At 40.8% G+C, this 118,858-nt stretch overlaps 6 protein-coding genes across 7 annotated transcripts; 1 reads left to right on the top strand and 5 right to left on the bottom strand.

Moving 5' to 3' along the window:
- Positions 1-7,773: 7,773 nt before the first annotated feature.
- On the bottom strand, positions 7,774-9,781 carry tmem230b (transmembrane protein 230b). The gene is made up of 3 exons (XM_071534148.1): positions 9,423-9,781; positions 8,494-8,616; positions 7,774-8,358 (listed from the first exon to the last, which is right to left on the bottom strand). The coding sequence occupies exons 1-3, from the start codon at positions 9,516-9,518 to the stop codon at positions 8,218-8,220; spliced, it is 360 nt and encodes a 119-aa protein (XP_071390249.1). The 5' UTR covers positions 9,519-9,781; the 3' UTR covers positions 7,774-8,217.
- An 11,343-nt stretch (positions 9,782-21,124) lies between these two features.
- Positions 21,125-25,433, top strand: adra1aa (adrenoceptor alpha 1Aa). The gene is made up of 2 exons (XM_071534172.1): positions 21,125-22,037; positions 24,883-25,433. The coding sequence occupies exons 1-2, from the start codon at positions 21,140-21,142 to the stop codon at positions 25,431-25,433; spliced, it is 1,449 nt and encodes a 482-aa protein (XP_071390273.1). The 5' UTR covers positions 21,125-21,139.
- Positions 25,434-30,557: 5,124 nt separating this feature from the next.
- Positions 30,558-39,127, bottom strand: dpysl2a (dihydropyrimidinase like 2a). Its single transcript, XM_071533721.1, has 14 exons — positions 39,086-39,127; positions 36,456-36,544; positions 36,053-36,237; positions 35,693-35,857; positions 35,098-35,159; positions 34,871-34,951; positions 34,709-34,777; positions 34,356-34,476; positions 34,094-34,250; positions 33,660-33,801; positions 33,353-33,523; positions 31,220-31,399; positions 30,850-31,039; positions 30,558-30,689 (listed from the first exon to the last, which is right to left on the bottom strand). Exons 1-14 carry the CDS (start codon positions 39,125-39,127, stop codon positions 30,598-30,600), a joined length of 1,746 nt encoding a protein of 581 aa, XP_071389822.1. The 3' UTR covers positions 30,558-30,597.
- A 1,107-nt stretch (positions 39,128-40,234) lies between these two features.
- On the bottom strand, positions 40,235-44,424 carry bnip3la (BCL2 interacting protein 3 like a). The gene is made up of 6 exons (XM_071533800.1): positions 44,347-44,424; positions 42,922-43,195; positions 42,723-42,804; positions 42,525-42,631; positions 42,251-42,400; positions 40,235-42,146 (listed from the first exon to the last, which is right to left on the bottom strand). Exons 1-6 carry the CDS (start codon positions 44,396-44,398, stop codon positions 42,098-42,100), a joined length of 714 nt encoding a protein of 237 aa, XP_071389901.1. The 5' UTR covers positions 44,399-44,424; the 3' UTR covers positions 40,235-42,097.
- A 1,811-nt stretch (positions 44,425-46,235) lies between these two features.
- Positions 46,236-57,773, bottom strand: ppp2r2aa (protein phosphatase 2, regulatory subunit B, alpha a). 2 transcript variants are annotated; one of them, XM_071533759.1, is made up of 10 exons: positions 56,577-56,853; positions 56,096-56,173; positions 53,805-53,902; positions 53,388-53,553; positions 53,066-53,178; positions 51,544-51,721; positions 51,156-51,320; positions 50,769-50,938; positions 50,460-50,551; positions 46,236-50,021 (listed from the first exon to the last, which is right to left on the bottom strand). In XM_071533759.1, exons 1-10 carry the CDS (start codon positions 56,581-56,583, stop codon positions 49,742-49,744), a joined length of 1,347 nt encoding a protein of 448 aa, XP_071389860.1. In that variant the 5' UTR covers positions 56,584-56,853; the 3' UTR covers positions 46,236-49,741. The 2 variants fall into 2 exon arrangements, with proteins under 2 accessions (XP_071389860.1, XP_071389869.1); XM_071533768.1 differs by lacking the exons at positions 56,096-56,173; positions 56,577-56,853 and adding an exon at positions 57,748-57,773 and having other exon boundaries at positions 53,805-53,904.
- A 26,408-nt stretch (positions 57,774-84,181) lies between these two features.
- LOC139656458 (leucine-rich repeat transmembrane neuronal protein 4) lies at positions 84,182-118,185 on the bottom strand. Its single transcript, XM_071534050.1, has 3 exons — positions 118,155-118,185; positions 116,053-117,593; positions 84,182-84,400 (listed from the first exon to the last, which is right to left on the bottom strand). Exons 1-3 carry the CDS (start codon positions 118,183-118,185, stop codon positions 84,182-84,184), a joined length of 1,791 nt encoding a protein of 596 aa, XP_071390151.1.
- Positions 118,186-118,858: the final 673 nt, after the last annotated feature.

Below are 118,858 nucleotides of genomic sequence, written 5' to 3'. Positions count from 1 at the left end.
GATGTTGTCACTCTTGTGTCAAATAGTTAGCAAGAAAGTGTTTCCAGAATGAGAGTCAGAATGGATTGATGGATGGATGAAAGTGTCTTTAGACTGACATTAAATAATTTTTACTGTTTTTATTCATGTGCTACATGCAAGCAGAAGCTGATTCCAAGTCAGCCGCAACAGCTGGTAAGCCTGCGCCCTCTGCATGCATCTCTTCTCTAAATGCAACCTGAGAAACTGCACCACACTAACAGCAAAAGGACTTGCATTGATATAAGCAGGCATAAAGTGAAGACTGCAAGTGGTTTAGATGCACTTTGTAATGGGTTACACTGTAAAAGAGTTGACAGGAGCAGTGAAGTGAGCACACGCCGACACTGAAATAGTCTTATCAATTTCCCTTGTTAAATACACTTAAAAAAAATGAGTTCAGGCTGTCGTGATTTTCTCTTTGGCACTAAAATGCACACTCACATTAAGCTCATGACAACAGTAAACATCTGACTTCACGTCTGTGAGGGCGTCAGAGTCATCCCTCAGTACCTGAGCGGGGCCATCGGTGATGTTGGTGACAAACAGGCCTGATAAGCAGCAGCATTACTTTCTTACTAATCCTGGTTAATCCTGACGAAGGCCGTAGCCTCGGGGCAAACCGGCCTGGCCCAGGAACGCCGAGTGTCACTCACGCAGAGACTAACACAGGGGCAAAGAAGAGTCCCATACAGAGGCAGAACTATCACGCAGCCATAACAAAGACGTCAATTCAGCCAATGTGGACCACAGTCATTAACAGAGGAATGAGGATGTAAGCTACCAGTGCAACCTTGACTGGTTAGACCAGCCTACAAAGCATAGAAATCAATTCATAGATTTTTTTTTTCAAAGAGTTGGCATTCCACCCTGATTTAGCTTCTCTATTGACATTTCATTTAACAATAGGAAATGAGCTGGGCGTACAGTGATAACAGCAGGGGCAGTGATTGAGTCTCGTGAGGGGGGAAGCCTGTATGGATTGACATACTACATCAGTAGTAACCTTACGCATGGCGCTACAGGGTGTAACAATATCGACTTATGTGCAATGAATGTATTTGTTGTTGCTCATTCAGTAGAAACTGGGACAGTGCTTCATTTCATTTTTTAGTCAAAACGTATGTGTACCGCAATGTAATTTCACAGCAATTGAACATTGAATAAACTCCCTATCCACTTTGCACACAAGTGGATTGATTTAATGTGCAATTTTTCTTTCTCCAGCAGATGATTCAGTGTTGCTCTGTCAGGCCTCAGAGGAGTTGAGACTGACATACTACTACTACTGAAAGCAACGCTGTGTATGTCTGATTCCTGACATCCTCCTTTAAATTGCAGAGCCTTCACAGTGGTTTGTCCTTCCCAACCCCCCCGACCTTCTGAGTCAGGTCAGTCCCAGGGGAAATAAAGCTACTTACAAGACATGGCACTGAGGTGAACTGAGGGTCTCCAGGCAAAGGTAGGAAACTCCAGAGATGGAGGCCGGTGCTGAAGCATGACACTGGTCTTATTTAAAACTTGGGGGCAAGCCACTATCCCAGGTCCTTAGCTGATCCAAAGATAAGCTCTATGCTAAAACACACCCAGGGTGATATGGATCTCATGTCTTCCTCACTGGGTCAGCTGTGACTGTTTAGAGTGAGGAGTGGTCAACACTATAGACAGAAGACTTGAACATACAATGGTGCCATTTTTGGTAAGACTTTCTAATGTACCTTCTTTAATCTTATTTAGTCTTTTTTTTTTTTTTATTAAACTTGTATAAAATCCTGGCAAGAAACCAAACCTAAAACCAAAACATAAAGGAAATATATGTGCTTTATAGATATATATATATGTTGTATTGGCCCTAGAGGTTCAAGTGCCATTAACATTATTGATTTACTGGAAGAGTCAATGACAGAACGAGTGTGAGCTAAGGACCTGCAGTATGGATGAAAGGAGCTTCAGGCTACAACTCAACATGTGAGCTAGTACAGCAGGTGACAACAGTCAGATCAGATTCCCAGCATCTAAATCTATACTCTAAACATATCTCTATTTCCTTTATATCTACATTTTAAATCAATATACTTTTTGGTTCATTTCAGCGTCAACGTTTGCGTCTCTGTACACTCACACTAAAGTCCCCCACAGTCTTCCTGGTATCGAGTTGCAGTTCCTTTTGCACAATCCACATCTCAGTTGTCTCAAAGCTTAAAAATCCTTCTCTAACTCATCCACTTGTCTTTATCTACATCTCCTCCTTTGTTATCATTACAGATTTAATAAGGAAAATCAATAAGGGATAATGGCTTTTACCTGGATTCACCTCACCAGCGCAAAACAGTAACTGCCCCAAATATTTTGTACATTCAGTGTAGAGGACTACAAACTATCCTAATCACTACTGACACAACAATACTCACTAACAACTTTCAGCCTGTGACTCATTTGTTTCCCCCAGTAGAAGCAACATCGTCCAACATGACAGTCTAACTATCTACAGGTGATGAGCATTGATCCTGCCAGCAAAAACACACCATACCATTAGAGAGACACTGTCACTGAGGGACGTCTTTAAGCTGGAGTTCCCATTGTTTTCACCATATTATGTAGTAATGTGTCCTGTCCACTGAACACATTTTAATAGTCATAGGATTTGATCAGCCAATCAAAGAGTCAGTTTAGTCAACAAATGGGCAAAACTGCTTCTTGTTCATTACGATCACCCTGTAAATACTATGGTGCAATCACACAAACTGACTTTAGATGTAGTGTTTGTCAAAGAGAACCCATGTGTGAATATTGTTCTAGTGTGCTTATAATTTTAAGGCAATAACTTATGTTTAAACTCTTTAAAATGACTAATTGACTTAAAAAAACACTTAGTTGACTAAAGCCTCTAACAGCCAAATAGTCAATTAAGAATTAAGTAAATAGTGTCACTTCATCACTCTGAGTATAACAACACAAGTATTTTCAGAGGCTTTCCGAATAATTATGGAAAATGAGAATAATTTGTGGATCAGCTTTCATAGATTGTACACTCAATAATATTACGTGTGAATATATCAACAACAGTTTAACCACCTTGGCTTTCTTGAGGTGTGTGTGTGTGTGTGTGTGTGTGTGTGTGGGAGTGTGTGTGTCTCTGTGTAGATGCATTTCTCACTTATCAGTATTCAAAAGCTAAACAAAACAAAGGGGAAACACTAGAGGAGGGCATACAGTGCAAAAGCACATGAGGACTACAATACCTGTATAAACTAAGCAAGACTGGGTTCTGTTCAGTCACACTGGAGTGGAGAAAGAGTAAAATAAACTATCTTGGTCTATAAGAAACAGCAACAATGCCATTATTTCTGAACCCCTACAGTGAACTCTGATGTTTATCCTCCATGTCACCATCCGGACCTGCTGTAAAGCAAAACAGGTGCATCTTTTGTCTGACACGCTCAGTCACACGGACTGAGAGGAGGGATCCATGAATAATAATAATAATAATATAAAAAACACTAATGTGACCATTGTTCTCACTATTTTTAATCCAGGGAATAGAGTTCATTACTGGGTCGTTACAGTGTATTAAGCTCATTGGGGAAAAAAACACACTCACTCAGAGATTACTAGTGGAGCATGTGATAAACAAAAAAAATATATAAACAAAGGCGCGATAAGGAAAAGCACCATACTAAATTTCTAGAAGGATGCTTTAATATCCCAGCAAAACTACACGTCTCTATAGGAATATTATAGTGATACCATAGGAAATAAAATACAATAAATTGCAGTAATGTCACTGTAAACTCACTATTGAGTAACACAGACACACTAGGGATATTACAGGGATATTATAGTAGTAATAGTAGTAATAGTAGTAGTAGTGATTTTGTGTTCATGGTATTAAGTCCAGCCTGGGGTTGTGTGCCTGATCCATCACAGTCTACATGTGAAACACTATCAGCAGCAGATGTTTTGAAGGCCCGTGAGGATGCTTTACAGGCTCTCACTGCACAGACCCTTACCTTGCTTGAGGCACTTATTTCTTTACTTGACGCTTGAAGTACAGTCTTTCAATCCATTGATGGTCCTCTTGTTTTTTACTCGTCCTGCAGATCAAATATTAACGTTCATTGCTTTTCTCTTCTGGGAAAAGTAGAAAAAAAAGCGTGCTTTGAAATAAAAGGGAAAAAAATGAAGGTGTTTCACAAAACGCAGGTGGTCACATTTTTTGTTCAACTCCCAGTCCGTGCATGGATCAAAAACAAGAAATGAAATCCTTAAAATCTACGGTGTCAGACTTCATCAAAAAATACTTTGCAGTTTCAATAAAAATCTGTGAATCCAGACGACCTGAGTCCAAGATCAGCCCATTTAAAGTCCAGTTAAAGTTTACACGCGCAGACTATTATTCCCGCACTCTTCTGTGTCCAAAGTTTCTGAAAGTAGCTCTGATCATAACTAAGCGTTTACAATTAACTTAATAAATACGCAGAAAAAGCGCTCCGTCACGCGTTGTGCCAAATATCCCCAAACAGGCGCACATTTAACGAGAAAGCAGCGTCCAGCACGTTTTGGTGGAGCTGCTGATACTACTACGCTCCTGACCGTCTCTCTCCTCCCATTCCTCCCTCATTCCCTCCTCCTACTGCAGGCGCTGCTTGAACCAGCGTCAAGTCAGCCAGAATAATAAATACACTTCCTGTTAGACCTTTAGAAATAAAAGTCCGTATTGACGAACACGTAACATAAGTAATACACAGTTTTAAATAAAGGGCAAAATAAAGATTTCAAGGTGTAAATAAAAAATAGATTTTTTTTCATAAATATCATGATGTTAATAGGCTTTTGCAAGATGCAACATACAGTGTAGGCATAGAGCTGGCAAAAATACACAGACTCAAAACAACAAAACTTCAATGATCAGCTTTGAAAAGCATCTACTTTCTCGAAAAAGTCAATTGCAACCCATAACAGTGGTATAATTGTTTGTAACGGCTATAGAAAGGGGCATCGAGAAGACAGAGTAGCCTATACCCAGTGTCAAGAGAGCCAGAAGGAAACCGGCACATCTTATGCTTTTGTTTTGAAGGCAACGTTGTAAATTTCCGGTTTTATGCTTCCCATTTCTGGATGGCTTGACGCAGCTGCTGTTTGAGCGCCTCAAACAAAAGCGCCTTTCCGTGGGAAACACATTGGGATCTTAACAAAAGGCAAAACGCTCAGCTATGGACAAATTGTGTTGGTGCCAAATAAGTTGTTAGGTCCAGGATCCAGCCTGGAGCCCGATTCCAAGACTCCAAGACTCAATGAAGAAAAAAAAAAAAAAAAAAAACATCCTGCAATTTTCAAAATGTTAAACTATTATGATACGGCTTGTGTTTTAATTCCCCACCCCCACCTGAAAATGCTGTCTCCCTCTCACCACCTTTCCTAACAAGAAACCGTTATAGCCTGATATTCCTATAGGGAGTTACAGTGTGTCAGCAGTGCTCAATAGTGAGATTATGGTGACTTTATGCCTTATGGTTTGTTTTATATTCTATACTATCACTATCAATATTACTATAATTACTTTTTTTTTTTTTACGTTTTGTTGTGATATTTGTATTCTAAAATGTATCATAGGGTTACTATTGCTATTTTTCAGAAGGCTTCGTCTGGTGCCTAACAACCTCTGGCTAGATTTCCGTCCTCCTCCATACAAATACCAGGCCAACAACATTTCTTGTGGCAGAGTTAACATACCCACATTTCTGCATATCAGCTATAAGCTGTTACAGTAACAGCCTAACCTCAACCACATCATGTCTAGGGACCCACACATCACCACCCTGGAACAAACTGTGACCACTTCCAGGCTCTCATTTGCTGCCGGATACCACTCGCTGAGTATCACATAGTGTACATTGTTTGCCTTTTGGTGGCCTATTGAATCCTGCTCTCATTGAAATAATCCATCCAGTGCAGAAACAGTCTGTATCACCACAAGGTGGCGTTATGGAACAATAGAGACCGATTTGGTTGATGAAAACTACCAAAAAGTAGCTTTCAGTAGGCCTGATGGCACTGGTGACAAGTTGTGACATGACAGCAAGTAACAAGGTGACTAACTATGTGTAGGACATAGGCTACAGACAGAATACAGTGGAAGAGACACCGCTATAACATTCCTACAATATTCCTGTTCCTATACAAAGTGGCCTTATCATGCTTTATGGTATTTTTCATGGTATCTCTCATGGTATCACTACTGTTTTGCTATGATGTTGGTTTAGTATCCCTCTAAAATGTCTTACAGGGTGGTTCTTTCCTTAAGGGAGTGCAAGGCAGACATTTAAACAGCAGTCCTGTGTACCAGTGGCATGGTAGTAATGAATAGGATTAGGGTCAAGGGTGCTTATAAAGCACACACCATTATCAAGGTAGTGAAAAATATTGGATTGCTCAAGTGCAAACAGCTGAGACAATAAAAGTATAGAAGCCGATAGCAATATACAGTCAATCACTGGCTTTTATGGGTGATAGGGTGTGTGAAACTGTGTGTGTGCGTGTGCATGTGCGTGTGTTTCCTGAAGAGGTAGAAAAAAAAAAAGGCTGTTAAGCTGATGGGAGGTGTTTGACCTGTACTGACAAACAGTGGGAAGTTTCTCTCAGGTTGTTGTGTGAGTGGGAATGTTTGGTGGCAATAAAAAGAAACATGGAAAAGTAGAAACTGTCCTCTCCACCAAAAAGGCTATTTTATCAGAAAATATTATATAACCGCCATCTTTACTTGGAACCTTCATTCCCACTGTATTATTCTTTTACATATGGCATTATCTTGCATTATAATGGAGCTATGCAAAGAAAATGGAGGATGATGGATCTGTTCCTGTCCTCATGGGCCTATAACCAGCATACTATCACAGATTAGTGTTGAAAACATGAAGTTGATACGACACGTTAGAGAAGGAAAATGCATTTGGCATGGCTTAACAGAATCCCAGGTCTCGTGTGCTCTTCGCTCTTTGACAGTTTACTCTCTCAGGCCAGGTGCACCATATGGAGATCAAAGGATTGGCATTAATCAGATGAAATCCTCCGAGAGAGAACACCCCTGGAAAGCAAGGGAATTAACTGGAAGATAAGGGAAACTTACTGTACTATATATTGGGTTTAGATTGATATATCGGTTTGCCAATATTGGCCTTGTATTAAATATCAGTTGTCAGCCAATCAGTGTCTTCCACATCCAATATGAAGAAGTTTCCTCCCTGACCACAGCTACATAAAAAGTCTGTAAAAGCTGCAATGAAATTTGATTTTCTTTACACAATGAATTGATTGTTAAATGTTGTTAAATGAGTTTCCCTACCATCTTTCCCTACCAACCTTAAAGAGCTGCTAACCCACCTCACCCCTGTTTCATTTGTATTTGTTTCAGTGGAGAGTTTAAGTGTCACATGATGGTCTAAATGTGGTTTCAGAGGCTTTTCCAAACTGCTAAGAATACAATTCTGGGAGAAACACTGAATCCTTGTATTTGTTTGGCATGAAATCGTTTCAAAACATTTCAAAAATACTGAATATCAGCACTAGCTACTATCTATCATGACTTCAGTCTACAAATATCGGTATTGTGTCCGTCTTCAAAAACCCCTAACATTCGAACCCTACTACATATAAGCTAAGATAGATGTGTCATACTGAACTGTCACACTCAGCCCAAGTCTATCAGTGTAAGTGACAGTGATACAGGAGGTAAGCAGTGACACTGTGTGGTCTCTATTATCATGGCTTTATTTTCTACTCTGTACAGTAGGTGTGCATGTTGGTGAAATTGTGTCAATGTTGCTCTAAGTGTCAGATGGGCCAAACAATACAAATGTACACAAGATTACACAAACAACAGCACCGCAAAGTTAAACGAAGAAAGAATAATCAAATTACATGTTTTATTATTTATTTACCAAGCTAACAAAAAGAATAAATGAACAATTGAATAAAGCAATAGTTAATGCAGATGTGGCTTTATACCAGGAGGTTGGCATTAACTATCTCAGAATAAAGATTTATAAGAATAACATCAAACTCCTTCAGAATTAGATGTAATCCGCACTGAAGCCATATTCACTTCTATTTTCTTCACATCATCACAGCCTTAAAATCAAGCACAAGCAACATATGAGCTCATTTAAGCACAAAAAGAAACTAAAGCTGTGGGGGGTTGTCTCAGTCATCAAAGTCTGGGATATCATCATAGGAGTAGCCCCGGTAGCCCTTTGATGCATAGTACGCGATCCGTAGGTGGTAAAACCCAGGCAGGAAGACAAGGATTCCAATAATAAGGACAGGCACGGTTCGGTCTGAGTGCTGAAAGAGAGGAAACATTTCAATATGTTGAACTGGAGCATGTTGGAAGGTCTTGCTTGTAGAAAGACATGAATTCAATGGAAGTAAATATACGCTCTGTTGGAAATACTGTCTAAAGCACGTGTTCATACTCACTGTGACACCAAAGTATCCAGCCAGGAGAAGGGCGCCAATGATGATCAACAGAGAGCCGATTAAGAAGAGGACAGTGGCGAGTGCTATGGCTTTGTATGGGACTTTGGGTGGACTCCTTTTGAACTGCGGAAGAGGAGAAATCTGTCATTACAACACTTTGGTGACACACTGTGACACAACCTGCTTTAAACTTTAGGGCACTGCCTGTTTTTCACTCATGGCTTATACTGTAGACTAGGTTAAACTGGTTTTGGTCATAATGTACTTGAATAACTAAAATGAAAATGAAAATGAAAGTCTACTTGACATGACACATATTTTCTATGTCATACAGTGTGTGTGTGTGTGTGTGTGTGTGTGTGTGTGTGTGTGTTGATCCACCACATACAGCTAAAATATGGAGCTACAGAAGTGATACCAGGATTTGACTTCATGACTCTGGCAACTGTTGTGTGTTACATGTATTTGAAGATGTGAAAGGGTTGATTAGGAATTACATTCCTCCAAGGAGTCATGACAAATGTATCTGTGTTCATTTATACACATTATGTTTTATTAGTAGTTTCATTGTTTTTGAAGTCCAATCACTCAAAAAAAATCTGGTATTGGGACTGTTGAGTCCAGTTAAGCAGTGGTATATAAGAAGTGGGTGAACTATGACTTTCAGTCTGTAACGACAATAAGGCAAACAATCATTATTACAAACAAAATTCAACTATACTGCCAGAAAAGCATTGATTTCTGACCTTTTCCTCCCAAGTAAAGATCCTATCCTATTATAACACTCATCATTTGGATACTAGTTACTATGATGTGTATTCTGAATTTCCTGTTATGTCCTAGTAACTATTGGTGTCAGCCTGAGCACATGGGCAGTTGGGTGGGTTTACCCTCCACTACAACCTACACAACCTCGGTCTGACTCTTACCTGTAAATCAATGTAGCCGTCATCATCACTGGCTAATCTGGAGTACCTAACCTTGCTGTTAGGAATCCCATTGGACACAATATTACGAGCTGGCATCTTCAGCTGGGCAGGAACAGTCAATGTTTTCAGAGCAGCAGCAGCGACACTGCAGCCATCATCACAATATAACTGCCACGGGTCTTTTACTCACGAGCTCGACAGTATCAGCTCTCATTTACCAGCACGGTTGAAGTAAAATAAGACGCCAATACCTGTACAGCTGAAAGTGATTTCTAAAGCGAGGTTCTGGCCTCAGGTTACAGCCGGGTGTTGTCTGTTCATCGAAGATCTTCCGTGTTATCTGCTCGCCTCTGCGCCACGCTTGCGCACACTCTCGAGTGTGATTATCGGGTATTAGCCTATAGGTTTTTGTTTTGTTTTGTTGTTTTTCCAGTGTCATGTGGACGGGAAATTATTCGTCCTTTTATCTAACCAATAATCACTTCGATTGAAATACATGAGAGCCTTACAATTCTTTGCAGATTTGACTTTTTACTGAATGGTGATTTGCACCGCTTCGTGTCTACCACAAGAGGGCGCTGTCGAGCTTTATAAAACATGAGCAAGTCGCTCCAGAGACAGTCTCTTACTACAGGGATGGGCAACCATGTGCCATGGAGTCTGCAGGTTTTCATTCCAACCAAACACTACAGCCGCTGATTTCACTGTCTCCTCTCTGGTTGAAGGTGCTGAAGAGTGAAATCCGCTGCTGTAGTCTTTGTTTCGAATGAAGACCTGCAGACTCTCGGTCTTCCATGGCACATGGTTGCCCATCCCTGCTCTAGTGTCAAATATAATACGCTTTCTGTGTGTGGAGGGATTAATTTCCTGAGGCGCTCTCCCCAGCCAGGTTTATGATCTCACTGGGTTGACTGATCCCTCACCAGGCCAGAGTTATTGCCTAGGGTCCAAATCTTGATATGGTTTCATGTGACAGAAGCTGGCACATTGACATACGCTGGTAGTCTACCTCTAAAAGGTTGGCCAATATACATGTGAATGTTCCTAAATCCAGTGGTTTGTAATTCGGTTTGGATCAGAACCTAAAGTCTTTATTAGCTATTAACCCAATATATCAATATTGACTTTTCTAAGTGGGTGTGTGCCCCATGGCCCCATCAGCACAGGTCATGACCCACTTCTGAGTCTAGAGCCACTGGCTGAGAAACCCTGTTCTACACAAGTTAAAGCAAAACAAAAAAGCATAGAAAACATTTTATACAGAAAGAAAGTCATCCTTTGCTACTTTGCTACTTTTCCTCCTAGAATCACATATCGACAAGGGCCTATGATTTCTAATATTGATTAAATTTAATTAAAGTCATAATATTAATACATGCAATTGTTTAAATTTTTAAGACTAAAAACACACACTCGGTGAGATTTCATTATTGGGAGGAACAGTCACATCTTCAAAATGTGTGTGTATGTCACGTATGTCATGCGGTGGGTTATTGATTCTCAGCCAGTGGATTGTCATCTCTCTGGTCATGCACAGCAATAACGTGGCCAGGGAAAAGACCGGGAAATAGACGAAACACACACAAAATAACACTCTCTGACATTTCCCCTGAAATGAATAATTAAAGCTGTTGGGGCAGGAATATTGTTGTTTTTCCAAATGTGTTATTCACGTTGGCCTGCTGGTCCGTGGAAAATTGGACTGTCACATAGACAAATATAGAGTCTCCTGTAGGCAGAATTCAGATAACTGCAAGGCCCTTCAGCTGCAGAAAAGTGGATCGGCCTGATGTAAGCATTCTGTCAGAGTCGTACGCTACATTTAAGGAGTAACTGTCCGCAGACTGTGGATAATCTTGAAGTACATTGTGTTGTAGGCAGCAGCAGGAATAAAGTAAATTCACATTTCCATCAGATCTGCTTGCGGCATCAATAATATGCTCTTGTTGCCACTGAATGTCTCAAGGGATCATTAGCACACTCAGTGACCTTGACTGCCGGTCGCACTGCTGTAGTTATAGGCCATATACTGCAGCTCTCCAGATGAACATGAGCCCTGCAATCATTTTATTCCTGTATGCTTCATATTCTTGCTGTGTTCACTTCAGTGTAACACTGTCCTGCATTTGTGCTGTATGTTCCCTGTCTGATTTGCCACCGTGAACGACTCATCGCCAGGCCTCTGAAAGATATAATCTCTGCAAATCTGCCCTGGATCCGACTGGATTTCATCTTTCTTTTAAGGGGATTAAATATATGTTTTGTCTCTTGCTGACAATGTTAACAAATGCATCAGAATGGCAAATTGCTTACAATGCAAAAAAACAGGGAGTGCATTTGGCTCAGCACAGCAACAAGTCCTGCTTTTCCTCTGACAGAAAAAAAGGACTGTGTATAAACCACCTATGCCTCTTCCAGTAATTGATTATGCAGACATTATTTATATGCAAGCTACCCTCTCCACATTACCTGTTACTGACAATAACACAGGTAAACTTTGCCACTGTGTCCTTTGGTTTATTAATGATGCCAATTCTCCTACTCATTACTCACAGTGTGACTGCAAGTTGGCTGTATACTCATTAGCTAAGTCATTAACCAGGCTGCATCATTGCTGCATATTCCTCTATACACCAAATACTTCCCTCTTATCTGTCCGCCTTCCTCGCTTAGAAGTCCAATACCTACGAAACAAGGTCACAGCACAAGCCGCTTACCCCTCCTCAATCTGAATTTAGAAACATGGCATTTGATTTATCTGCCCCATGGCCTCAAAACAATCTGCAACACCAGATAAATCTGCAATATTATTTTATTCACGATTTCAAAAACGAATGAACTCAAAACGGACCTAGTGAGAGAGGAATGTAACTGTAAGTAACCCTGTCTTTGTTTTCTATTGTCCCCTTTCATAAGTTAACCTGTGTGAAGCATGTGAGCAGATCATCTATTGTCTATCTGTATATTACTGCTTTTTGTTTTGATATAGTTTTTGGGTTAAAGCAACATGGGTTTCAATGGGACTGTTCTATAAAGTGACTCAAAAAATCTGCACACCGGATTAAAGCTCTTTTCTAAATTCTTTATTCAACACAGTTCAACTTTATTCAATAAAGTACAACGTTTCAACCCTGAGGTATAAATACACAGAATATGAAGGCCAGTTCTATGTATTTATTGCATAGGCTACTATAGCCTTTGGTCATAATCTATTTTACTGTCTGTAACTTGATTTGTGTATCACTATGGCAATGCGATCACCTGTGACCCTGCTGTCTATATATACACTTTTGTTCCTCATGGTGCCTGACGAAGCCCTTAGGGTCGTAACATGGTACTGTATTGAATAAAGTATTTAGAAAGGAGCTCTAATCCAGTGTGTGGATAATCTCCCTTTTTTTAAAAATCAGTTTTCATGACTATTTATCCAGCACCATGGCCTAAATGGATGTGCATACCTCTACTGCCTTTCTCTTACTGTTCTATAAAGTACCAGCTTGATGCAAATACTCTCTTCAGGTTACACCTGGACCCCTCTTGAACTAACCTATCTTCTTACCCTTCTTAAACTTAAAAAATAAATAAATAAATTTCAACGAATGCCTATTAAAAGTCTTAGCTGACGAAGACTGTGATGCACAGTTGGTTTCACTACTGTTGACAAAATGTACTATTGTAAGTTGTTTTGGACAAAAGCGTCTGCTAAATGACGTAATGTAATTTAATGTAAATACAATCCAAAATGCAAATAACAATGCTGTTCAAGTGAGAACTGGAGATGTTAATTAATTAGAGGATAGACCGCGCTGTCGCTGGTCAGAAGGAGGAGGCAGAGTGTGTTGTCATGTTAGATAATCCCCACCACTAGAGCATAATGCCTCCACAGAAGAGCATCGCAACAACTGAGCACAGCCCCCGGGGTGTGTGTATGTGTGTGTGCGTGTGTGTGTGTGTGCGTAAGTCTGTGTGTTAAGAAGTCAGTGGCAGTCGCCCCCCTATGACCCTTGGGTATGACACTGAACAGTAAGAGAGCAGCAGTCAGGCCATAATTAGAGTCCTGTTCAGAGTGCAGTTCTATCAGCAGAGATAATTAGGTCTGTCTTCATTACAGCAATTCAGATAGCACCATGACTGGAGCCCAACAACAGGCCCGACCATTATACCACTTGAGCATCCCGCAATCTCCCTCTGGCTCAGCTTTCACTTTTTTAAACTCACTGGGCTTCAGAAATGATCAAATGTGGCATGTGAGTGGTGCACAGGTGCTTCCACAGCAACAAGCCTTTCAAAATTTGAAATAATCTGCACAGATAAATATCATGGCTTTGCTATTTTTAGCCTCCTCAAGCAACATGTGGGGGGAAAATGATTGGGTTGATTTATGGTTTTGCTTGTAATATGTGTGTGCTCATGCAGGTGTGACCAGTAGTATTGTACGTATAGGTGAAAGGGGGTATGGGTAAGGTATTGGACAGGGGGTTTTATTGTGTGTTTTAATGTTTGTTTTGCCTCTCTCTGGTGTATCTTTGGACGACAAGAAAGCAAGTCTTAAAAAAGACTATACTGAAGTTGTTTAAAATGGTTACAGCCTAGATAGTTTGTTGGCTCAGTAAAGAGTACATCACAAAAAGGCAATAAAATCGCTCCCTGATTTGGACTTCATTGCTAAAAGCTGCTTGAAACAAAAACAATGACCAGCATTACCCGTTAATGTACTGTATATCCATATCAGTGTCAGAATCAAGGACAACACACATGCAGAGGAATTCGTCATCTTTGACTGAATCACAGCACATTCTGATACATGATACAGGACAACAGGACATACAATAATGACAGAGTGATGTGATAATGAAAGTTTATTGATCCAGGGATTCTAGGGAAATTTGCTGTTAAGACACTAGACTGCACAAACCACTCAGCACACACTGTTCAGCATTATGTATGTCATATGGTTGTAGCAGAGGAGTATTTCTCTTCTTTGCAGTCCTGTCAATTGCCACTGATGAATCAAGCATGTGATTTATCGTTCTTTAACCTGCATTTCTGGGGCGAGCATCAAGTTAGGTGCGCTTGTGTGTGGGTGGAGAGCTGACAGCTGCTGGACACTTTACATGAAGGACTTCATCAAAGTGATGACGAAGTCTATCACTTTTATTTGAGAATGTCAGCTCGTATTTTTCCTTCCTTTTTCTGACAAAAGCCAATCACTGCAAACCACTGTGGCTCAGTGACTGTAATCTCACACAACAGAATCACAGCATGACACACAGAGAAGGTTAGTCCCTCCTTTTATTTGCTTGCAAAAATGTGTAAAAGAGTTTGTACCATTTTCTTACGGTTTTACAGTTACACACGTAATTGTACAGTATAATATCATTTGGCTGCATCATTTGGCTGTTTGATTAGACTGTGCCTGTGCTCATTTTAATGGATTTTGTCAAAACCATAGGAGGGGAAATCTCTTGATATGCAATTAAGGTGAATGCCACTGTAAATGTCAACATTAGTGTGAATGCTTGGCTAAGCTAGTTGCCTGCATGAAGGGAAATGTTTCTTCCAGTCCCGAGGTATTGATTTCTGTATCTTTCAAACTCAGCAGTCCACTGCACTGCATGGCCGACTCAGACAGGTAATTGCTCTTCTCTTTTAAACAGAGAATGTGAAACACAGAGGAAACGTGCATGCATTATTTCTTTGCCTCGTTATTTAGTAATGTTTCAGTTTGGTGAAGCTTAGGGTTGTTTCACTGCCCTGCTTCTAATGCAAACCCAACAACACAGTGGTGCGTAATTGATCTGTTGTGGCAGTGAATACATTTTGGGAAAGAGTTCCATCTGTGTCAATCAATAATATTAGCTCTAGTGTGTATGCATGGCAATCATGAATACGACGTAATCTCCATCAATTTTTATGCTAATCATATTTAAAGTAGCTGTGAATACTGAAAATTGTTCATTTTAATTTAAAAAATGTTCCACCTGTGAAATTTGCTGTCATAAAATAACCAATTTATTGTGAACACAGAATAAAGATGTCATGTATTTATGATACATGGTGCCTTTTGCTTAAGTAATTGTACTTTTTGGCAGTTTGGAGGAGTCATAGTGATTTATGCTTTGACACAATGAAGTGAATTGTCCCCAGGATGTAGCAGCAGTGAGAGAGAGAGAGAGAGAGAGAGAGAGAGAGAGAGAGAGAGAGTATTTAATCTTCAGCCCACACAAGTGAGTAAGAGAGAGAGAGAGAGAGAGAGCACACTGCAAGATGAAAAGAAGCCTCATCATAAGCAGAGGATCCGCACTGTAAATGGTCAAATGTTGATTTCACAGATGGTCTTGTCTCTCAGTGGGAGTCTCCCTATAGGGACAATCAGCAGTCTCAGGTATAAAGCCGTTACATCTGGAGCCGACTGGACGGCAGATAAGATCCCAACTGACTGAACCGAGGATTTACCCACAGTGGGAAGAGAGGAATCAATCAATGTAGTGTGTTTGTTCATGTGTGCTTGTGTGTGTGCGCTTCATCTCTTCCAAATGGCTTGAGTGAAAAAAATACAAGCACAGGCGCTGGATAATTAAGTCCGTAGTGAAATTGGAATGCTATATACATAAATTAAAATTGTCTGTTACCCTGCAGGCCTTAACAAATGCATATTGACTTGCTGCTGCAGTAGATAGAGTCACACCTGAGAACCCTTGGTTTTGATTTCTTATGTATCCTCAGTCTAGGTGTCCTCTCTGTAATAATAATAATAATAATAACAACAGTAATAATAATAATAATAATAATAACAAGAATAATATGACAATCATCATCATCACCATAATCATAATCTTTATTTAAATTGCACTTTTCAAAACAGTTAGAAAGTGCTTCATGAAGGACAAAAAAAACCCCATCTAAAATCAACAGCAAAATCAATAAAACAAGAAATATAGAAACAAGGCAGAGTCATAATAAGGGAGCTCAAAACAAATTAACAGTAATTACATAAGTGGAAGTCTATAAAGATGATGATTTAAAAGATGATCCAGATTTAGCCAGCTTGAGCTCCTCAGCCAGGTCGATCCAAGTCTGGGAATATTAAACAAATTTATTGTCATAATATAGGAGATGAAGACCACAGACGCACTAAAAATCCTATATATAGGAATGCCATGCCATTGCCATAGGAAATAAAAATACTATAAAGTACAATAAGGTCTCAAAGTCACGACTGAGTACAGCCACACTATAAGACTAGTATCGGAATATTGTCGTGATTTTTCTGCTGCAACTGCAAGTTAGCTCTTTCCACTTTTATTCACTTGCCATTTGAAAGTCAGTTAGATGAATGACTCGTTTTTATTGGGACATTTTCTGAATGAATAGTAATTTTGCTATAGGCCTAGACAATGACTAGTTTTGATGACGCACAGGGCGTGATGCTGAAGGGGGATGAGGAGATGCAAGGATGGGGTGGGTTGTGGTGGTGTTGGTGATGGATGGGGGGAGGGGGGGTGGCAGGAGGAAAGTGGGTAGGGGAGAAAGCAGTGACTCATTTGGTACTCATCATCATTTCAAGAGAGTTGGAGCACCTGAAGGTCGGGTATTTATCCTGGGAGATGTGAGGGCTCTCCACGATGAGCGCACTTGGCTTTCTCTGCGCCGTCTCATAGTGAGAGGCGGCAATCATTTAGGCTTCTCCCAATGTGGCTCAGTCAAGCCGGCGGGACCTGGAAATCAACTCAAAGTTAGGTGAGTCCCGGCAATAATGAATTTCTTGCATCTCAGTTTTGATTGGATAATTTCTAATTTTTTTTTATCTTAATTCTAATTGTGTCTTTTAAGTGTTCATTAATTGGTCGCTCCGTCTCCCATCCATGCTGTTGTTCCATGCAGACTTAATGCAGACGGACGCAAAAAAGCACCGACAACCACGTTTCACTTGCTTCTGACTGAGCGCATCTGAGAAAAAAAAGAGGGAAAAAATCGGTCTGAACTTTCACATGTAAATTTGGAATTGTCGGTGCAGAAATTAGCGAAGAATCACGCGCTGCGCATACTGGCAATTTGGAAAGTAGAGTAGCATAGCCTATGATTTATATTGTCAAATATGTCTCTGCACATCTATATCTGTCTCACTAATCTGCATGAGTTGTCTGACTGAAATCATAACACCGGGTCGCGCTGATCTATAAATAGCTGACATATTGTATGAGGAGATATTTCTCTGTCATCTATCAAACTTAAATAGCTCTCTCGATAATTTTAAGAGAATGATGTGGCATCTTATTCTGAATTCTGTACTAAAAAGAACTATAATAATCGTATAATAAAAACATTATAAGGAAACTATAAAAATACCACAGCAAAGCACGATAAGGTCACTATGAACCGACTACTGAGTACTACAAACAGACAATTCTCTGTAGGAATATTATAGGAACATTATACTGATTTTTTAAGCTGCCTAATTTAGTCCTATGCTTGTAGAGTTGGGAATACCGCAGCAGTATGAGGTTGAGAAGGCATCTCAGCCAAAATGGATGTTTACTCTATGGCCAATTAAAATAATTGCACTTATAGAAAAGCTGCACGTCTCAGGCTGTCCTGAACATTACTTCTGAATTCCAGTCCAATCCTCCGTAACAGCTGTTAGTCAAACCACTTGAAAACATTGTTAATTGTGATTCTGCTTGGGGGGAAAAAGCCAACCCCACCTCCATACAGTATGTCTGTTCTGTGGTGGAGAAGTGGACTTGAGACTGGAGGGTCGCTGGTTCGAATCCCAGGAGCTGCTGGGAAAATGTGGTTGAGGAAAACAAGTGAATAATGTAACTGTATGAATGTGAAACAATGGCTTTGCTGGAGAAGAGCGTACATGCCCAGTATGTAGGTTACTCCACCTTTTGCCAGCCACTTCACTGCACCTGCATCCACTTGCATCCCAATCCAAATCCCATATTTCTCACCCCACTGTGACGGTGCGATGAGCTCCTGCGCACGATCATGTAACTCTCACTTAATTACCTTAGAGGGAACCCCCCCATCCCCTCCCCTCCCCTCCTCCTCCACACACACACACACACACACACATACACACACACACACACACACACACACACACACACACACACACACACACACACACACATATACACACACATACAGAGGCAAAAACCCTGCTGTTTCATGAATGCAGGTGGAGCCGCACCATGTCGGCGGCGGACAGGAGCATGCAGGTCTGAGACGGGGAAGTGAGTGGCAGCTGAACGAAGTCCATCAAACACGTTTAACAGCTGTGCAGCCCAGTGCGGAGCAAAGATTTGTGGGGCGCAGAGGAAAAGGTCAGCCAGTGGTTAATAGTGTGACGAAGAGAGATGGAGGATAGGGGGGGGGGGAGAGGGGGGGGGGGGGGTGCTGAGGCTTGAGGGGACTACATAATGTTTTCTGCCCCCACCGTTATCCCTGCGCAGTCTGTGTCAGTATTAAGCATATTTGATACTGTTGTCGTTGTGTAATTGCATAGAGCTGAGAGGCTGCGGAAAAAGAGCAAGAGCAGATAGACAGATAGATAGACAGACAGACAGACAGACAGACAGATTTTTTTTATTCATTAATTACTGTCAAATTTCTACTACTACTGTATCATAAGATCACTGAAGTGGCTCTGGCTTTGAATGACCCCTTTATGATATTATATAGGCTACAGATAGATAGTAGGGATAGAGTCAATGGAAAAGAGGGCAGCTCAAATGAACTTTTAATTTCGCCTCAAATAAAGCAGCTTAACAAAATCCGAAAATCGTCAACATGGCCCCACTACTCTTACTAGTCTCATGTGACCATCTAATCTACGTTTAGTTAAGGAACATCCGCATAACAAATGTCAGTAATCTGCACGGACGAGATTAATTTCACATCTGTCAAACAGTGGGAGTTTGCGTGGGACCAAGATATTGTTTTCAAGTCAAAGGACACGACGTGCAAAGATTGTTTTGAAATCAATGCAATGCATCAAAGTCACAATGAGCGAAGCGGGCTGAAATCAGCCGTGCTGAAGGATCAGTGCACAGTAATGTCACTTATGCCAGCAAACAAATCCAATTGAGCAAGAGAAGACTTCATGTTGCTCATCTTATAAATAGATAGTGACTAAGGAAAGAGCCCGATGATCTGGCTTGACATGAAAATGATTTTATTTGACCTTACATGAGAGTTGCATTCTGGGTATTATATAAAAAATAAAAGAATAAAACCAAGCATGTTCAAATTGTATTGCTTTGCAGTTGCAGGAGGAACACTTTCACAAATGTTCAACTGGTCAGAATATGACCTTTTTTTTTTTTTAAAGCTGTTAGCTGAATACAAAAATGTCAAATTGTAACAGTGTGTGTTTCCTTGACCTCCACTTGTGTAGAGGCCACAGTGTAATTACCATGTATAAAAATACCTACAATGTGGTTTATTGATTTGCTTAGTGGGATGATTAAGAAGGAGGTGGGGCTTAATGTGATCTAGGCCAGCTGAAGATCATTCAGTCTTACTACAAAAAAACATGACAAAACATGATTTTCAACTGTTTTGAAAATCCAAATTTGACCTGACCTGACTGCTGCATGGTTCACTGTTCAGTTATTTTGGTTTGGCTCAATGCCGTCTGGAGTTTTGTGTGGTGTTTCCCCAGCGAATTCAATGACACAGTCCACCGGTCAGTCCTGATATCGGTTTCTTTCTTCCTCAACCTCACATTGTGTTTAGTCGATAAGCGCTAGACGAGGCCATAGTCACATTGATCTGACGGAGATTGTGGCTGAGACGTCGTCTCACGCCCACAGTGGTGATGGATCTGAGCCACAGTGCCGTGGAAATGAAACAAAAAAAAACCCCAGCAAAAATGAAACAATAGACACGATGAAGATGAATGTTCCTGTGTTTGTTTTTCATCCACTGAGCATGACTTCTCTCACAGCAGATTCTGTTGTGTTTCTTTTCAAAGGCGCCGCGTACTGTCGCCGTGCCTGCACCCCGCTTTGTGTGCTCAAGCTGAATCCGTCCCCCGCATTCAACAGGAGGAGCCTGGAGCTTTCCTGCTGCTGCCTCGTACCCGGCAAAAGTGATTTCTCTCTTCTTCTTTTTTTTCGAATGTGAAGGCACTGGATATTACTCCTTGCCACATCCAATATGGATCCACTGCAATTACAGCCTCGATTGAGCAGAAATTCAATATTTTTAAGGATATGGACTGGGATTTCCGGTCCAAACTGCAACTTTGCCTAGAAGGCTTTAGAGGGCACATAAAGATTATATTAGATGCATACAGCTATCTTTTTGTCAGTAGTATAACAATAATATTCCACGTCTAAGAGTGTTTTTTCCCAGCTGCATAATAACTTTCAGTTTTAACATCAGCAACATTTTCAAGATGGATTAACTGATGTTGGCTCACTAGGTTTCATCTGCATGCATTATGTTTCCCTCTCAATGTTTCTGCATGCATCCTGTAGTTTTTTTTTCCTGATGCATTGCCAGCGTAATGGCTCATTTGATAGAGGCGTCATCATTCAAATTATGTTTTGACAGAACAGACTTAATGTGATCATTACTCTAATGGCTTTTATGAGAGTGCTCTGATGTCCTTTTTCTCCTGTAGTGAACTTAAATAGGTGCTGTATTTCAGTCCACCTTTGCTGTACAGGGCAGTGTAGCGCATCAAGACTGTATTGGAACAGATGGTTCCTGTGGTGGACAATATGACCCCGGCGCCCCTGACTCAGAACTGCTCCAACTGCAGCCAGGTTTTAGTCCCAGAGCTCAATGTGGTGAAGGCCGTGCTGCTGGGCTTGGTGCTGGGTATCTTCATCATGTTTGGAGTGGTGGGAAACATCCTGGTAATCCTCTCGGTGGTTTGCCACAGACACCTACGGACGGTCACACACTACTTCATCGTCAACCTGGCAGTGGCGGACCTCCTGCTGAGCTCCACTGTGCTGCCCTTCTCTGCCATTTTTGAGATTCTGGATCGCTGGGTGTTTGGACGGGCCTTTTGCAATGTTTGGGCAGCTGTGGACGTGCTCTGCTGCACGGCCTCCATCATGAGCCTGTGTGTGATCTCTGTGGACCGCTACATCGGAGTGAGTTACCCGCTGCGTTACCCGGCCATAGTGACAGAGCGCCGGGCGCTGCTGGCGGTGGTGGCGTTGTGGGTGCTGTCCGTCACCATATCCATCGGCCCTTTGTTTGGCTGGAAAGAGCCGGCGCCGGAGGACGAGTCCATCTGCAAGATCACAGAGGAGCCGGGCTATGCGATCTTCTCCGCCGTGGGCTCCTTCTACCTCCCTCTGGCCATCATACTGGCCATGTACTGTCGGGTTTACGTGGTGGCTCACAGGGAGAACCAGGGCCTGAGGGAGGGCCAGAAGACGGAGAAGTCGGATTCGGAGTGCGTGACGCTCAGGATACACCGGGGAAACACAGTGGTGTCAGAGGACGAGGCCCTTCGCAGGCGCACGCACTTCGCCCTGCGGCTGCTCAAGTTCTCGCGGGAAAAGAAGGCCGCCAAGACCTTGGGCATCGTGGTCGGCTGCTTTGTGCTGTGCTGGCTGCCATTCTTTCTGGTGCTGCCCATCGGTGAGTACTCTCAGGGCCATCTTCTTGTGTGTGATCCTTATCTTTGTGTGCATTCGTTCTGGGCAAAGCAACAGTTGTGAATTAATTCAGCTCAGTACGGAAGAAGCTGTTGGATGATTTCAATACTTATGATAGTTACAGGGTAAAATACTGGCTAAATGTCTTTCTGTCAAGCCATTAAAACCCCTATGAGCACTGAACAATGTCATTTTCATCAGGTTTTTTATTTGTTTACACGATAAAGGATAAAGATGAAGATAGTTCTGTAAGATTCCCTGCTTTCTATTTTCCTAACTTTTTAATTTAATCAATAAGATTTAATAAATTTGGAACAGGGACACATATTCAAGCACCTGCATGCATACATATGAGGCAGACTATTTTTAGAAAGCTATTTCACATCTGCATTAATTCATTTTACAGACGCTTTCATTGATTCCTGCTACGGCCAGAATTTTAAGTGCTGGTGAATGAAATAGTTTGATGATGTTAATTGAATTGCTCTTCTGGGGGAGCACACAGAAGTTACTGTAATTCAAATGAGCCTTGTGACTTATTGAGCAGCTGTAGTAAATGCTTTGGCTTCATGGACCAGGTAGCTACTTAGTCCAAGGGCTCCCATTAGAGAAACTCTCTATAAATAGGTGGTGTCTCTCAGACAGCCTCTGCTCCAGTGCTCCTCTCTCTGTAAACAAAAGGCTGCAGTAATACTGAGCGCACGCTGCCAGACCACCGACCATACTTCAAACACACACTTGAATTAAGTGTCAAGTCTTTTCTCTGTTCCTTCCTTTCTCCCTGGCATCTATGACTCACTTCATCACAATGCCATCACAGGAATGACAGATAAAGTCATCACATCGATGTCATGGCTTATATGTTGCTGGGCTCCCTCCAAGGACGCCCAGGTTGAAGATGACAAGCTTGAAGAGAAATTACATGGCAAGCCAACCATGTATGTGCTAGTGTCAGTGTAGAGAGGGAATGTGGGAAGGAAATCTAAACTAAGTATTATTGAGATATGGCAAACCCCTCACAAACCCCTCAGGGTTTGTATTTATTGCATACTCTCATGCTCATAAATATAGCTGCTACCATTTAGCTTTTCCTGATTGGGTTCCTGTTCCCTCACCATGGCTGGTCTCCTGAAGAAACTAAGACTTCAAGCACAACATAAGGACAATCATAGGTTTAGCATTAAATCACCCGGCAGTTTCCCAGTTTCCATATATAGTGCCAGAACATTCATCATTGTTTTATTTGGTTTATTAAAGTAAACATTATTTTGGCATCAAAGAAAAACAAATTACACATCGTGGGAATTTAATCAGGTCAAAAGTCTAAGAAAGGCGAGCCCTTGTTTTGGCTCGGTGTTTATTTTGAGAAAGGTTTGTTCTTGTCTGTCCTTGACATTTCAGAAGTCCTTCACAAAGGAAGGAAACACAAAGCAAGCCATTGCTCATTTAAACACCAACAAGGGTACTACTATTGTAGTTCTAGATGCTTTGCTATCACTTGATCAGGAATTATGTACATGTACATTATGTATCTGTGGCATCAGGAGTCAAAATGATATTTCACATTATAGCCCATCATTTATGTTGGCGATTGTTTCCTTGAAACGATGCTTGCATGTGTGAAGTGAGCGTGAAATGTGTTCTTTTTGCCTCTCCCAGCATGCATCATTTTGTCGCTGTTGGGTGAAACCTTGTATCTCCCAAATTTAAACTTTTTTAAGGAACTAAGAAAAACTGCCTTGTTTCCAGATAGACCACCATGCATTTTTGAGTTTATTCAATGTGGTTTTGAAAGGGGTTTTATAAGACAGAGGGACTCTCAACTCTCAACTGATAGAGAGGCATGTAACACTTAAACCGAAGTAAAATCTTGAAAATCACAACAGTTGGAGTTATGAGATTTTCACACACAAGCAGCAATTGACTTTTTTATGGCTTTTTGCACAGTAACACATTTATCTGAACAACTGCAATCAAAGCTTCCCTTTTTCACCCCAAAAATGAATCAATCAAGGGTACAGCCAATAATAGAACTGTTGTTTTTGGCACAGTGGGGGATAAAATAGATGAGTTGTACAGTGAGGCACAAAATCATTAGCTCTCTCCTCTCTTCACCTCTCCTCTCTATCCATCTCTACATCACAATCTCATTTTTCAAAAGCCCATGTTTAACTGTCTCCAGCAACCTGCCCAATAAAGACTTTCACAAGACAGCTCCTTCCTTTCTATCTTTGAAGATAGATGCTCAATTTTGTAGCCTTCCAAGAAGACATCTATTTAATTATTTTAATGTGCGACTGGCAGCCACTGGATATGTGAGTCACCTACATTTACAGTGACAACCAGGCCTGCATGTAATGCGCCTGTTAAGCCGTTTTCTCTGCTTCTTCATTAAGGGCCCCACTCACACTCTCTGCCGCGGATACTTCCTCTAATCAAAAGCAGCACGATTTATGAAGGCAATTTTAATGAAACTATTAACCTTGACGGCAAGTTGGTAGCTATTCTTGAGTGGAAATTGGATAAAACAATTGAAGTGACTCAAGTGGATCTAAATAAGTGTGATGATAGGGTTTTTTCCTCAATGGCTGCTGATCATGTTTGTTTCACATTAACTCGCCATTAACTTTGAGGCAACAGATACTATAGCAAGCATCTGTAGCACCCACAATTCATTCAATATTATATATTTTAAAACTGTGAACTCTCCCTCAACTCAGACTCAGGACTTCAGACAAGGAACCCAGTGCAGAGTTAAGATTTTATTGCTACTTGTGCTGCTTTGGGTCTTAATATCAATCACCTGTCTGTGTCTGATGTCCATACAGGCTCCATGTTCCCCGCATACAGACCTTCAGACACTGTTTTCAAGATCACCTTCTGGCTAGGCTACTTCAACAGCTGCATCAATCCCATCATCTACCCATGCTCCAACCAGGAGTTCAAGAAGGCTTTCCAGAGCTTGCTAGGCGTGCACTGTCTGAGAGTCACTCCCAGACCGCATCACCACCTGAGTCCGGGTCAGAGTCATGTCCAGGGCCACAGCCAGACCCTCAGCCTGGGCCTGGACAGCAGGGGGGGCCCCTCTCGCCTCAGTCCCTCCTCCTCTATGGCCCTGTCCAGGACCCCGTCCTCCAGGGACAGCAGAGAGTGGAGGGTCTTCTCGGGAAGCTCCGGAGTTGGATCCGGACCAGCGGAGACCAGCAGGGCGAAAGTGGCCAAACTCTGCAGCAAGAGCCTCCGCAGGAGCTGCTGCTGCATCCTGGGCGACGGGACCCCCTCCCAGGAATCGAACTGTGTCCAGCCCCCGCCGGCCGGAAACCTTCCCACCATTAAAATTCACCAGCTATCCCTGTGTGAAAAAGGAGAGCCTGTTTAACCGCTGTAATCCTTCATCCCTTTGTCATGATCCTCCCTCAAGGTCCTGCACTATTTATAGGAAACGGAATACATTTCTTGGCTCTGTTAACACTAGAAAGGCCAAGCTGTGGTCAATTGGCAGCTACTTTGAAATTTTGAATTGAAATATCTCTTTAGCTTTGAAAATATTTTTTCCTAGACCCAATTTCTGAACAAACCAGTGTTGTAAGATCTTAAAAATCATGCAAAGAAACAGTAGTTATAATTATATTTACCCCTGGGTGGCATTCAGACACTCAAAATCCATTGGCCTTTCTAGTCTTAAGGAGAAAACACAAATTACCTAACTACGGCTTGTGAGATTGGTCAATATATTACTGAAACATCTTAGAAATCTCTTCTGAATGCGTTTACATTATACAAGTTGTCTGTTTTTATATCATAAAAATGAACCAAATGTGTGTGACATTTTTGGAGGAGTTTCATCATATATAGTGTAATAGATTTGATGGCGGTGAAAGATATTGAGGGTTGTGGAAGCATTCCTTCAGACGGACCAAAGAACTTTTCATAGAAGAAACTGTGAAAGAGCTGTGAAAGCATTCCCTGAAATGGACCAAAATATTGTATCATGTTTACATATTTTATACTATAGAAATATATAAAAAAGAAGTAAATAGGAAATTGTTTTGTATATTGCATGATTTCACCAAATGTTACAAAAATGGTGGTCATTCTCTCGTTGTCTTCACCGTTTGCCTAACACTGTTCGTTCCTGTTGTCAGAATTGTGTTTGTGTACCGCTCTGTACACAGTTAGGAACCCAGGAAGCCTGCAGTCTTCCGTGTCACATTACAATAAAAAAAACGTATGAAATATTCCTGACAAGGGAATCATAAGAACATTTTTGGAACTTGGGTTTTTTTTTTGGGCCGGGGGGGGGGGGTTATTCACTAAATAAATAATCCCTCAAAAAATCCTACTTCAGCCATGAACATTCCCATAATTTCACTTACCTCCTCACAGTGCCAGATGGATGTATTAATATACTTATGTGGAATTGTGACTGACCTTGTGGTTGCCGACCTCAATCCTGACCGGCCCCCAAGCCTCTTAAAAATCTAACAGATTTAGAGATGTCAAGTTCAATCATACACAGTCTCAGACGTTCTTCTCGCAGGCAGCATTCCTTATTTCTGTCATTTTTAGTTGCCATCCACACGCACTCTCACACACACACACACACAGGCGCACAGTATCTTTATCTCGGCCTACACGCTATCCTCTATGTGGGCAGTGTTTACCAGTGCGAAGGTGTACCTAATCCCTGTGCTGTTAACCCTGGGTGGGAGCCTGGTGTGCTTAGTGTGAGTTCAAGGCTGCAAAGTGTGTTCTGTTTATGACGAGACGTTAAAGGACAAGAGGACAACTTCTTGCAGACGGTATTGATTCGATTTTCTTGGGGCTGTTTCTTCTGTAGTACCGCGATGCACTCCACTTTGTCAGTGTGAGAGAGGGAGGAGATGCGGCCGGCGTCGTTGAGCCAATTTCCCCTCACGGCATTAAGTTCAATCTCTAAACAAGACCAAGAAGTGGAGTCGACAGCTTCTCCTGAGGGGAGGGAGCAAGAACGCGGCCGGCAGCCAGAGTGCGTGTCCCCATTGTCATTGACTGGCATGTCTGTGAACCTGTAAATCACACCATCTCTGTGCAGACACCATTAGGAGGGAAGCCACCAGCCACAGCCATCAAACTACAGACGGTACTGATGACTAACTCCCCCTCCTCCCTTTTTACTCCCCTTCTTGGCTATACAGACAGAAAGAGATAGGAATATGAGCAAAACCTCTGCCAAGGAATACCTGCGTGCTATGCTTTTTAAAGATATATCATCTTCAAAATGAGCCAGCTGTAATGAATCCTGTAATCAGATCTGCAGCCCTGCAGGAGTCAGATATAGACTGGAACGGAACAAGAGTGCCCCTCCTGTGTTTCACTGACGCTCTCTGATTTTATCCAGCACAGTCTTGTTTTATGTATTCATGATGAAACATATGAAGAGGTGCTTAAACCAAGCTCCCCCACTATCCATATTATTATTTTTCTGATGCAAAAGCCCACAGTCCTGATATAACCGCTGGATTTTAATGGGAAAAATTGATCCTGAATGAATAGCTTTGATCCAGTATTGAATTAATGTGCACGATAACATCATGGTGATGACAGTCAGATCAATCCTGGGGGGGACTGTGGTCAGAATAATAGTGGTGGCTGTCTTTCAGTGGATTGAATGCATAGCGAGTGCTGATGACTCACACTGTTTGTACTAACAGCTCCCCAGGAGGTTTTAGCTTTGTAAAGACTTCCCAGTGTCTTTTTTTAAGCTCTCATCAGTGGGTGAAGAAGTTGACATAAGGCTTCCCTTCTCCAGTTTAATCAGTGTGCTCATCATGCTAAGTCCTAATTGGACAACTGTCAAACAGCCACGGGGCATCACTCCAACTAATCACAAAACTTTTGTTGATGTGTGCATTCACTGTGACGTAACTTAGTCTAGCTCAGTGGAAGTGTCCCTGTGGGAGAATTGTCTGAGGAGCTTGTACAATAGAGCTGCTAAGCTACACTACTTGCCACGTCTCTGTCTCCACCTAGTGTCAAGGTACCTCTCTGCATCCTCCTTGCATTCACTCCATCCAGATCAGGGAGGGACACAGTGCAAGTCAATTAAATACTTTTTTATTTCAACCCTTATGTATATGATCTAAAACAGTGGTTCTCAACATGGGGTGTGGGACCCCACCAGGGGTCCTTGAGGGTGTTCCAGGGGGTCCACCAGCAAATTGATGAATTGTTAAACTTCACCATTGTTTCACTTACAAGAAGTTAACCCAATTAGAGAATACAGAAGAATGACTATTTTGATCATAGTTTCACTGTTATCTCTCTTCCTACAATACAGACAGTCATGGGACTCTGTACAAAATCATATCCGACAATAAAGATATTCTCAGATTTGGATCCGAGAGACAAAATCAAACGGGGGTCCGTGGCTCCAATGTGTATTAAATTAGGGGTCCTTGATATGAAAAAGATTGAGAATCATTGATCTAAAATCCTTAGTGGTCAAATTATTCATCTATAAAAAAATGACTCAATCAAATGCTTGTTTCATTTTTACTGCTTTAATCCATTGAAGTCAACACAGATAGGGTTGAATGCTGTCAGGACCGATGATTCCCCCAAATCCTGGTAGCCTACAAAACATACATGATCAAGAGTATAACACTAGTTGGGAGAGGGGCAACAACAGTGCTCAACATCGAAACTCAAAAACCATTACCAAGAAACCTCCCCAATTGCATTTCACTTCACATACTAGCTTGGCATACAAAACCTACACTTGACAAGGCAATGAAGAAGAAATAATTAATTGTTTTACAGTATGCAGAATATTGGTCGTACAGAACACTTCTCACAGTGCTGCATATCTAACAACCGGTTGTGGCTTGGTGGACATCGTTACTACCTCGGATGTGTTTGGTGCCGACAGTGTAGGGCAAGTAAAGGGGTAAGAGAAGGAGAATTGGATATCTGAAATTCATTCACAACACTAACAGGACTTAGAGGAGGTGCTAGTCTAAGAACCATATGACCGAGAACAATGGACACATCATCAGCACACTGTAACGGATTTCATATACATACAGAAGCACTTCTCATCAGGTCTCAAAGCTCGTGGTTACAATTCTTCAAAGAACCTTCATAGATGCATGACTCTTACAGTGTGCTATCAATATCTTACAGAATAGGCAGGCAAGTAGTTAAGTTAAACAAATATCCTAAACATATCAATACAGACATATCCAATACAAATAAAAGTTGCAACCTCACATACATATTCACCATTTGGATCGGTACAGGTGCAGAACAAAACCCAATTCTGTCAGAAATGGAGAAATGGAAACCGTGCCCCGGCTGCTTTTATTACAAAGCTTTATAATTGCTGTGTGGAAGTGAAGATACGAGACAGTGTAACACCATCTGCACATATACAGCAATGGTCGTATAGCACCAGGTGCAGAGAGGCTGTCGGCAAACTCCTATCTAGCTCCATACTGTCTGCCAGTATCTTCAACACTAAACACCAGTCTGATTATTGGAAGCTTGTTGCCCTGACAACCCTCTAACAAACTAGAGGAGGAAAAAGGATGAAATGAAGCAAAAAGGTTCATGTTTCCAAGACAAACCCATATGTGCTAATTATGTGTTGTTGTCAATGGTCCCCATACTCAGGGCGGAGTTGAATGAGTGGTTTAATCCTAAAATACCCTTTCAGTTCCTTTCAGTGCAGTTAGTGCATTCCAACACTAATATCGCAGAGCTAACGTTTTACTGTGGCTCAACACATTATTTAAAATGATAAAAACTAATAAAACATCATAAAACATCACAAAGATTAAAAAAAAAAAAAAAGTGAAAGTGCAACTATGAGACAAAAGGAAGACCGAAGTGAATTGTTCAGTTGAATATATAGCTGCAAGACACACATTATACTGTAAGACCAACAAAAGTGTAATACTGCAAACTTTAAGAGCAAATTAACCAAACAACGAAATAACGAATAACCAAAAATGCAGACTACTTTCAGTTGAAGGTGGCAGTGTAACACCACCATCAACACATTCTATCGAGCAATGTCTGGGAAATGAAGGGACAAGAAAGAAATCGTAAACATGTGCTGTTGGTAAAATGCCCGCTCATAATACCTGATCACTTCTTGGACGCAATGTCTGTCAGCTTTCTGACCCAGGAGGCAACTAAATAGCACAAACATGTACAGCAAAAATCATATAAAAATATAAACAAATGTAAACAACTTAATTTCACCAATAGTCAAATTGATAAACCCAGCAAAACAGCCATCTCAATTCACTTGACTCTTCCTTGAAATGGAAATGGAATATGGCAGGAAGGAAGAACAAAACAAAATGGAATAGTGCTTCAATTTTGCATGAGCTGACGTAGCAGTGTGTGCATGAGCATGGATGGAGTGTTTTTTTTTTTTGGGGTGGGGTGCGGGGGGAGTCAGAGGCTGTTGCGGGGGACCAGATGTGATGTGACAGTGGTGAGAATGGCCTCTGGTCCCGTGTCGCCCTGCACCCCGGCTCGGTGGAGAGGGGAGCTTAGCCGAGGCTGGTGATGTTGGCTCTTCCACCGGGGGGAGCCACGATGCGCTGGGTGGTGCGGCGGGGAACATTGTCATCAATTTGGGCACCTAGAAAATTAAGACAGATGATACGTTGCAGGGTTGAAAACTACAGGTCACCTTGACAACAGCCTCATGTTAACCTTTGTACAGTTAAATCTGTACCTGGTAATAGGAAATAATGCGAACAGGAAGACTGAACAGCGATGAAATTTGCGCTTGCCCTTACCAGACAGACTGAAGCCAGACTGGTGAAGATTGCGCACTGGCTGGGGAGCTTGCTGCTGTTGCTGCTGCTGCTGCTGCTTGGCAGGGGATGTCTTCACTGAGGAGACCGTAGACATCACCTTGGGAGTCACAGCCACCTCACACACTGGCCCGTCATACTGGCCCCTGGGGACTCCCCGCAACTCTGTCAGCTGGACATACAGACCGTTTCATCAGTTGTGATATATAACATCTGCTGGGTGGGCCGCTCAGCAGTTAACTACGCCATATCCGAGCAGGCATTTTATTTATCCATACCTGGAAGAGTATCCCTGAGAGATTTATTTGAGTACACATGGTAAAAGACCAGACTACCTGTGATAGAGACTCACCCTGCTGCGAGCCTTTATCCTCTTGTACACATTGTCTGGGAAGGGCTTGCGGGTGATGTAGCGCCCGCAGCCCTCTGTAGTGTGAAGGTTGCCTTCCTCCAACACAATCTTGCCCTGGCTGATCACCACCAGAGGACCTCCACGCACCTCGGTGCCCTCGAAGATGTTATACTCCACAGCCTGGGGGAACAAGAGTTCTGGTGAGAGGAATACTACCTGAGATCAGGAAGCGAGGGGGTTGTCATGCAAGTTATCAGTGCTACATTGTGCTCAATGGCATGGCATCAATCCTAACGTTTGAATGAATGAAAATGATTTGAAAGCACAAGTAGGCAAAAAGTATTCAGTAACCATTCACAATATGTTGAACTGCGACAAATGGCAATAACAGACACTCATTAGGGCTGGGCGATATATCAATATTATATCGATATCGTGATATGAGACTAGATATCGTCTTAGATTTTGGATATCGTAATATCGTGATATGGCATATGTGTTGTCTTTTCCTGGTTTTAAAGGCTGCATTACAGTAAAGTGATGTCATTTTCTGAACTTACCAGACTGTTCTAGCTGTTCTATTATTTGCCTTTACCCACTTAGTCATTATCCACATTACTGATGATTATTTATCAAAAATCTCATTGTGTAAATATTTTGTGAAAGCACCAATAGTCATCCCTACAATATTGTCGCAATATCGATATTGAGGTATTTGGTCAAAAATATTGTGATATTTGATTTTGTCCATATCACCCAGCCCTACTTACAACTGAACATTTAGCCCACTTCGTAGAAAATACCAAGATATATATCGTGTATCGCCATTCAGCCTAAAAATACCGAGATATGATTTTTGGTCCATATCGCCCAGCCCTAACACTCATACAGCCTATCCAAGGGGTAGAGAAGAGTCTAACTGGCAGGAATCTTAATTTTCTCTCATTCTCCTCATTCCACGGCCTAACAGCAGACACTTTAAAAAATACATTTTCTGAGTTGATAGTCTGTCAAGCAAACTTACAAGTGAAAAGTTGTTTCAATTCCAAAACTAAATAAGCTCAAGCAGAAGTGACATTGATCCAGGGGTAACAATGAGCATTTTTTTTCTGCTAGAGCAACTTACAGAAGGGGGACGCACCAGTTCTTGTATCTACTTGACAGCTGGTTCTGCTGTTTGTACTCTGAGTGATTATAATCCGATGAGGAGTTTCAGCAACCTTCATAGATGCAGGGCAGCATCCACTGCAGTGTGTAAAGCCTATACACAGCAACGTTGTTTTTCTACCAGCAACTACGCATATGAGGCTTTCAATTTAATGGACTATCATCACTTTCAAAACTTTTACCATTTACTAACTCATGTGAACTCTGATGTAGATATGCACTGGAAGACAGAACTCCAGTTTATACATTCATCTGTAAGTATCAGCAACATGAGCCATGTACAATGCTAAAACAGGCTGACTCACAGAAACCAGGGCAGGAGACAAACTTGTCACCATTAGTCCATTAGTCACTGACAGTGACTAATGGACTCCAAAATTTGCCAGCAGCTTATTTTTTTGTTTGTTTTAACCAGCCTAACTGATTAAAAACAAAATACAAACAACAAAAATGCTAAACTGGCTCAGCTGACTTCAACCTCAAGAGCCTCTGAGTCCATGAGTAGCAATTAAGGCTATGGTATCACTTGTTTCAATGCAACTTTAATCATCCAATCATTTCAGTCTGCATTAAGTGCCGGGTCTGGATGCACAAAACTCGGATTTGGCTTACACTGCTATTGAATCTTCAAAACCAGATATAGAAGCGGTTAGGCTCACATTGTTATTGGATATCTATGTAGTCATGATGCAGTCCAGCCACAGTGCACAATGGAAAGATATTGAGAAGGGAGTAATGCAGACAGAGCTAAATAAATACAGCCACAGGAGACGCATAACAGCTATTTTCAGGCCGAGTGTGGACAGACAGCAATGCTGTCTCATGAAATCCAATCTGAATCAGAGAATTAGATCTCAAAGATCATGCTGAAATGACGAGTGCAACCATATCCCAGGACACAGATAAATGACTAAAGACATTGTGAGCAAGAGCCAAGACAAGCAGGTAGTTTAATTATTCTCTCACCAGGTTGTGGCTCTTGGCTGAAATGATCTTGGTGACATCTGGGTCCCACAGCACAAGGTCGGCATCAGAGCCCACAGCGATGCGGCCCTTGCGGGGGTAAAGGTTGAAGATCTTGGCTGCGTTCGTGCTGGTCACTGCCACAAACTGGTTCTCATCCATTTTTCCAGTCACCTTGGGGGACAGAGGGCAACAGATTGTATACTGCAGCTACACATGCACAGGTGTACACTGTCATTTGGTACTTGATGATAGGAATCTTGCAGGAATAGGCGTGTGTGAAAAAGTGAGTCTGTCTAATCTCTCTCACCACACATTTGTCCCAGATAAGGGACATCCTCTCCTCGGTGCCGTTGGTGCCCTCTGGGATTAGGGTGAAGTTATCTTTGCCTACTGCACGTTGAGAAGTTTGGAAAGTGCAGTGAGCACTACCAGTCACCTGCAGGTCCCCACTAGAGAGAGAAAACAAGAACACTGAGGACATGCTTGAGACGTGCAAGAACTCTCATCTTGACCAGTTAATACAAGTACAATGATTTGACCCATTTGATTTCCTATATTTTAATGATTCTATCAATGTTAAGTATGCTGCAAATATTATTTTTCTGTCCAGCCCCTGCAAAGAATATTCAATAAAGAATGTGGTCTCAAAAAAGAGGAATGAAGTATAGCTGGGTGGAAATAAAATGTAGCGCACATCTGTAACACATTTACTACTGTGTTCCAGCTATATTTAGGCCCTACCAGGAGAGCAGAGAGTTGAGGTAGTCAGGGGTGGTAGGATCAGGGCTGAGGGGTGGAGAGGTGACATAGGCTGCTGCCTTGGCCCAGTTCTTGCTCCAGTAATGGGTGCCGTCTGTGCCCAAGCTGGCAGATATGGGTTCTCCATAAACCACAGCACCTACGGGAAGCAGACAGGAGAAACATCAGTGTCAACACGTCAGTAGAAGACAGACTGTTCGATCACAGAATAAAATAAGGTACAAAATTTAGTTTCCTCCCTCACCCTTTTTCCTGGCAAGTGCAATGACATCAGCGGCACTCTTGCTCATCACCTTGGTGATGTAGAGGGGACAGTTGGTCTGATTGGCTACGGTGACAGAACGATTGACTGCCTCCGCCTCCACCTGCAGAGCAGAACAGGCACACAGAGGTCAGACCAAACACCGGCCTGGCTTTCATAACGGCTTCTGACAGCATCACTTCTCTTCCATACACTTCCTAACTGAATCAGTTATTGGTCCTTATTCACTGTTCATTGTTAAATAGTACATTATCACATGACCTTTTTCTCTTTTGGCTAGAGTTATTGAGCAACCAAACCTTACTAAGAATGTATGAGGTCAAGGCCAGTCTTACCTCCTCTGGACGGCTAAGCACATGACCCTCAGGCCCAGTGATGCCCAGCTCCAGAATGCGGCGCTGCTCCTAAAAGCCCATACAAGAACATTATGATGCGAAATAAGTGGCAATAACCATTTACAATGAAAATTTGACTGGATTTAACAGCGGGTCTGTTACCTCAGCAACGATGTCTCCATTCTCAGCATGCACCTGTGCAATGGCCCCCAGGTCTCTGATGACACTGAACACCTCATACATCTACAAGAGGATGACACAGGCTGATCAGAACACAGGCCGAACATAGGCCCAAAGACAGCTAAACAGCCTAGAAAAAAATATGCTGGGACAGACAACTCAGTACAGCGCGCAGAGCCCACCAATACAGATACATAAGCCAAGCGTACCTGGGAGTCAGAAAGTTGGAAAACATCCTTATAAGCCAAATAGACCAGGAAAGAGTTGACACCTGAAGATAGAAAACTTATGAGAAAACAGCCAAGGGTGGAATAAAGAGAGCAAAGGGGGGGAAAAACCCAGAGCAAAGAAGAAAGTAAAATCAAAGGATACAAATCACAAACCAGGAAAGTTATTGTTTTATGCTTGGTGCAAAGTGATTACTTTTTGCCCCTTCCAATGCCACGATGAGGGAAACATACATGATTCTCTTAACTAAAATATTAATTGTTTGTACATGCAACCAGAGGGCAAGAAGCTTGCATAGTCTCAATAAGCACAACAGAGGAGACTAAAATAATGTCACATTTGTTAGCCATGCTAGCAACCCAAGGAATTAACTGATACCACACTAGTGTCACTATGCAGCTAATGGGCTAGAATGATACCCAGCCATTTGTGTTAGAAAAGACATAACGACACAGCAGACAAATGGCAATATTCCACAACTTGACTTGTCAGAGTGGCAGGGGGAGCAGTGACTTTGAAACCCAGCCGTAGCCGTCACATATTTACAGACATGAGCTGAGACTGCTGACTGCGTACCATGATCCTTCACTAGGCTCTCCATCTCTTCTTGAGTGCCTTTGTGCCACTCGGTTATGTCCACATGCAGAGAATAGTCACAGCAGGACTTGCTGTCGGCCCACTCCCTCCACTGGTTGAAAGCGCCAATCAGGCTAACACCAGGCTCCGGCACCACATGGTCAACTACAAACAGAAAAATGCAGGTGGGCTTTAATGTGCACAAACTACTGCACAATTAAATCATACACTTGACGGCATGCACATTTGCAGTCAATCATATCACACTCGCAACAGGATTACCATGTTTTGTAAACAAGTTGAAAACACATGTGGAAATGCTACTTTTGTGTTGGGATCACAATGCGCTGCAGTACATACTGATCATGGTCGTCCCCCCAGCCAGGGCCGCCCGGGTGCCCTGGTAGAAGTCATCGGCTGAAATCATGCCTCGGTCGGGCATCTGGAAGCGGGTGTGCACATCGATACCCCCAGGCATCACCATTCTCCCATGGGCCTCTATGATCTTCACTCCCCCAGGAACAATCAGGTTCTCTCCTATTTGCCTGACAGAGAGGGATCAAAGAAAAAGAGTTGAAAAGAAAGTAACAGTCTAGATTCCCAGTATTTCTCTGCCAATCTCTGTCCAGTGGCACCACTAATAGGGGTGATGGTTGCATTTTAGTAGCCTACTTGAGTCATCATTCAAAAATCCTACATGTGGCACCTTTAAGCTAAAAATGAAATCTACAGAGTCCAGGAATACGAAACAAACTGAACTTACTTGATGACTCCATCCTCCATGTAGATGTCAGCCAGGAATGACTGATCATCGTTCACTATCTTCGCCCCTTTGATTAGGAGACGGTCACTCTAAAAGGAGGAGAGAACATTTCACGTCATCCACAAAGCTGAAATTGTAGCCAACTGCTGAGTACAACTGCAGAGTACCAGAGCAGAAAACCAACTCTTATTCACTGGCCATAGTGGGTGGTGGGTATCAAAATTGAGGGGTCATTTTTTTTTTTACCATTTTCGCAGACAAATTGCTTTTTACAATAGAAAAGAACCTGGTTGATCTCCGGACAAAGTACCCAGTAGGGTGAGCACACCTACCAGCCATGATCATAATTTGCTAGAATTTGGTTGGCGCTTATTTCCCCAGTCTGCAGAGTACACCGTAATGAGTATAAAACAAGACCTTTATGAAGGCAGAAAGTAAAGCTGCTAATGGTCACCGCATCAATCATGCTTGTGTGCTGACTGGATAGAAAGCCATATAGCCCTTAGTATGTTCAACTTTCATCCTGTGGGACAGGATGAAATATATGATATGATATGATATGATATATGATTTATTCATACACAGTAGACATTATAGTTTGAAGAGGGGGAGCAATGTTTAATGGAGAACCTTGAGTAAAAGCAAAAACTCTTGAGTGGCACAAATAGCTCCATCTGTATGTGAAGAAAGGAGAGCGCACTAGGCTGGCCTACTTCTCCTGCAGGCATCCCAGAGGCCTCTGAGGGGAGCAGGGATAGCTAATGAAGACGAAAAAGGTTTACTCCAAACCCCAGAGGAAGAAACATTCAGTCACTAATGGTCAAAGTGGGTGGACACAGAGAGGGGAAATACATTAGGTATACAAGATGTGGCTGTATTGACGTGACCTAACAGGCTATTATTCTCCTAACTGGGTCATATAGCTCCTTTTTGTGTCCGAGTGGTCAAAATAACATTATTGAGTGTAGGGGCAAGGAGTGATATGTCAATTTCAGGATCATATTTGGTGCCCTTGTAATGTCATATACCTTCACTCCAAAATGCCTTTGATTACCCAAACATCTGTGTTTAATCTATTAAAATGTTGGGGATCTGTAGTGTACAGCCATAAAACAGAAAATTGATTACAAAGAAATACATGTATTTAGCAAAGGGCCAAGTGTTGCGTGGTGGTGATCTAGCTACATGAGAATACAAAAAATGGAACTACTTCGATTTTTAGTTATACACTACATAAACAGATGTTACAGCTAAGGTAAATTAACTTGAAAATCTGCATAAATCAAACAATTCCCTAGCTCTAAAAACATTTTATTCTTTGGTTACATGATAAGACGCATAACAAGCAGCAACTACTGTTCGAGATGTGGTGATCATGCTTATGATCATAATGACTAAAATACCTTGCTTGCATTATCACCATAATTACATCTGTGAAGCAGGTTTTGATGAGACAGTGTAGAAGAGGGAACCTCCAATGAGGGGCCACCCTACCTACAGCACCATCAGGCCTAGGCTAGTTCAGGGCCAAAGCCTAATGTTGATGCTTTGTTAAAAGCTCTGCACAGTGAAAATGTCTGCTACATTCCAAAGTAATAAGTGATGTCTATGTCTGTCTGAGGGCCCGGGGGGCTGCTGAGGAGGTGGTGCCATCTGAATGTTGTGTCTGAGATGTCAGGGACATTATGTTGGTAATACTGCCTCTACCTGTGTGTGAGGGAGACCTGACAGCTGCCAAGAACACTGCCTAGGAGACAAGACGGCAAGCCTGAAGTAGGCCAATTTATGTCACAAGATACTTGGCTGTTATTTTATGATCTACATTAAAGCACTTTATTACACTATCTATATGCTTCACCACTCTGCCTATAAAAGCTGCATGATCAAAGCTTATGGCAACCGGCTTGGGTGGGTGTTGTCCAGTGACCTACTTTACAAAAGAGGTTTTACTTCTTTTAACTATCATGTCCCCCTACTGTAGGGCCTACAGTACATGTAGTGCCTTCTGGTTGAATGGATGGATCACAAAGCAAATAGAAGCTACCATTTCCATCCCCATTTTCCAACAGTAACGTTATTTCACAGGGTCAGGGCAAAATAACCCAAGCCTGTTCTAGCCACAGCATTACTTAAGATCTTTCTTGGTTTGCAATAAAGATCACTGAAGGTGACAGACTAAATAGGTGTGAGAGGACATGAAGGGATGAGACTGAGAGAACCTGTTCCTAAACCTGTTAACTACACCCTGCATGCAGAGGATGCTGACAGAGACAGGGGAGAGCTTTAGCTACAAATAGCAGGCGAGCTAAACTGCACGCAATGAAAGGAATATAACGTTAAGGGCTTGAGGAAAGCTCGAACTGTGCATTTTATCGAAAAATAAAAACACTCAATAACGGGACGAACAATGGCCAAAGAGCTTGCCGCTACCTCTTAATTCATATCATTGTTCATCCCAGTCTCAGTGTCTGGAGCTGATGGTGGGGTGATTCTTGCTAGTGACAGCGTCAATGAATGGATACGACAGCTTAGCGTTGGCTAGCTATTGGTCTAATCCTTTGGCTGGAAGCATATTTAACTACATCAATGTAGGCTAAGATAATATTTTCCAAAAAATGTACAATACTCACTGTAATTCGTGGAATGTTCTTCTTTCCCTGGTAACCCGACATTTTGACGATCCCTCCGACACAGCTGTCCCTTGCCTCTTGGCTAACGCTAGCTAGCAAGACTGGAAACCGTTAGCTGCCAATGAAAGGAATGGATGCTCTGCTTGTTGGCCAGTCGACGCCCTGGGCGAACTGTGGCTATCTAGCAATTACTGTCTATAGAAGTACAATTTGCACAGTGCAACCGTATAAATAATCTTAGCTAAGCTGTTATAGCTTTGGCTAACAATCCAGTGCTGGGTTTTACTAGACCAGGTCCCTGAAGACCAGACAGGCACCAAGAAGCAAAGGGCCACAAAAAGGAACCGCGCATGCGCAGTGCCCCGCCCTGCTCAGCTACAGATCCATGCTGCTTTGATGTTTCATATGGTTTCATCTCATATGTGTAAAGTGAACAGCTTAATTCTCACCCGCCTAATTGACTGGTTCAGTCAGATCAATGTCTTTTGGAGATATACCTGACAGAAAGCAGTCATATTTGAAATTCATTTGCAAACTCTTGTTAGTGAATAGAAATTAAAATGTTACAATCCAGTTCCCTGACTAGGTTCCAGGGACCCCCGCAGGTCCTTGGAAGGGTTCCCAGCAAAATAACAATTAGTTCAGTTATATCTTATTTTTGTTCACAAGAAGCTGACACAATGAGATAATTGTAAGAATGATCAGTGGTTTCACCCTCTCCACTGTTATCTCACCACCTACTATGGACAGATGCGAGTCCCTGGGATAAACACTTCATCTAATGGTGTTTTGTGGTCTAAAGCATATTGATCTAGGCGTTCTTTACAGGAAAAAGGTTTGGAAAGCCCTGGATTAAGTGACCACACACCTGTCTGTAAAATGACTTTCAAACCCTTATCCTCAATTAGATTAACACGTGATTTTGCTGTACTTCAGTAAACAGGCTACACAGACAGATTTATCTCATGCTGTCAAGTTCCTCACATGCTGTCAAGAATCACCCATGCTATTTTGCTCTGGACACATACAATCACTATTTGTAAGTCTTGTATTTATCTTATATTATGCATTGATAATTCATTCTGGCATTAAATACCTAGTTATTTATAGTTGTAAAGATTTAAAACACCACCACATAGAATTGTGAGCAATTTTACATTTTAATGTTAGTTTTCCAATATGATGACAATAAATCTAGCAATTTTAACACACCCTTCAATCCTTGCTACTTATTTTATCACTGCTTGAATGAGATAATACTTGAATAATACTTGACATTTCTGAGGGCCTGCCCTTCCTATGAACAAGCAATGTTTGGTCTATCAGGTTAAAAAAAAAAAAAAAAGTAGCAACAATGTACATATGATCAGAAGGATAAACCTGACCTCTCAGATGCAACACAATGAATCTAGACTAGACATGTGCTAGTATCAAGTTGAAAGGCATGCAAACAACCAGGATTAGAGGCAGCCAAAACTTCATCGCACCCATCTAATGTTGTCATACCCATTCCACTCTCCACAACCAGGCAATTAAATGACAGAGGTGGAGTGCTATTGCCTCACGTGCAAGTTTCTTACACAGTTTGTGCTTACGACAAATCCAACCCAGAGTTGTGATTTATGATAAAGTTATCATGATGTCAAAATCAGGGAGTTACTTTGATTTTCTGTGATATATCAAAAACTAAAACTAATTTATATCTCCATCCTTACTCTATGAGTTCTACAGACATTATTTTCTTATGTTTGTATCACTGTTTGAAATGATTGCACAGTGAAAACTAGAATAAAATCAGATAACACTCTTAAATGAGACCCCTGGAAGTGTCTTTCTCTGTGGTGGTTTCTACCACTGCCAGTCCAGCAATTATCATATGGCAGCTGTTAAACAAAAAGCAAAAACAAACATTACTTACTGCTGCAATGCATTAGATATACTGTGCATGGACATCAAATAAAAGTGTATAAACAAATTATACAATGTCAAAAGGTATCTATTACATGGGGCAGGTCACAGCTTGAATTATTTTCACATCTATTTAAATATCTCAACATATCAGAAAATCAAAAAAGTCTAAGATAAATCACCAATGTGCAGAGGTGAAAGATATACAAATTTGGCACTTTGCCATCGCTGCTGTATTGTATGTTAATGAAAAAGATATGTAGGCAAAAAGAAACAAAAATAGCATATGGCCTGGTAATTTTTCATCCAGCTTATTTTCCACTATCATAAATCTATCCAAACACCAACACTCCCTATTGGAAAATTTTGGAGCTACACACTGCATCATCGTTTAAGCTTCCCAACCTTCAAAAAACCAAAGCTTAAAAACAATCAGTCAATATTATACAACTTCTGCAAGGAAAAATGTGTGGAATTTAAAAACGAATCCCACTGTGCAGCTTTATTTGTTTCTCCCTATAACTGCGGCATGAATATTAAGCTCAAAAAGTCAGGGAAATAAAAAAAATCCCTTCTACTCCCAGAGCCAATTGAATTATTTTGCATCACAGACGCAACGCATATTTTTGGTACGAGCACTCTGCCTACTGGGAGACCAGTGGAGATATGCGTCTTGGGAGAAAGGCCAGATTACTTATGACATAACATCTCTGTCAAAAACATAAGTATAGAAATTTCAGAGAAAAATCCCAAACCCTGAAGCCATCTGACGTCAAATCCAAGTCACTTATTTTTTTTTTCGTTGGATAGGATGACTAATATAATATTCTCTAGCTCAGGCAGGGGCTGTTATCTATCGGATTCATAATGGTGACAACTGTTGGATGCAATACCGCCCGGTGTCAACATGTGAAGGAGTGCAACCACATTATGCAACGTGTCCTATAACTAAATCTAGAATGTGACAGACTCCAATGTGGATCGGGGGGGGGAATGTAGGCATACGACAGAGGCGGCGGATGAGAGAAGGCTTGAGCACAGGAGGATGTTTGAATGACTTGTAGACAGGAGAACACGACATCCAGGCACTGCTTCATTTTCTATTCAGTAAGAGCTGGTGGAGGCTGTGGCAATTCTCTTCCCAATGTACACCCTAGGCAAAAAACAATCCACAAAATGCGTGAAATTAAACAAATTCTCACAAAATGAATAAAATGACATTCCTGAAAGTTTCAAAGTGAATGTACAGATTCTTACCCAAGGCCAAGAGCGAGAATGTGTGAGATGAGTAAGGAAGGAATGAAGACTTTGAGGAATTCTGCGGAGAAGACGCCGCCTTTCTTCATAACCCCGCTCTTTCTCATACTAAGAGATACTGAACGTCGGGGGTGCCTAAAGTGGAACTCCCTGGAAGGAATGATCAAATCAGTCAATCAGTCAATAAAGACACAATTCATTCAGCGAAATATTTTGAGCCACCATCTGCTTCTCAATGGATGAAGCTGGAAGCGCGAGTCTGGAGTCTGCTTACTTTGGGGGAATGTTTTCTGGTCTGCTGGACCAATCGGCAACCCAGTCTACTCCCTTATTCATCAGGATATCTTCCTCTCTGTCCTTCTCTGCACCCTCTTCCTCTGACTGCAAATGACACACATTGTGTAGTGTAAAAGCAATAGAGACTGAAGGTCAAACGAAAACAACTGAGAGGGGTATAATTTTTATATTTTACCTGGCTGTCTCTTGTGCTTGACATCTCTACATCAAAGGTTATCTGACCCTCATCCTGATCTGGACTTGGCGGCCTGTGAGGACTGAGGCAACAGAAAGAATGAAATATAAACCATGTGGTAAGAACAAAAAATAAAAGACAGAAAAAGCCCACATTCCCTCCATACATACAAACACACTTTTCTGCCCTTTACCCCTACCTATCGCAGGAGGAGCTGCTCTGGCTGGACTCATGTTGTGCGTCCAGCAGGATCTTCTCCATGTCTCCATTGTGGATAGAGGAGGACGACGGCACGTGCTCCAATCCTCCAACCAAGCTTTCATCTATCTCCTCAGGCACCACTTCCATGGGCTGTAGGGTCTGACTGCTCTCAGCGTTTGCGTTTATTTGGTCTGCAGCGGGTGTCGCTGGTGCGTTGGTCTGCACGCCCTGTGCCCCTGTGTTCCCATTCATCTCCAGCTCTACCCAAGAGCCTGAGCGACACAGCCATCGAGAGGGAGCAAGACGCATAAATTAAGCTTGTGTTAGTGCAGATCATGACAGTCAGTAGGTCTAAAACCATGCAGAAACACATGATATGTCTACTCTGTCTCCTATCAGACGGAAACAGCTAACCTACATTTCCTGCACCATGCATTATGAATCTAAATGAACTGGGTGCGCACTGCATCCAGGGTAGCATATATTTCTTTGTGCCACTGCCCCACAAACAGCTTGCACATCCAGGCAGGAGGGGAGTTATGTAATCTGTGAAAGCCAGCAGGCCTGGGTGAGCACAGAATGTAAACCTTGGGACGGTGTGAGAAGGCGTTTTTCTCGTCTTGGGCTCGATACAAATGAAATTCAATTCGTGTCATTGGGCAGCATAAGTGTGCATGAGTGACTAGCTACACAGAGAATAAGTGTTTCACATCAGAGCGGTTCCCATGCGAGCTCTTGCATAACTGCAGGGAAATGCAATGGGAGACAATTTAACCAAGCATGTCGCTGTTGTCTGTGTAACACTGTAACGTTAACATGCAAGGCAGACCTCCCGGTTTTCTACTCCCATTCGAGGCTGAATGCCCCGAACGTTTTCAGTTCTTCCGTTTACCGTTTGAGTCTGAATTCACCTTGTCCCACTTTGGTGTTTTGAAAAGCTGTTTAGGAACTGTGACTCTGCAGACACTCGAGCTAACATCCTTACATTATTTTCCTTTGTTATTTACATTTGATTAGGAAAATTGTGGCATGCTGAATAAAAAGGCAAAATCAATCACACAGAGAAACATATTGATATTACGGTCAGTTAAACGATAGCATTGAAAGGTACGTTTATTTCGTCTTTTGTCCCAAAGTTGTTTTTATTTTGGCTAGAGCCCACCCAACGCAAATATATGTAGCTGGTTGGCTGAAAATCTATCAATCAAACATTTGGAGCAACTCAATTGGCTCATTCGTGGTGACGTTAGTCAACATCACCCTCCACCCCGCCCAGAAGAAGAGGAAATTCCATACCCGATATAACTTTTACAATAAAATCTTCATTACACGATTGTTCTCTAGGAAAACACGCACATCCATGAGAAATGTGTAAACAACGCCTTACAACACAACACGCGATAAAATTGACGGTGGTACATACCGTGTAGCCCCGGTTCTTCGTTATTGTTTTGTTGAGCAGCGGCGGTAGACATGTTGACTACCCAGTTTTCAGCATTCATCAACATGACACGCAGACAAACTACGTTGTGCGCAGGCGCAAAATCGGTCCAGAGTCCAGACCCATGGTCCAGACAGACAAGAGACTCAGACAGACTCAGTGATGGGAATTTGTCTCTCTCTCTCTGTCTCTGTCTGTAGTAGAAATTGGAAATGGGCGATAGAATTTTTTGGGTGGTGTTCATTATGGTGAGTTTTCTGCATGACATTTGGTCATGCAAGGATTAGGTTCTGACCAGCTGATCTATGGGGTGCTGGACCTGGGAGGACTGACTCCCTTGTCTATCTGAGCCTGTTTAGGGTTTGAAGACTGATGATAGGAGGCAGGTTTGCCCCATTTACCTCCAACATCTGCTCTTCAACCAGCTGCTGGTTTGGCTAGATTTATACTACTTATGTGGGGAGGCAGGCATATATCGCTCTATTATATATATTTTTTGTTTTGTATCTTTACATTTTGCCTGTTGTACATAGGTTTACCATGGCTTTGTTTTCTGATTGGTTCACAACAAGATGTCTCTGCTTCCTTGGGAAGTTATACATATGACTGATAAGTGATGAGCTGTCCTTTTACTCCCTGATGAAGCCATATTGCCAGAACATGTTGGAGTTTTTAACAAATTCAGTATGAATTAGCCATGCAATAAAGCCTTTTTAACTTTTTCAATTGAAGAACTGTTGACTTGCTCTTTTCCTTCTTTTTTGTGTATCTTTTAGCAGTGTTTCCTGTAGATTGTTTGTAGGTTGGGGGCAATTGTGGTTCTGAAACCCCGGTTCCCTCCTGGTCCCATACAAGGGTTGGTGTTGAAGTTTAAGAATGCTCTTATTTGGATATCATGTGATGTATGGACAATGGTGCTGTAATTGCTGTTTTTGGGCAGGCTGAGCAAAAAGGCAAGATGAACGTATTTTTTATTGTATAATGTACAGTGATAAGCAGTGGGTCAAATGCACAACACATTTCAGAAAGCTCTAACAGAAGAAGAGAGCACTCTTAGAAACTATCCTACTGGACTTCAGGCAAGTGACATTGACCTGTTCCCACGATTGGGCATCCTAGAAGGGTGGAAGGCAGATAAAGACTATGTACAATTATTTTATAATTATTTGCTTAGAGGACACATGGATATCCCTCTATGGAGCGTCCATGTGTCCCCCAAGCAAATAATAATCAAGAGCCTGAGATTTCATCATGGATAAATCACCATTGCTGAAAAGGTCAGGGGATTTGCAATGAGGAGTGACTCGTAGTGTTACTGCAGTAAAGGCAGTGTTTCTCTGATAAAAACAGTTTTAGTTAGAGAAGAGGGAGGCAGTTTTTCATTGTGTTGCTCAGTGTGACTGTGTTGCCCCTATTTTGCATTTTATGCGTGTTGATTACTTTTCTTGGAGATATTTAACTAACACATATCTGCCCCCAGCTCTCTTAGCAAGTTGATAATCACATTATATCATAGACTTGGCTATCAAGATGGCTCTAAGAGGAATGGTGTGGAAGGCCAGCAGAGGGATGTGCAATGTGTCTTCAGGGTCTTGTAGAAGCAAAGGTTAAGGTTGAAGTTCAGTATTATCAGTCACCACTGCAGGGGTTTGAAAACACGTTGGCGTTGAATGACAATACTGTAGATGATTTCTGCTTTGGGGATGAAATAAGATACACTGACTTACCATTTTATGTGGTTTCAATTAGCTTACTTGATGTATATACATTTTTTTCTCTCTTCTCTTTATGAGATGGCCGTTGTATAAATTTGCAGTATCTTCTACACACAAATCATGAATCAGGTTAATCATTTTATTCAGAATTCAGGTTTGAAATTCTTTATTACTTTGCACCTAAATTGTACTTTATTCCATTTGACAAAGACAAACAGAGCTATACAGTGAACCTTTTGTATTGAGTTTTTTTTTTCTTTTTTCAACAGATCGCCAAAAATCTCCTACAATCTTTATTCAAGAGCCCCTTGAAAGAAATAAACAAAAACATACAAATCAATGAAATTCACAAAAATAAAAGTGCATTTTGTTTTGACTCCTGTGACACATTATACATGTATATAATGCTGCTGTCGTGGAAAAACCTCATAACTCCAATTTCGGTGACTTTCATGTTTTTACTTGAACTGGAGATCTCATGGTCCTTTATAGGTAGGGCAGGTTTCATCAACCCAGGGCTCATGAAACCCATTGAAAAGCCATGATAAAAATTTCAAAAATGCACGGTCATCAATCTGTAAATAAGGCTGTTCTTATAAATTCCTGAAAAGTTGGTTTCTTGAAGATACAAGGTTTTGATCACACAGCAGCTGTAATTCCCCTGAGCAGTCTCCTGTCTGGCCAGTAGGTGCCAGTAAGTTCAAGAAACGTACTTGATTATCGTATTTCTTCTAATGCTATGAGAAAGGCAATAAGGCTCTTCTGAACAACATTTTTGTGGTCTTGCACCATAGCCTTGCACAATAGCTATGAAGACAGTGTGGGGAAAGTGAGAAAAAAAAGAAGATTATTGGTTAGTCGTTTATTTTTCGCAATATCAGTGACTGTTTTTGAAGAAGGTTCACCCCCTCATATAGTGTGTGATAACCATTTCAGCTGTGTCTACTGTAGAGATTCACAGACTGGGATGTTTTTAAGACGTTAATTTAGTAGATTTTGTTTGAACAGAAAATTTGACAATACTGATCCAATACCATTTTTGTAATACAAAGTACGATTTTTTCACATATCTAATTTTTGAGAAATAAAAAACCAAAAAACAAAACATAAAACCACTTTGGGCAAGTTGTTGAGTTAATCTGAACAGTGAAATTATTAAATGCTTTGCTTTGGATGGATGTTTCAGTCAAAAAACAGCTTCTCCGCTCTCGTATGGTGATGTTTTTCCACTAGATCAGACAAGGCTGATCACTGAGCTCATATTTTGAATAGATAACTCTCAATATTGGTCAGTGGCTAATTGATTGGAGCATCCTTACTGAACTGCTACCAGCTTGTACTGTCCTGATGCAATGTGTGTGACAGTGGAATGGGATAAGGGTGCCACATTAGGCAGGTTTAAGTACGTATGACATGAGGCAAAAAATGTTAACTGACCCTCACATGTTCTTGAGTCGGAGAACAAAGAAATAATCATCTTCAAAAAGTTGCAAAACAAAAACGAGATCAAGTGTCTCATGACTTGAGGACATTACCCAGAGCCCTGAGGAGGCGACACTCACGACAGTAGCATAACACCACCCTATGGAGGCCATTAGAAGTGGTGTTTATATTGGTGGCATTGCTAGTGAGTGGGAATCAATTCTCGAACTTCTCTAAAGTAGGAGTGAAACATGTTAACTTACATAAATATGATCCAGTGGACCAAGAAGTTTCATGCCCTGATCCAATGGCTTAATTTGTCATCCAAAGGTGTTTTAAAGAAAGAAAGAAAAAAAATAATTGTGCTATAATCAACCTGCTTGCTCCAGAAAAGAATTGGCAGCATGTGACTGAAGCATAGGGTAGTAAAGAAACAGCAGAAAGTGCTGCTGTATGTTTGAAGTATTTTCCCAAGCCAGCACAGACAGGTTCCATAAAATAATGCCTGCAAACCAAGTGCTTCACAAATTCTCCTTTTTAACAAGCATTTATAGGAGAACCAGCCCTGCATCACAGGAGAGAGAATACATTTCAATTCATACAATAATTCAGAATCAGTAACTCCAGCTAGTCAATTACCTTGACTAACTTCAGAGTAAACCAGATTTAACAGTTTAACACATTACAAGTTGATTAAAATGCCTTTCCCATTTAGGCCTACAAGGGCCTATTCTTTCACAGCGAGCAAAATGATTCATAAACACAACCATGGCACACAGACGGAACTTTAAAGATCCAAATTAATTTCCAAACTAACTCAGAAGCATCCAAATAAGTTCTATATAACAGTTACAGTAAGCCAAATTAAAAAATAAACGTTATAGTGCTTATGACTACAGAGGTACTGACACCTGAAAATACTTTTCTTTGGACATCCAACATTGGAAACAACAGACTTCCTTGATGTCACATAAACGTTCTCTAGCTTTCAACCAAATACCCGCCGGAATGAACAAATTGTTCCAGAGTCATATGACAAAAGATCACCAAACCAGGCAACCTTCGTTCCGTCTACAGATCAGTCCAACATAGACAGCTAAAGAAACTACAGTGATCAGACTGTAATCCTATTGCCTTAATTCATACAAAAATAAACCAGCTATAGTGATTATTCTTCTCTTTTGCCAGGTACAGTACAAAACATCATAAAAAACTTCTACAAACAAAAACTAGTTCCAGAGGGTAAAGCGATCGATCAATCAGCGACAACACTACGGGCTTTGTGGGGAAGTTGGCAGCAGGACTAAACTTTGGTGCCACAGACCATGAGAGAACTCCACTGACCTTCCACAGCTGTACGTAAGCCCTCGTTCTGAGCCATCGTGCCTTCAATCACTTCAGTATGTTTCCCACTATGCTTACCAGACAGCTTCACCCTCGACTATAACCTCAGACTGTATAAGACTAATTTATTTTGCCACGATTAGTCTCCATTCTACTCCCAAAGCCCACAAACCCTGCCGAACATATGCATGCCAGTCTCGTGTCCGCGTACTGTACATTAGGGAAGAAGGGGGTAAGTCAACTTGGCAACTTGACACATAACTGGGGCAAAAATGGAGTGTTGACAGCTTGTATTTGCAGTATTCCAGGCCAATACGAAAAACTGAATTTTGTGACAGAATGATGAGAAAACAGTTGAAACAAATCCCTACCCAAACTCAGGAAACTCGGTAGCTACAAAAACATATAAACACTTGGTAGGTATGACATACAAATGAATCATGTCATGATGGCACCAAATAATAATGAAATAATAGAAAAATAGCCAAATAAGTGTATTCAAAAAACATTGTTTCCCTTTGGTTTGGGATGTAGTGGACAAGAGTTGCAGTATGGTAGCATGGTGAATGGAGTGCTCCTACCAGAGGAATCCCATAACACTGAATCCCAAAGTCTGGACTGAGAAGTACGGACCCTGGTCCTGCATATTTTGACTGCACTTGGAAATGCGCTTGTGTGGGCCTGATGGGATGTATTATGCGATTGCAACTATGTTTGTTGTTGACAGAGTGCATCGGCCAGTCACATATGCAATACTAAAATAAGCAAGGGCAGATTCCGTAGTCAAGACAAGGGGATTCAGCCTAAGATAGCCATCAAAACAGATCATGTTTTTAGGTGTGTATCAGAGCAGTGGGGCTTAAGTGGAAACTGGGATCTGAGCGGTTCATTGAATGCTAGTTCAGTTTGTCCTGGAATATGTACAGGTTGTTGGTGGTGGCCACCGCAATGATGTTGTCCAGGGGATGCCAGGCAGTGTGGAGGATCTTCTTGTTAAAGTCCAGACTGTCTACACTGATCTCATCCTTTTTGCGCTTCCCACCTGTGCACACTTTGCGAGGTTTCAGGACAGACCGTGGCTTGCTGTTCTCCCGCGACGCCTCCAGGGTCATGTCCTGCCGGTAGCCTCTGTCAAACATCCTGAAGAAGTTGTTGTAGGAGCCAGTCATCACAACGCTGCAGAGGAACAAGGTAGGAGTGAGGAATGAGCAACATCAGTCTTAGCTATATTCCTGGATGGTAAGTGTCGATGGTGAGTGAAAGAACGAGCAGAATCATTCTACCATTACGAGCAGATAAACCCCTCTGCCACCCACTCTGAACGAGGGCAGCCTTACGCTCTGCAGGGAGCAGATAACGACAGTAATTGATAAGGCCCGTGTTGCTGGCTTGAGTGTCTTCAAATGAGGGGACAACCCAAATAATCTTGTCAGCATGTCATGCTTTTTGCCTGTCTGGGGCATTGCAATGGCATGATGAAGAAAATGATAACGCATATGTCACAAATGCATGCTTGGTTTTGCTTTCACAATGGTGACCACTACCAAAGTAACAACTCTTCTCCAAATGGTAAGTATAAACCCTGATGGTACATATTAGAGAAAAGGTGCCCACCTGTCGTTCCCATTCCAACAGCACTCAAACTTGTCAAAGATGCAGTCGTTCTCATAGAGTGAGCACAACTTACTCCTGAGATATTCATGCACCTGTTAGAAGAAAGTAATGCTGTAGTTACACAGTCAGCAACTATACAAGGGTGAAAACGTCACATAACAAATGACCTGAATCTTTTGGTTATGGCTTTTGTAAAACACCTCCCCCTTGTGGAGGACCAACGGACTGATTTGGGGCAAATCAATCTGCAGGAACTTGCATCTGAAGCAAGAAAATTATCTTTCTCTTAACATGTGGACAAATACAGACCTGGTATGTCTCTACTGGCCGGGTCTCCATGTTGAGATCCCAGATTTTGACAGACAGGTAATCACGGGTCATCATGTAGCGTCCACTGTGGCTGAACTTGACATCAGAGATAGACGAGATGATTTCAGAGAAGAACGAGCGGTTGTTTGGATCCTCTGGCTCTTCAAACACTGATAAAAGACAAGGATGTGTCACGTGTCGTCAATATACTCTGCCATGAATAGCCTTGGACATGTTGGAATTGTTGTAAGGCTATGCTCCATTTCACGTGACATGCACAACTTTTATCTCACCCTCCAATATCCCCTTTCCTTAGCCTCACCACATTCACACCTCAGCAGTCGACACCTCACCTGCAGGCACAGAGCGCAGACTAGATCAACTTACTTTTGGAGTGCTGGTCACACAGCGCCGATGCCCTCATGTCACACAAGCGGATGGTGCCCTTGCTGCTGCTGTAGACAAAAGTGTTGCATTGGTTGGGGTGGAACTCCGCTGCTGTGATCACCTCCGTCAACTCCTCCATATTAGCTGGCTTTATGTCAACAATGTCTGAAGAAGTGAGGTAGGTCAAGGGGCTAAAGCGAAACGTTTTCCAACTCTTTAGCTGAGGAACCACAGCAATTCTTCAGAGAGAACAAAATATATTTTGAAGTTTTTCATGATCAAGCTGGTATTAAGATAGCAGCCATCACTTCAGAAGAAGAGGTTGACATGAATCATAAAGCCTATTGAACACAATGTCTGCATGGAATTAGAAAACAATAAAGGATACTAAAGCTGCGATCAGTGATCTCCAGATGCCATAGGTTAATGCGAAGGTCATCTGCAGACAGGTAGGTCTCACAATCACTGTTGACTGAGATGGAGTTGATATGGTAGGTGTGAGCATTAGCAAACACTCGTCTGGGGCTGGCCTCCACCATCAGGTCCATGGGCCTGAACACTGGCACCTGAGGAGAGGGGCGCGATTAGTGTCAAGAGAAAGAGAGTAGATATTTCCATAGTCCTCCATCACAGATTTTTGTGATTGTGAATAGAAATCAGGAGTCAATTTTTTCACCAAGTACAATAAATTCCCAGGAATGTGCCTTTGTGGCACTGGTGCAGAGACAACAATTTGCACTGGATCATGATGCTTACTGATAATAGTACATGGACAACAGGCTCTAACAGAGCAAGACATACAATAGACAGTCGAGTAGGGATGCAACGGTTTGAGATTTTGATGGTGCAATTATAGTGAGAAAAAATTATAGTCACGATTTTATGATTATTATGCAGTAATTATTTATTTTTACAACACTAAGGACGGGGAAAATCAAATGAGCATTTTATAATTTAAGGTTTTATTGTGTTTTTCCAGAACATTTATTTTGGTCCTGCAAAAAAAAAAAAAAAACATGTACTCTTTATTGAAAACACATTTAAATATGGTGGGAAAAAGTATGGGAATGAGCAAACGGGAAGTGAATGATTGCACTAAACAACTTCTGACGGCTGAGACAGACAGCCCCGCAACAACTGGAAGACACGCTGATGAGAATAAACGATGGAATACTTTAACTTTATTTGAACGAGATTACAGCCGTTTTGGTAGAGATTTTTAAAATGCAAAGTAATTAATGGATGCTGCAACTCTGCAGTTACAGCTTTGTTGATGTTGGCTTATGGTACATTGAAAGCCCAACTCTTAATTCACTGCTACTTCGTTGATTGTAAGTGGCAATTTTATATTTAATCCCCCACTAGCTTTACGTTTCATTAAGCAAACTGCCACCAAGCTAAACAGATTTCACCTTGCTTTTATTACCTTGACTTGATCATGCACGGATGATGGTGATCTGGAAGATGCTATAGCAAGTTAAATGTGTTTGACCCATTGGCATCCACTCTTCATTGGCATGTTTTGCAAATTGGATATCAGTTTTCTTCAACAAACCCCTGGTAATTTTTGAGGTATCCAAAATGCTGATTTAAGGCACTTTTTGGTGGATATAAGACTGGGATGTTGTCGCCTCTCTGTTAGCCCCCATACAAACAACGGGATTCACAAGTTTTGACAGCCGCAATCTCATTCGAACTCAAGGTTGCATTCACGACCATAACTGTAGACGGAGATACCGCAGCTTCTAAAATGCTTACGGTTAGAAATCTGTGGCGTTTTAAAGCGTGGTTAATAGTGACACTGGGTAATCGCTGCATCCCTACAGTAGACATTCAACATCACTGGGACAGTAATATAGTTTATGTGTGAGGATGTAGCATTTAGCATGGATATATCCATTTCTACACACCCGTAGTGTTGTGACAGTGTTGGGATCTCTAAAGCGCCCATCTTCTTCCTTCAAATTGTAGCCCTCTGGTCTCTTGTCTCGCTCACTGATTTTCCACAGCTTTATGGTTTTGTCTGCCAACAAGAAACAGCAGAGATCATGGCAAATTTGTGTTCGGTGACAGATGAAAAGGAGTGAATATAATTGTTATCACTTGACTGCCCACTGGTGCCTCCAGAGGGCAGACGGACAGGTTTTAGCTGAAAATAGCTTAAATGCCAACAAGTCATTATAATTACTCCAGTGAGTCCCTTAAATTACAATACAACAATATTTTACTAACCATTTGTGGACAAAAGGAACTGCGCTGCATTCTTCTGAGGCAACCACCGAATCTTGTTGATCTTCTCCTCAATCTCAAGGCTTTTCAGGTAGTCAAACTCAGGCTCGTGGCTCTGGAAGGTGCTGTAAACATTGTACTCTCCACGGCACTGTGGCTGATTCTTACTCTATACAATGACAGACCATAGACCACAGATTCTGAGTCACATCATGACAGAAATAGACTGATGCTGAGAGCAAGCGTCAACCTCTCAGCTCCCATGTATGATGAGCAGGCTCATCAACAGTATCAACTGACATATTTTTTCTGTGGTGTATAAACACCTTCACCAATATAAAATCATGGATTTGTCTATATGAAAGCCAATACTTGATGAGTCCAGATTTAGTTCAAGCCTGATGAGTCATACCAACTTACCTCTGGCTCCTGCTGAAAGATGACGACACGACCCCCCTTGTCCCCAGTGGCTAGTAGCTCCCCAGAGTGGTTGAATTCAACAGTGGATATGATGTCAGCTGTCAAAGAGGTATTGCAATTAGATTATCTTCAAATGATTTTCTTTCTTTTCTCCAGTTGTGCTGGCATGTAGTAAAGCACATGTTGACATGCCCTGTTTCTGCAATGAATCAGTATTGCACTATGGAGCCTATTGTGTCCAACTGATATGACTTAATGTACACACTAATAGGCTGTATTTGTCTTTTTCTGTTTTTTGTCTTAAGTTTTTTTTGTTAACAGTGAGAAGTTTTTGACTTCCTTAAATTATTTTGACAAAGATTCTTATGACTTTCTGCGATCACAATCTATCAAACCATTTTGATATATCACTGATATATCACTTTGGCAGAAAACTTTCACGTTTTTGAAACTACTACAGCAGTTCATAAATGGGCATCCACCTTAATTGGACGATCTAGTCAACCCACCACTCACTTTTGTTTGGAAAACGTAGTCCACAAATCTCCCTAACACAGATATAAGCACATCAAATCTACTGAGTCCCACTTAATATTACTCCATTCCGTATCCAGGATCATGCTTTCCAAGAAGTAATTTTTGCTGTTTGCAATTATTGACTTTGAACACCGGTTAAAGGAAAGCTGAATTCTAATGATGACAGCTGAGCCCAAATGCTATAAGTGAAAATATTACAATGTGAAATATTTTTTAAAGTGTGAGTAAAATTCCTGATATATGAACAATTGTGTACAGATGTTTGCTAATAACAGCTTTGACAACCTGATAGAATGTTCAGATGAGATCCAATACTGAAGTAGTGTAAAGTAAGTGAAACAGTCTACTACTCGCCTTTAGCAGGAGGAAAAATAACTTGCCATCTGCAGCTATTCAGCATTATCGCTTCTCCAAGACGAGCATTCTCATCAGATCCCACAATGCAACAATCAATCCTTTATCTGAGGCTGGCACAAATCTGAGCTAGTGCTATCCTTAATATAGGCGAACAGGAGTTGTTCTGCTTCTTACACGGCACAAAAATTGCCTGATACGACCTGACTCCATACACTCACTCATACAAGACAAAGGGTGCAAAAGAAGGGGGGGGTGAAGGAGAGTATTTTTGCAGGAGTCAAACAAAACTACTGCACAAATGTAGTGTTGAGTCTTGCGATTAAGTCTATGTATTGCTTTGTGTATTGACACAATAAGGAGAGGCTCACATTTATGCTTGTTCTCAGGCAAAGCTTACTGTAAACAACCATGTAGTCCTTCACACACAAATACGTCCACCACGTACTGTAAACAGACGTGTTTCAGCCCCTTGTGAATATACTCATTGGACAATGGGACAAGGGCCGGTTGCCACTCCCTCCATGGCAAAAGTCTTCCCCTTCATATGGAAAAAAAAACTTTGTATGCAATCACCTCTCCTGATCATGGGTACTACTTTCATGTTTCCTTTGTATTATGCATCACTGTGAACTGCATGAACATTGGCTATACAATTACAAGTTCTATAGGCTAGATGACTTTGACGTCTCAATTTCAAGATGGTTATTAGAAACATAAAAGTGCACCACGCACTGCAAGGCAAGTTTCATTGTCATTCCACCTGCTAGCTAAAACTAGGAGGCTCACTTGCTTTGGTTTTGTATAAAAGTATTTGTGTATTTGATGCCTAAACACATTTGGATCACGCAAACTGATCAACATGCTCAAATGCTCAGCCTTTCCCTGTAAAAGCCCAAAACTGGCACTATCAATCAATTCTGATTTACATTTCTCTCCAAAAACTGTTTACCTTATGGTAGGCAAACAATTGAAATACTAAACAAATCCACATTAGTGAATCTTTTCAATTAACTAACCCGAAGGACATCTCCAACTCTAAGGAATTTTACAAATGGAGATTTTGCAGTTTACTACAATAATGCCATTCAACCAGCTGCTGTGTGCTGAACACAATCCACAAATTTCACCTGTTTAGGATAGGCCCGTTGAACTAACCACCAGCATGGGCCAGACCACTGACTCGTTTCACTCAACCTGAAGTAGGTAATGCTCTAACACCTGACCACTTCCTGTCACCGAAACACCAATGACACCCATGGTTTTCATCACTCCAAACATAATGTGTTTCACAGAGTACAATCACGCTACCTTAGTGCAAACCTGCCCAGGATGCAAATCGTCAGACAAATCAGACAATGGATGCTAGCAATTGATCAATGACCACCACATGGACTTACCTTCAGCCACATCGTCATCTATCGCTCCTTTGACTTGAGAGAAGCACCACTGCACATCATTGCTCCCACCACCGGCTCCTGCACGAAACACAAACCCCAGTTTGAAACACCAACATCAGACAAGTTTGCACGCGTTAGCTTGGAGCTAACTTGGCTCAGTTATTAATATGAGAACAAGGCCATATCTGACTTCAAACAAATTATAAATTAACACTAGTGTAGCAAATCCCCTAGTCTAGGAAATGGGTTGGGTGTGTTGAGATATCCGCGCGGGACACACTTACACTACTGTCAGTGACACACAAGTATCTTGCTAGTAACCTAGCTAGCTAGGTAGCTAGCTAGCGTTAGCTAGTTAGGCATCGTTAGTCACAACAGAAAAGACAAACCCATCATCGGTGTGCTAAACAGGGTACGCACTGTTGTACTGAATAATACCTAAGCCTCAGACACCATAACAGGCTTTGCTTTGCACTTTTACCTGCCATGGTGAGCGACTCAGAGAGAGGGGATCTTGGTAGCGGGCTTGGGCCCTGGACTGGAGCTGTGCTGACTCGGGCTGGCTGGGTGGTTCTGACCGAGGAGCAGTGGAGGAATGAAGCTGTGAGTGCTGGTTAGTAACTCGGAAGACCTTACAAGCCCTCGGCACAAGCCAGACAGATAGCACGAAATAGTTTTCAACCAAAGAAAGTAAATTGCAAATCCTTAGTAAGGGTTTCTAGACTTTGCACTCTACTTTGAGATTTCCCTCGCCTCTGCCTCTCCCTGCATTACACTTTCAAAATGGCGCAACGCGGGCGGCGTTCAGCAAGCATCAAACACTGTGCATTCACAGTGAGATTTTAACCAATTAGACTGACACCTAAACTGTTAGCGCCACGGCCCCCCCCCCTCAGTGGCCGGAGTGTTGATTAATTTATAGCGCGTTTGCTTTTCAACAAAGAGCATCTAAGACCTTTAGAAAACCAATAAATGTCTGAACTCCGCCCATCCGGATTACTTTAGTCAATGAAATCGAACTCACCCATAGACAGGGTTTGTTCAGTCCACGGCAAAATTAGCAAAGCCACAAAACGGTGAACTTGTTTTTTGAAATCGAGCGTTCCTGTTAAAAGTTGTCTTGTTCAGTGTGGAATTAATCATTATCATGACGTACTATGTAGTAGGCTATATTCACTTTGTCATAGGGTAACCGGATTTTATAATCCCATAATATTTTTTTATAAAAATATAATAATATGCATAATATTTTTTATAAAAAATATTAGGAAAAGATATATCACAGCAAACTATAGTAACTATAAACTTACTACTGAGTACCACAGACACACCATAAGTCCCTGTGAGAATATTATAGCTATGCTATAGAAGAAACAATAACATAAATTATATGCTACCACAGACACACTATAAACACCTATTGTTAGGAATATTTCTGAATGGAGTACAAAATGGAAAATGAGATTAAAAAGCACAACAATCAAGAACAACTGCCATTTTTGGAGAAGGGGTTGTGAAAACCACAATAGTCACTCTATTTTGGAAAATGGAACAGGCGGGAGTGTTCATGATAATATGATGGACAACTTTATCCACAAGATGGCAATATTGAACTACCGGTCCATATGCAGTCTGGTTCAAAATTTCATTGCTCATTAGGAACTCGGTTAGATCTCATTTTTGAACTGGTGAGAGGGACAAAAGACAAGAGAGTGGGTGCTCTCTCTCTCTCTCTCTCTCTCTCTCTCTCTCTCTCTCTCTCTTTCTCTCTGTCTCTCTCTTGCATGCACACATAAAATTTGGTGGAAGTGAGTGCAGTCAGTAGATGGTGCACAATGACACCTGTCAGAGTTGATATTTTTGGAAAGCTAAAATAAAATAATTAAACTCTTAGTAGGTTTTGAGTTATACAAAGGATAAATACAAACGTGTATGTCTTATTGTACAATTTCTACAAGTCACAAGGGACTTATGTTTCATGATCATTTGAAAGGACTTGGAAAATGACTTTTATAGTAGTCTTTACCTGGTATGCTCTGATCTGATGCAACTATCCTTTGAGCTATTTTGGGAGGGCTCCATTGTAGAAACATGGCTTGGATGTTAGAGGGAAAAAGGATGAGAGCAGCAGGTATCATTGGAGTTATCAAGCAGGCGCCTCCCATCACAGATGTTTCATTGAATTAGGCCCACAACAACTCCAGAAGGCTCAAGACAGAGGAAGTTCTGGCATCCCAGAGAGAGATATCTTTTGGATATCAAATTGTCTACTGTGTAATCAAGCACACAGCCTCTTACGGTAAATCATATCGAAGTAGTTAGCTGTATTAAGAAATTGCAATAATACAGCCGGCATTATGGTTTCTCTGCCACCTTGATGGCTATTTGTGCCGTAAAACTCAACAAGCTCAGCTTAATCATCACTTAGCTCTTACTGAAATGGTCGTGCTCCCATGCTTCAACATCTCTTTTCTCTCTTCATTTCTGTATGTCGTTTACAAGTTTTTGTCACAAATTATGTTTGGATGACAACTTTTTCTATGATCTAAAACACAGCCACACCTCTGTGTCCCATTTGAAACAAATTTCTTCCTCCGTCTTAATGGAGGAGCTAAGAAGAAAGTCACCGAGACTCCTGTGCCCCCAGCCAATCTCGTGCTACCTTGGAACAAGTCCTTATTAATTAACATATTGAGCCGCTCCATTTTCAAAAGGTCACTTTGTCTACCCTTCACAATTCAAGGATTTGTGCATAACTTCTATTTTGGAGTCAAGTCAGTAATGTCCTTACAGTCTCTCTGTTTGAAATTCACAGAGTATGTATGACACAATGTTTCTATTTTCAAGTATTTGTGTGTGGAATATCTTTAGAGCTGGATAAGCTTCCGTGCTGCGGCACATTTAATCATCATGAGACCGAGATGGGATGATTTTATTCTCCTCCTGCCGTTCTATTGTTTCTGTTTGACTCTTAATCACGTCTGATAGATTACCGCAGATAAACTTATTGTGCCTCGTGTGAGAAATGACAGACCTCTGTGTACACTGACCCTGACTCAGCTTCCTGCTGCTTACTCAGTGTCTCTAAATGGATTAAGTTGTCAGTTGGACAGGCCATCTGAGATTTTTAATATCCAGCCTGAGGTATATCAAGCGACCGTCTGCCAAATGGTATCAGAGGGATTTACTTCAGTTTTATTGCAACTTTCTCCCTCTCCCCTTTTCTCATCTAAGATATGGCCATGCCCTCCGTGGTTCCTTGAGGGTGTTTCACTTGTACATTAATAACACATTGAGTAGAGCGAATAAAAACGTATTCCATGAAGACCAGTGCAAATGTTACATTTTATAACGCCAATATACCACTTATGCAGCAGATGCGAAGCAGCAAGATTGAGACCGTTGTCATATTTTACCCTTTGCCTTGATTGGTACCCTACTGGCTTTACCTCTTGGATGCTGTTGACATTAAAAAGGCCAAGTATGAAATCAAATGAAAATGAACACATGGTCCTTATAAGATGAAATATCAAGTGTCTTTTTCGTGGATTCATACATGCCAGCTTGTTGTTAGATCATGGCAGCTATCCATTTGATCAAAGCTGCAAGGTCTCTTGTTAGTCTGCGAACGAAAAGCCAGATGAAGCTGAGATGGTGAAAAACGAAGACTGGAGACTCCTCAAGACTTAATGGATTCGGAAAGACAGAGAAAGCTGACCAGAAGCTCATTGACCTTAAGTGAGCAGACCTGTAGCTCATTGGACCGCAAGTAACACCCACCTCTCTTTGTATGCAACAACTGCCCATTTGAGCCTTTTTGCGAAGATTCAGTCTCTTTGGATGAGGCTTGAGCACTTCCATGACAACCTTTGTCCAGTGTGCAGACATTTTAAACACTGGGCTCAAGTTTGCAACAATGCATTTGGCCCTTATTTCATTACATCAGGCAACCGCAGAGGCGTATTATGTCAGCTGCTTGTGTGTGCTTGTGGTTTTCTGTTTCAGGAAAACAAATTTGGTTCATTGAGTCTGTTTATTTGTGTGTGGTTGTGTATGTCTGAATGGATTGCTGGACCGAAAGATCAAAAGTTTTCAAGTCCCCAATGGCAGGTCCTAAAAGAATGAAAAAACATATGAAATTTACATATATGGAGCTGACATTGCTTTCACAAGAACTTCCCTAAGCCTTTTAAATTTTTTGACTTACCCATAGAAGACATAGAATCATTGGACTGACATACATACATACGTACATACATACATACATACATACATACATACATACGTAATGTAGCCCAAATAGAGACATAATATGGCATGTATGGCCTATACTACAAAATTGGACATAACTCTATGACAGTTTGTCCAATTACCCTGAACATTTGTGCATGTAATGAATAGACGTAAGGGACTATGTCTGCAAACATATTCTTAAAATAGTCCAAAATTGGACAACACAAATTCCAAAAATTGTATTCCAGTCTGGTTAATTGAGTCTGATGCACTTGGGCCAAATATTTGTTAAAATTTAGTTTGTTTTTTATTGGTGAAGTTGGTGTGGCTTATCACATAATGGCTTCTAACTCAAGGTGGAATTGCACTGTCACTTACACTCGGCATACATGTCATGACCTCTATTTTGAACAGGTACACATATACACAAAGTCCCACGAGGGACCGAGTTTGACTATTGGCTTTTTGAGTGTTAAGCCAATAAAAGCAAATTTTACACAAGGATAGGTGCAAATTTCAGTGGGCCATAACTGTCACGATATTATGGGATGGGTGTCTTTATCACAGTTAAACTCGCTTTGAGTCTTAAATCTAATCTTTGACTATTCCCATAATTCTGCTTACCCCTGACAGTGGTAAATCTGTAACATTCACACAGTCGCCACGTCATGTCTGTTTGTTTATGCAGGTTGTTTATGTTGTGTCATAAATTTTCCACCTTACGACCATTCAATATAGATCCATGAAACAAAAACCAGAAAGCTCAGTGGGGATGTGGGACAAAAATGAACACTTGACCTTGACTTTGAAGGAAGTTGGTCATGGCCAATGGAGGCTGTCAGGAGTTATAAGGGCTTGGGTGTTGGTGGGCACACAGGATGAGTTAGAGATGGGTGGAGTATGCTCGTTTTTACATTGTGGCAATTGGACAATGCAATAGTTCTCACCCTTCACCTAATTTGTGTCTATTAAATGTACAGGTTCATAGTTTCATCTATGGTACATGGCAGAGAAACCTTAGTGAAGAATGCAGTATCTGTAGAAGTCAGGGGAATGAAATTACAAGGGATACTACAGGCAAAGCTTCGTTGAAAATCTTTTTGAGCTCCATAAAACAGGGTTATTTGTAATGGTCTATTTTGTGTTAATCCATTGTGCATCTTTCTTGCGTTAAAAACCTCAAGGACACCTTTCTCCAGCTCCCACCCACAAAACTGCATTCTCCTTGTCACAACACTCAAGGTAATTTATTTAATACATTGCAAAATCATTTATCATTTTTAAGGAGTGACAAGAACAAGGCAGTAGCAAAGGCTACATGATTCTTTATGGTAATAAAAGTACTTTGAGCCTGATTAGCATCTCCTGTCTTGCAGTTTAATAAAAGCAATGTGAGAAAAAACCCCAAACATCAGGGATTCTCACCATTGCAGCCATGGCAACTCAGACATTGACGGTAATCTCTTTCAGGAATGTGTGTGGCTGTTTTCAAAGTGACTGAAGCTTTGTCAAGCTTCTCACAGTTGGAGGTTACCTCAATCTCTATGATGAACTGAACTGACAGCCTCCAGTTACAATGGTAATATCTTCAGCATTGTACTAATTTCCTTTTGTGAGAAAAAGTATTGTACATGTCTGTGTATTTATTTTGTACAATTTTACATTTAAACACGCAAGCTTTTTCACACAAACATCGATATGCAAACACCGTTCTGCAACAAAAGATCTAAAACTAAAATAAAATCAAAGATGTCTGTTTGTAATATTTGTAATTTCCCAGGGTTTAGTGAGAATGAATCAAGGTGAACTACAGGCCTGCTAAAAAAATATATCCCTAAATCAGCTGTTCTAGCTATCAACACTTATGTTGCTCCCATTGTCCTTATGTCAGGATGACATACCGTCTCACCTGTCCAATTTCAAGTCGACCCATCGGATATCATTATGGGTGGTTTGACAACTGTGAAACTGTCAAACAATAATTGATGTCATGGAATGGGAGTTACTCAAGCTATACATCATCCGATCTCAACCAACTTACCTTTCTTTATGATAGTACCATTACAGGACATAATAAAGCAGCACCATCCAAGCCACACTGGCTGTCCACGAAATTGCTTGCTGTAATTAAAAAGTATACTATTATTTATAAATTTAACTGAGAGTGAAAGGAGTGATTTTGAGATTTTTTTTTTATTGCATGGCATATTATATAGCTGATGATAGCAAATGAGCAAAGAAGTGAATGCCTTGCATTTCTAATCACTGTCCAAACAGCCCTTCTCTCATGCTATGTTTTCCATGTGAAAATGTTTGGGCATCCTTGTATTTAAGCATTTACTCAAACAGATTTTGTTATACTAAGTATTGTGGCTCTTCAGGTAAATTGCCTACATAATTGCAATTTATAAGCAGTTGTTTATGGTTCTAAATGTCATCCAATGTTGGAGTCTTCTGGTACAGGATCTTTTTCTGCTGCGCCAGCATCCCTGGGAATGTCATTAAATGGAGCTGAGCCATTGGAAATTATCTCTCCATTCTGCTGATGAACTATATGTAGTCGTATGCTGTAATAATGCCATTAAAATGTAATACACTAGGGATCATTACTCCACATTTTATATAGTTGTGGTTTGCAGGAGGAAGTAAGAACACGAGTGCTTCAGTTACAGCAGTGTGTATGCTCGCGATGAAATTCACTTTTCAAATCAGGAAAATCTTCTCTCAGTGGAATACGCGACTACAAAGGGAACCGTCTTCTTCTTCATTGTTGAAAATTGTTCTCCATGGGTGCACTAACTAATCGGATTAAATAGAGGGAGAAAACTCGGTATTATGTTGTAGAACTAAAGATAAGCATTAATCCAAGGTTCGTGCAGAAAAAGGCACATCCAGCTGCTAGGAGTGAATGATACAGTGCTGTCATCTCAGGCTTTGATGACAGATGACAGATCTTTAATTTTCCTGGCCACTAATGGGAATTCTCACAGTGTCAGCGAAGCCTTCATTTCAATTCCTGTTTTTAATTCATCATATAATTTCTTCAGGGCCAGGATAATGAAATGTTTGCTAAAATATTCTTCCCTTTTCAGGGATTTCAAATTAAAATTGCATTCATTTATCTTAGCTTATTCAGGAAATTAAACCTACTATTTTAGGAAAGAAAGGCTGTCATTGCACACCTACATACACACACAGACACACACATGGACACACACACACACACACACACTGCCAGAGACAAATCAATATAACATGGCTTCAGTAATTTTCCCCATGAAATAAAAAAATAAATACAATTATAATAGCCAAACATTTAGCCTTTGACACCTCTGCATATCTATGATATCAGCTATGTAATATTATGAGAAATAAAGTGGTCCTTTCCCAAACAATACAGACAATCTTATTTAATCAGATCATCTCTGTAACTGGATCACTGTCAGAATTGTCTGTTTTTAAGCACCACTATAGTTCAATTCAATTTGACTTCAGTTCCGACAAAAAGCAGAATAAATTACATTTGTTTCCCCAAGCTGGCCAGATACCCCGCCATTGAGAGACGTTCACTGACTTCCAAAGCCTTTGAACAATTCTTAGTCACAGTACATGGATAGCAGTAGTAATAAGGTGCTTTTCAAAGTGTAGGTTTAGCTAGCAGATGGGAGGGGGTCCTTGCCAAGCCTAATGAATTCAAATGTGAAAAGACTTTGGTTTTGACTTTACACAATTAGGCAAGATGCAATAACACAGTGACCTTGGAGTAGCACACCTGGCTAACAAGCGATCAAACAGCCCCATCCATCCACACTAGCTGGTCAGCACCTTGAAGCTCAAGCTCATTAACTCTTTCAGACATTGCTACTCTTTGATAGTGTACACGTGTTTGTGTGTGTGTGTGTGTGTGAGTGTGTGTGTGTGTGTGTACAGACTCACAAGTCCCCATGCTATCAATTTGCTTCTCTTTTACATGATTCAAACAGTGTGAAGGGACAATCTCTATGCTGCCAATATCTAAGTGTGAAAATAATCTTTCTTCAAATTAAACCATAAGGCTATTGGGAGTGATTTGCACTCAGAGTACTTTTCCCCACTTTTCCCTACATCTACAACCCTATACATCTGCATACAATGACCAAAACATTACAAATTACAAAGCGCCAAAAACACGAAGACCCACCTGACTTGAATATCACATGAGTGCAATTGATTTATAGGCTCTTATCAGTTGAATTATGCTCTTTTTCTGTTCAGGGAATCCAGGTGCAATCACTGAAGGGGGTAGAAGTGAATCTGTTTCTTAATTTATTTATGTAAACTTGGCCTCTTTCCAGTTGCAGCAGATGATTTCATTTGTCTGAGCAGAGTGCCTGATATAATAAGATTACAATCTGGCTGTTGGAAAATTGTCTGTGGACCTCTGTGTTTCTGAAGGCTTGAGCAGGTCTATTAGCCCGTGATGGCATCCGCATGTTCTATCCATTTTGGGTGAAAAGCCTAAATATAGGACTCCATCTTTATGTGGCGGCAAAGCACACTTTGTATCAGATGGGTGTAACGCGTGACGTTTTCATCCAAAGTCTAGGATGATGTTGGACAGGCAAAGTAAGTGACCTCTGGTTATTGTTTTGGTCATATAAAGTTGATGTATTGAGAAACTAAACTTCAACCAACATTTTGTTTAACATCCATAACTCATCCATCTCTCTCTCTCTCTCTCTCTCTCTCTCTCTCACTCTCACAATAATATTCACCATTGCCAGCAAAGCCATAGCAGAGAGGATAGTACAGGAAAATTGTTTAGCTGCTCTCAGCACAAAGCCAACATGGAAATGAGATTCTGTAGAGGAGTTCTCATCAGAGGCACGAGCCCATGTCTCCCAGGCATATTCAGCTGAGGCGTTCCCCAGAGACATTTGGCAGCTTCAGGAATGTCCTCGAGGTGGGATTGAGGAAAAACTGTTTCACACTAGGGACACATCCACAGGGCTGCACATGCCACAGTATGAACACAATACTAACACCATGTCAATGAGGAAATATATTCAAATGCACTTGATTCCTATTCCAGATGCATTATTTCAGTATATTAGTTTCATATGGAGACCAAATATAACAACAGAGATATAACAAATTAAATATGTATTATTGTGGACCCTGTTATCATTTGCAATTGAAATAATATCATCATATAGGGACAAACCCTCCCTCTGCTGTATTTTTTTTTATTTAACACAACCAGCTTGCGGTTATTCCCAAATTATCCATCACATATTGTCTGGGAGAGTTGCTTCTCCTGTGTAGCATGACAGTGATTGATATGTAATTATTTACAGTTCATTCTGAAAGCCTTATCTGCCTGTCCGTCTAAGTCAGACAAATCCTATTTGGGGTGCTTATTCATCTTGATCGTTTTGTTTAGCATTAAAAAAAAAAACAGTAAGCAAACTGAAACCATGAATGGTTTCAGCCATCCGTGCCTCCAGTACACCCTAACAACATAGCACAATGTCACATAATGCTTGAGCAAATGCATAAGTCAAATAATATCTAGAGGGATCTGGCATATACCTATATGTTAAAATTAAGCACTGCTGTCATCTTACAAGCAACACACTGCACAGAGCTGCACATGAGTGAGTGCACACAGTACCAAAGGAGACACGAATCTGCATTTTATTCCCTAGGCTACCTATTCTGAAACACAAGCTCAGATACTCAAACAGGGCGAGACCCGAGGAGCAACGAGGGTGAAAATATCTTGCAGGAGGAAGATATGACATGATAGATGCGCTAAGAACAGAAATGAGGTGCAAATAGAGGAAAACAGCTTGTAAGCATTGCTCTCTAAATAGACTGAGGGGCCTGCTTGCTATTTTCTGTTTCGCTGCCATGTGAATCTACAACATACTGTGAACATTAGTGCCGTTTCATCCCGGTAGACAGCAGATCCTGGATGACATGGCAAATTCATCCATCAGTAATTAGTACGGGGACGCAGAGAGATGACAGTTTGTTCTTTGACTTTAGGCCTGAACACCTACACACAAGCTTATATGGCTCCTCTCTCTCATCTGGTGTTTCTAAGAGCCCACTGAGAGCTCCCCAAGCACTACTTCATCTAGTAGGATGTCAAACATAATGCTGACAGTTAATGTGGTCATTTGGTGCATGGCTGGCAGTGATGGCTTTTCAATTAATACAGCCCAAATGGCAAATATGCTCAATTAGCTTTAATGTATTCTACTCTCTGATGAATGCTGCGCAAGTGGATGAGGAAAAAAGTCATTTATCAACTGCATTTTACCTATAATGACTTACCCTAAAGTTTCAATGTTCAGCACTGCACCAGGACCAATGTTTTTTTTTTTTTTTTTTTAACACTAAGGCATTTTTTTCATTTTGTGTCAACTTAAGCCATGGACATGAGATAGATTGTTGTCTGGAAGACTTACTGTAACCTCTGGGGGACGGGCAAGAGAGAAAGACGCGTTGGCAAAGCCGGGTAAATGAAAAGTGGATCTCGAGCCACTGCACAAAAAGTTCTAATACCCACATAGACAAGAGGAACAGATGTGAACATACTGGTAAATATCAAACACTGACAGCCTCCAGAAGCCTTGTGAGACTGCGGGCCCCCTGAGTGTCGACTACAATTGGATGGCACATGCTGCTTGTGCTGTATTGAGTTCTCTCTTGCTGTTATTCCTCTGCATATTTTCATCCTATCAGTCCCTCATATCAGTCGTGATCCCGAAAAAAAAAAAGAGAAAAAAAAAAAAAAAGATTCTGGTTTGTGGATGTCATCGACCAGAGTTTTGTTTGGCTTTTCCATACAGATTAAGATATGTTTTTGTCTGTGAATATGCATGCAACAGTGGCTCTGGCCCAAATGTAGCGATGAGTGACTGCGGTGTCTATAAGACTCCATAGCTGTATAATCCTCAAACTGCCTCTGAGACCAATCTTCAAGTCTGCCACTCTGAGTCGGATTAGAGAGTGTTAACAGGATTGCCTTGGAAACATAATATTAATTTTAGGCCTCAAAAACAGGACAGCTACACTTCATGTACTGCTGCCGCTCCGGGGCGATGTACTGCAGATGTCGAGTCGACTTTCCCCTTTCTAAAGTGTCTGCTAAATAGAGTTCTTCTGGGAAGGAAACTAATTCAATAAAATCAGAAAGACTCTCCTTGAGCATCAGTTCCAGATGTTTGGACTCAGATGTTTGGACTCACGCTGACAGTTTGAGTGCGTGTGTGTGTGTGTGTGTGTGTGCATGTGTGTTTGTCAGTCCGTGAGATTTATCTGCCAGTGCTGTTCACTTGAGCAAAAGCCAACAGCAGGTGTGAGATTATGGCTTGCTCTTATTTTGAGGTGAGCAGATGTGGTGCTATTAAAGCCTTAGCAGATACAAAAGCTGCTCTTTTGTATCATTCTCATCATGCATCTAATCACATATGGGCCTCCAACATGAAACCAGTCAGCGTGTGTGATAAAAATGCCATCTTTGACCACAGGGCCGGGGCCAGATTCACAGAAGATCTCTTACGAATTTACCTAAGAAGAAATTTAAGGAAGTTCTTAAGAGGACTCCTAAGGACAATTCCTCAGTATTCTCTTGAAGGACAGTGTGATTGGAGTTTTTGCTCATTTCCTGCTTTCCCTTACTGTTTTACATCACTGTAGAGCATTTTTCAGTGCTTTTATCATGTTATTATGAGATATTTGGTATTTCCTTTTTCAAAGAACTGTTTTTTTCAAAGAACTTTGCTTTCTCAAATACACTTTATTTATAAGTTTTTTTTATTGGGGAGCAAAGTCAGAAGAAAGTTAAGAAAATACTTACTATTTTGATGAATATCAGCTATCAGGTTTGCTTAACGTTTTTTCTTAAGACTAAAGTAAAAACTTGACTTAACAGTGTTATAGATTCCATTCATTTGTTCAGAAAAATCCAACCAGAAACTGGAAGAGAGGCTGATTGGTGCTTGGCCTCAGACAGATATTCTCTCTGCCACTTGGGGCCGAGCAGTTGGCAGAGGAACTGGGCTCAATTCTCTGGTCATTAGTTCAAGACCATTGACTTGATAATCTCACCTGGGAAGGACAGGTAATGGTTCCTATCGGCGCAATTACGGCTACTCACGCAAACAGCCATTCATACCTGTCATGTACAGACCCACTCACTTTGCGTGACCTCGCTAGTTAAGTGGTGGTTGCCGAGACCTGACATTATGGGGTCAGGTCTTCTTTGGAAAAAAACATCCTGTTATGTGTATATTTTTTTGTAAGTTTAATGCTAAGAAAAGGCGTTATTCATCAAAATAGTTCTCAAGTGTTTTCTTAACGTTCTCCTTATTTTTACTCCTAGGAAAAGATTTAGGAATAAATGGGATTCTTAAAAGCAAAGTTCTCAAATTTGTTCTTAATTTTTTTCTTAGGTTTCTACTAAAACTGTTCCATAAATTACTTAATTTGAACACACATTTTAAACAATTAACTAGGTATTTATAGTTTTACTTCTTACTTCTACACCTTAAATTTAATCTTAACAACCCCTGCAGTCTAACATTCAAGCTCAACAAAGGTCTACATTAGCTGATACCGTTCATTGCTGTAGCTACCAGACAAAGTGCATTCATTATTTTAAACATGCTAATTTAAATTATTGTAAGCCTATTTGAGAAGTTCCTCAATAAGAAATCAGTTTGTAAGAGATGAGAATAATCTTAAGAAAATGCTGCAGAATTGCACTTGAAGAAGAACTTGAAACTCTCATATTGTTGGTGTTCATAGGCACACAGAAGGAAACAAATGAGGTGTGTTGAGGCAGTCTGCTTAAACAGTGTCAAAAGGGTAGTTTTAATAAAATAAGATAAGAACACAAGAAGAATAGAGTGGGAGTATAAGAGAGAGAAAGAAAAAAAGGGTCAAACAATGAAGCAGGAAAGGAATAGGAGTGGGGGGGGGAGGGAGGGAATGAGAGAAAAACAACATAACAAACAGTGAAGTAAAATTAAAGAGGTACAAACAGCTGACAAGGACAGAAGGATGTCAGACAGCAGGCAGATAATAGACAGACAAGGACCTGTACATACCGACAAGGACGAACAAGAGCAGAGACAAATACGCACATAGGCAGAGCAACAATTAAGCAACAGAAAAGACATGTAGGCAGGGGGAGATTTAGGTAAACAAAGAGACAAATAGACAGATGTACATATGCATAATAAACTGCTGCGTGGGGTGAGCTTGGGTATAGAAGTGTCTCTATGGATGTGCTTTGTTGCATTGATGATAGTAGTTGTGGCAACAGTATTAGCAGAAACAGTCAGTCAGGCTTTGTTCATATGAAGAGAGGAAGGGGGAAATAAAACAAAAATAAATTAACAAATAAATACTTAAATAAAACAAATAAATAAATAAATAAGAGGGGGAAGAAGAGAGACAGACAAAATAAGATTAAAAATGTATTATATTACCATCACTATCATCACCAACAATGCTAATAATACTAATAGTAATGATGGTGATGCTAACAACAATAACAGTGACTACAACAACAACAGCAACAACAACAACAACAACAACAACAACAACAACAACAAACAGCAAACAAGTAGATAGATGCAAATAATGTGCCACAGTCATTGAGGCCTTTGTGTTGGATTGTTTTATGGGAGAGTGGGAACATTGTGTGTTTGAAAGTGTGGGTCTTTGTGTGTGTGTGTGTGTGTGTGTGTGTGTGTGTCTGCTTGTGAAAGAGAACTTGAGGGGAGGTCACACCAGGTAAAGACCCAGCAGTGCTTCTGATCTCTTCTCTAATTGTCAGTGTATCTCTGTTATTCCAGACATTGTGCTTTGAAATAATTTCAGTACATAAATAGACAAACTTTTTTTTGGTTTTGTTTCAAAATGCAATAATATAGACACTCAGAATGCTCTTCTGACATTTCGCAGGTAACTGTTGGTCTTTTCCTCCACTCACATAAAGGTCAAGTCCACTGATAAAGGAAATCAGTGCAATGTAAGGCATTATTCCGGGATGAAATTCATCAAAACGAAGGCTAAAAAAAGCAGGAGAAAAGCGATCAGTCTTGTTATTTAAATCTGAAAACAACAACAACAAAACAAAAGAAACCCTAACATTTCCACTTTGAGACAGTTTAAGTGCTTAGGGTGTTAAAACACATGCAGTTTAAAGGATAAGGCTGGTGTTTTTTAATGCATTGCTTACCGTCAACAAATCCTATGAAAATAACAAAATCAACAATGCGTTTGCTCTACTCCCGTTACTTTCTGACTTCCCACGTACCGTCAACCCGGAAGTCATTGGCTCCAATTGTAAGCTAAAAACCTTGAAATACAGCTCACAAAGACATAGTTTCAATTTTTAAAATCGCTAACTGTTACCATGAAAAGTCAAGCTATTGTAGTTATTACCAGATCAAATTCAAATGGGAACAAATTCTTCATTACACCGGGGACTATTTTCGGTGCTATGGAACTACTTTCCTGAGATCGCAAAGTGTTTACAGCCGGCTTATTAAGTTGTTTGAGGAAAAAGTCGGCTGGCCCGGTGCATCGTGATGATGAAATATGTTACCCAGAGCAACGGCATGGCTCTTTGATGTGTTTTTATTCGTTTTTTTTAATACAATGGAGTTCTGTGGCTGCTGGGACATGGCTTCATTGGGCACCGGCTACATGGACGAGACTTGTTGGCAAAACAAAATCATTGCTGATTTTGTTATTTTCATAGTATTTGTTTAAGAAATGCATTAAAAAACAACAGCCTTATCTTTTAAGCAGTTCAACTATTTGAATTCAATACATTTTTGCTCAGATATAAAAGTGAGCCTATAAATTCTTTATAAGCCAGCAGTGTTCAGGAATAGTTAAATACATATGTTTTGATGATAGTTTTCTGATTAAATGCTGTTGTCCATTACCAAAAAAAGAAGCAATTCTCAGATTGGGAAAGGTGATTAGATGTAGGATTACTCTGAATGGGTTGAAGGGGAAACGACTGATTGTGAGATTATGGGCACAAATATAGTTTCACACAGTTTGAAATATTACTGGTGGTAAATATGAAAGATGTTAGTGTCTTAAAAATTGTTTGATTTCATATTCTATTAAATTTAGAGGCAAGTAATCCAAAGATTACAGAAAGTAAACAGATCATTTTGCTGAGTTTTGGTAATCCAACAGATGACATGACTGAAGTAACTTGACAGGAGCCTGTAACTGCTACATTTTAAAAGTAACCTGCTGACTGCCAAGCCAAGGTGGCATATTCTTTTCCAACATGACTGAACCTTCAGAGTTCGAAAATTGACTCTTGCTCAGTTCGGTGCCCTACATTTCCCGCTTTTCAAATGGAATGTTTCGGATTTGATTGATTTCCAACTTGATCTATCTTTGCACCTGTACTCCAACCACCTCCATCAACTTGGCAGAAATGCAACTAGAGAGCTATTGATTTTTGTACCCCTGAAATCACTTAGAAGTGGATATACACTTTGCTCTCACTGTACCAAAAAAATTTTATCTCTCCAAAATGGTCTCCTATATTCTCCATTGCACAAACCCATTTAATTCAAAGGGACATTACTGTGGGGAAATTGAACATGGACCGGCTGCACCCGGCTCAATGAAGCCTTAAGATATAAGACCAGCGTTTACAGTATGTGGAGGAAACCGCTGTGATCAGTGAGACTTTAATGAATAGGCTGTATTACCTATAGGTATTCAATGACTCTTTGCAAGAGAATCATAACTAGGGGATGGCTTGGTTCACATAGTATGATTGCCCTTTTAATAAATGCTATTTCACAAGTGTGAAAACTCCAATGGGTTTTTTTTTTTTTTCACAATGGGGTTTTTGTAATGGGATCCTATGTAATTGCAATGACAATATGATGTATTGGTCCTGCAAATCAGCCCAATCACTATCACTCGAAATCAAAGAGATTAGATACAGACATATTTAGTTAGTCAGACATTTAGTTAGTTGTGGTCAAAGAAGTGAATCGATTTCACAATATATCCAGAAGCATTTCAGGCCCTTAATTTAAATCCAAATTAGCACAATGAACATAATATGTTTCGGAGAGTACACAGACTGAGGCTACTCTATTATTATGTGTTGTTGGGCTGAAACTGACAAAAAAAAAAAAAAGATGCTCCCACATGACAGAGAGTCATCCACAGCTCTACTCTTTGCGTCAAAGTCACCTTTCGTGTCACTGCTTCATGGAAAGCTGCCCAATGATGAGCTGCCAGGTATTAAGCATTTTTAATCTCACTTAATCTCCCCCGAGTTTCATCCAACCTTCCACTTTCAAGGAGTTAAAACTTTATGATTTGTGATTCACATTTATGATCCTCATCTTTCCATCCCGTTCCTTCGCTTCCCCAAAGTGACATCAAGTAACCTACTGTACATATCCCTCATTATAGAGTCACTGCGATATAGAGGAGAACCGCCCAGCCAAGAAGCACACAACAAGCATTTTCCTCGTTATTAAATCTTGCGTGTCGTGCAACACTTGAAGCAAGATCAAAACTGTTTAGTGGTAAATTAGATTTGAAGAATAATCCCATCTCCAAGAAGAATAATCCCATCTTTTTTTCAATTGCTGGGTATTTGGTATTTTGTGTGATGCCCTATGCCCGAACATGTCACCCTCATAGAACTTGCAGACAGAAGACTTGTAGTCCCAGCAGCCGAACTCTACACATGAACAGCATGATCCAAGCTAATTTATTTTTAGGGAGCGGAGTTCAGCCTACACTACACTGATCCTTTTACACACCACATTAAACAGTCAAGAACTGCTTTATATCTCTGTGGTAGTTATATGTGCATGTGCATACATATGTATGTGCACACATGCAAACAAGTCTATATAAATATGCTATATACATACATATATATGACATGTCGGCATACATAAAGGCTTGCATGCAAAACACACACACACACACACACACACACACACAAACCTGAGGGGTCCTTTAACAACTGAAGATGGTGGTCTGTAAAACCCATTAATCAAATCATTTGTTCATTTTCGTTCCAAATGATATTACTTCCAGGGGATATAATTAAGTAAATGGATTCTAAATGAAATGAAATTGTTGAACAAATACAGACTTGCTGGCTTCAGTGACAGCACAGCCTGTTTTCTGCACAGCAATGCTGATCCGCCCTTTCTGCCTCTGTCCCCCGTCTTCCCTTTGCTTCCCTCTCTCTTCTGCACTCCATCTCTCCTTTGTCTTTCCATCTTAACCCTGTAACATGCACCCAAAGAGAGGCCAAGCAGGGGCCACATAGTCCTGTGCAGCACACCAGCTGAGATTTATGTATACTTTGCATAGGTCAGCCCAGTCGTAGATGCAATCGGGAAAGTGGATACCGGCGCTGGCAGGGAAACGGAGCTTGAAGACATTCCTTAGATGAGTGAATAATGTCACAGAAGAGGCAACATATCCCACACGGGTTCTGATAAACATATACAGGAGATGAGGTTTGTATAATAACCCAATACAGCCAATAAATGTTCACAATTTTCTGTGTCAAAAAAAGAAAATAACTGTTTATGTTTTGATGCGATGCTGATGGTGAATAAAGTAAACACAAGCAACACAAATAGATTTTGGTCCTAACATCTCTATGTGCTATCTTCCCTCTCTGCATTTCCGCATCTTACTGAATTAATGGAAGCATTTCTTCTGCGGAATAGTCGGTAAACAAAAGAAACACAAATAGATTTTTATTCTTCCTGTTTTGTTTGTGTGGTATTGTGTAGACGAAAATTGGTGTGATGTTCTTCTGCTCTGAAGTGCACAGAGCTATTTGAATTCCTGCTGTGCATAATTATGATGGATGTGCGTGGTGGTTTTGTGTGTGTGTGTGTGTGTGTGTGTGTGTGTGTGGGGGGGGGGGGTAGTTGCCCACAGAGCCAGGTAGCTGATGAGCTATAACTCAGGGCAGACAGACATCTTGTCAGAGCGATTCCCGGAGCTGACAGGTGTGAAAGGTTCTGTATAGCTTGTATAGGAATATTTTTTATATACAATGCACAGTAACAGTACTCAAAAAGTACCAACAATCTCCATTTCCCTCCTGTGACAGAGCAGCCTGCATTTTCCCTCATTCATACCCCTCACTGCTCTTTGGCACTCTGGATGAAAACACTTAATCCAGTAAAGCGGCATTTCAGCAAGTGTGGACATGCAGTTAATAGCACACCTGTGACATTGTTTTATTTTATTTGTTGGTTTGTTCTGCTTCCAGTTGGCCTTCCATGCAAGCCACTGAAGCACTGCTGTGTGTTTCCATGATCGCTTGCACGAAAAAGAGGAAATGACTGCATTTTTGGGCCAAATTATTTAAAAATGTATTTGTAAATAACACCCATTTCACTTGATAGGGTCATACATTATGTTTGCTGTTAAAAATCGTTAATATTTTTCAAAGTATTACTGAAAGTCAGAGCAAAAGCTGAATTTACTGACTTCTCAATTACATAAAGTGGCAGGGAAAACAAACTAATATGAGAAGACAATCAGAGCAGAACATTTTAGTCAAAATCATCTGAGTTCACTGCTCTTAAAGTGGTAATCCTCAAGATTATTATTATTATTATTTTTTTTTTTTCATTTTGTCTCCTTGTTACTCAGCGCTCATTGCTGTGGTGTTTCTTCCCAGAGATCACCTGTCAATCAAACAGTGTGTCCAGTAGTGTGACCTGTGTATTTTTCCTTGGATTTTCTGTTGATGAAGTTGGAGTTTCTGTAGGTGGCGCTCTTTTCTTTGTCTGTTCAGCCATGGTAGCTGTCACAGCTCATGCTAAATACCCAATTCTTCACATTGCTTCCTGTGTACCAGAGGTCCCAGAGGTGTTTAGAGCAGCAAACTGAACTGAGGTTGAATCACTATTGTGTTAAATCAATCGGCAATAGAGAGTAGTAAAACAGATATTATTACTTAAATTAAATGAAATCTTCTAATAAAGTGTAAGGCCAAACCTTTTAGTTTAGAGGCTGAACACCAACCATCTTGTTCCTTAATCTTCCACCTGGCTCAATCCCTATAAGGCTTGTTAGGGGAAACTGAGTGTATATGGGTCCCAGGTGTGATGCAACAAAACCATAGTAACAACTCTGGCCTACATCCCTATATCCTATCTTTTATGTCCTGCAGCAGAAGTAAAGCAGAAGTGTTTGTCTGTTTTTTTTTTCTTACTATAGACACTAAACATATAGCGCTACCAGAATGTTTCTGTTCACGTTTCTGAAAAGGTCTTTTGGAAAAGAGGACTTGTTTTCATTATTTTTTTCTGATTCAGTCAGAAAAACCGATTGAATGAAACAAGAGTATCAGTTAGTTTAACTTCTGTTAATTAAATCAATAGCTGGTCATTAAAAAGCCATGTAGAAACATGTGTTTTGGGTCACTTGCTGCATGTCAGTAGCAGAAACTGAAGGTCCAGGGATCACAAAACTCACACAACACAAACATCAGCATGCAAACTTTTAATTCAAGGAAGAAAAATAAAATTAGAGTTTTGAGGTCTTCACCTAACAGCAGCAATAAGGATTTTGCAATATATACAGTAGTAATATAATGTCCACATCAATGCATTTATCATCATTCATCATTGCTTCTATGTGTGAAAATGTAGTGTAAGATACCTTGTGTGGCTCAGCCTTTACTAATGTGTTGTAATGGAAATCCAAAGGGTTTTAATTCAAATCCAGAAAAGAACAACAACAAAATTAAATGAAATGTAATTCATTTTAATTAATTGAAAAGATAGGTCAAATCAACAGCTACAATAAATGCCTTTGACACTGAAGATTTTGGAAGTGAAGAGTAAATTGTCACTATTCACGTTTTTATTTTTCGTCACATTTTTCATGCACTTTGGGAGTTCTACATCAGCAATTGGCAAAAAAACACCTGACGCTGCGTATGTATGGATGCATGCATGCATCCGTGTGTGTGTGCAGGAGAGTGTGTGTGTGTGTGTGTGCACATATACCGGGATGTTTGTTGGCTGTTCTTGATGTAATTTATCATTCGGTGGCCCCGATGCACCAGTCAACAGTCTCCAATTCCCCTATAATATGGGGGATATTTGTGGCTGCTGTGAGGCAAACAGTTTAATAAATCAGTTCATTGCAGTGCACACAACGCCCCTGAGTCTTACACATAAACAACATGTTTCAGCATCTAAAGATTCCAAAAGACAGATGAGAAAACAACTCGTATTAAACAGCCTCTTTAAGGAAGGCTAATTTCCAGTTGCTGTCCACGCTAAAACACAACATTTGTATTCCTAGGATGCTGTTGAAGAAAGATGAACCAATAGCTGTAATGGGCTAGATTTAACAGCAATTAAAAGAATAATTTCTAACTACATTTGCCATCCTTTTCATATATTCAAATGATTATAAATTAATTACGCTACTCTCATCAGCGTAATTGAGTAACAGGAGATTAGCTGTAGATTAATTTAGTGGATAAATGTAATAGGAATGGGAGAATGGGAGAAAAAGGGAGCCTCATATCTTCAAATGAAAAATGCTTTTGGATTCTGGCCACACACACACACACACACACACACACACACAACATGCACGCACAACGCATTCATAGCAGGCGCATGACACGATTCATAATGCATTTATGAAAGAACAATTGCTGTTTGTAAGAGCTTCATTACACATTTATATTACATGATTTAATGATTTATTCCACAATAAAAGTCAACCCCAGTTGGAAAGTGAGGGGGCTTGACATTGGTTAAAGTTAGTAGAGTAAATGTGCTGGCTCAATGAACTGATAATTAGTTTACAGCAGTTAGTTTATTCCTGATTGAAATTTGCTACGTAACCATTTAGATAACATGTAACGATATCTGACAATTCCTTATTCATATGTGAATGAGTCATGAAACTGTTGTCAGCTTGTTATGAATGTGCGAAGGACAAAAGGATAATGGTTGCAAAGGGATGGCAGCATTACACAGAACTGCTGAAAATGATACTGATCACAAAGAGAGGTGTGCACCCTGCCAGATCTCACTGATGGATTCCCCTCATGCCAGGTGTTTGTTGGTAACCTAAAGAGATAACACATGAGTAAGACCCTGCCAGTTACCAAGAGGCTCGTACCTGCAGCTTCTCTGACACTCATTTATCAACAGGAGCTCTGCATAGCAACAGGTCCTTTCTTTACCACCATTACAACTCAACAGCCATCACATTATGAGCACACATATGGCTCTGCGTGTGTGTGTGTGTGTGTGCATTCATGTGTATATGCATGTGCATGTGTGTGCATGGAGGTGGTGGGCGGTACAAATATGCATACATGTATCAAGAAGAGGCTCAGCATTCTAATTCATTCTTGATTAAATGTGTGAGCGGCACGCTGATTAAAGATGATCAGTGGAGATCCCTCCAGTACCCTTTCTAGAAGTTCTTGTGCTTTCTGATTAGATCTGCCGTGATAGATTCCTAGCCATGTGGAAAAATAGGGGGAAAAAATGCTGGATTTCCGCAAGTCATGAATTGCCTTCTGTCAGGGAGATGTAAATCAATGTAGCAAGCTTAAATTGATGGAGCATCTTCTGGCTGTGCGTGGTTTTATTCCTGGCTCACCCTGAGTGCTCCAGTGAGCGCATACACACACTGAAAGATGGATTGCAAACAAAAATGAAAAGTGTGTTAAAGTAACAAATTCAGTGTCAAAGCTATCAATTGTATTGATCTGAGCGAGCTGTGCAAGCTTTTTCCTGGGTCTTAGGTTGTTACATAAACTGTAATTATGGATACAGTTGATGGAGAATCAGAGGCCTGTATCTGTGTTCATCCCCATTGACAGTGCTTATGTTGAGTTAATTGAGCTGATATCCCAGGATACATGGTGTGAGGCTATAACATTAGCCATTTCCTGCATGCAGCTCATTGGGATGCAAGGGCAGTGCTGGCAGAGTAAACTGCGCCTTGGCAGAGATGCTGAGCAGTGGTAGGTGCTGCTGCTGCAGGGACATGACAGCTACAGTCTTCCTGGCCATAAATCCCCCACACTCCGCAGGGCATACAGCCACACCTGTGTATTAAGTTGAAAGACAGCTAAATTCAATCTGCCCCATCTTGCCATGTCAGTGGGTGAACTTGGACTGGTGTAAGACATTTGTGCTGTTTCATCAACACCATGTTATTTATTCTGGGTGTTTTCTCTCTCTCTTGGGGGAAGGGGGTTGGGAGTTGCTGAGTCTCCCCAGAATGTGAACCCAATTATGCCACTTCCTTCAGTTGTCCCGCTCAAAATCAAAGCAATTAGCTCAGAGCCACAATCTATGCTTTTCTTATTATGTCAGTCACGGATATAAGCATGTAATGTATTCTTGAGAAAACAGACTTGAATAGGGTGTGATGAATTTTAAGCTTTTCATAATTTTTCTTTTTTAAATAAAGCAATCAAGGATGTTCAAAGACAATCATTGACTGATTTATGAGGTGTACTTAATTGTTCATATTGCCTGTTGATATCAGCCATTTGCTGCTGGGTATAAGAAAGTGGAGGCAAACAGCTTCATCCAGCGGCTTGTTCTTCTCATTCTGCTTCCCAGCTCAGTGTGATATGACTTTGATTGTCTACTTGCAATTTACCCAGCAACTGCCAGCCCCCTGTCCTCGCCACATCTCATACAGACCTTTTCTTAGATCTCAATGGATTGCCTAGCAACCTTTTCCTTCAGTACAAATACCAATCTGTGCACTGTACAGTACATGATGACCAATATAAGTGCTATGCAAGAGAGACGAACCAGAACAACACAAGTATAGGAATCCCCATTTGAGATATACAATACTTTATTATGCTCATTCTGTGTTGAAGAAATCAGTAACAACTGTCCAATTAGTTATACTGGAATATCGTTGAACGCTGGACAGTTGAACTGCTGCCCATTTTCCAGGATAATAAAGTCAATCAAAACCTTGTTTAAACCGGTAACTGGTGAGTCGGCACAGAGAACAGTGCTAAGGAGGGAATTAGTAGTATGCAATAGAAATCCTCCAAGTGAACCACCTCGATTGCCTTTCATCTCAACTGCAGCTAAATATAAAACTAGATTAAGCACATTTATGGGAGGTGGATTGATGGGGAATTTCCATATTATGCAGCACATACGGCAACTATAATCCTAAAGCGAGCATGCATCAGGTAAAGTGAGTGGTATTCAGCCCATAATGCAAACCGAACAGCACGATACTGGCGTAACTATAGGGCTATTTACCATAATTGATTTGTATTTTCGACATTAAATGTGGCGTTGGGGGAGATGGATTCTGAAACCATTTAAATACCAGCATTAACTAGGCATTACACTGGCTTTCAAGTCTCAGCTTAGAGAGCACAAATGCTGGCTCAAACAGCTGTGGCTATAGTTTGAGATTTTAAACCTAATTTCATTGCTTACTGAAATGTCGACAATGGGAGCTACGGGTTTCCTTTCACCACTGCTACCCAACGTCCCCCGCTGTCTTTCAATCAAGCATCATCATCACAAACCTTGTGTTTTTTTTAGTAGGTCAATGTGTCTTTTCCCAATTGTGTTTTGTCGACGCCCTCTTCTGCACTGGAAATCTGCAAAATCAAAGCAAAAATCTAGGACGCATATTGGATTTAGATATTAAATCTTCATCCAATAATGCTGACATCCTCATGTGAATTGTTTCTTATTACTTCAAGTGATGAAGATGTATTTTTTATTGGGATTTCACCTCTGTTTTACTGTAACCACATGACAATGGATAAACATTGAGTCTGCAGATACAGAGCAGATTACTGGGTTATACAAGTTCATTTATGCAAGATTGTGTGTCTGTTCCTATCAAATTGCAAAATAATGGCCTAGTGGAAGATAGTTTGAAATGGGGAAATGGTTGATTATGCCTTCAAGCTGTATACTAATGTAGGATTCATAGCATTTATCACTCCACAAAGATCCTTGTTTGAAGCAACATGCGACATAAACAGAGTTCTCAGTCACTGTGAGCGTTAAAAAGTGGATACGCCCTTGACCCTGAAAGCTATCATCAAAGTAGTAGATTGCCTTGTGATTAGACACACAGTTTAAAAATATACTAGCAGGTCCAGTGTCATACTGGGCCTGTAAGATGGTAAAGGTAATCTGAAAGTGTGGGCATAGCAGCGGCATAACTCCCCAGGGAAATCAGGCGCTTTCACAGCTGCCCTGCCTGCCAGCAGTTGCAACACAACTCCAAAATGACAGGGCAAAGTACGTACAAAGGGGACGAAGACAGAGAGAAACTTGAGGTCCACCTGATATCAAAACACTTCAAATACAGCATCAAGTGGGGGGTAAGACAAAAACCGCATGGTTCCAAATAAATACACGACTGCCTGAAGTGCAGCCGAATATGAAAGTGTGTATCACTTCCACGCTGCAGGTTCTGAGTTGAATCCTACTGCCTGTGTGAGTTTTACAGTGTAAATATTCCTGCTCATTTTGTATTATGCCAACTGCTCCGCATCCAGGCAGAGAGGAATATAGGTTAGACTATGCCAAGAGCAAAAAACATCTGGTCCTATTTTATTGGAATTCAGCTAGTTTGAGTAAACAAGTGTGCTGAGTTATTTGTATCACATCTAGGCATATGCAAGGGAGCGCAGACAGTACATAAAATCAAGGAGCTATCATGACTTTTTAAAATTCTTCTACTCTTTAGTTTATTGTGCTTTTATGACGCTTGCAAATGCAGAGAGGCCCTCTTGATGAAGTCCTGAATCTAACTGAAGTAAGACCGTTGGATGAAATCAATGGAACAGAATGAGGAATGAGAGGGTTTTAAGCCCACATAATATAAAGTAGTATATTGTCTGGCTTACTTTGACAGCCCTGAAGAGGAGGTAAATAACTTGCCTCTGCTTTCCAAGAAAGTGCCAACAGAGTGTCAGTAGGACCAATATGTTGTCCAAATAGATAAACTGTCAACTGGATAACAAACCAACAAACATTTCTTGCCATTACCTTGACACTTTCCATCTCTCAAAATTAGGTCTATGGCAGAATCCGAAGTAAATAAAAGTCAGTCAAACCAAAACCCCAAAAGGAGTACAAAGCTTGTTGTTCTTGCATCATGGAGGATAAACCAGAGTCTGGGCAGGCATGGAGATGGATCTCAAAACAAAGATTCTCACTCACGACACCCTGACATGGGTGTGCATGCAAAAAAATCATGAAATATGACTCCAAGCAATGTTTTTTTCTGCTTTTCAGGCTATTTAACTTGATTAATGATTAGGGGAAGCCCGGAGGCTGAATTATTTCATTATTTCACATGAAGAAAGCATTTTTCACAAAGATTAGACACACGATAATAATAATTTCTCTATTAGAAATGTTTTTTCACATTCCATAACTCATCTTGTGACCTCTTAAAATCCTCTGACAACCCCCTTGATTTAGGTAAACTCCAGAATGGAAAAAACCTTGTACTTATCTCTCGTTTATGGGAGTCACCAAGTTGATTTGAGATGTGCTGAGAATGATAATCATTTTCCTAGTCTGTGTGTAAAGTTATATAGAAGGGACAACTGCAGAACTGGCTCTGGATGGAGGCATCATGACTGTTCAGCCTGTTAGTGCCAATGCATATAGACATCCTGTATAAATCTGAATCCCGCCAATGCTGTGCTGTTGCATCTGTCACAGCTCCCTGTCCTGGTTTTCTCACCGAATGCTATTCACAATAAAACACTTGAAGTGAGTGCAGTATGCAATCTATCAGTGTCATTAAACTGTTACAAGTGTGCAGCTACACAGCAGTAAATCTTTCAGCAGCGCGTATCTGTCACTGAATACATTGTCATAAGCAGATATATCTTCGACACATCGCCTATTCTTACAGATGAACACAAGGCAAAGCATTTACAAAATGTCTGTTATTGATGAGTCATTCAAAATCGGAGAGAGAAAAGTGTGCAGTTGTACACAATGCGTATTTCATTTGTGATTAAGATTCCAGACGACTGATTCCAGTCGATCAACTTGAAAATATTCAGGTTAGAACTCAGGCAGGACTGGACATGGACACAATTTTGACACTGATGTTGCAATATGGCAAAATATCATACATCCCCGGACCACGTTATGCCCAAAAAGAACAAGAATACACAAGAAAGGAAGAATACTTCTATAAAAGTAAAAACATAAAAAGTCAAATATATAATAAATATAATATCGTTCTTCAAGTTGTCATTTCACATGTTCAAAAGCATCGTGTTGTACAAATTCCCAACTCACAAACGTCCCAATTATGCCACATTTAGTTCCCCTAAAATTCCAACATTTTCACGGCACATTATTTGTTTGTGAAGTACAGGTGGCCAACGTCTATTAATATCCAGGACTTTAATTGGATATTGTTTTCTACACAAATATGCAGTGTCGTATGTTCCTTTTTGGGAAGCAACATAGAAGGTACGAGTCTGAGAGCCACATTCAGTGAGGCTAGTGTGGTGTATTGTGTTGGATAGCGGTCACACACAGTCACACAAGGACAAAATAGCAAGTGAAAGTTGCCAGGTCTTGATTACTTAGGAGAATACGGGGCACACATCATTATCAAACAGTCTGTTGTCTTCAGCACTGTGCTCTTCAGTATCAACCACTCATGCAGTTGTCTAGGCACAGCAGACTGTGTTGTTTGGGCTGACACCACTTTGATGAATGACATTGTAAGTATTGGTTATTTACCATAGTTTATTCATCATGTACTATAATGTAACATCTTCTAAAAAGTACACACAGATAGATATATGAGTGTGACTGAAGTGCACAATCAGATTATTGGCTGTAGAACACATTTTATGACAAAAATATCCTTACAAGAGAGATTAATATGGATGATGAAAAGTAAATATGTCAAGAGAGCAAACTCATTCCAACGCACCAAGCTCTGCGCTTGGTGTTTATTTTTAATCAATGTTTACTTCTCAGCTAGATTAAATTAATTATAATGTGATCAACACTGCAAATCATTTAGGAAATCAAAAGTCCCCATGTAAATTACATGTACTGCTGGCAAAACGTGTGGGCTGTACATTTTACATGACAATTTATTCTTATTTGCTGACTTGCTTCTCTCATCTTGAGTAATTGATTCTGAGTGGCTCGTTTCTTGCTATGAAAAACGCTACAGGGACATGAGGAAGAGAAAGACCTCTGACTGACAGCATGATCAGAGAAAGCAGCAGAGAACCTTTTAGCTCGGTTGATCTTTAATTTGTTCTGCTATTCCGTTGCTCATCATGCTGTTTCCCCCTTCTGTTTATAGCATTTTGCATTTAATTACTTCACCTGACGCAGCAGAGGTGCCCGAGCGGCGAGAAGTCGAGGTAATATGTCCAATAAGAATAACAAATCATTACATTATTATCCTTATTACTCCTCGAGCGGCATAGTGGAACATGAGAAGTCACACCGTTGGTTCCACCTCCTCTGCTAAATGAGGACATCAGGGGGTCAGGTGGGGGCGCGGGCTCGCCGATCAATTCCGCCGCACCCCTTCATTTCCACCGAGAAACATTTTCATTTTCATTAGCGTGACCCTGGGTCCAGGATACTATATGCAGCGGATTAATTGTCTCCTTTACTCCTTCGCTCGGTAATCCAATCCCAGTCCCCTTCACCACAGGCTTATGTTTCATTAGAGGGGGTCCCCTGGTTCTCTGCAGCAGACATATAGGTTCAGTGAAGGAGACAAGAGGTGCTTCTCGAGCCTCGCGGCGGACGCAGCTCACTGTTGGAGGGAGTGGGACTGGGAGCAAGGCAGCACGGGCTCGGAGGGGAGGGCAGCCATAAGGCCCGTGTGGTGCCCGGCTGGCCTCGCACCTCCCAGGGCCTGAGCGGGGGGCTCCGCGCCCGCGTTGAGGTGCAGTGACAGGTGGGCGTGGCAGTAGTCCAGAACCGACTGCTCATACCTGTACAACGTCAGCGCACTCAGCTGCTGTGGTATCTGGGGAAAAAAAAAGAGAAAAGGGAAAGAGGGAGAAAGAGAGAAAACCAGACCTGTAAGTCAATCCAAGAGCTTCTGCTTGCCCGTTCCACATTTTATCCGCTTTTAGAATATCTGGAACGCTTTTAATTCACTTCATGCAGCGGCGGCACAGCAGTGTCATTAATGCAGCCTTGGCCAGTGATACAGTGTGGGCCTCAAGACCTGAAGACTGTGGTGCTCAAACACCCACTTTCAACTGGAGTGATTTATATGCAAGATGAAAGCCTTAAGCAAGAGTGCACACATATTTTCTGCCCTCTTTTAAATGGAGTCAAGGCTCCATTTAGTAGAGAGTGCTTATTACATTACAAGCACTTTGCTGATTCAAAGACCCCTCTCAGTTTTAGGTGCTACTGTGGTCTGAATTATGTCAATTAAATGGGATAAAGTTGCATCTTGGCCTGCGCGATATTGATACTAATATCTCCATGTCTGTTAATATTTTCGCACAAAATATGAATGCACTCATGCATGTCAAAATGCACAAAGCAACATATATATCGTAACAGACACACACATCAGATAACAGCACAGAACACATACAGGATTCACATACAGGACTTGTATGCATGGTAGACATCTCTCTCTCATACTCACCTTCAGATAGAGAAGATATTCTTGCTATTACTTTCATTCACTTTAAATCTAATCTAATTCCAAGAAATCAACTATTTTCATTTTCAGTGATAATGTGTTCAACTTAACTGCAGTATACTCAATGAGCAAACTATTAGAACTAATTAGAATTGTAGTTCCATCTGTAACTGCACTGTGAACGTTGCTTTCACTGCCTCCATTAAAAACTCACAGATCACTGTAATGTGACTTGTTGGTGGAATATCTATTGTTAAATATGCTGTCTTGGATTATTTTATTGGATTGCAATAGGATTTACTCTAAGCTGATTTGATGCAGCAAGGGCTTTTAGATAGGTGTTCCCTGAATGTGGTTAGGTCAAATTTCACAGCACCGCCGCCATTCAGACCTCTGAATTTAAGATCACAGCTTACAAAAGGTTATGTTTTACAACCCGGTTCAGTTTGTTCGCCGCTTTAATAGAAAGCTTAGCTGAAGACACTCCATTGTGTAATTCAGCGGCTGAACTTCGCACACTATTTTAGAGGACTTAATGCAATATTCATGAACAACAATGCCCTGAATGCAAAATGAACTAAGTGGGAGGTCTGTATCTGGGAGTTCTCTCCACAAATCGTCATGGGGGAAGGCTGCATTGAGGACAAGTTTTCTCTAATTATTGGAATAGAAAAAGTGAAACATATTGGTTGAAACTTAGACATAAATCTATGCCACTGGTTGTTTGGTCGAACCAATAGCCACCGCTCTGTATGTACAACAAAAGAGTGGTACTACAGATTAAACAGCTATAGTATTTTTCAAACGTGCCATAAACTATACTGAGCTGAGGTTGCTGCGGCGATAAAGCTCACCGTTCAAGCTTTAGGGAACTCTATATGACTGTTATAAATACATACTAGCATAGCATACTCTCAGAGAGGTATAATGTTATCACTATATCGGTTGACTCACTATAAAACAAACCTGGATCTTTTAAATTAGGAAATCTAGACAGCAGAAATTGTTAGGATGAATTATCATGTGATCTGTGTTGGTGTGTTTTGGACTAAAACAGCATTATGATTTGTAAAGGATTTGCATCGTTTAAAATACTCAAAAGAGAAGGGAAGTTAAAATAATCAGTAGTAATGAATTCCAGCGAGTTCTTTGCAATGCAAATTTTTGACAGTAACTGCTTGTTTATTGTACTTTATGTCATGTTATTTCCCTAATTCTAGCCTGCTCACCGCCACTGTGCAGATTGCTTAAGATTCAAACCCTCTCAAGCCTCTCAAAGAGCTTGACTCATACTCTTAGAGTATGAGTCAGAAGTGATCTGATACCTAGATAGCATATACAGTATATTCAGTCTAAGGCCTGGGTATCTGTGTCTCCAGGTGTTTTTTTATTGTATGTAGTCTGGTGGTGTGTGTTGAGCCTTTACAAACCCCTCAAAGTGAAAAATACTTTATCTGTGTGATGCACATATCCATAACGTATCCCAAGGAGATGAGAGAGATCCCAAATTATGCCAATGTCAAAATAATTTTTTCTGCTCTTCCAGTAAATGCACTGTGAAGCGCTGATGCCTCAGCTTAGACTTGGAGCCGTGACATTTTGACATCTCTAAGCAAGCACCGGGTTCTGTGATGGAGACTCATTTCCAAAAATGTTTCTAGTTTGTCCAGCATAGATTTGCATCCTACCAGTCAAAGAACAAACACACACACACACACTCACACACAATCCACCCCCAGCAAGTATGGTGATAAAATCTGTTCAACAACAATCACTTTTATTCGTGACCTTTTTGGTTTTTTACTGCCACTTTCCTCAAACACTGTAGTTAGTTGCCGGCTTTTTCAGCACTTTGCTTGAACTGTCACCTAGCTTACATAATGTGCACCCTCAGCCTTCAATCCGCAAAGTCACACAGTCGTATTTTCTTTTCATCAGAGCCACTTACCATGAAATAAACTATAATTTCCGTTTCATGGGGTCTTTAAATTTTAGGAAGGCCCTCCCCAGTTTTTGCATCGACAGCCATGGGCGGCAGCTGCAACCTATTCTCTCTCAAATGTTGTAAACTAGCACGGAAACAGGAACACTCGAGCCCCTATGACTTGCTCCAGATCAGTCCTCAAAGATCACGCTTCAAGACGATTCGCACATGCAAATCTGAATTCATTACAATGGAAGTTCTTCAGACACTGAAAAGTTAGAGAGGAAAAGTCACTGAAACGGTATCTTCAACACTATGGGTACTCATCATCTAAAATAGGTTTTGGTGAGATGGTGAGCATATTGGTTGTGAAACAGCAAGTGGTAGAAACCTGGATGCCTTCACATACATCACATACTTGGGACACTGTGGGTTTGAATCCAACTCATGACCTTTATTGCATGTTACCCTCTTTCCCTCTCCTATATTTCTGTCTCATCTAAGAAAGCATAAATGTCTTAAAAAATCAATGATGGAGACTGAAGCGGTGCAGATATGGCTGACCAATATGGCTTAATGTAACTGCCTTGCAACACTACAGTTACATCCAAGATAGTACATACAGTGCATACAGTATCTGCGGTGGCAAGCTGTCCTGTAACCAAAGGTCACAGTTTAAATCCCTACAACAGCTAGTGTTTATCAACTGCCATATGTCCCGCTTAAGTGGTTTTGAGCAAGACATCGAATGCCGTGCTGCTCACTGATTGTGGGTCACTCTGGATAAGAGCATGAGCTAAATGACTAAAGTATAAAATGTAAATGTAAGTATTTAATCCTCACTCACACTAACTTCATGTCAGCTCTCTTTACAGCTGCGATGAGGTCTCTATGCAGTGAAGGGTGAATAAATTGAGATAAATGGGATTTATGTTTTTACCACTCTCGCACACTAACAAAATGTAGCACTGCACTTTAAATGTACTCCATTCACACTGAGCAGGCAGCGCTCTTTTGCTGCACTCCCTCGTGAGGAGGACGTGAGTTCAAATATCCCCGTTTCTGAGGTAGTTTTCAAAGAAGGATCGGTTTCACGTCTTACCGAAGAAGAAAAGAATAAAAGCCTTTTTGGCCAACCAAACAGTGCGAGCCTCCAGGTCTAATCAGGAATATTGGGTAGAATGCTGGCTGTTATGGTTGGAGCTCTTAGAGAGGTGAGTCATTGGCTGGCGTAGCCTGGACAGCAGCCAACAGCGCTGCTTTAGGGCCACTCGCTGCAAACAGTAGGATTTGCTTTAGGCATGATCACATCTTCCCTCAACTTTCATGGCTGGCGAAGTCTTCTCCCATCTAGATCTGAGCTACGCAAAACGATAAATATAAAATGATTTCAAATCTCTTGATTACAATAGCTGACTATGAATAGCCCAGTTTTCTTGACAATCGTTAAGTCATTATTCAGTGACTCATTGGCTCCAAGCCAAGGTAATAAAACGGGCATCTGGCATCAACTCTTGTCCTCACTTTATGTTAACAGTTTAAACTATGGCTGAACCTATTTATCGTCAAGGAAATTCAAAGGGAAGAAAAACTCTAGCTGAATATATATCCTGCAAGTTAGCTATTCTTACTCCGTTGATACTAAATCTTTATTTATGGTATTGAATGTTCATATTATATGACACATTTAAACCCGAGGTGTCAATGTTATGGCAGCGCGATTGCATCACCTTTCAAACTTGTTATGCATTTAGACCCTTATTATCTGCATCTCCCTCTTAGCTGACATGACTCATCTTCTATCATTAGAAACCTCTAGAGTTGAAAGCGATAAGAAATACACTTTGTACTAGATCAAGCAGTTTCATAATCTGTTAAATCAGTCTGGGAGTTTTTTCTGTCTTCAAGTGCCTACAGCTGTAAGAATCACAACTCTTTTTCTTTGGTTCTTTAATTTAGTTTAGTTTAATTTAGTTTAGTTTAGTTTAGTTTAGTTTAGTTTAGTTTAGTTTAGTTTAGTTTAGTTGTTTACACAGTGATACAGCAGAGGTGAAGTGATAAACACTGTGATAAAACACAATGGTTAAGTACAAAAAGAAGAGGAAAACATACAATTTGTGCATTTGACACAAATAACCCGTCGGCATACAAAAATAATTCACCTCAAAACTAACAGAACGAAGGAGAAAAATAAAGATGCCAAGCAAAGATACTACTGAACTGAATGACAGAATCTAAATGACAAAAAAATACAATGGTGTGAGTGTGTGGTGGGGTGTGTGTGTGTGTGTGTAGTGGGGGGGTTATACAGCAAATTGCATTAATGACAACTTGGGGACTTAAATTCTATTTGCCCTGATGCAGGGAATGAAATCATAGGAGCAGTGCGAGTGTGGATCTCGGAGATGTATACTTCCCAGTCTGCCTTCAGCAAAACTAGTCTGTCAGCTTAGTCTGCCTTCAGCAAAACATAACCACTGGAATCCTGACCCCAGGCAAAATGACACAGTACTCACTGCTGGCTCCTTGTAATGGCCATTTCTGCCTGAGAATGCAGTGCGCAGTGTAAAACTACTACTGTATAATGCAACCCATGACCGAGCTAAGCAAGTCATTTTATAATGGTAGGATTGCATGCAGTACACAAAGCCTGAAGATTATCTGTCCATTCTGACATATGAATGTTGATGCTGAAATGCAGATCTCACATCACCAGTGAAATCAATGCAATATGGTGGCGATTTTAAAAGAAGAGGTCTGAATTTAGGCAGGATTTTTGGTGTTACGTAAAACTACTTCTCCACCAAATTCAACATTTTATAACAAAACGCACAGATCTACATAAGCACTCTACTAACACACTCTGAGGCACTTTGCTGCAGATGCCGAGGAGGACAATGATATAAACCCTTAGGACACAGCACACCACCATTAATTCTATTTCCCAAGCTATTAGCTTTTGATTGCTTATAAAAGCATTCACTTAAGTTGTTCCCCTTTGCACTGCTGTGAATGTGGGTCAAGCTGCAACTAAATGATTCCCAATTAGGTGACAGACAGCTGCACCATGCCAGCATGCCTCAGACTGGCACGGGAGGCATGAGCTCTCATTGGCATATTAACAACATCCTCCGCCCGAGCAGTGCTGCTGCTCTCTGTCAGCTGGATAATTCACTCAGTGGTCAACACTGCAGCGAGAGAGCACAGACAAGCCTCTATTATCATTGCTGTCTATTAGGCTACACACCCATGGACGCTGAATGGCATGCTAATGGCCACAAGGCCCTTTTCCCGATCGCTGCTTTGCATGGATAAATTGCAAAATGACTTAAGGGTGAGTGAGAAAGCCACAAAGTTGATAAGAAGTGGTCAGTGAAATTGAATGAAGCACAGCATAAGACTTAAACATACTGTACGTGGTAGAAATGCATTTTCAGATATTGTGTATTGCAGATGATGATTATCGTGGATGTTTGAAATGCGCGTGAAAAAGTTAAGACGCATCCGACAACACAATTTGCTGTTGCTAAACAGAACATTCAGTAATATTCAATAAATCAGACAACAAATACTATGGATGAGACAGCAGACTGTCTAGCTTCCTCCCTTTTAGGTTTTTGTAGCAATTAGGACAAAAAAAGCTAACATCCATTGCAGCTGAAAGTTGTACATCGTAATACTGCATGTGCTAGAAATCCAGAAAGATGATCTTTTGCCGACTTTAATATTCACCATGTAATTACATTTCTATTTGAAAAGCGTTTCACATTTGTCAAAATAACCATAATCCTTCAGATGTGGGGATTTATCTCCCCCTAATGCTGCTCATCCCATTTTCTGCTCATCAATGTTGGCAATGCATGCTGAGATTTACTGTTATTTACTGGATGGACGTTTTATGAGTCACTATAGACTCTTTTCTGATGTATGTAGATATAAGTAACCTGATCATGGATGCCAAGAAAGATAGATGCACCGTAAATTTTATCCATGTGCAGTATAACCATACAGTATGAAGAGATGTGCACTGTACTGTATGTATGTTTCACTCTCCCTCGCTGGCTGTCTGTTTTTCTCTCTCTTTACACACCCACACACATCCCTGAGCACACGCACATACACGCCAATGCTGCTTGTCAAAACACCCATTAAATGCCTCAATCCTGAAAAAAATTATAATTATGTCACTTCTAAGGTCACAGTTGTTTACTTGGAACTGCGATGGTATCATGGCGTAATATGTTTTCAAATGTATTTAAAGCTTCATAGTTAATTTATGTATCAAACATGCCACGCATGTTTTGAAGAATACCGTTTGCAAAATGATGCTTTCATTCTGTAACAGACACTGTGCTGAGGACTTAACACTGCAGCCTTTGATGCAATTCCAACAATCTTTATGACAAAAAAAAACTCTACAGCAGAGGCAATTTTTTCATTTGGACGGAGACCTACAGTAATCCAATTTGATAATACGCCAGATGCTGTACTGCCCTGCTCACAGTGTATACAACATGTTGGAAGAAATTTAAACTATGAGGAATGTTTGTATGTTTAAACGCTACACACCAATGCTGGTATTATTTTATCTGGAGTCTTGTTGCATGGGTAGACTAACCTTGAATTACAGGGGAAAATACTCACATGTTTTTCTTATGGCCCGAGACTATGAACAACTCTCTCTCAAAGCAAGAAACCAGAGGAACCAAGACTTGCCCATGGAGCTTATCCACTGACAGTGAATGGACTCACTCACTGTCATCCATCATCATTTTTTTTTTTTACAGCCACATTACTGGGATATTTCAGTCGTTCTATCCATTAGAAACCCTCAGAAAATCATTGCAGGTATTGTCCAAGTCACCTTTTCCATCTTATCCAATTCATGGAGCTATGCATCACTGGACAACCTCTTGATGCTATTGTTTCTAGCTTCATTAGACAATAATGAATTGTCCCAAGCATATAAAATAAACACAATGTAAATATATTACATGGAAATAACAAACATATTTAAAAAGGGAACTTTAAATCATTTGGCTTGTGCAAAGAACAAATGAAAACCCCAAACCAAACAGAATCACATCCCTAATTGTAGACACCACTAATGGTTTCCGCAGAGAGTATTTTTCTTGGAACTTTACTTTTTCACTTTCTCACCAAAAAGAAAAGTAGTTCAGAAAGAGAGGGAGACGATGTCAGATATGCTAAGAGGAAGGCTAAAAGGGGTTCAATGCACCAATGACAGGCTATTTCATTCTCTAATGGATTTCTTGAGTTTATCAGCCTTGCTTTGTCTAGATGAGATATCAAGCTAATGTTGCAAATCACAGATAATTTAGTAAGTGCAAAGAGATATGAAAAGACCAGACTGACAGACTTGTGTTTAATGGATATGGTAATAACACAATCACCTTAGTTCAGATTGAACGCTCATCGATTGTGCGGCTGACTGTATTGTTACCGCTTCAGAGAAGTCAGCCAATATTTTGTATGATGGAAAGGTTTCACATATAACAGAGTTTCTGCACTCAGTGTCTAGAGTTGGAGTCTGCTTTTTCTTGTTTTTGAAAAATATTAAGTCGGCGTGAATATACTAAAATCCATGTGCTCCAGGACAACAGAGGAATGGTAATTTTAAGGAGAGACTGAAAAAGTTGACTTTCTGAGGTTTGAAAAGAACTTATTCGTCTAATCCACCCAAACAGCCTGTCAAGAGCTCAGAATGAGGGCAACAAGAGCAACTGAATAGTGTTGCTGAGGAATTTTTGCACCCTCAGCCATCACTTTCATTTCTTTGATACATTACTGACCACATCTAACTCAAATATAATTGCGTTAATTCAATGTGGTGCTATTAAAACAGTATCGAAAATAATCCCCAACAGACCCGGAGTGAAGACAGAAGAACATAAAAGCCACAAATTTTCTGATCTCTATGAAAAGTGCTTTCAGACTTTTCAAAACAAGACTTGCAAAAGCAAGATACGGAAAAAATAATCTTTATTTTTTTCATCTCGAGAGAGTTGGCAGATAAAGTTGATATATTGCGGTAAACCATCTCATATAAATGTCACAGTCTAAGGCCCAGGATGTTGTCATGCCATTGCTCAATCCACCATAGTACAGGCCTTTCACTCCTGTCCAGTTTCCATGGTGATAACTCTAAAAAATGGGCTGTATGTCTAACTCTTAATGCTGTGGAAGACTGTGTGTGTCTCCATGTGTGCGTGCTATGATGGTTTGTGTACTCTGTTATGTGAATATCCCATTTACATTCTACACTGAGATGAACTCTTAAAGGAGACTAGAAAGCCCAGAAAGCACACAGTAAACACACACACATGCACACACACACACGCACACACGCTTCGTCATTTTTTGCTGCACTAGATTTGATCTCTCTCCTCATGATTGTGTTTTGGTTGAAGAGCCAACATATCTACAAGAAAACAATTGGTCGCACAGAATATTCAAGACAATGAGCTGCAGGGAAAAAAACAAAAGGATCAGATTTGGTTTATCCCTGATCTATTTGTCTGTTGCCTTCAAAAGAGGCCAGAGGACGGCCATCTGTTTAAGTGCTACAGTCTGAAACAGCCTCTGAACTTGAGCAGACTTGTCCAATATTGATGTGGCTGAAAATGTGAGGCGACAAGAGATGAACTGCAGCCAGCTGTTGGCCTCCTGTGATATTACCACGGAGGAATGGTCTGTACCAGGAGGATCTGGGTGATATACGGGGCCGGGGCCTGCCGAAAATTCATCTGCAGTGATGAGATGTGAATATTGCAGCGGGATAATGTACAACTCAAGTGAGGCGGTATGAGGCCAATGCTGTGATACAATAGCCACTGCATGAAACCGTACATTATCCTTTCATTCTTCCCTTGCTGTCAAACAAAGGGACTGACGCTGCTGTAGCTGCGCCTCAACATTTTCAGGAATTGCAGTCTCAAAGTGCCTTCTTCAAACAATCTGTAAGAACCGTGGTTTTTTTTTAAAATTTATTTTGGCAACATATTTGGTCAAAGCTGTGGTGTTTCTGCACTGCACTTCCCAGACTTGTCAATCAAACAGTGTGTTCAGTGCTGTGATGGATTTTCTCTGAGTTTCTGTAGGTGCCGCTCTTTTCTTTCTCTGTCTGTCATGGTGGCTATCACTGCTCATGCTAACTACCCAGATCTTCTTCTGTTTGTTCCAAACAAACCAGACTTGTCTTTCTCTTGGGAGAGACCTACTAGACACCAGGTGTTTAGAACAGCAAATGTAAAAGTTTCATGAACTGGCTATAGGCTGTATCGCTGTTGTGTTGTATCTGTCTGTAATAGAGAGTAGCAAAACTGACATTTATTTATATGAAAATGTCACCGATTTTCACTTTAAAGAATAATGTGTTGCCTCGGATTTGGAGTTTAATTAAAATGTGCTTTGCAGTAGTTCTACAAAATGAGCATTTCTGCCAAGCTGTTGCCAACAGGTAGACTAGTCCTGTTCTATTCAGAGGACTGATGCTGTGAAAAGAACATTATGTTTACGGCTGAGAAATCTTTCCCATGGCCCTGTCTGCATCACTCCTCTCTCTCTCTTTCTCTCTCTCTCTCTCTCTCTCTGCATTTCTTCCTCCATCTAACTAGCACCTCTGCAGCCACATCAGTTTGATGGTCCACTTTATTAAGATGAATGAATCTCATCCGTGTGACGCCTTCCCCCATTTGACTGCGGAATATTCCTGGTGTGTGCGGCGGAGGCGCCCAGCTGTCACCTTGGGCAGCTTGACAGGATCTCCCCGGAGGTCACCTTGGGGATCTAAGTTCACAGTCACAGTGCAAACGTTTCGTTGCCCCGGCAAAAGTGCCGCAGCATGACTCAGTTACACTGTCGGTCTGTTCAACGGGGCGAGATGTACCCCGGCAGGATGTACAGTAATAAATCACATAAGATAAACAAGCGGTGACAATGAAGGGAACAGGAGGGGTCAGCAGCCTCGATGTCTTCTTGAACAAAACCCATCTGAACTGGCTGATATGACGAGAGATGCGGGGGGAGAGGGGTGAAAGATGCCAGTGGGGTCTGTGTGTGTCCTGGGGTGATATAAGGAGGGCGTCTGCCTTTTGGGTGAAAGCACTACCCTACATCTGTTCTGTGAGCCCTGCAGGATTGGGGGCAGTAAATGTAATTGATTACAAGACCCAGTGGTTCAGTTTGGCCTCAGTTTGATTATTTAGCGGTGCTCACAATGGGGGATAAACAACACAAGCGGATTAAGGGTTGACCATTAATCTCCTATGTTCAGCAATCACATTAACACAGAAAAGTGCTCTTCTGCTTTGATATCCTTACACTTATTTTTTTTAATGTGACAAAAATCTTTCATTCTGACATAATAATAAAACACAGTTTTATTAGGCAATTTCTTAACTGTATTCGTGCTCCATCAATTGTTCCAGTCTGTTATAACAACAATTATGGACTGCTGAATGGAATTAAACAGAACAGAGGGGCTTAATCTAAATGAACGCCGCTGAACAACAACACATAACTATTTATCTATAAATAACAAGAAGGTGTTCTTTAAAATAGTGATTAAAACAACACATTTCATTTCAAACAACAAAGGAACCAACCGGCCTAATGAATCCTGAATTGAGATCAAGGAGTCAAGCAAATATCCTCTCAAAAACAACAACAAAAAAAGCGGTCTGTTTTTCCTTTGCCAAACTTGGGTGTTTTTTGCGGTCTCTCTTTACCCGCTGTCAGACACAGCTGACATTAGTATTCTGATGCGGCCTCCTTCAAGCAGCGTTCGGTGCCAGCCACTTAATTTGTCATTTATTGCTCCATGACAACTGAAGTAATTGAACCTCTTGCCCATGGAAGATCTCTGCCAGCCTTGTGGCCGTTTTCCCTCATTGTGGGAGAGACGCAGCTACAGGACCTTGGTGCAAATAAGGGCACAGATCTCATTTTATGGGGCAATGAGATGGTTAGTATGTACCCCAGCCACAAGGGCCTCTGAGATGTTTATTGCACGCCTCAGAACCCCACTGAAGGCTAACTGGACTTCAGATAAAGAGAGGAAATTGGAGAGTATAAATAGCTATGAAAATGAAGGAGCGATGACAGAAGAGGGGAGAAAAGAGAAAAAGAACAACGGAGCCTGTGATTTGTGTTCATAAAATCATCTGTTGAGAGGAGGGTTATTCTCGGAAGTCGTGTCACAGACAATTAGGATGCAAACTAATCACCTAACTAGAGACTAGGGATAATATGTGTGTTTGTCTCAATCTTCACGCACCAGGAAATGAAGGTGACTGTGTATCAGATTGAAGTATCATTAATTAATGTCAATCTTTGATCATATAGATTGCTATTTTTCTCATAGGTTATTGAAAAGTAAACTCTTTTCTCACTCAAATCTACACAAATCTTTCTTTTTTGATTCAAACTCTAACCCTTTCTTCCACCTTATTCTGATTTGTACACAGTCTGATCTACAAAGCTAATTAAGTTCTTACTTCAGCAACATTCTGACTCTTCCCTTCATTAACGTTTTTGCACTCATTATAGTTGTATAGCAAGGACGTGACAAATTAGGGGATACAGAATGAAAGAAACGCCAGAAAAATGTGGTGGAACTCTTTCATGTGAGGGGAATTTGTTTTAAAAAGTAGAATAATTATCAGAGACAGGTAGGGTCTGAAATAATACCCATGCTGAGATATGGGCAGTATTTCCATATGCATGTAATTCCTTTTCTGTACTATATGTATTTGACATAACTTTAATTATCACTATGCTTTTTGATGGCAAGATTTTTGTATTTTAGAAATACTGGAATATTTTCAAGCAGAAAACCATTTGATAGAAACAAAAATAGCTTCAAAAGCTGAACTGCTATGATATTGATGACAGACATGTAATACTGGAAAAAGGATGTATTGATCAAGCTGTAATGAGCTCTATTTGGAACCAATACTGGAAGACAAGTGTAGCTCTGAAACAATAACACTTGAGGGAGATAGGTTTGATTGCAGAGGATGCCCAATGAAAACAATAATGCTCTCAAAACCCAAACACATGGCCCAATACTTTAACCTATACAGGCTTTGCTGTCACCTAGAATTCTCAGTTTCAAATTAGGAAAAGTTCCAAGGTTTCTGGTGGCATCAAATATGTCATGCCATATCATAGGGAAATATGGATAATATGGGATTTAAGATTTCCCAACATTTCAGCAATGTGCTGTGCATATTCTATACTGTACATTGAAAAAACAATTAAAGGGAAAAAAAACAAAAAAAAAACAGCTATTGGCAATGTACCTTGCATTCTTGGGTCCATTTTGTTGTTTGCTGGTGTATTTTTGTTATCCATGATAGTGTAAACATATACGCATCAGGCACTTTCAGGTTAACTTGAAACCGGCATAAGTCTATTCTGGAGCAAAATGAATGCGTTTGAGGGTGCAAACAGAATTTTCGAGGGGAAACAGATTGGGATTCTTTCGGTTTCTATCAGGAAAGTCAGAATAGGCAAAAAATACCCCCCCCCCCCCAAAAAAACAAAAAAAACAAAGAGAAGGCTGGGTAGAAAAAAAGCAAGAAGAGAACCTGTTGCAATCAAGTGGTGCTGCCGGCCTGGTGTGTTTGCTGAAGTGGCTGATTCATGCTGGAATTGGGAAAAGACTGGCAGCTATCAAATAATAACTGTGTTTACAGAAGACATTTTGAAAAAAAGGGTGGAAACGCACACCAGCATAGGGAAGGTACTGCCTTACGGGGGCAACATCAAAAAGTTTCAAGATGTAACAGCACACTCATAACTCTATATACTATTATACTATGCTATAAAAATTAATTTGAGGGGCGTCCTGGTGGCTCAGAGGTCTGAGGCACGTACCATGTAACCGTGACGTCCTGTGCTGGAATCCGGCCCAGGACCTTTTGTCGCACATCATCCTCCTCTCTCTTCCAATCTTTCTTGTCTCGCTCAACTTTGAACTATCTAATAAAGGCAAAAAGGCCAAAAGAAAATCTTAAATAAAAAATAAAATAAAATTTGAGAACACACATTGGTGTAAATATTGTACACGTAAGGGCTTTAACATAACTATAGCATAAATAGCACAAAAGGTTTCATGTTAGCTCGTTAAGTTAATGCATTTAAGTTATGCTTTGGTTGCATAAGAAAAATATTTTCTGAAATATTGAAAAAAGTGGTTGTAAATTGTTCTTCCAGTTATCACAAACATATTCACTAATGTGCTTTTACTTGTTTGCTCTAATAAGATAACAAAAGCAGAAAACCTCAGAATGATTCCCTTACGGAAGGATCAATGGAAATGTATTACATTGACGATACACACTATTGTTCTCAGCATGCGCCTGAGTGATGAAGTCAACCCTATCTGTCAACAAGGACTTTGAGCCCTTAAAAATCAAACATTTCTCTGTCAATCAATGCCAGAGTATGTGACATCTTTTTGAATAGCTGTCTGTACTGCAAAACCAATTCTATAAGCTTCAAGGCTCACTCCTGTCTCATGAGTCATTAGCGAACCTCTTCTCATCCCGGGCTTTACTAATTTGGCATGTCTGTACAACCTTGATATCAATCACTTGAGAAAGACTAATTAGGCCTGTAGTCTTGGATCTCACTGCACTATAATCGTCAAAGGTGTGCAGAGTACACAAAATGTGTGCTGAGATGTGGGACCAACCCCTCCTTGCTCAAGTCAAGTCACAGGATCACATAGAGGTGTGCGGCGATGCTGCTATTTGTATCTGTATTTGTTCCACCAACCAATTTGTAGTTGTATCTGTATTTGTTCCACCAACCAATTTGTATTTGTATCTGTAATTGAATAAATCCGGAAGTGAGAAGTGCTTAAACTGAAAGTTCCCCCTTGTAATCATTGCCATTGCTATTGCTGAGATATTAAAGCATTAAACTCATGGTTTTATAATGACCCATCAATAATGATGAACTATATAAAAAACAGATAATTTGCAAGTTCATAAACAACCGTAGCCATAACCAATTATAAACAGGAAACCCAAATCTCTACCCGAAACTTATTGTATGCTAGTATGACCTGCATGAACACTGGGGGACACTAAACAGTCAATTATATACTGAAAAAATGTATATGAATCAAAATATATATCCTCATCTCACTCTGAACTACTCTTTCAATCGGATATACAGTGTGGGGTTGGTGGTAACTGGGAGACAGTGAAAAGTAAATTATAAACAATTATAAATCTTCATTATGAACTACCTTATGCTATGAAATACACAACCTGCCCTTCTCTAAGCTGTATTTAGTGAAGACCAGTAGTGCGCAGCGATGGGGAGACACAACATCCTGCTGCACTGAGCAGACTCAGTCAAACCAACTCACAAAGTCTATCAACAGAGCAGAGCATCAGACCCACTGAGACAAGAATAAGCGAAAAATCAGCCTCACCAATGCTGAATTAGTAATCAAAATAATTAGACTATTCCTGGAGCAAACAAAAAGTGTACAAACAAGCAACACACTCTCTCTCTCTCTCTCTCTCTCTTTCTCTGTATTGCGGATCTGCGTGTGACAAGCAGTGAGAACACCAGCAGACTGACTGAGGGACACAAACACACCCGCCCACTTCGCATCTGAGCTAAATGAGAAAAGACAATCAAGTTATTTTCAGCTTAATATGTTTTCTCCATGATTATAGGTATGCTACTAAAACATCTTACTAATACTGAAAAAAATTGCAAGGAACAAATATTAATTTCAAACATATTATTGATGCTTTGTCGAATATGGTATTGTTATGGTACGGTGTTGGAACATCCTTAATGTCAAGTCAGGCAGCGCCATAGTGGAGATTCTCAGCTGTGGCTGAGCCTCTTTTAAAGAAACAAAGTTTAGATCCTCTTGTTCTTAGCAATTTTAGACCTATTTGTAAGTTACCTTTTCACTTAAGGTTTTAAAGAAAGTAGTTTCTCCTCAGCTGATTGCGTTTACAAATAATACCAGCACTTATGGCAAGTTTCAGTCCGGTTTTAGAGCCCAACATAGCACCGAGACTGCTCTTGTTAAAGTCACTAATGATGTACTACTTACTGTGAATGGTGATTGTTCTATTTTAATCCTTCTTGATACGACTGCTGCTTTTGATGCAGTCGACCATACGATTTTACTCAATTACCTTGGAAAATGGATTGGCACACAGGCACCGTTGGTATGCTCATACTTTACCAGCTGGCCTTTTTGGTCTGGTCTTTTTCAGCGGTTATGGGGAATGCGTCTTCTGAACATCTTATGTCTGGTGTTCCCCAAGGTGCGATGTTAGGTCCCTTATTGCTTTCATCTGCTTCCCTTAGGTCACATAATTCGCAAACACAATATATCCTTCCATATATGTGGATGACACACAGCTATATGTTCCAGTAAAAAACTACATTAGTGCTAGTTTCAAGCTTGCCACCTGTTTCGTCTGTGAAGCTGACCAATAGCAGCTTGCATCAAAGCATCAAACCCAGGTATATCAATTGTAAGCATTTTCTAATCATTTTCAGCATCCAGGCTAAGCTGATGACATCATCACACAAACAATAAAAATCAAGAAGACCCAAGGCAACCTGCTTAGGCCTATACATGATTTTTGTCTCAGAGGGGGTGAACTGCCCCCTCCAGCCCCCCCAAAAAGCATTAACAAACGCGCTCTCTCTCTCTGTCTCTCTCTCTCTCACACACACACACACACACTCACACACAACCAAGTGCCATATCATAGAAGACATACACACAAAAGAAAGAAAGAAGCAAGCAAACAAGCCAGAAAACAAGAGAAACAGAGAGAGAGAGAGAGAGAGAGAGAGAGACATATCATCTTTCATTCAGACCTATTTTCATATTGAGCTTACACTACTCAACTTATACTATGCTTAGGGTTTGAAAAACAACTGTAAAAGTAATAATTCTAACAAATAAAATGAATGCAACTAAGATGTAAAGACTTTAGAACTTAGAACCTTAAAGTTGATTGGCGCATCACTTTGCATCAATGCCTCTACCTTGAGTGGGGATCAGACTACAAACCCCATTCTCAGCAAAATATTTTGCATTGTCACAGTCCATTTAGCCAACAAGACTGATGTTAATCAGAGTACTATATATAGTTGACTGCAGAAATCATCCAATAATGCATCATGTCTAGAATGTCATGTGAACCGGATGATTTGGTGTTTTTGTAATAAAAGTTACATTTTAAACTGCAAACGCTACATGTTTTGAGACTCCTGTTTAACTAAGGCTACTACTAAAAACTGTCCCTGTATTCAGAAAAGCTTGAGACATATTTTTCACATAAGAAACTCTTGTGCCTGCTCAATCAAGGTAGATCAATCAACAGAATGCCTGCAACAGAAGCAATAGACTCTACAATAAAATGTAAATGAATCACCCATATAAAAAAGAAATACCCCTGCACATTCCAATAGACTATAACAAGCAGTAACTTTGACATAAACTAAACAGCCTGAATACCAGAGAGAAAGGTCTATGCCTCATCCATGACTTCCAGTGGCGTCAGTGTTTTGTTGACACTGCCATATTGACTCCCAGAAAAGCATTTCACAGACTCTACAACAAGAGACCATGAACTAAAGGAAAGATATTTAAAAAAAAGTTGAAGTTCCAGGAGAATGTGACCCTTACACCGGGTTCAGACCGCAAGCGTAAGCGCTGCGAAGCGCAGCCAGTTTCCTTTCGGCGCCCATGTTAACCGATTTGACCGTTCAGACCGGGTGCGCCGCGCCGCGCCTCGGCCGGCTCGCGATCTGGAGCGCCAGTTTCAGCGTCTGGTCTATTTTCTCCGCGAGCCGCGGCGCGCATTTCACAGGAAAACACCACAGAAAACACTATAGATGGTCATATCTCCATTATATCACCACAGAATCACAAATATATTAAATGATCAACTTACCAGGGTCTTCACTGTTGTTGTTGATGAATCCATCTGCACTGATGCAAGTTTTAAATGCAACACATTGTAGGATGATGATCTATCTGGTTTTGAATTATCACTTGTCTTTTGAAAATTGTGTCTGTTATTGAGTTACCACAAAAGTAAACAAGGATACATGTTTAGGTTTGTTTATTTATAGGCTACTTAATTTATTTAGGCCTATATGTCATTATTTAAAGAGACAGAGATAGAGAGAGGAGGAAAGAGAGATATCTAGGTCCCCTAGGCTTTCCTAATTATTGCCTGATCACAAGTCACGACTCTTGCTGAGAAAACAAACAAATAAACGTGACAGCTTTGATATGAGGGAGTTTGTGAAGAAAGGGGGAAATTAAGAAGATGGAAAATATAAAGTTCATCCCAGATGTGGAAAAGTACAGTGAGCTGTCAGCAGTGTTTCTACAAGGACAGCAGTGAACAGATGAAGCTTTGGTGGCTGTTGGTACACAGTGTCAGCAGCTACAGCCTGTTTCCACGGGGTTTTCTCCTCCTGTAGAGCAGAATCGCTTGGTGACCGGCGCAGAGAAATGCGCGTCTGGTGTGAACAGCCAGGCTCCTGCTCACGCGTGAATTGACGCTTCGCGGCGCTTACGCTTGTGGTCTGAACCCGGCGTTACTCTACCCAACATCGCTGACACCAAGAAACACTGTGGATAAACTCCCCGGTCACATCTCTCTTTATATAATTTCTCCCCATCATTCCAACACAGTTATTACAACTGACAACACAACATATGACAGGCATAATAACCAGGCGGCCAACAACAATGGCACTAAACACACAGCAGTCGGTCCATTTTGAAGTAAAGAAAGTAGAGGAAGCCTAACTGCCACAGATTTAGTGAATGAAAGTGAATGAGCATCCAAAATGAATGGAAGTCAATGAACACTGTCCCCAAAATATGTCCTCCTTATGGACGAGCCAACATATATTCTGCCTTACAGATGTCAACATTTTCTCCAGCTCAGTGACAATAGTATGAGATTGTTTTATTTCGCCCTCTCATTTCCATTAATCAGCTGCAGCCTAACCTTGGTAATCTCTCAGCTAATATTAAGCCTGCTGCTAGAAACCTGGGGCTGAGTTTTGATTCAAACTTGCGCTTTGATGATCAAGTTAAGAAAGCTGCACAGTCCAGTTGCCTCCAGTTGAAAACCATCAGCAAAATAAAGTCTTTTTATATCATTTCATTTAAACTACTGTACTTCTCTTTATTCCTGCCTCAGTCAGAATTATTTCTCCAGGCTACAGAATAGGTTTCTAACTAATGTAAGAGACCATATTAGCCCTATTTTAGCCTCACTACACTGGTTGCCTGTAAATTTTAGAATTGATTTCACAATTTTATTTGATCACCTTCAAGGCTTCATCTCTGAACTTTAAATCCCCTATGAGCCAAACCACAGCCTGAGATCCTCTGACAGGACGCTGTTACTCATTCCAAAATCCAGGCTGGAAACAACATTTGATCAGGCCCTCTATTCCACCGGTACTGTGGAACAAGCTGCCCGAGGAGATCAGGCAAGCTTCTTCAGTGTCTTCTTTTTTAAATCACTCCTAGTAACATAGACTTGCTTTTACTTATTTTATCATCTGTTTATTTTATTATTACTGTTAGGTTTGGTTGTTTCTATTGTTTTCCTCTCTGTTTTGCGGTGAAGCATTTTGTAACTTTGTTTCGATAAGTGCTCGTTTAGTAGCCTATTATTATTATTATTACCATTATTATTACTATTTCTTGGCCAACAGTAGCTGTGAGCTGTGAGCTGATTGTGTTTCTTAACGTACAACTTGGCTGTCTCAACAGAATTGAATGGACATGGTTAATTTCTATGCTGTTTTTGACTGGGAACTGATAATTTCATCGCTGATACATCTGATTGATTTTGTGTTTGGATAATGTCAGCTTGTTAGCTAGCTAACCATCTGGTCAGCTATCTGTCTTGTTGTAAACACTTCTTATTTGGGCACTAACTAACATATCTAGTAGAAGCTAGCGTTAGTAGTGGCTAGTAGTCGCATGTTAACATTAGCACTGGTTGTTTTGCTAAATTAGCGTAAATCAAACTAACTCACTGTTTTGGCGTGGAGACTAGGCTGAATTCAGACAGTTTAGTGTGTTACAGTAATCTACATTTGGAAATCTACCTTATCAGGCCAACTCCTCCTCCCAAGCTATTTTAACATCATATGCCCTCGGCGGCGTCTTTATGGTCACGTATATTGTCTTGTGGTGATTCAGCACCTCCTGCACAAGGATATCAGTTTCCTCTTGGGAGGAGTTCTTGTGGAGGAACCAGTGGCCTGTCCAGGCCATTTTGACTGGGGTGGCCGAGGTGGGGCATAGACTCAAGCAAGGGTGGCACTCTGTGCAGCGTTTAGGAAGGATGTAGGCAGGTCCCAGGCCAGAATTACGAATTCTGAGTCAGAATTCTGACTTTAAACTCAGAATTCTATCTTTTTTTCTCAGAATTCTGACATTAAATTCAGAATTCTGACTTTCTCAGAAATCTGAGATTAATCTCAGAACTCAAATACATTTTTCATATGTGGCCCTAATCCTCTTCCATACAAGGCCCAGGTTGAAAACAACCAGAATTATCAGGCATCACTGTCAACTGTATGCATATAAAAAAAATGTAGCTAACTAACTAACTAACATTACCTCTTGGTTTTTATCTTCAGGTGCGTGCTGCATTTTTCTACACCGAATGCAGAAATGCACTTGCTTGATGGTCCCACCTCTAACATGGCCATCAGCCAATTATAACTCAGGATTTTGGGGTGGCACCTGGGGTGGCCAATCAGATTTCTGGGGTGGCCCTGGCCACCCCCTAGACACGCCCCTGGGAGGAACCACTCCAGACTGTTCTCACTATCACCAAATTGTCAGAGTGCAGTGGTGCAGAGTGCACTCCTTTTAAAGGGAGGGAAAAGAGGTGATTTGATTGATCATGATTGAAGTCAGGCCCACCGCACCTACTGATAATGTATTCCAAACCCGTTTACAACTGCACCGCAGGTGTGCCACGCACCTCTGGCCATGAAATTACCAAAAATTCGAGTCGCCGCTTGCGCCATGCACCTTTAACTGCGCTTTGCACCATGCACCATTGATTCACAACAATAGAGCCTGTAAGTCAGAGTTCTGCTTGCCCCTAGTATTGTTTTACTGGCCCAGCAGGACAAAATCAAAATAATAGAGCAGCAGCAGTAACACAAACCTACAGTAAACCAGAGGGGAAATTCATGACACTGATAAATCTCTCCATTTAGCATCTTTCCAACACATTAATGAGACATGATGAGGGGGTGTCAGCTAGCCGTTTTGCCAACATACAAGCTAGTTGCTGCTGGCCCTTGTTGTGGGCTACAAGTGTCTGTTTGCAGTAATTGTCAATTCCTTCAAAAAAGTGAGCCAGCTCGAGCTGCCTTACTCGGAAATTGCTGACAAACGGTACAAATGATACAGAATTGATTCATCATTTTCAACCCAGGGAAACTGTTACTTCCACAATGAAAGAAAAAGCCTTTCTTTCCTCACTTTGTAATTTGAAGTACCTGCCACAATGTCCGCTCCCCACAACTCCCCGACTAACTCAGACGAAGGCTACTGATAATGAATTGTTGTGTGTGTGTGCGTGTGTGTGCGTGTGTGTGTACGTACTTATTTGGTGCTAAAACAAGCTGTCGAGAGAAGTCAAGGCATGCAAGACTACAGCAGCATGTGTGAGTCTGTATCTCTCTGACTTGTGGGTTGACGTGATGCATATTCAACTAAATGCTGCTGCACATAACTATTCATATCAGTAGCCTTGTTTTCTGCTCACTTGAGACATCTCAATGCATGAGGCTCTTCCTTGACAACTTCAAGTGTGCAGTGGCACAGAGATGTCATCCCAAGTTAGAGTATAAAGAGATGTGTTACAAAGTGCTATAGTGCTATTATAGTGCTACAGTGCTTTCATAGACACAATCTGGTTGGCAAAACACAACCACTAAAAATGCATTGTGGGCAATAAAATGTCCTGCAGGTAAAATAGCTCCCATCATACACATTGATTCCATTATATCCTTCCTGAGAACCTGCAATCTAAAGCAGGCTGTATAACATACTGTGCACTAGGTTTGTAGTCTAAAAGTGGTCAATTTTGATTGATTAGCTTAGATAGCACATCGCAAAAACAGTTTTGGGTCAAAAGAAAGACTCTTTTGAAAATATGCGTCCCAACAAAAAATGTTTGAAAAATCCATTGCTGTAGAGGACAGTGTCTGTGCAACACAGTTAAATAATTGCTAAAAGAAAAAATGTTTTGACAGGTGGGTGGAAAAAATGAGAAAAGCACTTCTGGAGCCACGTGACCTCCCAGCTCTGCACAATGCCACCGCAGCAAGCTCACTCTTCTACGCTCTATGGAGATGGGGATTGACTAAGTTCCAAGAGTCGCCAAAAACAGGGAGGTTCCAGTGATGTCAAACATGCATGGGCCGGGCGATCAATACAAAGTCCTGATCTCCAATTGATGAAATGCCTCTCTTCTTGGCTCCAAGGATAATCTCACCCACTGATTTATCTGTGGTAAGAACGCTTTGCAGAACATGCAATATTGATCTCTCTCCACTTTGTTCCAATTTCCTTCCATTCACTCGTGTGTTTGCAACTCCCGCTGCTACATTTGAGCAGGATAACATCAAACACACGAAAATCACATTAATGTGGTGAGGTGAAATGATAGCATTTTGCATCGGTTGACAAAAACCTTAAAACGTGTGCAGCACTGTAGAAAAGTCAAGCTACTAAGCATCAAATCACTCACATTTCAAATCACATTTTAAGAAACGTGAAGTTTTCGAAATGTGTAAGTGATAAGATTCTGCTCCTCCATTTGAAATCTGTCTCATTGACAATATTACTATGGTTGCATCATCAATGGCAACACTGTGAACATTCTGATGGTGAGAAAAAAAATCCTCTTAAATGATAAGATCATAACTTAATCTCAGAATCAGGGTCTACATTAATCTTGTCTATCTGCCAAGATTAAATTGTCAGTCTATCTATCTATCTATCTATCTATCTATCTATCTATCTATCTATTTTATTTTTATATTCCAAGTTCTGTCTGAAATCTGTTCAGTGCACATCCAATCCTAACAGTATACTGTCTGCACCACATGCTGTAGATACTGTACACTGCAAATTTCAACATGCTACATTCATCAAATCTCTGTGAAGTCCAACGGCTGTTGTGTGTCTAGTGGCATGCTGCTACTGTTTTACGTGAATGGTCAAATTCACTACCATGTTGCATTGTGAGAGAAATGTTAAATGTGTTTAATAATATTTGGCTGATGTCTACTCAGTCAAAGCTGGAAAGCATTTAAAATTTTGAGTACTGAAACACCCCTATGATCAGAACGCATTACACGCCTTTCAGATAGGGCAAGTAAAAATACTCTGCAGAAACAAAGGACTGACCCATTTGTTCAATATAAAAGGGATACATTGGCACCCAGAGCAGAAATGCAGGGGTGATTTCCTCCTCTGCCTCCACCTGTGAACAATACATGTCACAACAAATGATACGGCAACAAATATCCAAACATCTCTAGCGCACACACTGCCATATTCACACAGAAGTGATGTGTGACAGCGACAACATTTCATTCCTTGAGTCTATTTGCTCAGATTGCTAGGCGAAGGGTGTGGAATGATTCAAATTTAACGATTCGATTTAGATTAAAAGTTTGTCGCTTTTGAAGAGTGAGTCTCTGTTCTTTTTAAGAGGTTTTGTCTTTTCACAAATATCTTTGTTTTGGTTCATACCCCGCATGCTGCAGATCTCAATAGAAACCAAACAATACAGTTTCACAGCCCACTGTGTGGGCTGAAAGCACATGGATTGTTGCATCAGTAAATACAAACATACATATACGTCAGTCCAAATCTATACACATGATCGCCTAATTATATACCTACATGCTACAACCTGACACACATGCTTATATACCTAAAAATGTACACACACACACACACACACATATAAACAAATAGACACCAGTTAACTGACAACATAAATTGTATCTGCGTATTTATTTTCTATCTGATAAGCCACGCCCACATTGAGCAATCACAGCCAAATTTGGTATATAGACAAAAACTTGGCCCTCGACCACATACACCACATTTCAGAACATTTGGTCGACCAGATTTGGAGAGATCATGTTTTGGCATTTGTGGCTTATAGAACACTCTTTTACATGTGTACCAAGTTTCATGATGATTGGACAAAGTACCATCAAGTTTTGACCCATTTTGTGATGTGCCACAAATGCTAGCAACTCTATTGGTTAAGAACAGTCAAAGATATAAAAAAAAATCTGTTACATTACTGTGTACTTCAGTCTTAGGCTTGAAGAAGCCTTCTATAAAAAAAACGAAAAGAAAAAAAAATTAAAATGGTGGACCATGATGGTCCAAGAGGCAAAGTTGTAGAACAACAATAGCTGGATGTGTGTGCAAAGTTTCATGTCTCTAGCCTGACCCAGTCTTTTACTGTTGACCGGTGGCTACAGCGCCACCATCTGGAATATTACTGTCATAATTGCTTTGGCCCCTCCACAATTAGCTGCACAATCTAAAGTTTGAATGGAGCTGATATCTTAAAGTATGTTGAAGTTATGCAAGTCCAAAATGTTGCGGAAGAATAAAAAGAACTACATAGGTGTGCAAGATTTCAGCCCACCAATTTTATAAGTTACGTAAAACTACAGATCACAGAGTCTACTACAGATCGCAATGCCTACAGATATTGCACATCCAAAAAGAACTTCTGTCGAAAGTCTGAATGAGAAACATCTCAGGTTAGGCTTTTTTTTTTTTTGGGGGGGGGGGGGGGGGGGGGGGAATCTCACCCCACGCATGCAGCTGCCTGAGAGGATCTTCACACCAACTCATCCTCCGAGCGGATAAGGCAAAGAGAAGAAGCTGGCAGAGACGCTGTATCATTCTCCCTTCACTGACTCACTCACCATTGCTTCCCATCAGACAGCAACAAAAACACAGACTGAGAACTCATATAGATGAAGGCGTTTTACTTTCCGGGGATATCGCAATGTGATTCATGGGGTAAAATACAATATTATATCAAAATTCCTCACACTGGAACAAAAAATGAATGAATCAGCCAACAGGTAAGTGTGCCGTGGAAGAGCCCCATTCCTGTGCACAGATGAAATTAACGGTCCAACAACTTTCTATGGCATGTAGTAATGTGCCAAGTCAACATTTCATTCCTTTTTTGTATCACTCTGTTTCCTTTTCAGTGAATGAACGCGACACAGTAGACAAGATCTACAGTATCTCGGTCAAATAGACTTAATACCCATAATTAAATGAATCATAACAAAATGAACAACTAAGTAGGCACTAATTGCCTGGAGCTGAAAAATTAATGTTGCTGCTGTGACTGTAAAGCAGCATAAAATGTTATGCCCAAATATTTTCGCAAGTTATATTGTTTGCTCTGTCTGTACTTCCTGAAAGTGGTAAATAAGCTGTCAAGCCCTATTAAAGAAGAGGTGTCACTGATTGAACACACAGAAGCTTAAACTGAAGCACAACAGTATAGGAATCAAGGCCATATGATCCCTAAAAACCAAGGGGGACGTGTCTGATAGACTTTGGAATTACTGACCAAGAGATATCTGTAGCCTTAATAATATAGGATTAAAATTAATATATCATTAAGATTTTGTAAAGTTATTACAAACAAGTATTTACAGGATTTCTCCAAACCGTCCAGGGAAGCATTCCCCTGGACTCCCCAAGCATTTGTGCTGATCCCACATTTAAACTAGTTCTTTTGCTCCTCAGCTCCAGTTCAGACTTAATGGAAAAATCCATCCTCCAATACTCTTACACTGTTATCCATTTTCTTATTTTTTGATCAAGTGAAATCATTTATCTTCCCTCAACTCGACTTGTCTATTTCTACTTCAGTTAGTGATCTCCTACATTTCCCAGAATGCTTTTCAACAACCCCCAGAGAGCAGGCGTGAACTTGTTGCATTCAGCTGTGGGTTATGCATGTAAGTGGAGAGATGAATGATGATTTCGTCTTGTGGCTGCATTGCATTCTGGTCTATTGAGACTACTGTCGGTGAAGAGTCGGTATGCACTGGAATAAGAAAAATATACAACCAAACAACAAAACCAATCATCATCATAGCTGTTTTTTTTTTAACAGTGTTACAGTGTTATAGAATGGATTTTCCTTTAGGCTACGCATAAATTGCTCAAATAACACTGGAAATAGACAGTCAAAGCTCTTTGTATTTGGACTTGAGCTGCACAGGTGCTGAACTCTTATTTCGGGCATCCCAAATATTGGAATCAGCTGTTTTAAAATAGTCCATCCTCTCATATCACAGAAACTCCAATGATCCAGCCATATTGCAGCCACAAATAAGCCTACTTGCTTATTTTTATGTGACATGAACTATTCTTTTTAAGTGACAAATCTTCTCTTTTTATATTCAAGACCATTTTGTTCAAGTAATGGCAAATCGGCTAAAAACGATTAAAGCCTGGTACTTTTTAAAGGGCATTTTAAATTTATGACTGTAGTCTATTTAATTTTCACCAGAATCGGGTTGTGTTTTCTATACTGCCTCAATTCCATACCATAATTTAGGCTATAGGGTTCTTTGTTAAACGGTATATGCCTATGTATGGACCCACTTGACTTGTTTCATTTTTATGCAATAACAGGCAAGTTAATTTGATTTTGGGTGTAAGTGAAGGACTAGGTTATCGTCTGACATAAATTGCATATGAGAGAAACATTGATGACATTGTCAATCAATGCTGACCTTGTTTTAGAATGCTAATTTGGAGATTAACAGCATAATGATTTTAATTTCTGCTTTTCTCACCATCCAATGCCATCTTCAGTGAACTCCCTCTGACTATCACTTGCCTGGACAGCCTTAGGCTTAGTCATAGCTTATAGACATCAGTTCATTTTCTATGTAAATAAGTACATCTAACCCAGAGTGAAATTCAATGCTGTCTGTGCTGAAGCGTGGAGGATGAACATCAGTCGGCTGGGCATGTGTCATTGCGAATCATAATAAGAATAATAAAATCCTAAAATATCAATTGAATGAAAGACAAATTGGTAATTTCTTAATTATTATGAAACAACCAGCCATATTCATATGAACGAGCCATTTTAGACTGCGGTCTGGTACTGCACAGAACTCTTGTGTGCATTTCTTCATAATTATGCTAAGTTTGTAGATTTTATTCCACCTCCTCTCAAGAGCAGATATAACACCTCTAAAAAGAGCTTCTGTCAAAAGTCTGAAATATAAACATCTCAGGACACGTTTATTTTGGGGAAATCTCACACAGCAGCCTGAGAGGTGTTTAATACCAAAGACAGGTCTGAAGTCAGAATATCGCCATCTGCATTTGTGGTAATGACAAGCCATTGCGCATTTAACTCATCTTGGATCACAGTCATGATGGGAATGACAGGCAGTATATAAATATCAGCTATGTAACATCTAATTCATCTGTGCAAATTCTACGCTTAAAAAAATCAACTTTGAAACATCACCTGTTTTAGAAATGACAACTCTATGAAAGTTTGTTTCTTAGTGCAAATAGATGTCAGAATTCAAGTCCTTTATATCAAGAAACCATTTTCAGCCGGTCTTCATTAAGTGAATGCTGAAGGAGTTGATCTTATTGACAGTTATGTCAAAATAGGAATTATACTCTTGAACAACTAAAATAATAGTTCACTGAACTATATTGGACCTGTTGTTTTGATGAGCAATTAATTTGGCTTGACTGCAGTAAAATAGTAAAAAAAAAAAAAAAACATCTCAAAATAAAAGAGAAAAACTTCCAAAACTATTTATATATATATATATGTATGTATATATACATATATATATATATATATATATATATATATATATATATATATATATATATATATATATCACCTTGGAACAGGTCCCTAGCGTAGCATAGCACCTTGAGCTAATGAGGTGTGGTTGATCATATACAGAAGTCTATTGAAAGTTTTTTTTTATATTACCACTTAAAAACAGCAAGTGCTACATCTCAACACTAAAAAATAATATAGCAGCCACTAGAAAAAGCAGTCAGATAACTTTTCCTCACTTCTCCCTTCATTATTTCAAGTTTTAAGGCAGTAGCCAATTCACTTCAAAGGCAGTTGGTTTCCTGCTCATTTGCTGCAGTCGAGTTTGAGTCAAGTTGACCAAAGCCCGGTTTTCACAAAATCATCAGTTATGATAAAAATAAACTAGTTCTGCCGCTAATCGTCTTCCTCTCCATGGATTGTGGCCCTGCGGTCTTGCTTGCAGTGAATAACCTATGTTCTTTTTTCTTATTAATTGGTAGCTATGGGCAAAGGCTGTGTGTGAATGTGTTACATAAGAAAGCAATGGGATATGTGAGGTGCCAGGTCGCCAGACCAGACAGGGAGGGAGATCAAGGAAAATGAAAATAGGAAGAAATATAGATTTTTGTCAATTTGCTTTTCTATTTTTCATGTTTTTTTGTTTTGTTTTTTTCTTTGCTCTTTGTCTTCAATTGTTTGTTGTTCTGGTGAGTCTTGGTAAAATCTGTCTGTCTAGTTGCTCTTTCAGTCTTTCCATCAAGCCTGTGAAATGAAAACAGTAAAATCATATATGCTAATTATGTGGCTAGCTCACCTTTATTTCCCAAGTGAACAACAAACACTGTAATAAATTAAACTCATGTACTAAACAGATGAAGGACAAGCTGGCATCTATTTGGCAGCTGGCAGTAGTTTTGGATTGCTGATCATCTTTATGTCTTGAAGACAAGGCTCATACTACAGCGCCTAGGAATTAGACAAATGTTTGCTGAATGAAATGCGCCCACAGCTGCAATATTGGTCCTAGGCAAATACTTATAAGGGCCAGCAGTTTTTAATATAGCCAGGATGGGGACATGGGGTCTCACATTCTAAGTGCAAATGTATGAAAAGATGAAAACAACTTGGGCACATGTTTTGGGCTAGTGCTGACTTAAATTAGTTTAAAAACTAGCTTGCTCTTCAGAGTCTTAAGGTCAAAATGCTCTCAACTCTTTCAGCTTGGTGGAAAGTGAGTCAAAGTAAACCTCTGCTGTATAGTCTGTATTTCAGAAGGTATTTGCATCAGTCACCCAGAGGTGCCAGTAGTTGCAGATCTCCCTGTCTCCTCGTTTCTTCTGCCCTCTTGCTGCCCACTATAATTTTCTATGGGCAGGATCTCCTCACCTTGTTAATGCTAGCAAATTCTACCCAAGTACAAGAACCGCCTTTGGCTGAGATGATGGGATTTTCATTTTGATATTTTCTGAACTAACTTTGCAGCGGCTGTTCTGTGGGTGGACAGCAACTACTGCAGCTGCTCTATGAGTAGAGAAGTGGATGGCATACAAGGGAGCGAGCATTTTTTTGGAACCATGTGCCGCAGACCGAAGCCCAAGGAAGACCATGGAACTGCACAGTGCAAAGTGTTCATCACAATTTACATTCAACCGGTTTAGCTTGCAGTCTCGAACCCAACCAGCTGAGCTGTGCTGGAAGAAATCTACAGAAACAATTTAACTCCAAGTCTGTTGGCCCGGGCATGTGCAAAAGATAACAGGCTTCAATTGCAAAGCTCATTCTCCTGATTGAAAATGAAGCTAATAGCTTAAGTGCTTGCTATCTTGAATAGCTCAAATAATGTGCTGGGGGATCAGTGGGTTAAGGCGGATACTGTACAATGTGCTTGTGACATTGTGGGTTTGAACCCCTGGAGCAGCCTTTTTCGGATATGCCATCTCTCTCACTTTCATCTTTCTTGACACTCTCCACTGTGTGCCATCCAATAAAACTGAACTGCCTTCATATATATCAGAGAAGAATGTGCTGCACTGCCTGTATTGTGATGCAAATAGCTCTAGACAACATCATCACACAGCATGGGCCCTTTTTTGTACTGCAACATGCTGAATTTTGACGCATTTAGTTACATGCCTGAGTAACAGAACACTCTGTCTGATCAGGACAATTTAGATGCTATTGAAAGATGCAGCAGTTTGAAACAGTTTTGAAAGTGTAAATGCACCATTCTAACCTAAATGCACCCATAAACACGGATAGTGGTTTACAGAGTCATTAAATCGCTTATTCTATGAAGATATGTCTCCTGTTGTACTATGTGTTCTTACTTTGCATTGCGGTGTTTGGCACGAAATGTAACACACATACAAAAAAAAATCCTATTACATTTTTAACAGCTCAGGCTGCTCCCCTGAGCTGTAGAGGGCAAGGAATAACAAAGCTGAGGGAAGTCTCGGCTCCTTACCTCTGATGGGCTATTAGTTATTCTAGCTAGCAGAAGCCCCATTAGGTCTGCCATTTAATGCTCCCACGCCACATTCTCACATGAAAGCTACAAGATTGATAAGCCGACCGTCTCACCTCAAGCTTCCCTTGTATTTGAGAAATGCTCTGCCACAGATATTCTGACAAAGAGCTGATTTAGCTACCTGTGTACTTCATATTATCTGACATTACTGAAAACAGTGAAACATATTTGCGCTTGCCCCTCCACTGGCTTCAGTGGAGAACACAGCGAGAAAGTCAGCGGTGCTACAGTGCATTCCAGTACACAAGCTGCCACCGACGTCTTAAAAACATATTTCACAAAATGATTTATAGCGTCCACGTGGAATATAGGAAATGAGCTGTGTGTCAGTGTGAGATAAAACGTCTTGTCTGAGCTGTGCTGACAGGTACAATGGAGGAGAAAGATGTCTCCTGTATTCCACGGCATGTCTGGTTAGTTCGACAAAAGGAGCCTTGAGACAAAGGTGCAGCAAAGATTCTAGTGACACTACGTCTTTCCCAGCACAGCATGTCCTGTTAATCACACTTTACTATACTGCCAAATGAAAAAAGCTGCTGGACAGGGGAAGATAGATGCATAGCATTAGGAAAAAAAGAGTACACAGGCAAAAAAAAAGTGCCTAATTAAGCATGAGCAAATTGATTAGTCTTTCTGTCAAGACTTTCTGTCTCAATCCCTTGGTGCCGTACAGTGGTTCAGAGTCAGTCATGTAGAGGAGCTTCAGGACAAGAATTTCAATTTGCACACTTTAGGATGAGAAGTTTGCATAAGAGTTACTTCTGAGATTAAGCAAAATAGCATAATGCAATTTGAACACGATTGTGTTATTGCAGTAGTATACAAAAGCAAAATGGAAATCAAGGCCAAATGCATAATTTATCTCTTATTTGGCCCCAGGCCTTTACGACGATATTCAGGCTGTGCTGACTGTTTGAACCTTGTAAATTAAACTAATGAATAAAAACTTAAGTACTCTATGGCTACAGGCAGAAAGAGAGAGGGAGACATATATGATCAGTGAGAATGACTGCAAATAATTACATAGATTATACAGGAGCAAAACAAATATCAAGTCTCACATGACTCATGTATTTGCCACAGATGAAGCACTGCTGTTGTAGCAAACACACAGGATAGGAGAGACCACCTGCACAGTGACTTGATCCAATAAATTTTTATCATTCCATTCTGGACAGCAAGCCATTTGTGAATAAGTAACTGTCTGACTGAAAATGCATAGATCCATCAATGAGCTCTGAGGATGGCAGGAATGAAAGATGGGCATATTTTATATATAATGTATCTGATGTAAGTTTTGCACTTCATCTTTGTGACTGGAACCCAGAAAGGTGTGCTGTTACTGCAGTTTCAGCTAATGGGAATCGTATTCTCACTATATCACTATAAAACTACATGATTGAGAACAGCAGCTGGGTAATCGTATGGAATTGAACAAACCCAGCACAATACAAGTCACCATGCACTGACCATCACCTCCTGATCCCACAACAGACAAGACCAGAGGAGAAAAAAACATATTTTTTCTCCGCATATTATTAGAAAATTTACCTCTCGTGCCTCGCAGTGGAAATGGATTTTTGGAGGGCAACGGTCATACCTCGCATTCTCTGGAGCCTGAGATGGTGTATGTGTAGGGTCCTGTCCCATTAACCAGCACATCCATAGTCTCTGAGTGTGTAGGCTTGTAGTCCACATAGTACTCTTGCAGTGGTGAGTTAAGGGAGCGCTCAGTCTCCCGCGCCTTTTTCTGGCGCTTTTTAACCATGGAGCGCTGCTGAAGCTGTTTGATACTGCTGGGATAGCGCTTCCATGACACATAGATAACCAGCAGAATTATAGCCACAGATAAGAGGAGGGCCACGCTACCGGCTATGATCTTATGGAAGGACACATACTCAGTGTCTGGCAATGGGATGGTGGGGGAGACCTCAGAGGGAGTGGGGGAGACCGTCCTGTTCCAGATCAGCTTCTTATCCACCACAGACTGTGTGGGAAGAGGCGGCAGCTCAGGTTGAGACGGGGAAGTGACAGCAGACGTAGTCGAGGCAGCGGGGGCAGGTGTTGCTGCACAGATATTAAGAGTCTCCACCACGTCATTGACTTTCTCTCCTTGTGCCTCCTTAGGGCCCGCACAAATCATAGTGGACTCCTTGTTACCTTTGAAGGCCCTCAGCCAGGCCACCAGGGGACACATGCTCGGGTTACAGTACCACACATTACCAGCCAGACTGATGGTGGTGAGGGAGATCCAAGCTTCCACTGTCTGCTGAGAGACATTGGTGAGCTTGTTGGAGTCCAGGTTCAGAGTCTGCAGATTGGGGAGGCATTGGAATGTACTGGCATCCAGCACTTGGAGCTCATTTCCTGAGAGGTCCAGCTTTTGCAAGGACGTCCACATCCATGGCAGGCCCTGGGTTATAGATTTGATACGGTTCCACTGCAAATAGAGCGCTCTCAGGTTAGTCAGGCGGGGGAAGTGAGCGAAATTTATCTTCGAAAACTGGTTGTGCTCCAAATGAAGCTCGATGAGCTTAAGGAGTCCGGCGAAGGCGTTACGTGTGAGGCTCCTCAGCCTATTATAGCCAATATCAAGAAATTCCAAGTTGCGGCAGTCCAGGAAAATTCGCATTGGGACAGTTTTTAAGGAATTTGACCTCAAGTGTAGACTAAGTAATTTCCGCAGACCCTGGAATTGGCTAGGCTGGAGAGCCTGCAATTTATTGTAGGAAAGGTCAAGGTTACGCAAATTCGGGACATCGTGGAAAGTGTTGTTTCTTAGCTGTGTGATCTTGTTAGAGCTGAGAATCAGTTCTTTTAGCCTCCGGATCCCATGGAAAGCTTGGCCGTCCACAGCGTTAATGTAGTTGTGGTCGAGGTACAGCCAAACCAGTTGACTCAGGCCTGAGAACTGCCGTGCTCTGAGGTTCACCAGGCTGTTGTAACGCAGGGAGAGGCCCTGCGTTCCTACAGACACATTGCTCGGCACGTCACGGAAGGCATTGGATTCACAGTATATTATTTTCCCATCACATCTACAGCTCTGGGGGCAGGGACGCTCCCGGATGCCGCTCGGAGCAGCAACCAGCCAGGCGGGCACCAATGCTGTGAATACAAGCCATTTGAAAAGCACAGGGAGTCCTGCAGAAACACAGAAAAGTGATAGACTCAGGAAAGAGGAAAGAACACGGGCCAAAGATAGGCTAGAATAGCATAGGAAATATAGATGCAATAGAATAGAACAGAACAGAACAGAACAGAACAGAACAGGACAGCACAGAATAGAAGTATTCAACTGTATCAGGGAAGCAAATGCAGTAATTCTGACTGTGTTCTAAGGTTATTGCATTTGTTAACCAGAGAGGATTATTTGCAGACTAGGCAGCCCACTTAATTTGCATTCCTGTGTTCAATGCAATTCTGTGTTCAGACTGAATACAGCTCTACATCCATTATCACTGTCAAACAAATATTCTTGGGACATGGGAACAGTGATTGATAACCAAATGCACCAGGCACGATCTGTCAAATAGTTGGTGAAAGAAAAATCCCCGCCAGATCTCACAGCCTGCAGTCATCATTCATAAGCTGCAGGGTGCAAAGAAACCAGCAGCATTGGCTTTAAGTGGTTAGTAATTAGGCAAACGACAAGGACTGTGCAGAAATGTAGGCTTAGTAGCCTGCGGAACAGTATGTACATACCCATATTTGCGCGGTGTCGGCTCCTCCTCATGTTTAGGGCTCTCTGTTGCATGCGTCCCAGGTCCACATGTTAGACGCACTCCGCGTTTAGTCCAAATAGTTGGACACGTACCCAGGACGCCCAGCTACACGGAAAATACGCACTTTGCGCCGTGGCCAGAGCCGCTTTGCGCACAGCCGCACGCACACCTGTCGGAGATGCGAGGAGCTCCTGAAGGTGTGAACCAACCCTTGACTGTAGTTTCCTACGTTACCGAACAACATGAGCCTGATTATGCATATTTCAGGCTGCGATCCAACAAAAGCCCTTGGACGGACGCACTCAAGCTCATAGCCTGACGATAATTATTTACCTCTTGTTTAGTTGGTTGTAAAATAGATTTTAAAGACGCATCCGGAGTCGCCAATTGTTGAATTTCATTGGTATCAAAAACACTGGCATAAAAGACATTGGCAACCGATCAAGTGAAGAAATTTGAGAGGAATACTTGTGGTCCGAAATGCGTCAAGTTGAATGAATCCCGAGTCAAATGTGGAAAAGAACGGGACTGGGCGCAGTCTGCTGTGGATTAGACCCGTTGACCGTGGCATCTAGAGTATATCAGTTGTCTTATAGCAACAGGAATGATGTTGGTGTACGATTATAGTGAGCTCGCCGGTGCTCGTTTTAGGACTTGAGATGCCCTCTCCTGGTCACTGAGCGA

This window comes from Centroberyx affinis, unplaced genomic scaffold, assembly GCF_046629955.1.
Source record: "Centroberyx affinis isolate AG114_WGS23_722 - 3 ecotype Tasmania unplaced genomic scaffold, CSIRO-AGI_Caff_v1 ptg000168l_1, whole genome shotgun sequence".
NCBI lineage: Eukaryota > Metazoa > Chordata > Actinopteri > Beryciformes > Berycidae > Centroberyx > Centroberyx affinis.
Note: the sequence above shows the minus strand (reverse complement) of the source record. Positions and strands in the feature narration are given on the sequence as shown.

What these genes read in the sequence shown, in the direction of transcription:
- tmem230b (XM_071534148.1), bottom strand. Translation starts at nt 9,518, where the DNA reads ATGCCAGCTCGTAATATTGTGTCCAATGGGATTCCTAACAGCAAGGTT. An exon ending in ACGGCTACATTGATTTACAG is followed by an intron (nt 8,617 to 9,422) that starts GTAAGAGTCAGA and finishes CCTCTTCCGCAG; the next exon opens with TTCAAAAGGAGTCCACCCAA. An exon ending in CTGGATACTTTGGTGTCACA is followed by an intron (nt 8,359 to 8,493) that starts GTGAGTATGAAC and finishes CCTCTCTTTCAG; the next exon opens with CACTCAGACCGAACCGTGCC.
- adra1aa (XM_071534172.1), top strand. Translation starts at nt 21,140, where the DNA reads ATGGTTCCTGTGGTGGACAATATGACCCCGGCGCCCCTGACTCAGAAC. An exon ending in CTTTCTGGTGCTGCCCATCG is followed by an intron (nt 22,038 to 24,882) that starts GTGAGTACTCTC and finishes ATGTCCATACAG; the next exon opens with GCTCCATGTTCCCCGCATAC.
- dpysl2a (XM_071533721.1), bottom strand. Translation starts at nt 39,127, where the DNA reads ATGTCGGGTTACCAGGGAAAGAAGAACATTCCACGAATTACA. An exon ending in ATGGAGGATGGAGTCATCAA is followed by an intron (nt 36,238 to 36,455) that starts GTAAGTTCAGTT and finishes CCTCTCTGTCAG; the next exon opens with GCAAATAGGAGAGAACCTGA. An exon ending in TGCACTTGCCAGGAAAAAGG is followed by an intron (nt 34,251 to 34,355) that starts GTGAGGGAGGAA and finishes TGCTTCCCGTAG; the next exon opens with GTGCTGTGGTTTATGGAGAA.
- bnip3la (XM_071533800.1), bottom strand. Translation starts at nt 44,398, where the DNA reads ATGTCTACCGCCGCTGCTCAACAAAACAATAACGAAGAACCGGGGCTA. An exon ending in CGAAGAACCGGGGCTACACG is followed by an intron (nt 43,196 to 44,346) that starts GTATGTACCACC and finishes TGTGTCGCTCAG; the next exon opens with GCTCTTGGGTAGAGCTGGAG. An exon ending in CAAGCACAAGAGACAGCCAG is followed by an intron (nt 42,632 to 42,722) that starts GTAAAATATAAA and finishes TGTCATTTGCAG; the next exon opens with TCAGAGGAAGAGGGTGCAGA.
- ppp2r2aa (XM_071533759.1), bottom strand. An exon ending in AGATGACGATGTGGCTGAAG is followed by an intron (nt 53,903 to 56,095) that starts GTAAGTCCATGT and finishes CCTCTTTGACAG; the next exon opens with CTGACATCATATCCACTGTT. An exon ending in GGCCAGTAGAGACATACCAG is followed by an intron (nt 50,552 to 50,768) that starts GTCTGTATTTGT and finishes TTCTTCTAACAG; the next exon opens with GTGCATGAATATCTCAGGAG.
- LOC139656458 (XM_071534050.1), bottom strand. Translation starts at nt 118,185, where the DNA reads ATGAGGAGGAGCCGACACCGCGCAAATATGG. An exon ending in CCGACACCGCGCAAATATGG is followed by an intron (nt 117,594 to 118,154) that starts GTATGTACATAC and finishes GTGTTTCTGCAG; the next exon opens with GACTCCCTGTGCTTTTCAAA. An exon ending in CAGGCTCCAGAGAATGCGAG is followed by an intron (nt 84,401 to 116,052) that starts GTATGACCGTTG and finishes TTTTTTCCCCAG; the next exon opens with ATACCACAGCAGCTGAGTGC.